Genomic DNA, 112966 nt, shown 5'->3' with positions numbered 1-112966 from the left:
TGTGATCCAATCGCCAAGGCTGGCAAACATCATTACTTGTTGTTTCAACGGTACGCACTTACAGTTAAAGTCGTGTAGTCGGTGGCGGCGTTCCATGAAATCGTCATGTATCGGCCGAAATGGCAGAAAAGAGGGGCGGCAGTGGGTTTGGAGGAGTAGATTACACTTTTACAAGGGAAGGCTGGAGACGGCTTGTCTCTGCGAGTGAAAGGGAAGTATGTATAATATATAGGCATAGACACATAAATCGACGATTAAGCAACGATCGCCGTCTTGTGCCCAGGAGCTATGCAAATGAGACGGTATATGCAAAACAGAAGCAGACAAACTATATAATATTATATAGTAACTATACACTATGCCGTAGAGAACTTACTGGCGTCCGTGCGCGCGCGACTTGAATGTTAATATAATAAGATGTCGACCTGGCTACCAAGCCGTATTTAGCACTACTACTACTACTACACAAACGGCGTACCTGTGCCACCACCGGCGCTGTTTGTGTATGATATCTAATGCGACGGAGTAACGTTTTCAAACCTCCCCCGTGTCTGTGTGTGTTTTTGGCGTTAATTATTGTAACCTGAGAGTTGTCACAGTCATCGCCACACCCCTATTGTGTGCGCCTCTCCCTGCGTTATTATCTTTGCCTTTTCCTTGGTGTTCCCTCCGTCGTCGTTCCGCCCGACCACGGCCGGAAGTAGAACGATTAACACATAGTTTACTATGAGCTTTCCATCCGGTCCGTGCTACGACAATAATGTGTACCCACTTCAGCCGCGCAACGTTTGCCACCGGTGTGCCGGAATTTCAAGCGTGCGTTTTATGGTTTTTGCGTTTACCGCATTCGCCCTCGCCTACCACACTCGTCACTTTTAAGTCATCAACGCTACGGGGCAACGGCTTCGTGCTGATCTGTGACATTTATAATACAGAAAGCGAGTCCAAACCTCATTATAATATAGCCAAAAGTTTATTGGAAATAGTTTGATATTAATTGCAGCCAGAGGTTGTTAATAGGTTAGTTTGTAGGGGAATGATATGGCTCTTTTTTTTCTCGAAAAATTCAAACGCAAGCTACTCGATAAGTGTATCAGTATGGAAATTTATTGATACATGGCTTGCTTTACCGAAAGTGGTACATTTGTGCCACCGTGGAAAATCGCCAGTCATTATGACGTTACTTTTGGCGTGTCTCAAAAATTGTCCATTTATTACATGCTAATGGAAATTCATGAATTTACACATTACCGTCCAAGTCTTAAATGGATTAATGATTTTCCAGCTGGCTAATTGTGATGAAAATTAAAAAAAAAAATAACTTTGCTTTCTGCTCAGTTCTTAGGGTTTATTTATTTTAACTGAAAGTGGTAAAATCACTCTAAAAAAAATTCTTTGTTGTGTATATTATACTTTACAAACTATTTATAACTTAAATCATTTACAATTCACTTTGGGGGCGTACGACCACAATGTGTGCTGAATACTAGCAGTCATAATACCTGTGTGTATTGTCATTCACTTGCCAAGTTTGCAAATGATGGAAATGTATACAAAACATATTGTTGGTTGACACGTGCACAAAGCCTTTGGTGACAATACAAGCCAATGTTCACAACAATTTATCACAGTAAAGCATGGACAAAAACTGCAGAATAAATAAAACTATAACTTGGATACTGCACTTTGTACTATTTGTGTAGGTTAAATAATTATTTTAAAACAAATTCTTTTTACATTTTAATATTAAATCGTCTTTTTTTTATGTTTAACTCTGTAAATGGTTTTTCTTTTTATACTTCTAACTATTTTACGTTTTCTTTCACTATACCAGTCGGGAGCAAATCATTTTTTATGTATACTTACTTCATATTTTTCTGATTAAAGTGAGTTTTTTCATTATTTTCAAACTGATATTTAATTTAATATGCATTATAAAAACCTAAAAAAGTAAATAATGTTTTCGTTATGTGAAACACAAACCGATTTTGGTTTGTATAGGTTAATTTAATTATGATTAAATTGACTTTTCATCCGCAATTGATTTTTGAATCACGGTTAAATTAATTATTTACTCAGAGTTGATTTTTTTAATCCGAATGTATGTGTTATATTAAAACAAGCATTGTTATCCATTCATTTTCCTGGAAAAATGTCGATTAGATAATTTATTTTTGAAAAATGTTTTATTGCCATATTTTTAATTTATTTCAAAAGTCGTTTAATCCTATTCTAGTCTAAACAAAATAAAACCGCTTCGAAATTGACTCTTGAAATATTATGACAACAGTTTTGAAAAAAAAATTAAATGTCGATTTGTAAAATAATTGTTTTAACAAATTATAAAGTGTCACATTTACTTAGAATATAGGATATATTGAATAACTATGTTAATTTAACTATTAATTCTAAAATGTTTTTTTATAATTCTTAATGTATACGTAGGTATAGGTCAATGCATAATTAAGATGATTTTTCAATCACATTTTACATAATTTTATTATTAGTAATAATAATGCCCGTTCGTGTAAAGGAGCTGAAATAAAAGAAAAACTATTTTTTACATTTCTTTGTGGAAATAATTTATTTACAATAATGCATAAAATCAACTCGGCGAAAATGTTCAACAAAACGTATACTAAATCGATGTTTTAAATTACAAATTAACTCAGTATTTTTACATTAAACAATTACAATTATAATAAATTTTACACACAAACGCATAAATATATCATTTTAACAATTCTAATTCATGATAATATAACATATGATACAATTTATGGTCAAATATTTAAACAGATTAAAAAGTCGTTGAAATTAGTTTGAATCAAATTGCTACCAGGTATTTTTTTAACATTGAGTAAAGCAAATGCACATTTTTTCCGCTTAATAAATTATTTCTAGTTTACTTTAACTCAATCAAATGTATTGATTAGTGATTTAGTCAAGAGCCAAATTTTTTTCCAATGTATTTTTAGTTTGGGCGTTTTTTTTTAATTACTCAAATCTGTTTATCCATCTGTTAATTTCTCATACATTTTCCATTAGGCCAACATAATAGTATTATTATGTAGTTAAAGCATGTCATATTTTTAACAGAAAAACTTCGGGTATCAGAAGATGGAAATTTAATCTTTTAAACGGGCGTATAAAGTAACTGAGATAAGTTATTTTGTAGTTTAAATTTAACATAAATATAATAGGTAGTATTTAACAATGAATGGCATCACTTGTTTCCCAATTAAAGCCTTCTGATATTCATTAAATATCATCAAGCGCAATAACGATTATATGTTTAAAATCCAATATTAAAGTTTTAAATATGTTTATAGTAAAAAAAGGGTTTATTAAACATTTTTAAGATATTTTCGAAGTGTTAATTTATTTGTTTCGCCTTCTGTGATATTTTATTTAATATTAATTATTTGCACTTCAGAATAAATTCCAATACACTTGTTATAATGTTGTACTTACAAATATAAATTGATTTCTAACACTTTCCGAAGTTACTATGACATTTCTATTTAACCCGATTCTATTTTAAACTGACAGAAATATTAGGGTGGAAAACCCAAACGGATTTTATACCAACAAGAGGTCTATTAGACTTTACGACTAAGCAATGACCGTGGCTTGGAATTCCCAAAGGGCAAATGTGTTTACCCATTTTTTATCCACACCAGACTAAGTACCCTTCTCATACCTTTTTGTCGACGGGCTCGGCTCTTCTGCTTTTCTATGTATGCGTATATAATATATATTATTTCTGTTAAATCGTAAATGGGTTATTTCGCCGAAAATGGTGCCTATTTGTGTTCCCGTGGCAAATTGTGAGAGATTATCATAATTTCAAGCATATCTCAATAATTGCCCATTTATGGTGCATTCTTGTCAATCAGAAACATTGATATTGTTCAATATCAAAGGTAAAAAAAATCAATTATTAGCCATTTCCTCGTACCTCTGGCTTGTTGCAGAAATACCATTTGATCAACAGTAAACTATGGGCTAACATCTCGAGTTTATCCCGACTTTGGTACTTGGCACTTGCCTGTTGTGTTAAGAATTTGTTCATTAGAATACGACGTTATATGACAGTAAATGCGTATCGTTAAAATTCAATTTTTTTTATCCCTAAAACCACCATGATAACCAGTTTTCATCGAAATCTTCAGACCTCTAGGTGTCACTCCCTTGGAGTTGGAAAATGGGGTTTCTAAAAAACGTTTCTATAACGACTGAATAAAGTTCAAAGTTTTTTTTTGTAAAATTTCAGTACTGACAGCGGCCACTTTTTGCGAAACGATCCACACATTGATAGATAGAGCTGTCCCAGAAGTGATTGTATCTGCGACAAATATACATTTGTAAACATTTAGTTAAGCTCATTCGAATTGTATCAGTGTACGCGCTTTAAAAAATGAATTTCATTGGTAAAAAAAAAAATAAACAAGATTTCGATAACCTTTAAATACAAATCCCCGAAGACTTTCTGGTACAACGCTGACGTGTTGTACAGTAATAACAAATGTACAAATGTACAATGTATATACAATATAATAATTATTAAGTACACGGTTTATATAAATCATTGGATCAATGAATATTACATTTATTATCATTTGATTAGAGTCTGATTACTGCAGTTGTTTTTGTTGAGTTCGTTACCTCAAAACCGCGAGCACGATCAATGTCAATACCATTGATTGGAATGAATACGCTTCTTTTAAACCTGAAACATCATAAAATCACATTTGTTTTAATATCGACGATCAAATCTACTGGAGAGAGTCAAAACATATTTTTTTTTCAATTTGATTTAATATTTTAAAATATTAGACTCTGAAATCTAGTATTTTTAACACCAATAGTTATAATATTTATTTTTGGTAACAATAACTCGTTGAGTTACTTTATTCGCTACTCTTCGGGTACAAAATAATTTATATAAATTTAATATTTATAGATGAAACACAATCTTGAATAATTTATGCATTTCATAAACAATAAATGAGAAAGAAGGAGGATAGAGAAAGTTAACTGTTGCCCAAATGTGTCAGACTCGATAGTTTTTTTCGGCCAACTTCACTTTATAATATTACAGCTCATATCACTCTAAATTTAGTGTGCCAGATTATTATAATATCATGTTGTTAACAAAATATATAATATTATAAAATATCAATAGGTATATGTATTTTACAAGCAGTGAAAAGCCGTATTATGGTGTATTAAAAATACATAAATTCAGAGAGAAAAACTTCATCATAATATAAAATAAATGGTGGAATTGTTGTTTTGCGGTTTTTAAATTAAACATTATTTTATTAATGGAGTTGATGGAAAATCAATGTTATTTTCCCCATAGAATATGTACTTTGTGTGCAAGTATATCTTTAGTACACGCTTCGTAATGGTAATTTTCTCGAAACGAGTTACCCTTTTTTTATATTTGATTGCTTAACAAGTATCGGATACTTTTGGACAAAGTGTTTAACCCTTGAGAAGTCACTGAGAAACTAGACGACGGTCTCGGATAGTGTGTGTGAGCCTTTGAAGTAAACCCAGCCCCGTAAAGCATTTTGACCTCGAGTGGGACGATGACATTTTATTGTATAGCTTGTCATTAAATAAGTTGGTTTCGTGGTATGAAACTCTGACTCGTATCAGTTTTTAAGAAAAAATATTTTTTTTTTCTTTTCTTTTCGACGTAAAGAGAAAAATTGAACCAACGAAAAAGAAAGATGGAGAAAGCTTAAATAGCAATATTGAAGATCCGTTTATGTGTCATCTATAAACCTATTCCGTAACGTTTCATAACTGCTGATCTGACCTACGAGTATTATATTTAAAAATGAAAATAAACTAAAATGGCCCCCTCAAATATCCTGTGCATAACACGGCGTGTAGGGTATGCAATATTGATGCATTCCAGAGTTGTATAATCAAAACTGTATTTTTTAACCGTGTTATTTTGCTTGTTCAATTTCGTCACGACAACAAAATACGTTTTTCTTTCTAGAATATGAAATTATTTTATATAATTTGTAATGATATAGACCCAAAGGGAAACCTGTATTAATCCTTTTTTTTTTGTAGTGCAAACAATCTTCCAAAAGTCATTGTGTATGCACAGTTTGTAGTATTTTTCACATATAAATAAGGTTAAAAAATTGCAATATTCTTACAAGCCTGGTCGTTTAGTATAATAGCATATAATACGAATAAACTAACAAAACCAAAACCTATAGAGTGTTGTAAATTTCACTTAAACTTGAAATTTGACGATGACTTTTTGAGAAGAACATCACTAGAGCCCCGCTCCATATCCATCGAAGCTAAGAAAAGTTTTACTATTAATACCTATAATTATTCACTATCATTATAATAGTAATTTATAATGATAATCAAAACAAGTTATTAGTTATCAGTGCTCATCAGTACACTGCATATTTTAGCTTCGACCGACGACGGGGTCCATCCCTATCATGTCGATATTTGATTTCCCGTGGGAACGCACGGCTGTCCCGACGTTTTTCCGGGAAATGTTCGTTGTATCCGGGTTAGTGCCCTCGCCGAGAAGTAATATTATCGTTATCGTCATGACCATTGCCATACTTTCCCCTGTTTTCTTTGTGTTTTATTCTATCGATGGCGCAACAGTTAAAAAACCGTTCTGTACCTCGCAGTCATAATGTGTCCCGTACCATATACCCACATACCATATTATGATACATTATTAAGTTAAAATTTAACGTTTACACAATGAATGAACTCAGTTAATTTTAGGAATAACTAATTTTGATGCCGACATACTATTTCAATTGACCTATCACAATGTCATGAGCGGCGTTGAAAGGGTTAACTTTTGAAAAGCCAGAGGTGTGAAGAAATGAAAATTCATCGATTTTTTTACCTTTGTCACTAAAGTATCTTAATGATTTCGATTGATATATTTAGTTGACCCGAATACACCCAGGCTGGATAATTTTTGAAACGTGCCAAAAATAATGATAATACCACTCAGGGACGGAAATGCACCATTATCGGTGAAACGACCCTTATATAATATTCTATGTTATTATATCTCAATAGGTAATATACATTTGGGAACTTCCTTTTCGGTTGCTATTATACACCGACCGGACCCCGGACCGTGTGTCCTGCGTTTAAAAAGTCTGTTTGCGTAAAGATCGAAGATACCCCGCATTTCTCTATTGTCCGCCATAACTACCACAGCACAACAATGACTTTTCAAACCCAATACACACACCTACAAAACCGTACCGAATTGATTGTATTTTTGTCAAACGTTACAGCCCATTGCCCCGACAACAATATTGCTCGAATATGGCCTATACCATGGCGGCGACCTCTATTATTTTAATGTCCACTGTTAAACTGATGATATAGAATATATAAACGGTACAAATCTGGTTTCACTCGCTTTCCTATATTGAACGGTTAGGTAGAAAATAAACTAAATATTTTTTTTAAAAAAATGATAATGTAATAAATATTAATAAAAATAAAATAATTGCATAACAATATTTTGCATCGATTATTCAAGCTCTCTCACACTCTCTCTCTTTATCTATTTCTTTATTAGTGATTTTTAAACGTCCGATTTATTTGTTTTTATATTTATTTATTTTAACAAAAATTATGATCAAAGTAACCTATTTGATAAGTTTAAAATAATTTTAAAAAATACAAAGGTTTTTTAAAACGACGACAATAAACTTTTTAACATTTAAAAGATAGTTTTTTGTAGGCAAAATAATTGTATAACTTTACAGAATTAAAATTTCGACTACTTAGGATAGTCCGCTATCCTAAGTAGTCGAAATGTTGTCAGGCATTTTGGTCTAAAACTTAAAAAAACACACCAGTTCCAATCCCCTAAAGCGTATTGAATTTGAAAATAGCGAAAATATTATTGTAAATTAAATTAATTGTATATTCAATTTTTTCGAGTCGGCGGTACAAGTTTTTGCTTCAATATTATTCATTGTTTAATATACACTTAAGATGAATTTTACAATACCCTATCAATAGGATATTGAGTAGTTTTTAACATCCACAATTTCACATCGAAGCGTTAATTTCAAAAGTGATTCAATCTCTTTCAGTTATGCTAATATTCCTAAGTACTTGTGGCCTCTCTGACACATGCCACTATATGCTTGCTTCTTTTTTTTTAGTCATTAATTATTCATGTTAATCGTTTTATTATACCAATAGATACCTTTTTTTTTAGTATATTACTCATACTTTTGTTTAAATCTCAATCCCGTAACGAGTCAACCGTCAAAGAGTAGGTGACACTTTAGACGGGTGTGTGTTATTTAATAATATAAATTAGTTATGCGTTTTGCCGGGTCAACGACAAATCCATTTGCCTAGGACTTACCTGAAGAATGGCCGTGGGGTTGCAGAATAGAAGCCAGTCTGGGTTTGTCTTCGTCCAACATCACTTGAGTTTCGGACCCTATTACACGGTAAATATCACTTTGACAACGCACTTTAATTTTGCCCGAGGACAAAACGTCGTATTCAATCGACGACACGCTCTTGTACAACGGTGTTGAAGATCGAACAGTCGGTATCCTGTACACCTTACCGTTGCCCATCTGAAATAGACAACAAAAAACATGTAGGCGTCGACAATGCGACAGTACGGTCCAAAAATGTATGATCATTTACAATTTTTTATGGCCTTATTTCTATGAAAAAAAAAATTCAATCATTCCCACGAAGGAAAGACATCGGATTGGAACATAATCTACCGATTTACTGTCTCATTTTTCTATCATTTGTGTCTTATCAGTTGAACTGGAATTATCTTTTTTCCACTAGCGCTATTTAACATCAAAGGGTAAACCAGCTAAATTAAAAAAAAATTAATTTTTCAGCCCGTCCCATCATTTATTCAACTGTTCATCTATGGTGATGAAATAATTTTTAACTAAAGCTCGAATCATTGAAGCATGAAAATGTTACTAGCAGCTGGTTCTCTTGTCTGTCGAATTTATTCACGGTTAGGTTATTATCATATTCGGGAATTATCCATTTCCATCTCCACTTCATCCACACTTATCTATTTCCCTAATCTTTGTGTACAAAAGCGTTAAGTGAATTTTCGACAGACTCCCAGTCGACATATTCGTATTCAAATTGTAATCGACAATTGAGGAATATTTAGAAATTAATTATGTCCGACAAAAGATTGAAACAAATCACAAACATAAAATACAGCTATATATATGAAGAGTGAAAGTATCAAAAGTTCCAAGTGCCAAAGTATAAAAATTTAACTTTATAATTTGATTTTATTCATTACCGGAAACACTTTAACATATTTTTGAGTTTTAAATATGATTGTTTTTTTTATAAATAATTATTCTTTACTTGAAAAATGTACAAAATTGTTTCCGGTAATGAATAAAATACAAATCAAATTATAAAGTACAATTTTTATACTTTGGCACTTGTAACGTTTGAAACTTTCACTCTTCATATACTGATGGCGGGGCAAACTTGTTTGTAGGTATTCGCCTTTATTTCATTGGCATCCTAAGATGTTAATTATATGTTTTATATTTTACCTAACTGGTTCCTTAAAAATAAACACTAGTTTTGGTCAGAGTTGTGCAGTATCCAAATAAAACGTTATCTAAATAATCATCTAGAAAACATTGAAATTCAAATTATTCGAATATCGTATCATTCAAACAATTTACAACTGCGGTTTTCAAGTAATTATCATTGTTTAACATTATTTCGTATACTACACACATATATATGTATACGTTTTATTCGAATTCAAATTCGCACAACTTTGATCCTAGTGTAGGACCACGTTTGAATTATGAATATCGATTCAAAGGAGACCATGACAAACGGGCAGGATAAAAGCTGATGACTAAATTATATTATATATTAAGCACAGTACAGTATTATAATCTTGTTAAACGCTATGGTCTTTGGGATCATAGCAATTTGATTATCTTATTACAACGCAATGAAATGGTGAAACATCGTGGTCGAGTGGGTAAGGAGAGACAGGTGCTCGACGGTTGTTCATTTCTCCAAACAGACTAGATATTCTGAACCGAAGGAGATAGCAAACCTTTCGACGGGTCTCAACATTTGTTTGGTCAGCGTTTTGCCGTTGGTTGTTCAGGGAAAATGTATACTAACAGAAACTCGAATTCTGTGTAGAGAACAAAGATTTGTTTACTCGCCCCAAACAAGGACAATACAGCAACAACAAATACAATATAAATACAAACTTATCATACGATTCATTTGAATAATACGATCGAGCATAAAAGTATACAAATTTCATTTTAGCAATCGAAATAAAAGAAAAACTAAAAATACTGCTCTAAGACTGTATCTGCTAGTTTTAAATTTGTATTCGGACTATTCGGTGTAGTTTTTGTGGGTGCTACACTATTGGTCAGCTATTAACCGTTCAACTCTGTATGTAATGATCGTGTAAACTATCGTCATAAATCGCAAGGAGATTATAGAACAGAAATAATCACCATTCAGGAGCCAGCAGCCTAAAGCATGTTCCTTGTTTTATAATTTTAGCCGTTAGGCTTTAAGTAGACTGTAACTTTTATTGATAATACGACCTCCGAGTTATTTAAGAAGTCCGTTGAAATTAAGTTGCCGCTTTTGTACTACAAAATATTATTAAATAACCTTTGTAAAACATAAATGGTTATTTATTTTCACTGAAGTCTGAAAATAATAATTATCGCAATGAGTAAGTTTTAAACTGTTTCGCGTCCGACCAGCGACAGATTTAATACATTTCGGTATTATTTTATAAAAGTAAATGAGACGGAGGTGAAAAGCATCCAATTTACATAAACATAATACGTTTTAATTAAAATACCATTCTTTTGTTGTATGTCACAAGGCCGAGAAAACAATTAACGGGTAGAGACAAGTCCTTATTTTGTTAATTAATTAACCGATCCGAGAAGTTTGCAATGTTTATATATACAAACATGACCTTATGTATATATTGTTGTTTTAAGATAGGGTTAAAAAGAAGGAGGGTTAGGTAGCCACAGTATAAAAAGACGCCCGCTAACCGGACAGGCAAAGGGGAAGCAAATATTAAAACGAGCTTGAGATAAGACTCTTATATATTATTGTTTAATTACTGGGCATTATAATAAAGCGACCGAGAGAAAGTTTATAAAAGGAAACATTCTTTTTTAGCTTCAATGCAGAGCTGAGAAAGTATTACAGTAATGTGTTTTTTTTTTTGTTTCTGGACCCACGATATCTTTTAAACATTGGATACTTTTTAGGAAAAAACATTTTTAAAAGCTAACCCCTTTCCCTAAAAAAAACCCCCTCAAAAATGTACATATCAATTCCAAATTAATATGGAATATTCTTAACACATAGTTTTATTTTATATAAACTCTGACAAACCAAAAATATGATATCACAAACTCTTTGCCCCAGAAGGGGTGAAGGTAGAAACTTATTCTTAATTTCTTGTTTTTTGAGTAAATATTTGTTTACGAGTAGAGTATTTAAATAAATCGTCTATTTTCTAAAAATGATTAAACATAACAATTATATTCAATATTATATTAATTATTTAATATTAAATGATATTTCATTATCTCTTGTGCTGTGTTAAAAATAGAAATCGTCTTTAAATCTCAACTCACAAGGGAATCGGAAAATATTGATAAATAATTATATTATTGACAAATGATAATATAATAATAGTGTTGACGAAACGAAAGTCAGTATTTAGCCCTGGTTGGCGTGTCGACAGTATCGGCCAGCCGATTAAAAATCTCAAGCTCATAAGGTTTTACACATAAGAGATGGAGAGATATTTTTAAAATATAATATATAACAATTTTGTGAACTATCAACTATAAAAATATAGAAACAAATATTTTCGAAAAGCTTAATAGCATATGTAAGATATTGAACGGGTCATAGTTAACCAATCATCCTGTACGGACTGTAACAGATAACGGATATGGTTCCCTAGGGCCTAGAGTAACATTTTCTCAGTCATTTTTATCACGGGTAGGTTTCCTCGTGTATTTTTTATTGGTCGTTTATTCCTCGGGTATTTTTTCCAGACGATTAACCCTTTAATACAATTAAATTAATTTTTTAACGCATGTTTGCCTTTACAATGATATTTATCGAAAATTTGATACTTTTACCATCTACAGATTCGCATCAAAGCGTTCATTTGAAAGTAATTTCATTACTTGCGGTTACATTAATTCCTGAAAACCTATGACCTCTTCGATCCACAATGTGCTTGGTTTATTATTCTTTTTTGCGATACTACCAGTGCACTATACAAATCATACATAACCTAACGATGGTAAAATCTTAGATTATATTCACCTCTTTATCGTTGATGAACCAAGTAATATTGGCTGGCGGATTCGACGGCGGCGATGAACAATTTGCTCGTAACTTTTCGCCGATTGTGTATTGCGATTTTTCCAGCTGTAATTCTGGTTTACCGTCAGTTGTTCCTAAAACGTAAAAATCAATGTAAGAAAGCTAATAATTTCTATATAATATGTAACATAATAATGTACATAAATATTTCTAGTAATAATGATTCAATGGTTATTAAGTAATAATAGTGGCGAAAAAAAGTTTTTGGAACCCCCCCCCCTTACTTAATAGTTCCGAAACTAAAAAAAAACTTCTTGTGTTTTATATTTTGCTTCTACCCATCTCGAATTTTAAAATGATTTACCGAGCACAAGTTAAATGCCAAACAAATAAAACAATTAGGTAATGTAATTGTTGCCGTTGTAAAGATATCGAATACACTGTCAATATTTATACATTTCTATTATATTGTGGAAATTTAAAATAATTAAAAATGTAAATAATATTTTTATATTAAAAATTAAAATACAACATTTAACGATGATGGTCATCGCGTTCATAAGCTTCGCTGAAATGAACTTCTATCAATTTTACTGTTACCTACATAGATAATAAAATATCGTGACTACACAAAAAACAAATCAGGAATTTTTTTTTTTTTTAATATGAATATGTTTTATGGCGAGGGGTCAGTGAGATCAAAATTCGTCCCATCGGGGTGACCTAGGCCAAGGTTTTGGCTGATGTGCCCATTCTTATCACACCTCCTTACCTGGTTATAAGGTAATGTTATAAACTATTGGGTTAATCGTGTAAAATGTTCAGGTAAGATTAGGAACGGGTGCCATAAAACGTATTCGTGATTGATATCGTCCTCGAAGAATAGGACTTTTTTTTTCATGACTTCGCGTGGGTAATTTCTAAAGGTTTTACTATATTATATATATATCATATTATTTTTATTGCGGTCACTCACGGACAACGTGCATCCACGCGGCTACGATTTCCGTATGGAACGTCGGCGCATCTGCGCTCACCTCGCACCTGTACTTGCCGTCCAGATCGGCGGTCACTTGCCTCAGAACCACTTGGTTGGCTCCGGATTCGCTGACCTGATGGTAAATAAAAATATTTAAAAGACATAATTATAGTAACTACTTCCGCATAAAGAGTATATGTTTTCAACGTGTGCGAATGGCAGACGGCCATTTTTTTTTTTTTAGTGTTATCGTAATCGGTCGTTCCGTTTGGTTACTTCCGAGAAAAAAAATAATTAAAAATAATACTAAAAAAATAGCTTTACGGACATAGTTATATTATAATATATATTTTAATTTGTTCGGGTACACTCACGTCCACGTTGATGGTGGCCAAGGGAAACACCCGAGTGTGAGGCAACTCTTTGGGCACGTAACGGAAAAACTCCTGTCGCCCTTTGTACCATTTGACCGTGTACAAAGTCTCCTGTTCCAAGTCGTATTCACAGCGCATAACGGCCGTGCTGCCTTCTTTGATGGCGATCGGCACTTCGATGAACACATCTTTCAGACAAGTCACCACGCCTGTAACAACAACACGGGCATAAAGACACGTTTTGTCACACAAATGGCATGGGAATGGTGATGGTGCAGCAGGATAGTGATAAATGTGGATGAATGAGGTAGGGATAAGGGGAAATAGATAATTCTGGGATAATTGTTTAGGGACATTGTCGATAAGAAATATCGTATGATGATTGATAAAAAGGACATGTTTTGCTCGAACAATTACAGAAACAATGTTTTGGAATTATGGGTTCTTTACTGTGCGCGCTTATCATTTAGATGAAACTAAAGCTATTATTTTTTACTACACATCCAAACGTCTATGAATAAATAAAACATAAACGTTATGCAATTCAATAAAAACGAGATATAAGCAATCCGCACTGCGTGTCGAGTTGAAGCTCCCGACGATCATCCTTAAATCCTAAGTCATTTGTTTATCTGGTAAAGTGTAACCGTTCGTACTACTTTTATTTTTGTGTTGACATTTATTTTATTTTTTGGGAAACGCTTAATGTCGCCACGGGATTTGTGTATGTATATTGTATATATAAAATAATATATGTGTATTATTCTGTATAGTGGATATACTGTGTCTGTATGTTAATTTATAAAAGCAATTGTATATTTATATGTTGTATTCGACCTAATCAATTACACTAAACCAAAGATCTTTTTATTTTAAATTAATTAAAAGTTTGAGGTAATACATTTTCAACAATAGAATTTTTTTTCTAAATAAGATATATTTCTTTTTTTTAAACAAAATATTGTCATTTGAGAAAACGAATTTAAAGGAGAATGAAAATATCCATATGTATACAAATATAAAGTGTACAATATAATATAATGGATAAACAACATGGTTAACTTAAGTTGTATTACGTTTCTGTGACATTAATTTGGTACGAAAAAATATATATTTTAGGACTTAAACGTTAGTAGCACGTATATAATATTTAATTGTATTTAAAATCGAAAAGTTCTAACCAAGATTGCCTAAGTATTATAAAGAGAACTTAAAGGTAACGTATGTAAAACTTATTTGTTTCATAAACAAAAATCTCTCCAACTCGTCTTTTATGAGTTAAGCTTACTTTATGTAAAAAAAGTTATTGTCAACAGAACTTAATAAAAACTCATTTGAACAATTATGAAATTTGCAGTTTGAATCGTTTATTTTATTTTACCAAAAACATTGTTTAATTCTTTTAAAATGGAAATTTCAAAATTGTCTTTTATTTAATTATCTTCTAAGTTCTACTCTACAACAAGCGTGTAGATGGTCCAAAGATACTTAAAATTATCATTTTTTTCTGTTTTTATTTTTGTTTTTGGGTGGGAGGATGCTCGGGTGACTAGCCTAACCGTCTGCGGTTAAGGTTGGCGTTAATTTGTTTTCGGTATCATCGAGCAGCATCCAACCACAATACATAATGAACGCTAATAATAACATGAGCACTAATTATTGCTCTACACTGCACATACTTACAACGCGGTATGATTGCTTGTGTGTTTTTTTATGATATTTAAAGCAAGCCAGATAAATAATGGGTGTTCTTTTTAAACAGGCATATTTTTTTTATGTTATTTTACAATGGCGTGCGTGGCGGTTGAAAAATATGCAAAAGGTCAAAGAAGGCACACACACATATTTTTTTTTGCATGTGTTCCGAGAGCGTTTACAAATATGCGATGACGGTACTCTAAGGGGTTTTTTTTTATCATTATTATTATTATTTTTTTTTTTTTTGGAACTTTGCCCGATTCTACGTACATCGGTTCCACCGTGCATGTACTTAAAGTTGCCAATTCGAGTAGATCCAAAAATGGAATCTAATATAACCTCTGCGCGGTTTTCCGTCGTTGTTTCGCACTACTTTAATTTTGTTTGTATTTATTTATTGCAGCCGTTCCACTTATTGTTATTGTTGTTTTATTTTTTCGGTTTACTTGGCAAACCCGACGCGGTAAAACAAGACGGATTTCAACTTTGGAGAAAACGGATTTCACAATTATTTAATGTTATATATGTATACAGTCGAGTTGTGGCGAATTCTTTGCTAAATCCAAAGGCGCCTGGCGACATTTCCACTACAAATAGTTGTTAGCAAAACAAACGCGTGCACGTCAATATACACCACCGTGTACACTGGATTCATGTAATTTAGATGAAACGACCCACATAAGGATTATACTTTATAAAACGGTTTGCCTTGTGTAGTATTGTACACGTTTGCCACGTCTGGTGTAAAACGCATCGGTCGTAAGTGACAATTATTATAATTGAATCCCAGTCCGCGTTGCTTACGTTTTAAACAATTTCCAATAAAGCTCACGCGGGAACAACACATTTTTTTTTTCACTGACCAAATGCAGCATAGTTAGCAAATTTGTGTCAAGACAGTTATTAAATCTGAAAGCGGTTTCACCGCAATCAAACGCTTCGATGCAAACACTTGTAACTAGTTGAATATGATGACCTCCTTCTTTAAAGACCATCTAATTTAAAAATATAAATAAAATTTGCAATGCAACTGTCTGTCGTTACAGTTAATTTTCATCTAAAATATAAAAAGAAAAAAAATCATTCGCGGTATATGTGACGTTATGAAATTGAAATGTTTCTCATTATTTATTATAAATGATTATTTCGCAAATAAGATATCATCATAGGGAGTGACTAGTATGATAACCGCGACATTAAAGATACCCGAAAAGATTTATTTTAATTTAAAACGAAAAGGATAGCATCTTCATAAAATAAACTCTGAATCCTCAACCAAATCCCTTGTTATTCTTATCAAGTAATGGTTATTGCATTAAAAACACTTTGGCGTGACTTTTGTTGAGCCACCGTGAAACTCATGTTGTATTTTTCCTGTTTATGTACTAAAACCCTTCTGCATATAAAAATGTTTAATATTAAAAAAACCAAAAGCTTTTCGGAGAGTAGATAACAGTACTTATTATTCAGTATTATTTATCAATTTCATATGGCTATCACTCTCCCCATTAGGTCTGCATCTTGTGAACGATCGTTTACTGCTTTAAGAAAAATATAGATTTGGCTTAGGGTTTCAATGAGACCGGACAGAATTACAGATTTGCCAATATTATAAATAGAAAAAGATATGACACATTTGCAGAACAAGCAAAGCGTATAACTCTTGTATAAAATACCTGTAAATTGTAATATTGCATACATTTTTATTATTTGATGTTATAAAACAAAAATTCTAATAAACTAAAGTGTTAAATTGATAAACAACATCCTTGCTCAAAAAAACATCATTCATTTACATTTAAATTTAAATACATAGAATATGCAGAGCCTAAGCACCCACTTATCCATCATATAAATATAAACGAGTGATTCCATCATATTAGTATCTATGGTCAAGAGCCATAAAATAATATGTGTATATAAGGTTAGATTAGGTTAGGTTGTTTTTCAGTCAAATATTTTAGTTTACTTCCACCTTTTCCAATTTATTTCATCTTGCTATAAAATTGTCCGATTTAATTTAAATTTTAAACTTTGCTCCACAATGCTTGTTAATAATATCATATTAATTTTCATTTTTCACTTATTTGTAGCTGCACCAAAGCAACTACCTTTTTGCACTTAACATCACCGTGCCATTTTGTGAGAGTTAACTTTTTTAATATGAAAAAACTACAATATTCTATACAAGCACTTGTGCATTTTATTTTACCTTTTGCATCCGTTGTGCTCTTAAGTATAATCTTAATGGCATGCTTAAGTATTACCGGAAGGAATAATCAAACTCTCCTTAATAAACACTAAATTTTAGTATTACAACTACAGGGTGATCCATTTAACAAAGACACTTATTTTCTTTAAGAATAATTCAAATTTTAGTTTTTTATACTTTCGAAAAGTTTTTTTAAATTGTTAAACATATTTTTACTAACAATTTCAACTGGTCGATAAATAGTTTAAAATAATTTTTTTTTTAATTTTTAATAACTTAAAATATAACTGTTCCAAAGAGGAATTTCTTTTGGAAATTATTTTTAATTAAACTTAAATGCAAATATGTAAACGAAATATAACGACTAAGTTCCAAAAAATGAATAGAACTCTTAAACTTACCAAAAATAAAAAAATGCAATATTGTTTAATAACATTAGGTAACTAAAATATCTCGAAAATTCTTTGAGAAAATATTGTAAAAAATTAGGTTAGGTTTTTATCATTTACTGCCACGATGAAATAGTTTAACATGCTTAATATGATATAATGCGATATATTATTGTCATATTATTAAACTATATAAACACTTAGTTATGGTTCAATATAAATTTTCATCCCAAAAAACAAAAATATAAAATACAACACACGACTCAATGCTAACGGGTAGGTAAATGAGTAAATGGAGGTAAGGAAAAACTACAAAATTGTAATTATTTTCAAAGACAACCAGTGTGTTTCGTTTAGTGGATAACCCTGTATACTGGATTATGCACTTGACGCCAGACGGTGTAAACTATATTTTACATCTACATTAAAATCGAGTCGAGGTATAAGAATCGCCTCGGCAACCGTTGTAAGTAACGTTAAATGTGTGTGATTGGTATGCATTAAATATGGTATAGATTTATGATTAGATTTTGCCATTTTCATATAAATGACATAACGACATAATGTTCATAATGAGTATTGTGTTTCGATGTATTCACATAATAATATTAATCAACAGAAAAAAGTTTAACTTATAGAACGTTACAAATTGCTCTAACAAATATTTGAGCATTATCAAAAAATTACTTTTTGCTTTATAATTTAAACGTTATAATATTCGAGTTACAATTATTGTGAACAGAAAACTAAATAAACAATTGTAAGAATTGTCACAGCAAAATAAATGATGAAAAACTTTTTTTAAAGAAATCTGCTCATATTTCAATATTACTCACATGATGAAATTATCAAGTGGTGATAACCAAAAGTATATAAGTGATTTTTATAAAATTTTATAATTCTATTTCCAATGTGTTTTTATAAAATATTTCATTATATTGTACTTGATATTTGTATGAAAAATTAATGACAAAATGTTAACGCTCCCTGCGCTCGCCCCTAAGTCCGCCTATGTTTAAGGTCAGTGCGAAAAAAGAAGTTTCGACTCAAAAATTGCTAAAAATTAACTGTTTGTTTAATATAATATAGATATCGGTGTGTACATAAATATAAAAACCCTTTGAATTAAGTATAATAAGGTTTACAGCGTATTGTGAAAAAAATCAAATTAACTTCGACCTGAATATTGACAGATTGGAAGACCTTTTTGCGCGCTCTTGTTAGTTTGTTTATGTGAAAATATTATAAAACAACGATGGAAAGCCAACGCTAAGAGTCTCTGCGGTGATGAGTTGACGTTTTCTCAATTAGCTACAGCCGACGGATGATTTATGACATCGAATAATGTATATATTTTTTGTTTTTTTTTTTTGTTTTCTTAAGCTCGAATTAAATATTATGTGCGCCGGCGGTTTCTGTCAAAAACGTCATACCTAGTGAGACCTACTTGCTATCTTTTTTTTCTAAAAAACTTGTTTTTCTTTTTATACAATATAGAAAAAATATACAAACATAATAACAATCGGTAACCATTCGGTTGGAAATAAACGGATTTCGACGAGGTGTAGAATTTTGCTGTAAAAGTATGTCAAACCCGGTAAAAGTTTGTGAACTTATTCCGACGAACAGAAACTTTGCTTGACGGCGTTGTATGGTTATTACCGGAGTACAGGTAAGCACTAACTTCGGTTGTAACGGTTGGGTAAAGTATAATTTATATTAACCTTATTTTCTTCACACCTAATATTAGAATATTTCATGCAAATAGTCATTGTAGTAACCTACTTAATATTATTATTATTATTATTATTATATTCTTATTATATTTATTTTAATTGTTGGCTATTTTACTAGATCCTGTTGGAAACGAATTTTTTAATTTTTTTTTAAACAAATTTCGTTTGATGTTGAAAAATGCTCAAAACATAATTTTTTATTTAATTACAAAAAAAAAACTGAATTTTTTCAATGAAAATCGGTTGTCAACACAAACCAATTATAATATTTCATTATTTATTTATTTAGAATTTGGTGTTTGATTTTATGCAACAAATTAAGTTTCTTAAAATATGGCATACCGGTGTAATTAAAATACTTTAATTTTGTATTCGTTAAAAAAGCTATTGAGAAAATAATATCATATTATCTAAATATATATTACACGTATAAATAACTATAATACTATTATAATTAGATACCGTTTAATCCCCCCCCAAAAAAAGTGGAAGCGTGTAAGTTCGCCAGCTTTTCCAATCGGTTTAAGTATACATAATGCATCACGTGTGTTGTTATTGGTGTTTACATCAATGGTGTAACATTACTAAACCTGTTAGTCGTTCATTTATTTATTATATTACTTTTATTTTGAACCCACGATATATCACCTTAACCACTGAACTGCCCACCGCGTGTAGCATGTGTATTGTCTATAGATCAGAAAACGTACTTTTTATAAAAACAATTAATAACCAAAAAAAAGGAGGGGAATTACACACTTTGAATGAGGTAAATTTCTAAATTGCCATGTGAGAATAAATCAATAGACAACAATTATCCGAAAACTATTTTTATTATATTGTGGACAACCCTTAACGTATCTACTCTGATACTTATTTACAGGTTTATCAATAAAGGCCGATTTTTAGTTTTGTCTAATAAAGTCATATTCTTATGTTGTTTTATAACTATCTTGATGCACACACGAGCAAATATCCAAATTGCAAGTGCTATATTATTTGTATGGAACATAATAGGTACACAAAGTGGGTCCATTATTTACCTTCCGCGAAATGTACAATAACCGTGTAATTTTCAAAAGTAAGTACTATAATACTTTAAAAGACAAATTTTCACTATGACAATTGAAACCGATGCGTATATTTCTTACACGACCGAGTTTTTACTGTTTTATTTATTTATGCTTTTTACCGAACCGAGTAAAGCAGTGCCATCTTATTCCCCCCCCCCCTGCGGAAAAATGGGGACATTTGTTGAAGTAAGTAATAAACTTATTGAATGATTGCCAAAATCCTGTATGGCGCACTATATATTGGAAAAATTTGCTTGCACAAATGCTCATTTAATATATGCAGTTTGAATGCAATAAATTTTGCAGGTTGAACCAAAAATAATGTAATGGATACACACATTTATTGTATTTGGTTATTCATTAGTTATAAAAAAATGTGTTCACGATTCGAGATAAGTTTAGAAATTGTTCGAATAATTTTTTATTTAAATAAAAATGTCAATAATAATCGAAATAAAAAGTGTTATTTACATAAAATTTAAAACAATAAAACCAAATAAATATTTATTTCAAATAACAGATTATTTTACAGCAAATACACATTTTATTTAATGCAGTTTGCCTTAACAATCATTAAATATCTACAACATACTAACAAAGCTACCAATATTAACAAAAGTCAAAATTAAATATAACTGCAATTATAGAAAATGTACCTACTCCATCACACATCACTTAATTTTTTTAATTATAACTTTAGCCAAAAACTGTTGGAAAATTATTTGTCAAAGCCAAGGTAATTTAAAATTCGTTAACCGTTAATCGATATTGAATAACTGCTATATATGACAGTAAATTCGGTTTTAGTATTTTATGTCATTTGTAATGAAATCTAACTATTGTCGGCACAATTTTGCCGACTTCATTATACCATTTAGAGGGTTCAAATATGTTTGCTAAATATACTTATCAACTACAGAACGTTTGTGCCGAATAACATCTTTTATTTGGATTTTTGATGTTATTATAGTAAGAGCAACGAATAGAAACTTAATAAACATTATTCAGAAGAGAAACGTCGAATTAAAATATGCCAGTCAGCTAAGAATATCAAATTGTTATTAAATATTATTATGCGAATCGAGCAGATTTTCAACATAATATAATATATATAATGAAAATTATAGGTACCATTTAATGTATTTTCATTAAATTATATATACATATATATATATATATATATATATATATATATATTAGTAACGCACTCGATATCCTGAAAAAGAGTACTTTGAACTACCGTTGGCAAAGATAAAATAAGTTATCGAATATTTTGTTAGAAATACAAATTTAATGGAGATTTAATTAAAAACAACGTCGTGTCGAGTATTTCGTGTGTTTACAATGTATACAAATAGTTAAAAGGATAAAATATATACAGTAATAACGACACCGGCGCTTGCTCAGAAACTTATTAATGAGTATTATGATAATCACCGTCGTCGCCATAGTCTTCTGTCTCGTTGGAGTTTTCCATTTAGACGGCTGCAGGCTATCGTAGGCCCGTATTTAATGTTGAAAACAATAATAATAAGTTTTCCTCTTTAAAGGGCTAAAAAAACACAGGCAGACACTGATATTTTCAACCAAATAACAACATCTGACTGACGGGAAAGGTCCAATTTGGTCAAAAACGAATCCGTTTGTACCGTACCCGTCTTGTCCTTTAGTATTTACTTATGACTTAATCATTTCAGTTGTTGTATGTAGTTTGTGATGCACAGTTAATGACTGTGTGCCGTATTAAGCGCTGGAAAATTAGAACGAACAAAGCTCAGAAAAAATGATAAAAGCCAAAGAAAGTTTAACCATCCAAAAGAGACGATCACGGAACATTAAACACACAATGCGAAATCGCGCCTAAGCCATAACAATGCAAATTGTACCTAATTCCACTTGTTATTAACCCATAAATATAGACTATAAATTATACCTACCATTTAGATCTAGCCAATTCACATGTCAATTCATAAGAATTTGTAGTAACATAAGAATAACGTTATGTTTAATCGACAAGCCAGCACTAAACAAAATATGAACGATACTAAAAATAGTTCAAACTTCAAGAGATCACGTCACGTTAATGAGATAGGTTTGATGTCGAGAAAAGATTAGTTGCAAATTTTCCTAGCTACAAAAGAAAAAGACACACGCATTCAGAGATCAGTAGTATTTTAATTACTTTAATTGAATTACTTATGTAATTTGTAACGTTCAAATTAAAAACATTTATCATTGTTCGTCGTTCTAGATTTGTTTCGCGTTTTACAAATATCAGGTATTTTTAGTTCATTACAGGCTTTACAGCTTTGACGAACATACTACATAATCTATTACAACAAAGTAACCATGATTAGATGTAGTTATTAATATAAATATAAATTTTGTTTTTAAAATTAAATAATAATTAAAAAAAAAAAAGGTCAATTATATTTATCTGTAAATATTTTATTTAGAAATATATTTTTTTTTAATTTGTTTAATAAATCATAAAATAATAATATAAGTGTTCAAAAATACGGTTTTTTTGCACCAATATTCAATATTTTATTGTTCTAATCACATTAGTACAATAATCTGATTTAATATTTAAATATCGTATAAAAAAAGTGCAATAAAAAGTCAAAAACTGCGTTTCGTAATAAAAAATATATATTTATGATTTGTATAAAAAATAATTAAATTAAATTAAAAAAACATCAACGGTCGTTGTCATACGAAATAAAAAATAATATTAATAATAAAATGATGTGCGAGTAAACGATTTAGAACAACACCAGTAACAAGTGGAGACAGTAAGCGACGGCACACGGATAAGTGATCAGGTGTTTCTGGTCGACGTTGCCGTACGTGGCGACAAATTCGGCGGACGCGTTCGAACCGGACCACAGGACGGCCGCCAAAACGACCAGCGCGCCGAAAACGTTGTCCAGGCGGACGAACACGGCGGCCAGGGCGACGAGCACGGACGGCGCGAACGAGTAGCCCAGCACGGTAAAAACGGCGGTCACGGTTACTCTGGACGAACCGGTCAAGGCCCACAGCAGGCCGTACACGCCGAGGGCCGTCAACACGGACAGGCCGTAAACGTGGCCGAACACGAACTTGCCGCGGGCTACGAACACCAGCGCCGTGTACGCCACGTACACGGCTACGGGCCCGACCGGATCAAAGTCGGCCAAAATCGCTTCGCGCTTACCGGTCGGGTCCAACGAGCGGAGCAAGCGCGCACAAATCTTGTCCACGTCGACGCCGAGCTCTTCCAACAAAGGCGGTTCTTCGGCGTCCGCGAAACCGTCGTTGTAATAATTATCATTGTCGACCGATTGTGCTTGTGCTTGTTCGCTCCGTATGGACAGAATTCCGTCGACATACGGTTCCAGTACCGGAACAACTTCGTCATGGTTCGTCGGAGTGACGTTCATAAACTCCAAATTGACCATTTCCAAAGTGATTTAAACGTGTAGAAATTTAAAAAAAAAACTCTTTGATCAATTAGTAATAACAATAATAATAGTAAATAGCGCTAAAGTTGGCGAAGGAAAAAGTTCACTGTACCTCTAAGTTTATGTCTTATTATTTACTTTAAACATCTAACGACAGCGGACAGCTGTTAACGGTGCCGATTGCCGGCCGCCGATTAGGTGATTACGCCATTTTTATCAGCCGTAACGCGCTCTGACAGTGTGACCAACGCCTGGAAAAAAAATACCAGATCTATATGGTTGGTCGGCTGACGCGATTTCAGTTGTACAACCAAATTTTAATACAAGACAGTAGATATCTGACCCTAGTCCAGACAAATTTTCTATTATTTTTTTGTCTAAATAATACTTGAAATAGTAAATTTTTTCCAAATAGTTATTTGTTAATGACTATTAAAATTCCCATATTTGATCATAGTGCCTTAGAGAATCGCAACAAGTAAAATATTATTAAAAGTAAGCGAAAAGAAGAGATGCAGCGTGACTAGAAGGACGACATTGGATTGTAAGTTTTTCGTAATTTGATTTAAACTAATTATCGCTTTTGAATCATAATTTATTATCGCGTTCACAGGATTGAGTTTTATTTAACTGACATATAAAGAACATTTATAAAAAACTAAATCATCGGTTAGAGTCTAGATAAAAGTATTATTTACTTTTTAACACCTATAACACCTAATGTAACCAAAGAAGCAAATATATATTTTAATAAAAGTCATTAAAAAGTTTTATAATTTCTTATATTTTTCATCATTCCATCTGTATCCTATTCAGTTAATGTTGCCCACATGTACTCAACAATTTGTTTTCATATATATTTTTTAATATTTTGTTAACATCGTAATTTATTATATTTTTTATTTAAATTTGAAAACATTCGCTATACGGAATATTTATAGTTTCTATTGTTTTAAGACTCGGATATTCATTGTAAAAACTAAAAAAAGCGTATTTCCACAACTTTGCACGGGTGTATATTTTTTCGTGTATTACGCTCATTGTTTAATTACTTTTGAAAACTTATTAAAAAGATACCTATTTTTATTTCTTGAGTAAATAATTGCTTGCCGTAATTAACGAGCTACAGTAAAACTATATATTTAAATTTTCAGCTGATAAACTAAAACGTATAAATTATTTTAACTTTAATGAAGTTTTCTCTACTGGGAGGTCTGCCCCTTAAGCGAACCACTGTTTGATTTTCTAGGTATTGTGAATAGAAATGTGAAAATATACTGGTTATGAAAAAAAAATCTGTACAGATTGTATAAGCATCAACGCTAAAATACAAAACGCTTTGAAAAATTAATCACATTTGTTTTATGAAGGCAATTTTTTTAATTTTCTATACAAATGACACAGAGATTTAAGTCCTGGTACAAAAAAAAACAAACAAACACCTAATTAAATGTAACCTCCGACCTTACCTCGTCACTATTCGTATATTACACGAACCCGGGCATTGTAGTTTAAAATAATTATACTTGAAACAAATTTCGATTGAATAAAAACTCAAATAATAATAATTACAATTTTCACCGACAAGTAAAAATATAGTGTTGTGTAATAATGTTACGATGGATTATTTATATGCGAAACGATAGTAAAAATGTACATCTTATAATATAATATTATACATTTTTTACATTTGGTAACATATTGGACGCGCTTTTGAAAGCGTCGTGAACACCTAAATTGTTGCCAAAAACGTTTCCTTTTTACGGCGAAAAACGTAGGTAGGTAGCTTTATTATTTATTCTCACGGGGGAACCGAATAAAACGGCCAATACCGCAAAAACACAAGTTGCCGCTTGTTAGCAACAAAAATGAAATCACATTAAAATATATTATAATGTTTGTCGGTTCGTTACATTTGCACGGCGCAGAAAGCGTTCAGTGAAGGAATGAAAATGTGTTCAATCATTAGTGCGTTGTGCGGCCAACCGGTGTGTAAAATCAAAAATTGAATGCACTTTTTTCGAGCCAATTTAGTGTGAATTTTTTTGCCAGAAAATATCCATCGAGCTATTTTATATCCGCCAAAGATATAAAAAAACTTATTTATTTCTTAAAATAATCGCAAATTTGTAGTTTTTATTAAACAATATCGTTTCCAGAGCTCTATTAACTTTTACAATTTTAACGCTTAAGTACATAAATGTACTAAAGTACATGCTAAAGTACATATTATCTAAAAAAAACTTTTTAAATTAAAGAATAATTTGCCGAAAATTATTATGACTGTTAACTTTACCCAGCTTTGATTTTTCGAATCATATTGATAAGGCGAAGCGGGTCGACCTAATCAATTATTGATACACTTGATAAATCGTTTTCCACATTCCTGTTGCCTGCCACTTTGTATTGAAGCTTTGCCTTCTTTACCAGACAAACTTGGCCCAATTCCATTATTCCAATTTTATTTAAAAAAAAAAAAAAGGTGGCTGGCTAGAGTTAAGACCGATCCGTCATTTTGTCATCGGTATTTTTTTTTTTTTTTTGGGCGTGGTCCCTAAAGCTCGGAAAGAAGATTTCATCGGTTTCGTTGCATTAATTTTGAGGGAGGTTGACACACATCTTATCTGTTGCCAATTTTTAGATCTACAACGATGTTGTCGTGAATAAAAAATTGAACAAATAATTTAATGAGATCCAAAAGGATGCAAGAAAGCGTTTCAATGGTTTTGATCATTTTATAATATTTATCAGCGATATTGAATTTAATTGTAAAAGTGAGTAACCCAAAATGTCTACAAATTTGCATAATAAAATATATTCTATCGGCCTTGGTTTTTTTATTTTTTTAATTACAACCTAACGACGTTTAACGATGTTGTTTATAGCAAAGTGTTCTAATGAAAACAACAACAACATGATCCCAAGTTTTGAATAATAATTTTTCAAGTTAAAAGCGTTTTAGGGTAATACGATAAGGGTGGCTATTTAAAACGTTTTCCCCTTGAACAATAAACTACCAACAACCCTTTAACTATTGTAGAAGAGGTGTTCTCGATTTTGTTTTTTCTCTTTGGCAACTATTATAAGCTCTCGTCTATTTTAATTATTTTCTTCGGTTGTCCAATACATTTTCTTTTCTACGCTACAACCTGATTGTTCAAGACAAGTTAGACAACTGTTTAGTTGTTGTTTATTTTTTTATATTTTTTCCACAACATTTAAGTGTTGTTGAGTCTTCTGTCCGTGAAAAAAAATTAAGTCGAGCTACTGTCGTAACAAATGAAATAGGCGACTACAGAAAAACCAATTTCCGTCGCGAACATTTACTTTCTTTTGACACTTTTTTACATTGCATTTTTCAAAATATTTCTTTTCCGAAGCTGTCGCTACCCGTGTTCCTAATGTATATAATTTCAAATTGTCGTGACGATAAAATTACTACAATTCTTATTCGAAAACAGGTCCATTTTAGTGGTTAAATATGTTTTTAATTTTGTATAGCAATTTATTTCAACTATTAAAACAAAATACATTTTTAAAGGTGATAATATATAAATAAAATCAAACTACTAAGCCATCCTCTAGGATAAATAAAACAATTATTTTAATGATAATCTCACGTTAGAATTGAGTATAGATGGTAGATCAAGAGGTACATTATGAGATTTCCAAGAAGTACACTAGGTTAGACGTTCATCAGATAGAGAAAGCTAAACAAATAGAGTATGAGAAAGATCACATACACTTTTGTTGATATACACAAAAAAAAGAGGTAGTGATAGCTGTTAACTGTTAAGTGATAGTTTGTACAAACGGAAATAAAGTAAAGAGTGGCCGATCAAGTTTTCCAACCAGGCATGTTTCGTTAATCTGAGCACTATCATTTTAAAACCAAATACAAAACTATAAAGTTTATAATTTTATGTCAAACAAAATGCCGGCTTGATGGCGTAAGAAATAAATAAAATGAAACAAATAAGTCTACGATGAGATGAAAATTGAAAAAGTAGTTTTTTTCCTTGAAGATAAAACATTTAACCATGAATATGTCTTAAAGTACAATATATAAAAACCTATAACAAGGTTGTGTTGTTCATTTCCTCCTCTCTCTCCCCTGATTTAGATAAAAGTGATTTGAATCTTGTCAAATCTTTCTCGAATCGGAGAAAGACGCAGTTGCGAAAAGGAAGCAGTTCATTTATAAAAAATGTTATCGTGGCCTTGTTTTCTCAGTTAGAAGCTAAATACCAGACCATAATATGTTGATGAATATTAACCGTTTAAGAATATTATTATCCAATATATTATGGACTGTGCAGTCGGTCTGACGCACAGAGTACCCGACGACTGATGTATTGTAATATTATTATATGTAATACGTTTTGGGAGCACGGTCGAGTAGAAAATTGTATAAAGACAAGTGTATATATCACTCGTTGTTGATCGAAGCCGTACAAAGCCGTATTAATTTCAAAGGGTTTTCTCGGCAGTGAGTTTAATTATTATTGCCAGACGAGCCATTTATATTTTATACGTACACATACGCGATTTATATTTGCGCAAACAAATCTTTTGCGTTTTGTAACGTCCATTGAGGAGAGTCTAATGGAAATCTATTAATCAGCCATGTGTGCTCCTCTGTAGGAATATAGGGAAGCGATTAATCAGCGGCAGCCGAGAGTGAGCCACTTGAAACCCACCGATCGGCCGTTGCCCGGAATGATAATAATAATAAGAATAATAATATACACACACAGAAATCCGACAACAGTAAAAGAGCGTTCACCCGTTATTTCGCCACAGCCTACCCTTGGCCGGACACTGACTGATACGCACAAAAGGAATCTAACACACAGCTGTATGTGTAGCCGGATGAATACGAATCCCGTGCATCTGATAAACAAGCGTCCTTTTACACAGAGCATAATACATATATTAAAGAGAGAAAGCAAAGGACGAGAGATGGAGGAAAAGAGAGTTATAAATAGTTGTTTATTGAGTTTTAAAAACGGATGAGTCGTCCACCCTTTTTGGGTGGGATGATGTGCATCGAAGCTGGAATAATAATTGAAAAAAATTGTTTAAATTTAAGTATTTTTAATAATCGTTTGCCATAAAGGCTTGTTATTATTGTGACAGTTATTAGCAGAGGTGGACTAGATAAAAACTGTCACAGAAATTCGTAAAATGGAAGAGGAGAAGACAGAGGTCTATAAAAACAAGAGTGTTGTTTAATTTGTTGGAAGGACAAACTGGTTTGAATTTATAAATGTCTACTTGAAAAATTTACTGAGTGTTTAAATTGGACGGGGCCATTATTGATTATTAAGTTATCCTAAACCTTAACCCAAACTACAATATAAGCACATAACCGTACAATAAAGGTTTAAATACAAAGACGTTTAAACTTTTTGTTTTTTAAAGTCACTGTTCTTTGCAAACTTTGAAAAGATTTAAATAAGACTTTTAAAGGAAATTGCCTTTTCTCGAGTGTCTTCTTAGGATCAAACCCGATGACGTTATGAAAAAGTTGTCACTCGAAATAGAATTATTGAGCCGATGACAAGTTCTAAAACTCTTATAAAAAACAAACAAAAAACAGTGTAGTAAAAAGAACTGTTCATCAGAGAAAGGTTTGTTTCAAGTGTATAAAATTAAAAATGTGTTATCCAATTCAAAATTTATGTACCTTATAAAATTGTAGTTTAATTTTTGAAGTTGAAATTAATCATCCAATTATTTGTTTTTTATTACTTTTAATTTAATTTATAACAATGTAACCAAGTAAAAAAATTATATTTATAAAAAAAATCTATAATTTAATCAGCACAATAATTTTAATCAAATTTATAAATGTTGAATAAAAACCGAATAAATAGCAATAATAAATTTTAGTTAAAATTAACTTATTCTTCTATTATTACATCAGAACGTACTGATGACTGGAAAAAAGTAAGTTTTAGTGAAATCCAAATGAAATAAAAGCGAATATAATATATTATATTATACATGTACGTTTTCAGTAGATAGATTTACTCGCAAGTATTTTGCATGCATATCGCTAGGGCGCTATAAGTTTTCTACTCAATATTCAATGAAGTGAAAAATAAACGTTCTATATATGAACACCTTGAATGCATTATAATGATAGAGACGGCCGTTCGGGCTCAGGGCATAAAATGTATCATAGGAAATCCGCAGTTTTTTTTCTTGTTTTTTTTTTTAACGTGGCCAGTGAAACCATTAAAACTCACTCGGGTCCGGTAACCTGTTAAATTATTCAAATGCCAAACTATAAAAGTTTCGAAATCGCTACAACGTTACGGTATAGATGAAATATGTTCGTTGTTCAAACGAGCTAAATCGAGCTAAAGATTTGCCAAAAAACGGCGTTTATAATGATAGTACGTTGAATAATAATGTGAAACAAGCGAGACAATTCGCCAACTGCCTTCTATAAAACGATGTACAAATTGTACCTGTGACATATTTATCGGTGAAAACATTCCGGATTAAATTCCTTCGGTACCGGTGTGTTTATTAACTTAATCCGTTTACCAATCACTCGACATCATATTCTTATAACCGCATTTAAAGTACTTATGTGATATCTGTTAAAAAAAAAAACAAAAACTGCAACATATTCTATGGAAATAACTGTTTTTTTAACCGTGTTTTGTCCGTATAGGCTTATGCAGCGTTATTGATCGGATTTCAGTCAAATATCGGTTTAATATGATTTCGATTTTACATGTCAACCGTCGTGTTTATGGTGTTAAATGCAATTCATTTGGCCGCAAATCGCCATTGGCAGACCGTCAATCACGGCTATCCGGACAGCATCTGATTAGGTATTAGCGTGACAAATCGGTTTGCGCGCTGCACCGTTATCACTACAAAGTATAGTATAAACAAATGAAATAGCCCCCAGCAATATAAGTATAGGCGTTCTTGTATCTTGTTTTCGTATGTATTGTCCAAAATATCGTGGAAAGATCTAGTTTTTACGATTTGTTTTGATACGCTGTCTAGTTATATTGAATAATATTGAACTTACTTAACCAATCTGAGCTTTTAATTTAATAAACGCTGTATCATTTGTACCAGAAAGTAATTATGAAAAAATGCCACATGGTATAAGCATAGTAAATATATGTGCAAATTTTCAAAATGGTCATTTGAATACTTTGAAAGTTACAGACTTGTAAAGTTAAAAAAACAGTGTTTTTGTGGTTCAGAAAAATGTGTGCACATCGGACATTCCTAATTTTATACTTTTGTTGTTAAATACCTCCATTACTTACTATTATTATTTAATGGTAATAATAAAATATTATTCAAATAATTGTTAGATATTTATAACTAATAATATTTATGATTTATGCATATCATTGGTAAATCATGGTCGCAATAAAAGGTATGTTATGCATTTGGATAACAACAATTAAAATAGTAACTAGTTTTTAACAATATAAGTAATTTAGTCATATTCGGTAAATCAAACGAATATGTATATATATATATATATGTTAAATAACCCAAGTGAAAAATTGTGAGACAGTTGACCTCGTCAGCTGCAAGGGTTAGTTCTATTTGCTGTACAAATACAATTATTTCTGACATTTAACACTAATATATCCATTAAAATAAATATATATATATATATATATATATATAAATGAACCCATAACATTTTTTTAATATAAATAAGAATATTTTTAATTTATTACAAATACTGAATATAAAGTATTTCGAATACTCCTTTTGAATTTTGTTTCAAAATATTTTAGAATGCTTAAAAAGTATTTTAGTCTTCTTCTTTTGTCATTAATTCTCAAAAGTTATATTCTATATTGATTGTACTATTAAAGGTGTTTGAAAATTAAATTTCCTTAACAATACTTAACCGAGCGTGCAGATTATTATATTACATCCTACGCAGTTCGTACACCCGTTAATGAGGTTTTCCACTTAGGGTAACGGCTCTTGTTTAGACTAATACTCGGCTGACATCCGACAAGCCAGAGCATACAAGCCGTTGTCAGAAATGCGGCAGGTATAATTTATACACACAATATATACACATGTGTATTGTGTACATAACATATATACAATATACAGTCTAAACTAAACATTAATTTTGAATAAATGAGCCAGTCTACCGACATTTACACTATTCCATTAGGTACAGCGTGAGTAATTAACAATATCGTTTTAATTATATTTCTCAACTCGGCACGAATTTTAAACGAGTTTATATATTGTTCTAATGATAAGGAATTGAAAAACAATTACCCGCCTGAAACAATAATTTGCTGGAAATTTTTAATTGACATGATTCCCTTGGTATCCTAAAATAGTTGCATTTACATCAAAATATAGTCTTTTTGGTTAAATTAATAAATGTTTACTGCGTAATTAAAACATGCCTAACTTCGTTTTTAACGAATTGGGTTATTATTATTATTGTATAAACTCTAAATAGTTTGTATTTGCTTGATTATTTCGCACAGCATACTAAGCTCGAAATTAAACCAAAAACATAAACATTTTTTATGAATTTTTCGGTTGAATCCGAATCTGCTATGTCAGAATTTCTTCAGCAACAAGATTTCTTTTAAATAGACATTTTTTTGGTTCTAGTCGTGGTTTCGGAAGTTTTTATATATTATATGTTTTATGGTATATTGTGTTACTGTCTTATGGAACGAGTACCAAAGCGTTTATCTTAATCGCTACAGGAAAAATAAGCCGTTACTATTAAGCACTTAATTATAGTGCTGTCATTTTGTTAAGAAAAAAAAACAAATCTACACGAATCTATCTTCTTTTGGTGTTTTTTCCACTGACTTTTGACCATTTTGTAAGAAAATCTGTTAGTCGGGAAAAAATATTAAATAGTATTTAAAAAAAAAAAAAGAAAAGATTTCTCTGGTGACCTATGGAGGTGGGCGAGAAAACGGCAAAGGGTTGATAAAAATGCGTTTTTATCTTTTTCGGTGTAATGAAGTGAACGAATTTCGGTTAAAGAAATCAGCGTTGTTACACATCAACGTTCCGATGATCGTAAATCATCGAGACCCGTATAAGATTTTTTTTTCGCCTTTGACGAGCACCGGTTATCTTCTATATAATATTATGCAAACGATCTTGAAAGAAATGCAGTCGATCCGTGTGTGTATAAAGTGGTGTACGGTCTATATGTTTGCTCGTAGTATACAAATAATAGTAATATGTTGTGTATAAAATTCGCGACGCTTCTGGACACATTATTTATAATGTTCGAAATGTTATTTATTAGTTTGGGAGGGAAAAACGTTTCGCTCGGCATTCGAATGCACTATACGTAGTCGTATAGATGTTCTTGTGGTATATATTTAATGGTACTTTGATAGATATAAAAAAAATATGATATATAAAAAAAGTGGCCACATAAATACATAAACGTTTTCCGAATAATATTCGTCGTGTACACGGTGTATTTTATTTGGCCAGCTAAAAAAAATATGATTTTATTTACATATTTTACTTCTAACAACACCAGTACTGTAAAAAATACTTTATATTTATTGTTTATGCGTGTGGGTAGTAAATTAATAGTTCTTAAAAATTTCAATTATTCAAAATACAAATAAAATGGTAACACTGATATAGTTCCGACGGTCAAGTTGGTAATCATGGCAAAACGCTAATTCTCAAAGACGCCGTCCTTGGAGGTGCCAAACGAATCCAGCTTACGGCTTTCCTATTTAAACACATTGGGCTAACATTTAAAATGCGATTTTGATAGAAGTAACATTTATAAATCTCAAATTAATATAATAATTTCTTTTGTGTAGATTGGATAAAGGCTTTTTAAATTAAAATACGACTAATTAAAAAAATGATGCATGTCGGAATTGTTTTGATAAAAACCTTGTTCTTTAATTTTGTATAATTGCAAGTAGTCTACTCGATTTACTGTAATATTTCACAATACTTCTTAATATTTTATTTCACTATTTTCTAGCTCTTGGCTTAAATTTCTTATACTTGATTTGTTTGGTTCGAATTCTCGATTGCTTGATTTCCATTTCTGGGTTATTTCAAGCAATCAAGTAACACTTAAATTGAGAGATCAACTATCAAGTCGATCTGATTCACTGACCTGAATTAGATACTTGTTTTGTTGTATTATTATTTCACAACTGCTTCATTTTGTCGTTGCTCGATCACAAGATCACTATGTGCATTATACCGTTCTAACTTTTTAGCGTGCTAATTTTTATTTGTATATATGCATGCATATAATTGATCACCTTAATCCTTCTTGATCTAGAAGTATAATTTATGAAAAGATAAACGAGGTATGAAACATTGAGACTGTTCAGGCAAAAATCAGGGAAATAAAGTATATAGCAAAAATCACACTGTACTCTGTACTTAAAAACCATATTTTATCTTTTCCTTTAAAGTCTCGTACCTATGTTGTTCTGAATAGGACAAAAACTCGGTCAACAATTTTTGTAATACTTTTTCAATTTAAGTTGTGAAATTATTGTCCGATTCGAGAAAATATATCTAAATTTAGAAAAAATAATAGTCAGAGGGTAAAATGTGAGTTTCTCTGGAATTCTATGCGGACCCTTGTTTTACATCCTTGATGTATAATTTAGTGTTTCCTCGTACCATAATAATTTTATAATGATTATCCAAACACAATAGTCTAGTAAAGAAACAAACTACTTCTGAAGCGGTTTTAATAGCAAACTAATCGATTAAAAGGGTCGAAAACACGAGTGTATTAATCAAGTTTAGCATTTAAATAATAAATTACCATTATTATTACACCGTGCACGGTGCAGCTGTTATACAAATTAATTTCTTGTTACTAAAATTTCTGCTTACAAAGCATGTGCATAATGCAAGTTTATCAAAGTATTTAATGATGAGCAGGAAAGCACGAGTGGGCCTATTACAGTGGCAGATGTATGTTTGTATACATACATTTCATAATGTCGCGTTATTGCGTTCAAGAGTTTTGCTCGCCATTGTTAATGGCTCTAACAATTTGGATGCAAATTAGTGCCAAAGACACCCACCATGATTCTGTAGGGTAAAGGGTGTATCCGGTCAATGTCCGTGCGCTGCTTAAATACACCGTGCATTACATACAAGCTGGCCTATTTAGAGAATTCAATAATAATAATGACATGTTGGACTTGAATTACTATATACCATTAGGCATTAGTCTTTGTAGCCGGAATGTTACACAACAACCTCTGCATGCGGTTTTCTACATACGCATTGTTGATTTAAGCTCATACACGGGCCTATTCAAATTTTTAGTTACGGTGATTTTTTCATTGTATTAACTGTTTTAACTAAAAATAAAACTCTATAAACCCTTATTATATTCAACGATGGAAAATTATAATTAACATTCGAGTTGAAAGTGTTATTTCAAAGTCGATAACCACTTTTTAATAAATACTTCTCGAGTTATTAGCATTTAAAGGTACAGACTGGATGAGGTAGAATGTTTTGTTGTTGATATCCGTAGATGTTACTAAGACAGTATTTATATATTCAAAACTAGTTATCGATCAGCCGTTATTTTCATTACATAGTTTTGCTTTTAATAGGTAATATTAAAATATGTATGTTGTTGTATTTTACTATTTAACAATTGTCTACCTATTAAAACTACCCTGTAATATATTCTTTTTAAACTAAATAATAATAATTTCAGTTTTTTGTGCAGAACTGAAAAATGAATTATATTATATTATATATAATTATATTATAATATATAAGGGATTTTTATTAATTTTTTAAGCTTAAATGTTTTAACGTAATAACGTTTTTAGGTCAACCACCAAATTGGTGAGATTTTTATTCGATTTGTTTACTTGTTTTTTCAATGTAGTTCGTTTACTCAATTTATTACTTGTTTACTCGATTTGTTAAACAAGACTAAAAACATTATCATACTTCTAAATTTCTATCTTAAGTTTTTTTTTGTGTCTGGATCCGTGTTGTGACACACACACTTTAACACTGAACCGATTTCTTCGTGTGAAAAGTATATAGATCAGAAATCTTTCATAAAAAAGTTCACTCCTTCGCCTTCAAAACAAAGGAAATCAAACAGTTAACAGGTATCTGAAAATTATTTTCATTATATTGATGATTTGCCTGTTGGTAACAACAACGGCGAAGGGAAAACATACGATCACTCTAATTCGTAACCACTTTGATATTCGAATTATGATTTTGAAAACACATTATATTATAGCTTTTATAATGATTTTATTATTGATTTTTCTATTTACACCGGTCGGCTACAGATTGTTATAGAATCGTTTATTCGAAAGTGATTTTATCACGCTCAGCTATAATGATATTTCTGAAGACTTGTGACCTCGTGGCGGTGGTTTTTTTATATACTGATCGTTTTAATAGAATGTTTTTTTAACATGGATAATATTATTTCATCGGGGTAAAAAAAACACTGTAACGTGAAATCCGGACAACCCTATATGTATATTACACATAATATTACTGTGTATAATGGATTTATTAGCCGCGAAACGTTGATGAATATGTTAATCAAATTGCTCACGGTCTCGTTTTTGTTGTTTGTACAAAAACGCTTCAAACTGTAGACCGACTTATTGTTATAATTGGACCGACGGCGGTTGTCTGAACGAGTGAAAAGCGACTTGGACGTGTACGGTAATAATTACACACTCACTTATACATATATATAAATGTCAAAATCAGTATATTTTATGGTGGTTCAATTCACGTCTGTACGTAGCAGCTGTATATTTTATATGCAACGAGGGGTACGCGTATACATATATTATTGTTATCATTGTGTATTATATATCGCACGGTACCGCTGTGTTGTAATAAATTTCGATTTCGACTTCTAAGACTTTCTAGCAACTGAATTATTGTATTTTCAAAACGACAGAAATATTGTTATACACATCTTTAACCACCCTGCGACGCGCAACAACCGAGACGGTATATTGGTTTTGCTAAATAGACAAGTGATTTTATTCGCTTATATATTGTCATGGTCCTAGAACTGAGTCACTGTTTTGGGAGGGCGGGGGCTTACAGTTTTGATAATATTAGTATAACACAAAATATAGGGCTACGTCCTATACACCATTCATAAATGCTAACAATAAAATGTTTATGTATTAATATTTACCACGATTTATTTGTACGTATTTTAATATAAAACACGAATTTTATTGGTTTTAAGCATTTTGTGTTTATTGTTATTTATTTATTGTCTTGAAAATTAAAAAAAAAAATGTTAATATTGTTCTGTGCGAGGTCATTGATATTATTTATACACGACATGCTATTGGTAACAGTTTGAACATTACACATTCTTAATACAATTAGTAGTAAATTAAGAAAAAACGACCCACCACTGAAGAAAAACATTTACATTGTTTATCGCTAACATTTATTAAACTTTTGTGATGTTGTAAAAAAAAAATTAACCATTTTTGAACCAGAGACAGTATTTTTGTTAGGATTTAGTGAGCCAATAATTCTTAACAGAACGGATGAAGTGTAAAGGAACAACTGGTGTTTTATCAAGTTTCTGACTTAAATAAAAATTATTAGATAAAATTAAGTATTACAATAAATTTCTAAAAATATTAAATTCTCTTGGAAAACCAAAAAAAAAAAACCACTATCAGTTTGACGGAAAACTAAGACATATTTAGGGACTTGATTAATGTTGTTGTACTTTTCTGGTTTATTTATTTGGAAGTATGACAAAAACGTTTAGTTACACTGAAAGTGTATATTTTTTTCTATTTCCTATTTTCTAGAACTGCGTTTCTTTAATGTATTATTAAATGTTTGTTACTTATCGTTTTTATGATTGTTTCGTCATTTTTTAATTCCAGATACTTCACAGAAATATAGACTTTTCCGACTTTTGCCCCTTGAAAATCTAGTTTTAAACTCTAGTTAAACTATACCTTTGCATAGGCAGAAATAGGAAAGGACTGTTATTTATTTTCTTAGTTTTACCGAATTGCCTATACAATGCGTCATAATAAATGCTAATGTAGAGACCCTTAAACATAAAAAAAAAGTAGTCTTACAGTAGCAAGACTTTAAAAAAGAGAAAGTTAAAATATTTTAATTTTTTATTTATAAAATAAACGATTGATATAATAATATTATTTTATTAACCAAATACTTATTTTTTCATATAAATAAGTAACAACTATAATAGTATTTCTTATATCATATAAGATTTTGTTCTCTAAAGATAATAACTAACATTCGCGACATTTTATAATATAATATTGTATATAGTATTACTATTAACAAAAAAAAAACTACATTTAACTTGGACATGAAGAATCAAAATATGATACATATTGTTGTGTAGGTATTTCCTAAGTATAATATTATATCTGTAACCAAATACGCCATCTTGTTTGTGTTCTTACAGTGACGATACAATAAGTGTTCTGACGTACAACCTAACCTACATTTACTACACAATATTATGTTTTATTTACAAATATTATCGAAGTAGGTTTGTACATGTAAATAAAATACATCTACACGGTACACTATAATTATTATTATAGTTGCTGTGCTTTTACATAGCACAATTTACATGCCAAATTATACTTTAATAAATACCGTCGAAAGCAGTATACTTGTATTTTTATAATACATGTTCAAGTTAATTCAAGGTTTATTATATGTGCGTATCCATGCTTAAAATCAATACAAATATTTTCATCTTTAGTTTTTTTTTTGGTAGTGTCGAATATTTTTGTGTAAACAATATAAAAACTATACTTGCATATTTTTAGCTTTACTTTTATATTTTAAGTTAAGTAACACTCAGAAACAGCTTGCCATTTAAGTTAAATATTGTTTTACTTTAATGTGTTATACTATAGAGTTTTTTTTCTTTTTGTAGCTCATATTTCTATATTTGAACTCTTTATAAGTTACATTATTTTCCACCTCCAAAAATTAAATTAAACAAATTACAAATATACACTTGATAAATTATAAATGTGTGGGATGTCTGAGCTAAATTTTACTCACTTTTTTTTAGCTGAACAAATCCCCAACTGTTGATTTCACTTTAACTAACGGTAAAGCGAGGCTGAAGTAAAACAAATATACATATATAATACCCATAGTATGTATATTAACTCGAAATTCGTATTAAAGTCGGTACAATGGAAAACTTGAAAACCGTAATTTATAACTTATCCTAATTTGACACAAACACCTCAAATTCATGATTTGCATATTTAAAAGTCTTTATAAAAACAATATATATATTTACAACAAATATTAATAAAAAAAAATTTCTTGAGAATAATAATTGTCAAACTATTTGTTGACTGTTGTGGCGTTTTATTCAAAAAGCTTGTATTGACCCATATTTTGTTCATATTTTTTTCACTGCGTGTGTTCATGTAGATTGGATTGTACGTCATTAATTGTAAATGGCATAAAAGATAAGTTCGCCCTCAGAAACCACCCCTTCCCCCCAACTTACGGCTCTGACATACCTACAAGCTTAAGTGTCCTTTTCTGAAATTGTGTCTCATTTCCGCATATGATTGCATTGTAAGTGTATAAATAAGTAGTGTATAAGTAGTATAATATAATATGTTATGTCTTGGAAGGATTAAATCAAAATCCGTAACTGTTATTAATAGTTTCGAGCTTTAGATAGAAATTGCACTACAATTAACTAACCGTTCACAATTGATTACAAGTACTTAAATCGGCTGTACCTATTGCTCGTGTCGGAGTTACCTACTTACTAGTTATTTACAACCTAATCAATTTAAGTATATACAGGGTGATTTTTTTATCGTGTATCACTTATACCTCGTATATATTTTATTACCTTTTTAAATTAAGAATATTTTACTTAAAATTTTGACTGACTGATAACCAGTTTTGAACAACTATTTTTAAAGTTAGGAAAAGACGGGAAGTGCGCATAGATAAAAGTAATACTACAATCCACCTTTCCTACTGCCCTAAACTTGAAACTGCAATAACTTCAAAAATAGTTATCTAAAACTAGTTATCGACAAGTCAAAATTATTTTTTGATTAAATTTCCTTATAACGATATTAGATTTAATATGCAAACATTGGAAACGTGTAATGTTCTTGGAAAGAAAAATATAGCCATCGCACTTGTAAAAGGTAAGTTTTTTAATTGTTAATATTATTATATATAATTGTCGTATAATATTATGTATTCAGACGTGAGTAAATTTTCATTCGAATGAATATTTAATTGAATGATTTTTTCATTATTATTCAATATAAAAAAAAAAATAATAGAAATTGAATAGTTTGCAAACTTAATTATTGGAAAAAAGTGTGTATGTTTTGTATTATGCGAACAACTTGGCATTGCAGTGTATTAACACCTACTGTGATTGTACTGGACATAAATGTAATTATCTAAGTATTAAATTTTGTTACAAAACAAGCTTAAAAAGTAATCGTTGGTGATCAAGGTGGGGACCATTTGTACATTTCCTACACTGATACTTAACGCCTGAACTGATGTTTATTTTTAAATGTTCAAATTAAATTACCTACTTAAAGTTAATCACGTAGAAGGTTATTGCTGATATGCCTAACAACATTTTTGACATTCTTCTGTGGTACAATAAGGACACTGCTTTTACATTACCGTTATCTCGTTCAAACTTGCCGGTTATAGCTCTCCTCCGTTAATTTCAATGCAACAGTGCTCGTGCTCGAAATAAAATATGATCATTTAACCGAACTTAACCGATGTCTCTATGATATTCACACGTTGGTAATCCTGATCGGTATCCACAAAAGTTTACATCTTGTAATGTTATAATATACGGAATTGTTTTCCCGCATAGGTTTCCATTTCAACGAGCACGAGCACAATTATTCACTTAACACTCGAATATACCACTGTGATATTAAAAAAAAAAATTCCAAAGTCTGTACTACGCATAATACAACATTACTTGCATCTTATCCGTTAACAATATTAATAATGATCACAATGATATGGTGTAAGTTTTGTCGGTAAGCGTTGAATGCTTAAACTTGTAGGGAAAACGCGTTTTGTTGTTCACGCGATACTCAGTTATTTGTTTTATGTAAAGAGTTAATGTTTAATAATAACGCTTTCTAAAGAATTAAACATTCTATTGTACGACTAAACAAGACATTTATACTATACATATATAATAAGAAAAACCCACAATTAAAAATACAACGAAAAATACAAATAGGTAGATAAAACACTTTGCCCGAGAACGGTTTAGTTGTAAAATTACTTAGATAATTAAAAGTATTCTTGTAGTCAATTAAAAAACATTAAACTGTCATAGAAATCGTGCAAAAAATATTTTTTCTATTAAAATATAACCCATACAACAAATATTTTGAACATCTCGTTTTGTATTTTTATTTAATTTTACAGTATAGCTAAAAGGTAAGTATTTGAAAAAAAATATTAGCCGTATTTTTCGAAAAATACATAACTTTTGTACAAAATCGAAAAATAACGAGAACATATTTTTTCTTTAGACAGCAACATTGTCAGAGATGAAAATAGTCTACAATTTGGTATTCCACATCAATCGTTGACTAATGTTAGTTCAAGTTAATATAATTAACAATCATCACTAACAGAAACATAATATACATACACGGAATGCATTTATAATAATTGGAATACCTAAATAAATATTTAGGCTAACTAAATGTTTACCCAATGCAACTGACGCATACATATTTTTCCCGTGCAAGGACGAGTGCATTCAAATTAAGTCAATTACAATATACTGGCACAACAAAAAACCAATTTTAACATGTATATATATATTTCATATTTATAGTCACTATTTCTCAAGTGTCTGCGGCAAAAATTACCGGCCAGGCACGAATAGGTCATTTTTCAAATATTATAATCGACAAAACTGTATCCATGGTTCTATGTGTTTTTTTTGTGTTGCGAATAAATTTAATATGTTTTTTCATAGCAAATATTGATGGGAATATTCGGATTTGGTAGAAATCCAAATTATCCACTTTTACCATATTTGCGAGATAAAAATGGTTGAGATAAAAATAGTTTCTTTTCATTTCACCCTGGTACCGTGACGCGTGTACTAGAGGTTGGCCGACGGATTATCGCTATGTGGCTGTGTCTACTGTGATCACATGCATTCTTGGTGCTGTAGCATATTATCAACAATATTATGGCCGTTTCATAACCCTAATACTTACTTCCGATCACCTGTCAGATTATCGTTTCCGTAAGATTTACTTCCGCGACGGTCGGTTTTTTTTTAGGAACCCCCGCAAAGAAGTTTAACTTCAAAAAAATATATAAAATAATCGATTACAGTTGAACATAAGACCCCTCCTAGACATTAAACACCCTAGAAAACATTAAATATATGTATTTTTTTGGGGGAGGAGAGAGATTTTTAAGAACATTTTAAGACGGGAGATTGTTAAAATACAATCATATGTGGGTTTGGTCTTTTAAACTCGGTAACGCGTGAGTCGGTGAGATGAGACAGTCCATTATTCTGTGCAACTATGATATCACAGTCGGTCCGTGCACCAGAATTGTATCGAGTAACCAGAATTTGTTACTGAGTATAAGACATTGCCTATTGTGCTAATGGATTTTGTTGACAAAAACGGCAATTTCTACAATTACAATTGAATCGGTCATTTCGAAAATGACGTAAGTAATTGTTGTTTTTACAGAAATGACATGTTGACGAATTCGATAGGCACTTACGTAGTTGTGTACTTTATAAAAAAACTACTTTTAACAAACTCAAATTTAATAAAAAAAAAAAATATCGACTGTGAGGAATTGGAATCATCCAAAAAAAAACCTCAAGTCAAAATGTATCGTTGTTAATTTTTGTTTGTTAAAAAAAATATGTATTATTTAAAGTCGATACGATTGTTTATTTTTTTTTGTCTTGTGTTATCGCTATGTTAGTTATTAAGTTCTTTAGTACTCTGGACATCTGTCTCTGCAGTTTTGGTACTTACCATAAATAAGTGAATTTCTTATTATAATTCTGTAAAAAGAATAGAGTTTTAAAAATGTGCGAAATGGTATTAATAATAAATGTCTAAGTCCACGTGCGTTTGACTAAATATTGTGTAGGTAAGTATTTAAATGTTGTTAAAAATATTGTACTCAGTTTTTTATAATTCAACCCATTTTTTATTAGACTGCGTTTCTTGAAAACGCTTCGAGGACTCGAATATTACACATTCTGCAAACAAAGCTGTGAGCAAAAGGGTTAATTTTAAAATCCGGCGTTTGTGTGTTATTTTTCAGAAGGAAATGCCATTGGGCAGGTACGGATTCGCTTAACATTTTATTTCCAAGACGAAACGCACGAAAATTCCAACTTTGCAGACTTGTTCCATAATGAAAATTCAGGTTCTATCACTAAAATTTCATTATAAACTCTCGTCCGTTTTATAAAGTATTTATTCGAATTTTAACAACAACCGGCACTTTAATTAAAACACTTTTTCCATTATACTTTGATTATTTTTTTTCGCTAAAATACAAATGGACCATTGATAGAAAAAAAAAATTCTCCATTACAAACTTAATTTCAATGTCGATGCGGATCCGAGACCGTTATGATTGGTTTTGTTGTACAATTTTAATCTTAGGATAACAAAATTTGTTTTAAAATTAATGTTATAATCGAAAATCTATGATTCAATAGGATACAATAGTAATATGATCATTGATTTAGGATCCCGTTATTACAACGACCGTTATTCCGTTATGGAAGGAATAAATTCAAGCCACGGTCAAATCCCTATCCTTTTGCATGTTATTTTTTTTTAATATAATAAATCCGGCTATAGTGGAAATATGATTATAATGGACTTATTTAAACCCTTCGTTGGCGCTATTGTATGTATAATATTCTTATTGTCACGATGAACATCTCAATGCACTTTGTAATTTTGTATACGTTTATTTTCAACGAGTATAGCAAAAGATGATTTTAAAAATATATTTTTTAATTAATAAAGTGAAATATTTAGTGTGAAGCATCAGCTAAAGAGATGTAGAGAAAAATGTGAAAATGTAATAACAGTTATTAAATAGAAAAGGAAAAACCGCTACCACGTTGTCAAGAAAGGTTTTCTAAATACAATATAAATTATTATAAAATATTAACTTGTTTCATGAGACATGAAGTGATTGGTGTCTCAATTTGATCTCTGTCGGGTTACTTTTATAAAAACTCAAAATTGTCAAACAAGTATCTGAAAAATATTTTCATTATATTGTTGATTACGATAAACAAGGTGCAACGGCAACAAATTATTGTAGACAGATTATCAATCCTAATTGCATCCATTTAATACACTTTTAAATGTATAATTTTAAGTCTTTTTAATGATTTTTATGATGTGTACTGTAATATAACTGTAGCCAACAAATTCACGTCGAAGTGTTTATTTGAATGTGATTTTATCATTTTCAGTTATGATAATTATTCCTCCTGAAGACCTGCGACCTCTTCGATCCCACTGTGCTGCCTTTTTTATAAAATGTTGCTTCTCCTATTGCACATATGAGCGAACCCAAACAACCTTTATTTTATTCGATAGTAATTTGATATATATATTGTAACCGTCGACCACAAATCGTTGCAGTCATCGGTTTAAAAAACATACACAACGTGTTTTGGTATACACTTCACGTGTCTAGTGGTTTAACTCGAGTTAAAAAAATCGCCATCGGTTCCGGTTTCAGACCGGAAGTACAGCTGTTGTATTAGTGATTTTGTTTACTCGCGTAACGACCTCGGCGCAAGGGAAACAAAGCCAACTAAACAAATAAACGTTTAAAAAAAAAAAATAATCTCTTGGACAATAATTTCGCCGTTGGTTAATGGAGGGTGTGGTGTCTCGGCGGGAGACATTTTAAACATATTTTGAAATGATCCATATAATATATACTTGCCGCCCACTAGTTATCAGTCTTCATGAATGTCACGATATACGTTGTCAAACAAAATACGCCCGTTTTTCCATTGACTTATATGCCAACGCGTTATTGTTATTGATATGTTTTTTGGCCATTTCGTCTACCCTCCCCCCCCATCCACCCCCTTCGTCATTCTTTCTTTCTTTCTTCATTTATTTCTTTGTGCTAACCTAATGTAGCGAACCCAATTTACACACACACACATACATATACTAATGCACAGATATTATTATTATTATGGTGAGTATTATATACCGGCCGCCGCTGACCATTAATCACATTCTTCCATCGCAGCAACGGTTTGTTGTGCGCCGGCATAGACCATTTAAACATAATCAGAACTCGCAATATTACAATATTTACAGGCACCGTGTCTGTGTATGTATTCTAAATTCTGCACGTGCCCTGTCGTAACTGTCACTCGGCATGCAATTTGATTGATAACTCTCTTCCCTAAGTGGAAAACCGCAGTAAACCACGTTAGGTGCGCCAAAAGGACGTATGATGATGCCACGATTAAGATTAGTGCACAATTTCGTGGTAATAAATAATAATATTGTAATCGCCGTTGAGTGTTCGTATCAAGAAGAAAAGCCAGTGTAGTGTTGTCGAGGCTTATGAGGGGGGGGGGGTTAAAGGAATAATTAAAACTGAATAAAATAATAAACGATTTAAAAAAAAAAACCTTGAACACTAAAAATAAATATATTTTAGCTTATTCAGCATCAGTGTTTACAGTAGAATGAGACCGATTAAGGGCAAACAACCTTCTTTTGGACTTGTACAGTAGCGTCACATCGGATGAACATATTTGTATGCGACCCAAAACGTATTTTTATTAATGTGAGCACTTGGACTACACACCTAGCAGTATAGCGATTTTTTAAAATGAAAAATTGTTATTTAGTAAATTAAAATTATCTTGGACGGTGGAATTTTAATTAGAACTTTTTCCGCGAGTTAAATATGTATAATATTATATAATAAACTAGTAATATTTCAATAATTATAACAAATCTACTGTAATATTTTTTAATTGCATCATTCGCGTAAAAAATCTATACTTAGGTGTTTTTGATTAAATTTTGAAAGAACTACTTAAATGGGTTTTTTTAATTTATATTAAACTTCTTTCATTAATTTAAATATTACAATCTACTGCGATGTTGCTTGTAATACAAATTACAGCTATCCACAATATTTTTGTATGACTTGTCAAATAAATACAAGGAAACTGCTACGCATAAACAAATGCCATTATTCAAGTTTAAATTGTACATCTATAAATTTTATATGCTAAAATGTCCCTTAAAATTATGAATAATAACTTTACACCTTAAGTATATTACAGAAGTTTGTTTTTTCATTTTTTTATCTTATTACCTGTTTTTGGCACAACTCTCAGACATAAGTCGCTATAGTATATTGTACGTTCATTTAATAAAAAAATTGAAAGATTTTTTATTTTGTATTGCCTTATAGTTATTATAATTTGTGTTTCTTAACTGGGAAAATAATTCTAGAAACATAATATGTTACCTCATGTCGGTAATTTATACATTATGCATGTCGACATCTGCATTGTCATATGTAATGCATGGCACTTATATAGAATATTAATAAGCAACGATAATCCAATCCAAAAGCCTACTTGCCGGGTTTTAATCCTATGGAGGCGTATTAGGCGGTGTAGTGTTTTAACGCAAGTTCTGCATTTAAATTCTCAGTATCGGGTGTTTTGCTAAACGGACAACCACTAAGATAAAAAAACAACCCTCACTACACGGAATTTGTAATTTTGTCGACCAATATAATATCAACAGTTTTTGACCATTATATTAGATGAATTGAGGAACCTGGAACGAACAAGAATGTAAAAAATGTATGAGACCAAATTCGAGTGATAATATTAGATATAAGTGAAAATCAAGAGGTAAATAGTACAAATCTGAGAGTTATGCCAAAAACAGGTGATCATATTAGTATGGCTTCCAAAGGTAAATCGATAACGAAATGATAACGAACAGTCACGCTCTAAGTCTTTTTTAAATATGACAAATTCAACCCTACTACTTTCTAGTTACACAAGTTCTTGTAATAGTTGTGAATTAACATTTAATTTCAATAACCGAAGAAGTTGAGTATTTGGTTATCAATCGGTCGTCACGGTTTGTGTCTAAACAAACAAATGATGAACCATTAGAAAAAAATAGTTGTATAACAAATACATGTTTTCTTTTCTCAGTCGAATCATTTAAATGGATTTAATTTCAAACTGAATTCAATCTCACTAATTTATTTTCGACTGTATGACATTATTCAATCAATTTTTTTTCATTAATCAAACATCAATCAGTTTCTATATTAAGTTATGAAATTTTTAATAAACATACGAAAATTAATTTTGCAGATTATAAATAAAACCACCTGATTGTTTTCTTGATAGAATCATAAACCAACTATAACTCTAAAAAAAATCCAGTTTTCATAAAAAATGTTATTGTTCAAAGTTATATTTATTGATTTGTATGTGTTTAAAAATAAAGTTTCGTTAGTAAACTAATAAAGTGCTTATTGAAAACTGTTATACTAATCAAATAATATTTAATATATATACTAAAAAAAACCTATGGTTCTGTAAAACATGAAATAAATATAATTTTATTGATTTATGAATATTATGCATAAAATATTTATCACCCTAAAATGTTGACGTTATAGTTAGATAGCTATATTTGAGAGTGCATCGGTGATTTTTTTCGAAATTCCCAATTTGGTTAGAAGGATTTTTATCCTGTAAACCAAAACCGTAAACCATGTCCTAACGCAAACCAAATTTCAAAGATTAGGGCTTAAATAATACATTTTTAACAAAAAAAAAAATCCCCATGGAGTAACAACATTAAGTTCGAAAATAGTATAAGAAAACTTTTAAGTATAAATCAAATAGTGTTTGTGTCGATTTCACATGGAACGAATTTCTAAGAAAAAATACAAGCATATTTCTAATAATGTATTAAAGTTTCAACATTTTTATACAAGAAAATATATATATATCAAGAATGACTATCTTGAAGACTTTTTTTTGTGTCGCCGAGTGTCATAAGAAAACAATAAATTATTATCAATATAAATTTTGTCGAAAATAACGTGAAAATACGGTTTGATATTAAGTTTCAAAAACAAAACCGTATTAGTTTTTCGTCGATTTTCTAAACTATAAGGACTTAAGACGGCGATATTAAATAGATGATGTATTATATCACTGTATAGGTTTAGATATATATAACGGTTCCTAACGTTAACATTGTCTTTATTAATATAATAAACGAGATAGAGGACTATATAGAGAGATATATGATACTATTATAAGGTATACTCCTACAACTTACTTATCTATCTATCTAACTAAAAATTTTAAAATGATGCCTGTGAGAATTTGTCTTTAAAATTAACTTTAACAACAATTAAAAACAATATTTTCCACTTTGAAAATAAAACTTTAACAACATATAGGCCATGTAGAAGGTGTCACTATTAAATGAAGAACTTTACTTTTTCTGATCTCAGACGTAACACACGAAATGAAATTCAAAAGAATAAACCTCTTGGAGCACATGACAAATATTAGTGTTATTACCTCTTATTACTTCTTATGTTATATATATTTTTTTACTTCAAATTTAAAACACTTTAATATGAAATTTAATACAATTTTTATTTGATGGTCGCCCACATTTAAAATGCTCTTTCTCCACACTTCATTTATGTACTCTTTACACCCCCATTTAATTATTAATAACATCCACCCACACTATTATTCCCGTCCTATTTATAGCTCTAATCTTTATTATCTGTTTTACCGTATCATTTCTGTTGCTTTTCAACCAATCGCTATTATCGTATATATTAAATGTTCGTGTATTTTACTTATACATAAATATAAAATATAATAATATCTTTTGTTAATTCGAAATTAGCATGTAATATATTTAATAATTTTTTTAAATTATGGACATAAATATCAGCAAATAAATCATTCTCAATTTAAAAAGTTACAATTAAGTATAATAATACATTTTGATACTTAACTTAATTTGATATTATTAATTTCATATTTAAAAAATTCAATTTTTTTTAAATTGTATTATGAGAAAATGAATGTCTTATCCTGTGGTATACAACCCTTATGGTAAGTTCATCCATCACTAAAGAAAACAAGTATACATTCCGCCCGTTAGGTGTTTGTTCTGCACTCATTGCGGGAATTATTCGTTTCACCACTCCCGTTATCTTGTCTCCTCGTTTTCGCATTTTCCTACATGGACATAAATGCAATTGAACGCAATTTTTGTATTATTTTTAATTTTCTGACTTGCGAAACAACGCTAATGACTCAACACAGTCGATACAATATTTTTTTTTTTATACATTGATACCAATATCCTAATCGATAAATCACACTACACAAACACATTTTAATCAAGTTAGATATATTATAGAAAGTAGGCATTTTCTTTTGTAGGTAAAAGTATTTTTTTTACAACACGTTCTGTCGGATCTTCCCGAATGCAGAAATAAAAACAGATTATATATATATATATATATTCTAGGCTGGTTTAGGACGTGATAAAAGTGCAACCGAATTAACTGGATAATACACAGTAAACTATATAGTTCTTGGCTTAGGCTATACTTAATCTAACGTAAACAGCAAAATAGTTACAAAGAAAATTCACACGTCCAGCTTGGATTACAAAATGAGAGAAAACGTGATGTCGAGAGCTAGTAAAAAAACTTTGCCTGGTCTTTGTTTGGCATTAATTTTGTAAAATCGTCAACGTCGCTTACAGTGTGAACTACCAACCAATGTGCAACGAGTCTGATTTTTAGAAATACATCAAACCCAACGGTTTATGACCATTAGAGCACCAACTGTACTTAAAATTGGTAGAACTTTTCGAATTTGTGGCCTAATTATGAACCTTTTAGGTAAGATTTCTGATCTATAGACTTGCTCCGCATCAAAGATAATACGTGATGGTAGAAATGATTGTGTGCTTTTGAAATTCATACAAGTTCATATTTGATAGCAAAAGTATTATGTAACAATAATGCAACAAATTGTTTACACGAGTTGAACCCCAAAACAATGAATGGAATACTTTGTGTATAGTTAGAATAGAAATAGCAAATGTTAAGTGTTTACTTTTGATTTACATCTGATTATTAGCTTAGGTGAATTGCCTGAGTTATAAATATAATTTCCACCTTTGCGAGAAAGAGAATTACAACGTTTTTCAGGCTTTAGCATAAAAAATTTGATCCCGCCTATTTTTTTTAAATTTAAATTAAAAAAGCTTCCAATTTTCGAAGTCTTATTTTCAACTTTGACTAGTAAAACGAACACCGTTCTTTAAATACGATTTTGCTGTTGTACAGTTTAAATGATTTAAAACAAATATTCTAGTCAGTTACTTCATTGCCAAACAAAAATAACGTTCTTAATTTAGAAGCATAGTTTTATTTTACTCTATGAAATGTTGTAATTGACATAATTATTTGTTGTACATTTTTCAAAGTAGATTCACGCAAACTGTTTATATATATTTTTTTATTTATTAAAACTATAATGAGTTTGCATTTGAATTGCTGCAATTATTTTTCTCTTCACTCCAAATGTTATTTAATGTGTTTTTTTTAAATTCCATTTGTAATGCATACTAACTAATTACAATATAATTAGTCGTAGAATGCTGACGAAGAGGAAACTATTTCAAGCGAATTAATAAAATTATTAAAAACAACACTTGGGGTTTTATTGACATACGCAATACGCAAAATAAGGGTTTGTTTCTTATTTAATTAAATCTAGAGAGATGATTTTTTCTATTGTTATTCAAATAGCGGGAATGTAAATAATAAAGTCAACTTAAATCATACCTTCCTATCTTTATTTGGTTTAACAGACAAAAAAAAATTGCTTTTATAACATCCATAATATTTATCCTGTACACAATTTTTTAACTTAATATTTTTACATTAAAAACATGACTTCTACTGAGTTCAACGCATTACCATGTAGAAATAATAAACAACACAATTATTTTTACAACATTTTATTGCAAAATTATATTATATTAAATATAACAACAAGCGCAATCAAGATATGTTTACTTCACGTTACTGGCATGCACAGCAAAAATATAATTTTGAAATATATTATTTAATACTTAATAATAATTGCTAAAATAAATTTTAATGCTGTAAAAATATTATATTACCATTAAATGGTTCAATAATAATAATAATAATAACAATGGTTAAATAATTCCTAAGTATTTAATTCGTTTTTTTATAATGCTAAGGTAATATGTTCAAAAAGTTTGTGTTATTATATTTGATTTCTATTAAACTATATACTTTTATTATTTAGTTTTCTCCTAAAAATAATAACACAAAAACAAATTTTTCAATAATATTTCCTTATTTATAAACTTAATAATTGTATGTGTGAATTAGTTTTAAAACGTCAAACAATTATTGTCATAAAACAAAACACCTAGAAAATATTTATACGTGTGATTTATTCAATATAATTTCATTGGTCGATTCAAGTGTTTTTTTTTTTATTTATATACATTTAAAAAAACTAATGAAAATGATTGTTAATGCAATTATCTTAATAATAATTTAAATTCGTTTCAAGATGTTGATGATTTTAACCCTGTTCAGATATCGGACTTAAGTTGAAATTAAAAATGTAGGCTATATAGAAAATATATCTATGTCTTGTGCACTGATATTCCCACTAGCTTCCTTCCCAAGTCCGCATTGGCTTAAAGGGAGAATTATAAACTCCTTGAAGTTAACGGAAAGCGTTGCAAGTTCCATACATTCCTATACACAACAACAACAACAACCGTTTATTTCCAAAATCCAACTTTTAATGACCTATTGCGGCGTTATAAGCAACATTGTTTAAATACGTTATATTCATTAAAATACAGGCCTAACATTCTGAAAGTTGTTTTTCCGGCCAAACGCTTTGGGGTTTGTTTTGGATAAAAATTCATCAATTCTAATCTGTCGCTGTAGACTTTTTTCTTTGGGTGCTCGTGGTAGTAGTGTACTTAAACTAAAACAGCAATACCCTGGGTAAAAAAGGAACATTTGCAATTAGCGGCAATATTTGAGGAGTGGCTAAATTTATAATAGTTATGTTGGTGAGAAACCCAAGAAGGTATTGTTATGAAATTATGTTTTTTTTGTGTGAATTAACGTTAACTTTTTAATCGCTGAAACATTTTTTTTTTGTGTAGCAAGCCTATAGCTCAGAAATCGTACCTGACAAGTACTTAATTGAGCCAAAATATAAAAACTAAGAAAAACATTAAACATTTTTACATATTTTTAATAATAGCTATTATTATATGAATAGCTATTAATATAAATGGTTCAGTGGTAGTGTACGAACAGTAAATGTAGTTAATAATTTACCGTGTATTATGAATATTCTTTGTATTTTTGGTATTAAAATGTAAGCCCTCTTCTTGACCCAAGCTTTGACTTAAAAATGACTGTTCATGCACAATTTGTAATATTTTTACTGTTGAACTACTTAAAAAATAAAATGTTTTTTTTTTTAATCCATAAAAAATATTAAATCGTTATTTTGTTATTACTCAGAAATGCGTAGTACGTATCGTCTTTCAAACGTTAATTATATTATGGTTGAAAGTCTACTCAAGAATTAAAAATACTTGGAATACGAACTATAGTTTTATGTAAATAATGCTAATTTCTCATATTAAATGGACTGATGTAGTCTGACAAAAAAACAACTAGTAATAAAAAATTGTTTAAAATAAACATGCTTTCAAAATTCATTATAATAACATTAATAATTCATAATGGAATGTTAAACATTGATCTAAATTTAAGATGTTTGCTGAAGAAGTTATCAAAAAGTCAAAACTTAACAAAAAAAATCTATAAATACAAATTATTCGAATAAACCAATTTTTTCGAATTTCTTTGATTTTCTCGTTCAATATTGTTTTTAAACAATTTGTTTTATTCTATAATTCTGTTTAGACATATTTATATAATTAATATTGGTTTAAAAATAGTTGCGTTTATCTTGTTTTTAAGATAAATAGCCTATTTAAGTATACCTACACTGTAGTAACGCTCTAGTACACTCAATAATTCTAGTATAAATCTATAACAACGTGCTTAAAATTATATGCATCATCAATAACTTCTCGGCTCCGCATCGAAGCCCAAAAACCTCGAGTTCTAATGTAGTGTGAAGTATAAAGATTTACAAATGTTGACACCCAAAGTCGTCAACTACTTGTGCAATAATGAGACCGACCCTTTTATAGATCCATCAGTCAGTCTCTCATGACCTTCATCCGTGCGTGTATCGTCTATTTTTTGGGGGGGGGGGAGAAATACAGCGGTTAATCCCTTGGCCGGCGGCGCGTTAACAAAACGACTTAAGGGCTATCATAACGGGGTTGACGTGGGTGCGTTTTTATGTTGATAAACCTGTACGGTCAACACTTACCGACCACGGAGGTCCCGATTATCCACCACCACATGACGACGGTCGTCGGCTCTGGCGCTAATTGACCGGCGGACACATTTCTGAACCGTTCTGTTCTGTTTTTTTTTTTGACGGGCAACTTGATGGGAAAACGATTTTTTTAACAAAAAAAAGTCAACCGAATTTATTTGATTTTTTTTTTTCGACTCGGATATGCGGCGACGGACTTTTCGCAGGCTTTGTGACGTTTGCGGCTGTCGGAAAACGTGTGGACCGCACGAGGACTTCGACGGCACTGAAACTACATACACCACACCACGCTATCGCCGGCAACGCCGTACCTGAAAATCACCACCTTTGACCCTGTCTCCGCCCCTCCCGTTGCTCCTCCCTTGCCCTCAAACACCCCTCCGGGAACGACGGGCTAACCACCGGGATAAAGGTACACTCTATTCCCGTCCGGACTTGTGGATAAATCACCGCCTCGCCAATTCTGCTTATCTTATCTGGCCGCCGAAATTAACTGTTTTCTACTGTTTTCAGATATAGGCGGGTTTTTGTTTTTGTTTTTTCAAAAAACGTGAAAGGTTTTCCTAATATCGCCAACCGGGCGATTTCTTTCATTAGCCGCCAGTGGTCTTGAAGTAAGTACCGATACAATATCATATATTAGTACTGTTCAAAGACTTAACCCGTCAATCCGCCTACTACGTACGGGGCGATTAACAATTGTTCGCATACGTACAAAGTAATTCCGTTTGAGGGGAAATGAAAAGCCTATTTGTTGAGCCGGAAAATTATAGAAAACATTTGACAAAAATTTGTCTGTAGGAGTCATTTTATATAGGCCAACTGCTTTAAGGGTGAATAAATATAATGTTTTTCTGGTTACAAAAACGTTGAAATTATTTCTCCTTAAGTCGCACCGGTGATTTTCAGTGATAATACATGTTTGCGCCAACTGAAAATAACTCACTTAATATTGGTTTTTGAGTAAAAGCACCCATTATAAAATTAAAAGAGAACAATATTCCGCAGGGCAAGACGGTTCGTGTTTAAAATCATTTTTTTCAAAAGTTACAGTCATTTAAAAATGTCAAAATAGTCGTTATTTCTAAACTATGCACTGAGCGTTATACTTGGAGTAATGAAAAAAACGCACCCCTTCTTTCCCTCCGGAATATTGTTCTCTTTAAATTTTATAACTGGTGCATTTACTCTAAAACCAAAATCAAGCGAGTTATTTTCAGTCTGCTTAAACATGTAGAAATGAAAAAAACATTTTTTAATCGCTTTCAAGGATGCTGCGATAGTCCAAAAAATAAATTAACTACCAAAATAGAGTCTTAGTTATTGAACTAATAATTACACATCACAGTTTAACCTTTAAATTAAGATTTTGTACAAAATTGCCTATACTATACTCCTTAAAAATTGGCGGTGCGACGCCCTCTTAAGTTATGGCAATAGTTTGATATAAAAATGAGTTTAGTAAAAAACTACTATCTAGCAAGCTTACTACTCTTTCTATGCGGGCTAATAAGTTGAGTTTAAATTATGTTTGTGGAAAACTAATTAGATTTATAAAAAAAAAGGTAAAACGCTTATCATAAATATAAAAAATAAAAAGTCGGGATTTTAGCGTCCATAGAAATGTTAACTTAATAAGAAAATTTTTTTTTAAAATTGGCTCGTCAAATACTTTGAAAAGTGACTTCGCGTTTTAGTCTTTACTTGTATACATTTAAGCACTTTCCGTTCTCCTTAATGCAAGACACTTATTTTTTTGGGAAATATTTATAATTTTATAGTTTTTCTTTTTAAAAACATTTTTATTTGTATTATTAAAAAATTACCAAGTATTTTGCTTTTTTAGTATATCTATTAACTTTTGAAACTAAATTGAGAGTAATAATAAAACAAAACAATAACCCGTCAATAACACATTGCTTCTTGCCGCTGCGATATTGTTTTCCAATAAGACCAAACGGTAATTAATATATGTTATATATACTGTTGATTTAAACGATACTGGAAATAAAAACAAACAAATACTATACAGCATTCATATATTCAAACTTACAAAAACAAATGTCATAACTACAATATAGTACGTTATAATATGGTTGGTTTTTAATAAAAAAAAATCGTGGTCGATTTCTACGCTGGAACGAATTCTATTATCAACCATTTAAGCAAACGATTGGCGCCGTACAAAATCTAAACGTGACCCAAATGTTGTACAACCATTCTGTAAAGAAAACGTCTTGCTTCGATGTACAGTTCTTTGTCTGCTTCTACAAATTCCGGTTCCTTTAACGAGCATCCCGTTTCAATATTGATTTAGATTCGAGTATACTCGATAAAAATTTGGCGGTTCTAAATTCGTTGTCTCGTCAGAAACATTTAACGAGTGTTCGAAATCTTTATAGTTTTGACAACTTTGAGAGTCTATATTAAAAGCGTTATCTTGTTCACAACTTGCATTTTCTTTTATATATTTTCTTTCTAGAAAAGTGTGCATTTCTATAATATTTTCTTTAATTTCATCGCTCAGCGGCTGCCTGTTGACTATTGCATCAAAAAATATGTTTATCATATATCCGTAAACTTGAAGTAGCCAAAACTCTTCGGTTTCTTCATTGCACATGATATCGATGATTCTCACAAATTCGCGATCGAATAAAATACACTGTTGTACTTGATAATCTCTTAGAACACTTAAATCCGTTGTAAAATATATGATTCTAGTAAAATACATATTAAATCGGTTAAATCACTTTGCTTCGATATACCAACACACACAATGGATGATTATATGAAAAAATATGTTCCATGATTTCATTGAAAATAATTTCATGTTTATTACAAAAGGCGGTCAGGATTTAAAAAAAATGTTAAATCACTTTAAATGTACCAGTTATTGACAGTTAATCATGTTACATACATTTTATGCAACATACATATATGAAAATTTGGATTTTTAATTAATGACTTTAATTTACTTTATGGGAGGCCTGCATTTGACACTCTTGTAACATTTACAGAAGATATTTGCCCCCTCTTTCCCGTTAAGATTGCGCTTATTCTATAATTAAAAATAGTTCAGCCGAGCTCCGTGTTAAAGCTAAAAGAAAATAATTTGTTTTTAATATTAATAAATTAAAAACACTACTATTCTCCGTTTTTCTAATCTATCGCGCAGCAGGGATTTACCTTTTTAAAGGCACCTGCAAACTTATTAAGCGGTTAAATATTATCAACGAAACATATTAAACATTTTTTTTTTTTACTCTATAAGGCCATTTCAATACCTTGAAACCATTGTCCCTTTAGTAAATACTACATTTTTGTTTTAATGCCCTCCTCTTCGACCTAGCGTTTACCATGGCTCACTTCGTTGGCAATCGTCATTAAACGCTTGAATTCATGTGCAATAGTAATTATTTAAAAAAACAGCAAAAAAATCGAGTACACATTATATTGAACAGCCGAAGTATGTGTGAAGTATTTATATTTATATATTTATATGTGAATGTAATAATATTTAACGGTCCAGTACATTTTTAACAACGTTAAAACGTTGTTACCTTTAACTCTAATACAACTCATAAAAGTCATTAATTTTTAAACAAAAGAAAAAAATATAGCTCGCATTAATGCGGGGGGAGGTTACAGGTACTCAAAAGAATTTATAACTAACTGTGATGAATAAAATCACATTCAAATAAACGAATCGATGCGACTGTGTGGTAGGTAGAAATATAAAATATTTACAAATGCAAAAATGTGTTTAACATTTTATTTTTAGTAATACGAACGTTTTTAAAACATAATTTTTAAATTCACAACTTTATTTAACTTTAAAATATATATTTTTTTAATTTGATGTGAACCAAAAATCAATTATGAAATAAAAAACTCTAGATAATAGTCTAATTTTTAGGCCCTAAAACTACGCTCAAAAAGTGGAACAAATAAAAAGTTTCCACACCCCCCCCCCCCCATTCATCTAGGAGAAGAGTTTATGATTTTTTTTGTTTGGGGTTGTCAATAACTATCGATATTGTATCTACAGATATAATAATATGTATCTATTTTATACACATTTTGAGCTAATACGACTAAAAAAGTTAAAGAGCACAGTACTTTTAAGTTGAAAAATATATAGATTTTTTGGATATTTTTCTCACATGAGACGGGGTAAACTTTCTACATTTTTGGCCTAACAAAATACCTATTAGATTAGATTTCTGATCTATAGACAGTAGACTGGCTACAAAAAGAAAAGTGGTTTAAATCATAATGGGGGACAAAAACAAAATAAATAACTGATGGAGTTAGTAGTAATAGTACACATATGATATTATGAACACCAATAACAACACACGTGCTGCAGTATGTACTTAAACCAAAAGGTAAAAGCTGGTGTCCTTACACGCTTCGGGCTTTTTTAAAGTAAACAAAATATAAATTTACTAGTACCGATATCGAAAAAGGAGTCAGGATCTGAGCGAACTACATGAATTTCCCATTTTTAAGACTTATCCGTAGTTGATAGTCTGATAACTCGAATAGCTATGCTTGTTCGAATTCTAAAAATCATTTAATATAACATATCTTAAAATACAGCGTAGGCTTTAATAGCAATAAAACTTTAAAAGAATATCTTAATTTTACTTAAAACTATTTAATTCAAATTAATTTATGCATGTTTTTTGTCGCTTTGTATATTCATGTAATTAAATATATAGATATTACAAGATATATGTGATAATTTATGTTTCTGGTTCCACCAACTGTAGTCTAAATAGTTTCTTAGTCTGAATAAAGCACTCAAGACGTATGCATGAATACACTTTGCCGCGGGTCTTGACATACATTATTATTACATTAAAATTAACGGCGACGACATTTTCTATGCACTGTTACCATTTTCAAATCCAATTTATATGATTTTGAAGACAACCAAAATGATAAAATTAACCCTTAGTAACGTGCGCGGGGTAAACATTTACCTCAGTCACATAATATAGTTGTGTGACTGAAATCGCTAGCCCTTGATGCCCTTTAAAACTTAAAAAAAATAATAAAATATGAACATATTACCGTGTATCTATGATATTAATAGTCCCACTGCAGACAAACATAATTTATGTCTTATTTTTTAATTACATAATATAAACGGTCAACGTGGGAACGTACAACGATGATGAAACATATAAATATTTAAATAGAAATTACACACATCGGTGCAATCGATACACTTTGTTAAAAGGCCTTTTATTTATTCCACGAACAACTAACACCCAGTCGGTGCATCTATTTATTTATCTGTTGATTATAGTTTTAATTTTACTAGCCCTGGTATGTCTTTATATCGTATTGAAGTTTTTTTTTTTAATTTTTGGAGAAAGTGTCCACATGCTCAACTTTTATCTTAGTGACCCACGTCGTATGATTTTTGATTCATAGATACGGTGGTTAATAAAATCGGTCAGCTGTGAATTGCCAATGCCCAAATTACTCACTACTCATCAATTATGCCTTTACGGTGTAAAGCACATTTTAAAACGATTCAATTTTAATGACTTACTGAAATTTAACATTTTTTTAAAATTATTTTTCAAATACCTTGAACTATTTTTCCATCCCGGTAACTACTGCATCGTTGTTTTAATTCCCTCCCCTTTGACCTATTCGTTTACCTTGGTTCACTTCACTAGCGACCGTCATGAAACGTTTGATATTCATGTTCGATAGTAATTATTTTGAAAAGCAGAAAAAAAATCCGGTACACGTTATTTTATACGGTATAGTATAGGTGTAATATAGGTATATATTTGTAATATATTGTATTAACATTTAACGGCCCGTGTACATATTTAACGACGTCTAAACGTTGTTAACCGTAATTCAAGAAATACACATAACCTATTACAACACATAAAAATCATTAATGATCGAACAACAACAATAAAAACCCAATAGCTAGAGCGTTAACGCCTGTACAGTCGGAATTTATAGTAGTAATAGTTATTTATATTATGTAAAAACGATAAAAAAAAAAAAAGGAACATCCAAAAACTAAATCCAATGTGTTTTCAGTATTGCTAGAGATCTAAATTTCCCCGGAGGCACAGCGAGTTGACCGTCTGACCAACTTATCATTCATGAATATCGGTCAATGTTTTCACAATCCCATTAACTCATTCTAGTTTTGTAAGTTCTTTATTAAAATAAATATTAATCTAGGCACAACGCAGTACATTTTTTACCCTTTGGGCTTGCCAATAAAACTAATACATACCGTAGTAATAAAACAAAATTAAGAACAATTATAACGGTCGTGGCAATATTATGCGGTTATAAAAGTCCACAAAAAAAAATTGAAAAATAATTACTGGGTCTGGGATAATGAGTGTGATAATTTATGTCAGTTGTTTTGTACAGGTTTGTCATAACTCAAAAATTATACACTTATTATTATTGTCCTGTACGTTAGTTTTAGTAAATTCGTTTTTAAATTATCCAGATTGCGCTTGTGTGATAGACGACGGTTCGGGCTTACATTATCGATTAAAGTCATCATTTAAATGATTATATACCACTGAAAAAAAAATGTCTATGTGTGACCTCAGTGTAATGATTACAATTAATATATAAATCACACTGAATACTGTTTAAAATCAGTTTTATGTAAAAAAAATATTCAAATGTAGTCAAATTAAGTTTGGAAAATAATAATATTTTATTATACGGTTGTATTAATTGTGAACAATACACAGTATATACTATATACTAATAGTTTAATCGGAATAATACTACAAACCTACAGCCCACAGAGTGTCACTGGAGAGGTTCTAGTTGTTTCCAATCAAAACATCTCCATAAACACAATGCCATTACAATATAAAAGGTTGTTTGTGTATAATTTATTTAATATACATTATTTGGATCGTACAACAAATTTGCTAATTATTTTTCGACTGAATAAGCCTTGTTTTGGACCACCTAAACTAGGTATAGAAGAGGAGCGGAGTATGTCTTTCTCGTGGAAACTCTAGGCTCTTAATTTACATTAAAACTACCTGTCAGAAAATCCACCCACGTCAACACGGCATCGTAACACTTAATAATAATAATTATTATACCATACATGTGACTTGGGTCGAGAAAGGCCAATGACACTTTTTGTCAATCAAAATTTAAAACGCAACGTAGAGTTTTGTAAACAAAAACGAACGCAGAGACGTGTACAAATTGAAAACTTTAAAGCTCATTGATCAAACGTAAAATTGCTTCTACTCGTTCCTAGCCAGATTTAATAATAAAAAAATTAAACCAACACAATCACTTTGGTTAAAAAATGTTTGTACTTACATCTGCTGCCCCGTTTGTTTACAATATTATTTAAATAAATTATGAGTGTTGTTCGTTACAATGGAACAATGCGACCTGATAAAAGCGCGTATACGCCACATATTAAATTCGTTCAATACCCAAACCCGCTTTGGCAAAGTATAGCTACTGTTATGATTATTAATTTTTTATGAGTTATAATTATTGTTTTCGAGCATGTTAGTGTTTATTTTTAAATGTGTAGTGTTTTGATTACTTCAAATATATTTTCAATTATAAATATCCAGTTAAGCGTTAACGCTTCAGAATAGAATTGTATACACATTAACTGCTGGGGTACAATTATTTATCAATTCAGACACGAGAAAAACATCAGCGAATAATTACTAATACTCGTACATGTCGTTAACACATTGTTTTATTAATGCGTGTACTATTATCTATTAAAAAGCTTGAAAACGACCTAAACAAAACAAACACGAATCCGTTTAGGTGTAAATGGATTTATAGCGTTTTTCAAGTTGAATAAAAATAGTATTTATTATATTACGGAATGCGATAATTTGTCAAAGGAAACTATAAAACTTACAACATTACATTTTCCACATATCGAAAGAGGCTAAGTAACAGTTGTATGAAGTGGTTACACGCTAATTGTATTGCTACAACTATAGGTATGGCCGTTTGCAACAACTTGAAATTTATGCATATAGTCAAACAATACTGAAACTATAGGTTTAACTTTGATATTAGATAACTTATATAATTGTACAGACAATTATAAGTAGTCACGTGGTTTTAGTATTGACTTCACGGTGTTTATATTTTTGTAAACTTTGTTTTTTGCTTCAAATAAGGTTTTATCTATTTGAAAGTCGAGAAAAACACAATTGTTGCGGGCAAGATTTTCTAAAATTGTCAATTGTTTGACTTTTTATACTAGATGGCTCCTTCTCTCATTAATAAACGATTAATATTATATCAAAAGCGAACCCTTTTACTTCATCGTACAACGCACCACGCTGTAGATTCTATATTGAAATAAACACTAGGTTTAATAATAATTATTATTATTAATCCTTCGATCGCAAATAAATGAATATGTTAATGCACGCAGCATGTTATTTCGACGAACATAAAATAATTATTAAACGCTCAAATTATAATAAACCGTTTTAATCACACAATATCCACCGTCCTGTCGATTTTATTATAAATTCGATGAGGTCAAAATAATATGTTGTTCGCACATAAACAAATCACCACACGAGTGACTTCAATCTACATAAATTATTATTGTAAGCCGATATCTGCGTTAATTAGTTTAATGAAACCACTTTTTTTTTGTAAACTGCATAATATATTATGCAGCTTGAAAAAAAATAAATTAAAACATATTGTGACTTAAGCTACCCTCATGATGTACAATGAAGAGTATAACAGTAAACAATCATAGTATGTTAATATATCAATTTATTATTAACTATTAATGTGTAAGATATTATTTAACAATAATTAAACTATAAGTATTACATCTTATACTACTAATACTTGCACTATACATTTTCAAAATGCTCTCCAGGAAATATTCTTGTCTTGGCACCCTCATACATACAATTTTTCTAAGTCTATAAAAGCCTTACTTAAATTTTTCTTTTTGTCTACAACATTTTATCCTAAATATACATTAAATTAAGGCGTTATCTGGCAGTAGAACCGTTTTTATATTTTGGCTTTTAAAGTAATAGAGAAAAAGGGATGATTAAAAAAATTTTGACAATTTTTTTCCATAAAATTTCAATATTCAAAGTGACCATTTTTCATAAAATGAATATTATAATATAAATTTGTATAAAAAAAAACCGAAGCGAGTAAGGACAAAACATTTTTCCCATTAGCTTAAGTATAATATGTGGTACAGCACTTGTGTTTATTTCATTATGGTGTATTTTACTACTAAGTACTGATCCTATCAATTATCTATTTTTCTTCCTTTTTTAAAATGTATTTCCCTTATTCGGTTGTGGCGTCTAAGAACAAAAGTTTTTCGTTTGTGTTCAAGTCTAAAATATAATGTGTGCAGTGTACTGTTATTGGTGCACTATTATTAGACACTAACCCTATCAATTATCTTTTTTTTTTACTCTCTTTATTTATTTATTTTCCATATTCGGTTGTCTCTGGTTAGTTATTCAAAAATTCTGCTAACATATTATTATAACAGCACAAAACTATTAAGCATTGAATATTACCATTAAACGACGAATACAGCCGACAATGTAAACTCGTACCGTCACACAAGTGCATTCTGAATAATTTAAAAACCAAATTACTACCTACATCTAATGTACAGGACAATAATTGTTCGGTAAGTGTATAATTTAATGATATATTATAGGCAAATGACAAAGATATGACATATAATAAATAAAGTTTTTGTAGTAATTAAAAATTGTTTGTAATTTTTTATATTTTTTAATTGTACTATTAAATATTTTCTATTTTTCTACAATTAAGTACCTAACTCTATCTGTTTAAATACATAATAATGAAAAAGAGTATCAGTTGGTTGATGTATAAGTACTAAAGGAAGGGTATTAGTGGTTTGACGACGAAGGGGAAGTGTGTGTGGGTTGAGAACCCATTGATTTACTTTTCTACCTAAACATCAATAACGACGAGCATTGCAGCTGCTTTATGCGTAAACAAAATTCGAACATTATTAAACAGAATTAAATAAGTTATTCGCAAAAAAAAAGAATATCGAAAACGCAAAATGAAAACATTTTTCTCCTAATGTGACGTGAATTCCGATGAGATTATTCTCGTTATTTTATTTAAGAAAGCAACGACAAATGGCCATAATATTTTGATCTTTTTTTATTTGTATTTACTTAAAATGTATTTTGTCCAAGGCTTATTTTTCATACTTGTTTACGACTTTTTCATGCCCTAAAATAAATTCTACTTAATTTTCTAATTTAAGAATTCGTTTTTAATTTAATTACGCGTCATAAAAGATTTACAAGGCGTTTAACATTTTATAAATAATAAATACATTTTTAGTGTTATGTTATTGATGAGTAGAAACGTAGAATAGAATACATCAACGATATAAGAACAAATGGAAATAAATACATTAATACTAAACAAACCAAATATAATGTATACGTTTTTAGTGTATTAATAAATAATACACTAAATAGTGTATTATTTACAGGAAGTAAATTATTCTAATTTTCTTTAAAAATATAATTAGGATTACAATAATTTGATCGTTTTTCGTAAGTGTGTAAATATATATTATGTAAATCAAAAAAATTAAAGTTTTTATTTTGACAAGCTGATCTATTTATGATGTTTCAAAGTTACAACTGAAAATATGAAGATAGTTTTACCGTAACACTCGCCAATTTTGCATTAAGAATCAAATTATGGGTAATATATACATAAAACGAATTTGAAGAACCAAAATTGTGCGAATACTCTAGTGAAAATGATTTTTTTTTACTTCACGTGTAATCACCAGATTATTAAACTTTTTTAAAGTTTAATTTCCTCACTTCATTCTTACTTTAATAATAATAATTGTCCCTGTTCACTCGAATTATTATCATTTACCTATTTGTTAACGTTTCTGTACAACAACTACATACTACGACGATCAACGTGGCCTAAATTAACTTGTACTTACCCAATAATTATTGTACTTGGTCATGCAACGGTTCAAGCTGTTGTGAACGCAGGTACCAAAAAAAACGTACATTAAATGTTTCACCAAATTGAGAGGTGAGGAATTAGTCTAACCTGACCGATTTCGACAAATCGCCTACTATAACGTAAATTGTGCACAATATTATTCAAGTTGCGTGTCAAAATGAATAAACATGAGCAAATATAACTAAATTTAAAAAAACCATCACACTCTGGTCAAAGCGGTACTTGAGGTTTACCTAAAATAATAACATAAACGCATACAATCAATAGACGTAGATGTAAGATAAATTCATAATGATGAAAAAGCTAACGATTTACAATGAGCGTGTAAGAAATAAAATTTAAAATATGATATTTTCTAACGCAACATTTTCTCAAAAACTATCGAATCGACATTGAAATTTACGAGTACTTCCAACTCTAAGCCAATATAATACTTTACATCGATTTATAATCACTTTTGTACTATTTACATTGTATTTTTGAATACACACAGTATCCGACCCCGCTTAAATTAAAAACATACTAACAACAACGTTATCAACAATGTATTTTATTTAGTATTTTAACATTAAGCGAGACTACATTTCACATTTTAGTCGAACATTACATTAATTGTGTAATAAACAAAACATTTGTAACAGTAGATAAATAATAAATATGTTGAGCATTAATTTGCAGTATTACCATTTTACCTAGTATTGTTGTTGTTAAATAAAAGTGAAAATTTTAACAGTTTGTTCTAGATATATTATTATTAAACAACAAAAATTCCGTTTCAAAAATGGAGTACAATAACAACTGCAGATCGTTTTAATCAACGTTATACGTGTAACGCCAAAAGACTGCAACTATTTGGCTGACAAGACGTGTACAATAAATATCGTTTATGACTACATTATTATTATTAACATATATTAAGTGACTAGTATTAGGCCCGACCTTGTACAATGCGAGTAAGTAATAAAATAAAATCAACTACAGCTTAAAATTGAATTCTATATTTGTTCGGAGTCGGTAGTGACCGGACGCCGTTCTTGTTGTTCGACTCTCCCTTGTACAGTCCGTCCCTTTGTAACGATCCTCTCCTCCCTTGCATCCCTCCCGGAGAAAATATCCTCAATTTGGACTCCACATTGGTCATCTTGTTAGCGTCCGGCGCGCCTAAATTCGCATAATCTATTTTCCTAGGCGGCGGCAGGAAACTCCTTTGCGTTTCTTTGTAGAACGAACGTCCCGGCGACTCTCTAGCCATCACTCTGGGCGGGTCCAGAATACTCTTGCCCGGCGAATCCCTGGGCCCTACCATCGTCGCTCTCGGGGGCGATTCCCTGGTAATGCTGGATCTCGATTCTCTGTTGACGCTGTTGCGCGACGGAGACTCTCTCGGCACGGTGCACGACGATTCTCTGGACGTCACCACGTCATCGGATTCCCGGCTAGATCTTCGATAACGGCCGTCGGGCGGCAAAGGCGACTGTCGAGGCGAACGTTCCAGAGGTTCAAACTTGACAGACGGAGGGCATTCGATCGGAGTGTTAGGGGCCGTACTGGCGTCGCTAGATGTGTCCAGAGAGTTTAGCGAGTTCTTACGGCTGTCGGTGTAGTGACTGTAATTGCTCAATTTTTTCACCTGGTTCGACGACTTGACGTCACTGTCGCTGAGCCTGCCATACTCGCTGACTTTGCTACTGGACTTTCTGTGACGCTTGGGCCTGGGTAGGGAGCTGGGCGGCAAACTACCGCAACGGATTTCCTGTGTCTGCCGTTGCGCCTGGGAACACAAACCCTGTTTCTCCAACAGCATGATGTCGTCAGCCCGGTGGCCGAGGAAATTACCGGTTACACTCTCCAGTAGTGGTTGGGGTGTTTTTGCTTTTCGTGACAAAGAGCCCGTATGAGAGAAGCCTGGAAAACAGCAAAGACCTCTCTGAAAACAAAAACAAACACGTCCCCCGTCCAGATATCCTATAAACGACCGTTCTCATATGTCTCTTTGATTAGTCTCAAACCAAACTTTGTAAAAAAAAAAAACTCCATGCCTGATTAATTTCATTCGATAAAAAACAATTACAATTTTATTAATATTCCAATTTTGAAAAGGTTAAAATTGTTTTTTTTTTAACTTCGATGTGGAGCTGAGAAGAAAGTAGGTTTTGGCATTACGATGATTTGTTTTTATTTTTGTAGAGATCTAGTCTATAGACTAATTAATACATAGACGACATTTTTTTTTCTTGTATAAATTATCAATTTAATGTAAGAAACGTTAATTTTTAAAAATAATAGTTGTTTTTTTTTTTAATGTTTATATTGTCATAATGATAATAGATTTTTCTCAACATTAAAACTTAATAAAATACATATGCTACCATTTTAATAATCTGTTTTCACTTTGTTATCGAGAAAAAATAAAACAACACTATTTTATATTCACAATTAAAATATTAAAATATTTTATAGATTTTACCGTTGCTACAGTTTCACATCGAAGCGTTAATTTCAAATTGATTTCATCACTGTTATAATAATTCTTGAAGAATTTTAAACATTATTCAGAATATTCAATTAAAATTTAAATATCTCTTGGTCTTTCTCATTCTCATCGGTGGTGCAACTAGACTCAGGGGAGCACTAAAGTTATAAGCAAATTTGGGCCAAAAAAATGGATGCCAAAATGTTGGATTTGATGTGAAATTTCGTTAATTTTTTTAAATATTTAATAAAAACATGAATTCTACTTGTCTTTTTAATTTTAAAAATTAATTTGTTTTTCATAATGATACATTTTTTTCCAATTTTTTGTTGACATATTTTGACCACTTGCCATATTTTAAAAGTAATCCAAATGTATACAAAAATTGAATATTATATTTGCTTCATCATTTTTAGTTTTTTTTTTAAAACTTTTGAGTAATATGAGAAAATAAAAATCGTTATAAGCTTCACGATAAACAAAATTTAACAAATCTAAAAAAAAGTGACATATTTTAAGGAAAATACACATTAAAACGAACATCGTGACAAGTAAAATTATTTGTATCTCTGATACAGTACGAAATGAAAATTAAAAAAATTTATTAAGTATTTACTAAAAAAAAAAGGCCAGAGTTGGTGTAGCTCGTAAGTAATATTATTTAGATTCCATAATATATAACTATAGAATATTAAACATAGTTGCGCCACCACATTGTTTTTCACATTTCAATTAAAAAATTAACAATAAGCTTTCATCTAGTAAGGGTGAACGTGTTAGTTGTTTCGTAATATAAACACATACGCACACACTACTGCCAACATTATATTATATATATATATATGTGTATATATATGATAGTTTGATATATAATATGACAAGCACAAAATTAAACAAACAGTTTGATTGATACAATCCGAAAAAAAACAGTTATATTAAAATAAAAGTCGTACAATCAAAACAAATACACGACATCAGAAACTGAATCTGTGTAAGACGATTCCACAACAGTGCTGTTTACCTTGTTTAAGAGCTGCGAGTCTAATTCTTTCAGTTGGTCATCTAGCGATTTGTGATCGAAACTTTGATTTGCAGATGAGTACTTGTTACCGTGATGATGATGGTAAGAACTGTCCACGCTGCTCGTGTAAGAATTATTCGAGCCAAAACCTGAGCAAAAAAATTGAGTCAACACTTTTGGTATTTTCCAAAAACTATTATAATTGCCAACTGTCAAAAGACAAAAGTAGAATACAGCCCCCCACATTTTTTCATGCAGAATTATGTTTGTTTTGTTACGAATAATATTTAGTTATCAAAATTTGTCACTGAACAAAAAGGCTAAAGCATATTCTAGAATTATAATGTTTTATAGTTATTGTTGCAATATATTTTTTGAATTACTTTTTATCATATTTAACTGGTCATCAAATATAAATAACACAATATTTTAAAACTATTTCCACAACATTTTTCAACATTTATAATATATTGTTAAAACAGTTACATTTATTTTTAGTTTGATTTAAGTTCTGGTTCAAATTTGAAATTGTTCAATGTCAACACAATTAAATGAAGATTCGTCACTGCACCAAACACCATACAAATGTTTTTTACTTCACAAGTCGACTTACCAAGATCGTCGGATGTCAAGTCCGTGGTGTTGAGACTCGAATGGGGAGTGTGATGCCCAAGGCATATACTTGGATAGGATCCGGATACGTCTTTCTCGAAAGTATGTTTCTTTTGTAAAACTCTTATCATTGCGTCCCGTTCGGCCAATCTTGATTCCAACTCTTTCATTCTGATATTTAAATTGATATTAAACAAAACATTTTAAATTAAATGTTCGACTATTAAAATAAAAATGTTTTACCGTGACTCCAATTCGCTGACTTTCTTTTGTGCGGCGTGTACTTCTTCCATCTGTTTTAATCTATCGGAACGCGCTTCGGCGATGAGTTTTTCACTTTCTTGTCCAGTTTTCTCTAAGGCCGCTATTTTTGCATCCCTAAAATATTTGAATTAAAATAATTATCCGTTAACATACAATAATAACATTAACTCACTTCGGTATACTCGCAGCATCTATCGCTGCTTGTCGCAATTCGCTTTCTTCCAAGTACCGCTGTTCCCACTTGGCTACTTCGCCCTCTAGACGCATTATTTTCTCATCTTTTTCACGCAACATACGTTTTAATTCGGGTAAACTTTCACCGGGCTCATTGTCTATATTAATACAAAAAAAAAAAAAAATGAAATCATAATACCTATTTATTAAAGTATAAAGTCAAATTATATTACCTGTTGAGCCGTCTTGGGAAGTGTTGTTGTTCCGTGCTCGTTCGTTGCGCAGCTCCCGCTCTAGTTGAAGGCGTAGCTTACGTTCAGTCTGTTCGCGGCGATCGCTGGCCAACTGAAGAGACGACAACGCCCTTTGGAGTTGAGCCACTCTTTCCACGTGCATTTGTTTCTTACGGCATTCTTCTTCGAGACGAACAACATTGGATTGGGCGTTTGTCAAAGCCGTATCCAATATGTCTATATGGGTTCGCTGTTCTTCGAGGGTGGCGCGTTGGGCGGCCAATTCAATCTCTTGTCTATCTTTGGCGGCCAATAATTCTTTGTCTATAAGAAACAAACAAAAAAACATTACTCTAATATATGTTTACTTTTAATATTTTTTTTTATACTTTGTGTTATCAGTTGAGCGATCATCGTTTCGCGTTTAACCATTTGATTAGGATCGACCATGTTGGAAGACAACAATTGATCGCGTAGTGAACGATTTGCTTCTTGTAGACGCCTGACTTCGGCTTGGAGTTTTAACCTGGCGGTATGCTCAAGTCTTTCTCTCCTTTCGCTCGATTCCACCATCTCTTGGTGTGAACGATAAACTTTTGATACTTCTTGCTCCAACTTTAACAAATTATGTCATCCGTTTTTTTGAAATTGCATATAATAAGTATTGATTATAAATTATAATACATTTTTATTTTTGTCTAATAAAAAAAAAATTATTTTAAATAATTTTTAAAATTAATATTGATTTGATATAGTATTTAAATGTATAAATTTATACATTATCATTGTCCATTTTCTCAATTTGTATCTAGTTAAATACAAAATTATTTGAGTAAAGAATTAAAAATTGTACTTAAACTAATTGTAATTTACTTTTTTGTTTGTTATTTGAACTTTAAATTTATTTAAATGATGTCCAGATTCCTGTTAAGAAAATTATGTGTGGATTTCACATGATATGGCTCAAATATCATAACTGTCGTTCAAACAAGGAAATGAATTATATAAGATGTAGTTTTTATTCTTTTTTTAACTTTCTTATCGATTGCACAGTTACATATTTTTCATATTTATTTTTATAGAACCGAACATTGGAAATGTAACAAAAACAAATTTATTTGATTGTCGAGTGAAATTATGATGGATCCCAAGAAGAGTCGGGGAAAACATATTAAGAACTCATTGACGTCCACAATGTTGTCGCAGAGTGAACAAGTAAATAAAAATACATACACATGTGTGTGTATACAGAGTGATTCATTATGGACAAGATACTAATTTTTGAATAAAATAATCATAATTTTGTATAGTTTTTTTTTTTGTAACAATTTTGTTTATGTTATTTTACAGTATTATAAAATCACTAAGTATTTACCTTTTTTTAGTATATTCCATAGCTCTGACAACTTTTGAAAATTAAATGGTAAGGTATATATATATATACATATTTAAATAACTGTTTAAATTAAGAATAATTTGCTAAAGATTATATGCGGTCGATAATAAGTTTTGGATAATTACTTTTTGAGTTATTAAAGTTGAAAATTTAGGTTGATTATTAAGTGTTATTTTTACCTGAGCACATAACTGCATCGCACTTCACCTAATTATCCAAAGCTGGTTTTCGAAACAGTAAAAATTTGTGGCAAATTGTATGTCCATTTAAAAAGCTATTTAAACACATACGTTACCATTTAAGTCTTACAAGTTGATAGAACTTTGGAAAAAGGAAAAAACGTTTAGTATCGTCTAACATTGTGTAAAACAACATAAAAACTAAGTGTTTCCAAAAAGAAAAATCACAACATTTGTTTTTAAGAATAAACGACGAGTGTGGTCTCTTCTTTGTCGACGAATCACCCTGTATACAAAAGTAAATGAATGAAGCTCACTCTGTACGATTTGGCAACTTTTTGATGGCACGATTCCAGTTCTATTTTCAGACTCTTGTTTTCCATCATCAGACAGTCGACTATGGACAACATTTTCTGATCTTTTCTGGAACCGAAAGTATTAAAACATTTACTACGCTCTACCAGGCGGATAACAGGAGGGTAACAATGAAGATTATTTTTATATATATACATATATATTAAAAAAACCGGCTACAAAATTAAAAATGTCCACAAACCTATTGTTGCCGAGGGTATGTCGCATGGGATCGGTTTCCAAACGTTCGATTTTCATCGAGCCCATACCCAAATCTGGTTGAGATTTTGATTTGACCAGATTCCTAATCGGCGTTTGCCTGTGGTAATCGGGTAACCATTTGTTCTTGTCAGCGTCGTGCCACCTCGACAAATTAGTGTCGTGTTGTTTGTTGGGGGGGTCCACTTTGACCTCTTTGGCAAGATGCTTTAAAACCTGTAAATTGAAAAAAACATGATTTTCATCCGAGTTCAGAGACGAGACGTGTCCAATTTTTTTCTTCCCAACACCTCAAAGGCATGTGTTGTATAGTGTTAAAACAAACAGTGGTCTACATGTTCTGCAGTCGCATACGGTCAGTGTGAAGATATATTGATCATTAAACATTTTAATGGTAAATGAACCAGTATTTATCCTATACCCTATCTATCATTGCTGAAAATTTTAGTCGAGTTCAAAAGAGAAACTCGTATCCATAAAACGCACAAAAGGCCACTGTCGAAACAGAAAAAAAATTGAATGCGACCAAACCATTCTTTTGTAGAAAGTTATTAAAGAGAACTCGTACGCATTTTACAAAATGCTAGGCGGTATTATAGGAATTCTTTTTTAAACGGTTTTTTTATGTATCCTTTAAAATTACTTTTTTTTTACATGTCTCATACTGAACTAAGCGATTCATACACAACAGCGTTTGCAGTCTTAGTCGCCAGTAAGCTGATCATAAAGCAGTGGAGGAAATATATTGTACACATTGTGGAGCATCAGCCCGACCTCCTCAACATTTTTCGAAAAATTTTTTAACTTCTAAATATAAATCTTTATTTTTTTGAAATTTTTATCACTCATATTTACCTCTAAAACAGGGGTTTATTAAGTTATTTTTCACGAAATCGGCCAGTTTTAAAATTCCGACATTTTTATCATAAAATCAGAGACTCAAATCATATCTTTTCGTCCAATAACGGGAATGGCCCGAGATTTATACAATTTAGCCGTGTTTATCTAAATCTATCTTAAAACAATTTCTGATTAGTTTTTTTTGTTTATGGTTGGTCATTTGAATGTTTACTATAGCCGGGACACGTTTGAAAAATAGTAGGGACATTTTACATTTTAAAACTTGTGTCAAAAAACCGCGTCGCAGACATTTTCAAAAGAAATCTTATCTTAAAAAAAGTGAGAAAAGCGACCCCCCGAGTTGTAAACGGTTTGGCGAGCATATAAGACTTACGTGCGATTGACTCAGGTAATCGTCCGGTATGTTGGTGATTTCCCTGACGCCGACATCGTTGTTCTGTCGTGTCCCGTTTTTTTGCCCCTGGCTTCTCGTCTCGTCCCTGTTACCGCCGCCGCCGCCGCCACCGTAACGATACTTGGGTATGGCCGAACCGTAACGGCCACCCTCGTCGTGGTGTATGATCAACGTGTCGTAGGCCGACGGTGGTGTCGACACGGTGTAGTCTTTGTGGGTCTCTTGTCCCTGCGGCTCCTGTCTGACAGCCGACCTACGACCGCCGCCGTCATGAGTGTCGTCGTAGGATTCGCTTTCGCTTCCGCTGTAGTCACCGCTTAGCACTGGGAAAAAAAACATTAAAAATTAAAAAAACAATTTAAGCTTCGACGCACAGCTAAGAAGGTATTGTTTTTGTTTTACAATGACGTGTTAGTATTTTTATTTTGACACGTGGGTATGTTTTTGGGCTGGATCATAGAGTAAAATTAACTATATATTTTTTTTTCTTCAGCTTCAGAGGCCGTTCAGGCCCATTACTTCAACACACACTTCCTTCCACTTCTCTCTATCCATTGCTACCTGCCTGTAGATTTCCACTCCTAGCGTTGTTAGATCCTTTGAGACTTTATCAAACCATCGTTGTTTAGGTCTGCCTGAGGGCCTCTTTCCTCGTGGCCTCCAACTTAGGACCTCCTTTGCAATCATGTTAGACCTTAGTATGTGACCTAGCCAGCTTAGTCTTTTGGCTCTAATTACTCCAATTATATTTGGTTCTCCAAAGGCATTGTACACTTCTTCGTTTGACCTTATTTCATACCTTTGTGTTACATTATTTATTTTAGGTCCACATATCTTCCTTAGAAACTTTCTTTCTACTATAGCCAATTTTCTCTCATCCTCTAACGTTGTTGGCCATGTCTCACATGCATACGTTATGATAGGTCTTGCTATTACTTTGTATAGTCTCATTTTCGATTTCTTTGATAGTAGCTTTGAGCGCAGGCACTTAGATAGTGAATGTAGACATCTATTACCTGCTAGAACACGTTTCTTAACCAAATAAAAAAATAATTATATAGAGCTGTAAAATCGTATAATGTCCTGTTCTCGGCAACGAAGTGATCAAGCAGGCTAGCGACCGTGTCTGGACCACCTCTGACTCCATAGGTCAGAAATCGTACCCGAAGCGCATTTAATAGTAGGGCTAATAATTAAAAAATAATAATACCCATCCACCTTTAAAATCTAACGGCAATGGCAAGCTATAACGGATTGATAAATGGTCGGATTAGTTTAAAATTTGCGTGACAAAATACTTTTGATATACGTTGACAAACCAAAAACATATCATAAAACCTTTTCCCTAGGAGTGGACATTTTTTTTTGTTTCATTTTTTCAGTTCAACATTTTAGGGCTTAGGGTCTGAAAATTAAACTGAAAGTAGATTTAACGCGAGGCCACAAGAATAACGTTTTTCTTAAAAATCTGTAGTCAAACTTTTTTTTTAAAAAAGAAAACCCTCAAAAAAAGGGGGAAATTTCTCTTTGAACCGTGAATCAATAGTCAACAGGTATCCGATAAGTATTTTCATTATGTTGTTGATTTCAATATTGCCTATAGGTAACAATTGCAACTACCTAACCTAATCTAACTCAACTTGACCCTAAGAGAAGATTTGAAAATATTTTTAATATATTATTGTTTATTACGATTTATGGTGACACGACAGCAGTAAAGAAAAAAATATTATAGACAATCGATCAACTCTAATCGTATCCGCCCTAATACTCAAGAAATAACTAAGCAAATTGTAGCTTTTATCGATTTTTGTATTCTACCGTCTACAGATTCGCATCGAAGCGTTTGTTTGAAAGTGATTGTAAACACTTAAAGTTATCATAATTCCTGTAGACCTGTGCCCTCATCCGGCCCAATATACTCCATCTTCATTATTCCCCGAATTCACTGTACTGGCCTTTTTTTTCTACTACAACGTTGTTTGAGACAGATAAGAAACAATGTTACTCGTTCGGGCCCGAAATTGGCGATAACCTTTTCGCCGACATTTAAATTAATAATTAATTTACTATATTCAATACCAGTAAAATATTATTAAAACGATCGTTATATTGACTGAACAACTCGTTAGTAAGACTTAGTTGTGCGGAATGAGGAATTCCTTTTATAGAGTGTGTCGTCATCCGAAAGTATGTGTGCATTCTAAACTATAAAACAAACAATGTGACTTTATTATTTATTTTAATCGTGGAAAACGGTCTGAAAAAATACTTGGAATTTCGTTTCAGCTTTTAATTACTCGTTGTGTACATGAATGGCTCAATTTAGCAACATAGGAAGACCTTAAAAGAAATATTAAAGAAAAGATGAACGAAATCCCAAGGTCACATATCATTTCACCAAACAAACCGAAATTACACAAAACTGTAATCGTTTTTTAAATCTAAAAGAAAAATCAGCTAATTAGTTTTATCAGATTTTAAGAAAAAGTGCATTAATTAAAAATACAATAACAACAGACTTATTCAACTCATAAGCAAATATTACAATAAAATAAAAATTTTAACATTATTCGGAATACTTTTGTTCTATAATAACAATAATAATATTATTATTACTACTATCATCAATATCATAATCACTATTATTCTTATTATAATTTTTTTGTTTTACTTTCTTTATTTAAGTCTTGGCAATTTTAAAATACATTAAAATATAGGTAAAATATATCGTTTAAAAACTATATAAATTTAAAATATCATCAAAATTCGTAAATAGTAATTCTCATTTCCATCAAGATTTATAAAAAAATATATTATTTGAAATTGGGTTTCGCATTTCTAAGCATTTTTTTTTAAAACAATTGTTTTTTTTATCATGTTTAAAACAATTGAAATTAAATATCAAGTGTTTAAAACATAAAAAAAACATGGTAAATGAATGAAAAAAAATTGTTTTTTTTAAATCCAAAGAATATAGTTGTATGACGTATTTAGAGGGCAAAGTAACGATATTTTCTTTGTTTTTCTAATTTATACAAGTAACAGTGACGTCCATACAGTAAATTGTTTCGACATGTTTTCGACACAGGTAAAATATAGCCATTTATACGGTCTTATTGATTTTCCTTCTTTTGGCATGTGTTTTTGGGCGTAATGTTATCTTTTGGGCGAAATTTCTTAAAACAAATACACATTTAAAATTACTCAGAAAAAAAAGGTCGAAAGTTGTCCAAAAAAAAAAAAAACGCATAATGTCATTAGAAAAATAAAATCATCTAAATATTGTTAAAAATGACATTAACATGTTTTACTTATTTAAAAAAAACGACCTTTACTAAAAAAAAAAACCCAGTTGTTTTAACAACTCGAAAAGTATTTACTAAAAAACTTGTTTTTAATAGGTAAATCCTGTACATAAATTGCTATTTGACTTATAAAAGTCACCCCATAATGTTACCCTTTAGATTAGTATTTTCAACTTGATTATTAATTTTGATATGATAGAACTCCAAAATATCTTTAAAAGCATAATAATTGTAATGTGCCTAAAATTAAATTTTTAATTTTAGGGTGAATACGTTTAGGGTCGATCGTCTGACTGCAAAAATGTGTTAGAGTTGTTTCCTATACATCGTAATTAACAAAATAATAAAAATATTTTTTAGATATAATCTGTTGACTGTTGATTTATTAGCAACCTAGAAATGTATAACGTTCCAAGTTAAATTTCCCTTTTTTCTCTGTTCTTTCATAATAAACAAAGGTTTAAGAAAATCGTAAATTTCATATAGACTCGTTCTAGATCTACTTTCAGTCTAATTTTAAAACCCAATGCCCTAAAACGTTACCCGAAAAAGCAAAACAAAACTTTCTACCCCTTATAGGGTATAGAGTTTTTGATATTTTTTTGGTTTGTCGACGTTTATCATCAAAAGTACATTGTCTAAAGATATTTGAACACCCTTTTTTAACTAATCCGACTATTTTTAAAAAAAGTTATAGCTTGCCATTGTTTTTAAGTAAAAAAACATGTGTACCTCCTCTTTTAAGGGCGTTTTTCTCGACTTTGAGGTGAAGGGTAAATTGTTTTAAATTTTCAGCTCAACAATTAAGTGCCCTCCGGGTACGATTTCTGACCTATGTATAGACGAATAAATCGAACACCGAAAAACCAAATAAATAAATAAAAACACGTCATTTTAAAAACAACTCTTTCCGATCGTTGGTAAGTGTAACTGATACGATTTTACTAGCATACCTTTAGTCGAATGTGTTTTGGTCGAATACGAACGGTATGCGACGTTGTTTTTGCCGGATCTCTGTGAACTCATTTTTTCCAAGCTAGACCATCACACACCAATAAACGTCGAGAGCACACAACAGCGGATAAATTCTATAGACAAAAAAAAAACGGTAAAAAACACGATTAGTAATACTTAATTAATTATTATTATTGATCAATGCTACGCGATGGTCAATACTCTGGTCGACAGTTTGAGTCACTGCTTAAAAAAAAAATGGGTTACCGATTAACACAAGAATACTTGTTGCGTCACTTGTTGCATGCACGCATCATGACGGACTACTTGCGTATGTTGTGCTGGGTTTAGATGAGAATATCAAATACATTTGCGATAATAACATTATATGTTTATATATATGTATACAATGTAAGTGTGTGTATATCTTATACGTATAGAATACTATATTATAGTGTATGTGTCTAAATACAGTTTTAATCACGGCGATAAAATGTCGATCAACAGTCGGTCGTAACCACTCAATACTTATGTACCACCGCCACCATCATCATTATCATTATCATGAGCATTCAAATTTAATTGTGCGTACCGACGACAAAAATAAAATTAACCATTATTAAGGCGATAACGCGCTTAAAATTGTATTTTTTATTTATATCAGGGTGGATGCGATTAGGTCGTCTATAATAATCCCATATTGTCCCAATAATTCATTCGTTGTCGTTGTTGTCCGTTTGTCGTAATCAACAGTTCAATAAACATATTTTTATCAGATACCTGTTGAGAAAGTTTATTCATTCACACATAGCAACCTGGGAATTTAATATCCTCTCGACCAACTACTAGATCTAACTTTAATCTATTTTGCAGACCTCGAGTCCTAAAACAACGTCCGGAAATTTAATAATATTTTATATATAATGTACTCTAAATGTCAATATTTATATATGTATAAATTAAAAAAAATTATACGTGAGAGAAAGTAATTGATTTCAAATTTGAGTTCAGCTTATTATCTATTTTATTTATTTATAATTCTACAAAGTCAATTGTCCTAATATAAAACAACTAAAAAATATTATTTCGCAGGTTTGTGTCATTTTTAATGAAACGCCTAATAATTGTTAGGAATACTTATAATACGTTATGTTCCAAAACAAAATTGGAAACCCTTTTTTTACTAGCTTTGCCTTGGTCGAAAAATTAACACCTGAATAATATTTAATGTAATGATGATTTTTAATTTTTTTTTTTATACCATATTGTTACGCATAGTTTTTTAGACTTGGGTCTGACTATAAGAAGACTTAGGGTAGATCTAATATGGCTCTATAACAAATTATTTTATTATATTAAGACCCCCCCCCCCAAAAAAAAAAAATGTAATATTGTTACCTGTTATTTACTTTTTACTATTTTTTGATTTCTAATATTATTTTTCCATAAATAATATTATAACGAAAACGCGTTATTTGTAGAAAATAATATTATTCAAAATATTTGCATAGGTTTTTTTTATTATCATCATATTCAACTAGTCAAAAGTTTCAGTAGATTATTATAAATTTAAAAAGTTAATGAATTATAAACGCTACTGTTTGAATACGAAGTCACACGATTTTGAAGTGCTGTTTTTTTTTAATATAAACTCACTGAACCGTTTAAATGCACAATATAATCCACATAACATCTGTTTGAAACGGGGGCAAATGATAAATATTATTAATAAAAATAAACTATGTTATAATAATAATGTGTTCACAGTTCAAATAAGAGTAAGGTAAAGAATGTAGTATTCTTATTTCTATTACATTATGGTATATCTAATCAGTAAACTCAAATGTAGTGTACAAAAGGTTATAACTATAATATAATAACTATATTTAATAAAAACAAATTCCGCTTTCTGTTAAAACAACAATTATTATCCGGTATCAAAATAATTTAAACAGGGAAGGGACAAAAACAAACACAAAACATTTTTCCTTATCGATACTTTGCCCTTTCGACCGTACTGCTAAGGGCATTTATTGAATACCATTTCTGATTGTCATTATTATTTAAGTACCTATTTAACAGTTTGACTTTTAAATATGTTGTTAGTCATATGTGTAATCGACGTGGATTTATTTGTTAAATGTAAGAAAAAAAATATCGCAACGGCTTATTTAATATTATTATATTTATTGTTAATTAGAATTTAAAATAAAACATTTATAATTTAATAAACGTGGCTTAATATATTTCATTAAGTGAATGTCACACCACTTTTTGTAGTTAAAAAAAGGTCATTACAAGAAAAAGTTAGCAAGTTTTGACATTATTGTACAACCGTTAAAATTATTAAAGACTATTATTAAACACGAGAAATACACTTCAATATTATTTTCTTCTAAATACCTATCTCTCTTTACATATTTTAGGGTTTTTTTTAATGAGCAATATTTTTTTTTTTAATTTATAGCTCTATTAGGAAGGTTTTAATTTATAGCTCTATAAAGCTATAACAAATGGTTGTAAAAACATTTCATTTTCTCCAATAAAAAAATTAGATCAATTTAATTTTGTTTACTATACCTACATGACGTTCATCAAGTTAAAAAAAATGCACTATGTATGCATAAAATAATAATAATATTTTCTCGCAAAATTGCAAAAATACTTGAATTTTTAAAAATTAAAAAGAAAACCCACTTTTTTTGGTTCGTTGTACATGTTTTAATTTTGTAGTCAAAACTTGGAGGTTACACAACGTTCTCGAGAATCAAAAGGATTCAAAGGCATAATATATACATATATATATTTATATATATTACATATATATTTATATTAAAACAAACAATAATAATAATTGACAACGTTTTGTGTGTATTAATTTTAAATGTGTGTTTGAAACGTAAAAACTTGAATGTTTTGATTTTAAAAAAGTTGCTCAAAATTTATCTATTGCTTTAGCTTTGTAAACCACCAGGCATATATTTTTCTCTTAAGATATACATATTTAATATGTATATTATATTTTTATTATTAGTTTAAAATGTATTTTTAACATGTTCTAGTTTTCTTATGTAATAAAGGAAATATAATTAATTCAGGTCGTTAAATTGCGATATTCTGAGTAATAATTATTATATTACATAATATTATACATAGTATACTCTCTAGGAAATTCTACCCAAGTCATTTCTGTACTATTTAATACATTTTTTAATATTACTCCGCTTGTTTAAAATTGTAATAAAAAAGTGAAGATAGTTATCAAATAAGTGACTAAAAGTGACAAGTCACAGACTAGTTTCTAACCCTGTACTTTTCTTACCATTTTAGGTTTTAGTCAATTACAATACAAAGATCATTTTAGTTATAAACACTATTAATGTTATTAATTAATTGCATTGCATAAGTTCTTCATCATCATCATGTAGCTTAACGGGATTGGGTAAGCCTAAGGGTCATATTGAAGGGCATAACGTTTTTTATTGTAACATTTACATTCGATGGTTTTTATTTAACGTTTATTTTACGACTTTGAAAATGGCTAAAATACACATAACATTAGCAAAGTCAACCTTTTTTTTTTTTTTTATCAATGAAAAATAAAAATAACCCATCCCGAATGTTAAGTTAACACAGTATTTAGTTGTTCAACGATTTTTACCGAATACATAACGATGATACCGATCCAACAAAAACATGACTGTGTTGGTTTTTTAAATTTTATGTTAAATTTTGAGTAGAAATTTGTAACTTGTCGATGTCGAAAAATTGTTTATGTCAAAATAATTTTTCAAAAATAAACTGGTTATAAAATATATTAACATTTTTTTTTTAAAGAACTTTCAACAAGCTTATTTTGTTTGATGATAGACCGTAGAACATGTCTCCATACAAGTACAGGCGACAAGCCAATTTTCAAATTTGGCGTTTTTCGACCAGAAAAATAAAACCATTAAAATTGCGCATGTTTATTATGTGCCGCATAATTGACACCACGTAATTACCATTGAAAAATAATCAAGAGCTTATTACCTAAATATTTAAATAAAAAAACACAATTATATTGAAATTCAAATGGATTTTATTATTTTTAAAACATAAAAATCAAATTGTTTAAAAATTATTATAATACAGTAGCAAATAAGGTGTACTACAAAAGTTTTTATACATTCGTCTATATTCTACAATCTTTATACTTAGATAATATACAACCAGCATTTTGTAGTTTTATGTATAATTGTAGTTTATATACATAACGATAAAACACACTATAGTAGCAGTTGTTCCTACACAACACAATATATATATATATATATTAATCAATGGTAAGCGTAAAAAAATGTACTCCAATCATACATCGGACGTTTGAAATTAATCATGAAATACATCTATTCTAATAATATATAAAAAAAATTATATATATATATATATATATATAGTCATGATCCATTAATAAAAAAAAACGTAACCGATGTATATTATTACACAAAAGTTATCACCGCTTTACAACAACAAATAAAATGTACACAGTGCAAAACATCTATTAAAAGTAAAAAGAGGTTAACAAAATTTTAATAAATATAAACTATAAAAACTGTATTTAACTATATAAATCATTTTTTTTTTTTTAAATAAAATTAATTTCTTTAAAAATCTAACTTGGATCCATGCATAAATAATCTGAAATTATTTTGTGCAAACTAAATGGATTTTTTTCAGAAACTATTTAAAAAGTTTATTTTTAAATGTCTATAGAACAGTTATAATATAAAATAAGACTTAATTCAACCTTTTTTTTTTTTTTGTATTGAGATTGTATTTTTGAAATAATTATTTTAAATACATTTTTCAGGAAAAAAATCGCCTAACTTAAGTATACAGTTGAGAGTATAAAAAAAATTGAATGCATAATTATATTAATGAAATATAAAAAAGTTCTTCAACAATAGTTTTTATAGGTATAAAATAGACAATATAATTTTTTTATATATAAATTTAATGGTGTAAGAAAAAAAAATGATTCGTGCCAAAAAATTAAAATTCTTTTTAAATAGGAAAATAACAATTTAATCTCGAGACAAACGGAAAGAGAAAGAAAACAGTTGAAGAGAATTATAATACATAGATTTTTTGTATAATGAAAACAATTTTTTTGTGCAATAAATGTTTCCAATAAATACTAGGAAAAACTAATAGTGTTTCTGTTTTAATTAAATTTATAATATAATTACGAAGAAAATAATAATTTCTATATAAATATAGTATAGTTTATTAGTATATTTATATATTATACTTAAGAGATTTTTTTGTGACCAGTTTAAAATAATTAAAAAAACTATTTAAAAAAAAAAAAAAAAAATTCTAGAGTGAATCTTATCAAAACATAATACTACTACTTTGTACGAAGTACTACTGGGTAATAGACAATTGGGAAATATACAGAAAACAAGGTAAAGGCTAAACACTACGATAATGACAATGTATCCCGTATTAACTTTTGCACAGCTGATCCTACCGATGGACTGCTCGCGCCACTGGTCAGATAGTTTGTCTTGAACAAATATGGTTGAATGTCGGCGAACGACGTATCGAAAACCAAATCTAACTCAGACTGTGGAGGTATACTGGGCAAGTACTCATGTCTGTTCATTATCTCGGCTATGTAAATGATCTTGTCACTAAGGGAGTCACTAATTTTCTCCTTGGATATTTGCCTGTTGGTCTCGTTGCAGATTTTCAACAAGTCCACCCGTACGTTCCACACCTCCCACGGTATGCACTCTGATTGAAACGGCCACCTGGCTTTTTTTTTTTGGAAAAATTCTAACGTGATTTGCCCAAACGTGTGGTTGTCCCGCCTTAGGCATTCGGAAAACTCTGATATGTCATTACGCAGTTTTCGGTCCAAATGTGGTGATGAACAACATATGTATGTGAAATCGATAAAATCACAGTCAACGTCTTGCAGGCCTACGGTTCCCATGGTGTAAGTTCCGTCTGGAGAGAAACAAAACTTGCCTAGTGACCGATGCAGTAGCACCGTGTGAAATAAGCACGAGACCGCTTCGTCTACTTGAAAGCCTTCGACGCTTAGCTCAAGGCAGTGGGAACGTGCGTTCATTTCGTAGTTGCGATGTGATCATTTCTTACGTACACAGACTGAACAACTGCGTACTCGCTGCATCCGTAACTGTAACATTAGACATTAGAGGTGTTAATAATGTCGTTATTTGTGCTCAAGCCGAAAAATATATTGTTAATTTATAGCTAAAATTTAATTTCAACTGAGTATACAAATTTATATGTTCTATCTTCTATATATATATATATATATATGTACAATATTTCAATAACGGCAAAATCATAAAAAAAGAGTCAATGCAAAAAAAATTACAAATATAAATAACAAAATTAATACCTCATAATTAAATTACTGATTTTGGATGAATTAAAAATTCAATGAAAATTATTTAACAATCATATAAGAAGCTGATTGAAAAGATCAGGTATTTTTTAAGCCCATTAAAATGAAATTGTCATTACAACGTCAAGCAAATCGAGGAAACGTTAACAAAAAAAAAAGTAAATTTTAAAGTTTAAATTAAAATTTGAATTAGTACAAATACAGTCTTACACAATTATTTTTTTTTTTTACCCATTAAATCTAGATCTTGTTGAGCCTTAAAACCTCATTGTATAATATTTTTTGTCATATTGGAAACGTGTACGAGACGAAGGATGTTTTTTAGGATTTAATAGGCAACTCATGCCCAATAAAATACCTCTCCTGTATGATCATACAACTTATTCATAAAAAATCAGCCAAGACACTTAAAAAAACTATTATAAAATCAATACATTCTCAGCTACGCATCAAAGCTAATAACAAATAGAAAGCATTAAAAAAATTACCTATCTAATTTTACATGAAAACAGTTTTTCAAAAATATACTTTTCATTAGGGTTTTGTTCAAAGAGCAAGAAAGAAAAACAAAAGATATTAAGGAACATTGCTGATAAATTAATTAAATAAAAGTTGTAATATAAAAATAATTCGGTAAGGATTAAATAAAATGACTAATAAAATCAATTTTTTTTTTTTTTAATTGTACACAGAAAATACCCAAAACAATGATTGTGTGAAATTAATGTACATTGGTAATGTACGTCTACAATTTATTTATAATTATGCAACTACTATGAAATTGTTCAAAAAAATCGCAACTCTATAAATATTTTTAAATATATACAATTTTAATATTAGTAATATTCTTTGAAAACTATGCCATTTTTTGAACACTATTGATCGAAAATATTTAAAATATTTAACTCACCGAAAATGACGATGTATGTTTATTTTTATGATATGGATGACATGTGAAATTAATAAAATAAAAGATTATCAAATATTGTAATAATATGTTTCATGTAATAAAAAAAGTAAATCATTTGACTAAAATAGTATGTCGTTAAACATAACGCAATAATGTACAGTTAAGCATATTCATTGTCTTTGCATCAAATCCTATAAAATTGTATTATCCGACACCTTTAATAACATTTTGATAGTACGTATGAATGTGATCGTATTAAGCTTTTTAGGTGACTCGTATAGGATAAATAAAATATTTATACATGAAAAACACATGCATATGAAATATGTCTTGTTTTTTTTTTTTATTATTATTATTTGAATAAATGTATCTGGATATTATGTACAAAAAATATATATATTATTATATGTAAACGGGAAATTAGTCACAGACACAAACAAAGAAAAAATACTTATAAAAATGTATATTTAAAACAACAGCATTTTATTATGATTGAAAATACTCATCAATTATTAATAAATTATATTACAGCTGTTATTGTTTCGGGTTTAAGAGATTAAAATAAATACGCAGTATAGATCGGAGTACCTGAAATTTTATAATAGATAATATTTAATGTTATACTAAAAACATATTGTTGGTAAATGAATATCGCTAATATAATAATAAATATTCAAAATAAATTAGCTATAGTAAAAGAATAACATCGAGGTATCGAAAAAAAACCATTGTTTATTAAGTAAATTATAAAATATTAAACATACAAAAAGATATTATTAATTATAATAATTAACGTTGCTTAACATTTTATCATTATCAATAATATTATATTTTGTAAATTGTAATATATAATTGTACCGTACTAACCTAGTGTCGGGGTTTCCTCAGGTTTTTTTTCTGAATTTGTTGTTAAAAAAAAAAAAATTGTGCACACGCTTTCACTGATTAAAATGTGATGGCCGTTTATTACAGCTAATTCGTAAAATATGAAAAAAATTTACACATATTACAAAAAAAAATATTTAAACAAATACATCAATGTAAAAGTAATATAACTATTGATAATTATAAAAAAAATGAAATAAAAACAAAATGTTATAAAAAACAAATTATAATACACTCGACAACTAACGTAAATATTCTATTCAAAATAATAAAGCTATTGGCTAAATTCGTACAAAATCTATTTCAGATTAGAATAAAAGGTCTGAAATTAATATCTAATTTAGGACACTATAATTTAAAAAAAATATCTGTGTTCATTGCGGGTCTTCAAAAATTACGCGATAACCTTTGGACTTTGTACAAATTTACATATATGTATAGACATGGACAATTCTCTCGGTTTTATAGTACGACTTGACTTTATCTTTTGAAATGTAATGAAGAATAAGAGATAATTGTAATTAAATAATAATAAAAAAAAAAACAATAAAGGTACCTAATGTACAGTTAAGCATATTCATTGTCTTTGCATCTAATCAATATGATGCAACTATATATTATAATATTAATTGTAAATTTGAACATCTCAACATACCTAAATACATACCAACATACATAAATGAGTAAAAAAATGCACTAAGCCAGTACGAAAAAGTTTTTTTTTATAAACTGTATAAGAGAAAAAAAATGATAAACACAATATTAAAAACGAATATAAAATATTTTTAAAAACAAAAAATTAATTTTACAAACAAAATAATAATTTTAGAAAAAAAGTTAGCGCTCCAAAAAAACTAAATTTTATTTGCCAAACAAAAAACAGCACTTAAACCATTTGTACATTTAAACAGGTGTTGTTTTTTTGTTGGCAAAATAGAAACTTTTTAGTTATGTGAAGTACATCGAATAAGATTCTATAACACAAAAACTCAAATAGTATTTAAATAAGTACTTTAAATCATACTTTGAAAATCGCTTGGTAAAAATAACGATAAAATACTTAAAAGGCCAGTTTTGAACAATAATTTATCGAGACATTAGTACTTGAAAGTTTAGTAAGTGTATCGGAGAAAAAGAGTAAATTCAATTTTGTTTGTTCGCACTGGCTTGTAGAAATTTGAATGCGCAAATATTTGATCGTTTAAACAAAAGGACTCCAACAAAGATATAAAAGAGACTCATCCAATTTCTGGGGCAGAGTGAAAAGTAACTGCTGTTGGCACAAGTATAGAACGATATTAGAACATGTAAACAATAATATTTTGATATATGAGCAAATTATTTACACCAGATAAACACAGCTGGTTGTATTATAACTAATGTTTTATATCTTTACTCTTAATTAGGAATACTTTGCAGTAACAGCTGAATATTTAAATAATATAAAATAAATCGTTTTAATGTGAATTTACGGTAGTCATTTGAGCGAGTTGTAAATTGTACAAACTAGTTTACTACGTAAACCTACATTATAACTTAAAATGTTATTATTCAATACTGGTTATTAACCAGTTAAAATTGTCATTCGATTTGTCTGGATTTAACAATGTAACAAAACATGTATGTAACTGTTAATTTTATACAACAGTAAAAAAAGTATAAGACCAAAATTGCTTTTTCAGACTAGAATGATATCAGTAAATAGAACAATAGTCAATCTAATTTAATCTACAATTGTCAGATAAATGTTTATACTGTTAAGTTTATTATAATAAAGTAGTTATAGTAGCTATAATAAGTGTTAAGCTAACCTACACAGATATTTCAACATCTAAAATTAGACATCTATTTACAGATGCAGTCATTTTCAGTCGTGTCTATTACAAGTACCAGGATAAATAGTCTGATATATAATCATGTAATCCGTAAATTATATACCTAGATCATACATAATCTAGCCTAACAGAAAAGACACAATAAAATTGAATCAAAATAAAACCAAATACTGAAGTTGGGATAGACACAGGTTGTATATTTAGGTAGATAAGTAGGTAACTGTAGACATATTTTGTTGACAACCATTCAGTATCACAAATGCCAACAAGATCATGATATTACATATAATGACAGTAGTTTTGTTACGGTTTGTCGTACTTAATTGATATTGAACAATGAACACAGATATCTCGAATGAAAACAGGTGTATGTTTTTTTTTTAAGACAATAGGTATTTTACTATATCAATAGCAAGAATTCCCCCACTTGATATTCCATCAAGTTCAGAATGAAAAAAAAAACGAGCACATGCAAGCTACTATTAATAAAGCAAAATATTCGAACCCAAGGTCAAATCGATCACATATCTACACATTCGGAGATTCATGCTCGATTATCAAAAAACATTTTTTTTTTCCTAATCAAACTACTTTTTGGTTGTTACAACTAAACTAAGATAATGCATGCATTTCCTTGCTTTTCTTTATTTATGTACTGAATACTATCTGAAAGATGTGTGTGATGTAACTAGGTAATAATAATAATAGGCAATTTTTTTATATACTATCTTTTTAATAACTAGATACGCACACCGTTATCGCGCTAAATTCGGCGCAATTGTGATTTAATATTTTCGTAAATCGTGGTTAGTAAAAAAAATTAATATCATTATCTTAACATTATTATTAGGACAAAACAACGGCCGTACACTTACCGTACGAGGTCGTCGAAAATGTGAAAATCCAATGTGTTAATTCCGCGTGTACATCAAACGAGATCGATTCGCACACGGCATTGATAATAATATTATTATTATTATTATTAGTGTTAAACAAACTGCATAGGTATTATTATTGTTATGTTTTTCAGTGGTAGATTATCGATAACGGCAAAATAAAAGACAAGTCACGCGGAAGCGTTGTATTCGAGTAAAACATTAATGATGTTATTGTATTTGCGCGATTTTCGACTAGAATTTAATAAAATTGATAAAACCAGGCGGTATTGAAAAAGAAAAAAAAGAAACAGAAGCAGTAAAAAGAAAAAGAAAAAAAATAAACACACACAGAAGGAACACGGACACTGCTCAGCTGATGTCGACGAGACGGACGACGGGAAACGACAGACAGAACTGCACGGCGCACGATGACAACCCGGTCAGCGCCTGGCATCGAACAAAAGAGGTCGGCAAAACTGCGCACAAACCGACGACAGTGCAGCCAACGCTCCGGCGTGATTCTCCGGGGGCAATCGTAATAAATAATAATTTTAATGATAATAACGATTTTTGATTGTTTCAACAGACAACAATAGTTAGCTGTTGTTAACCAGTGTCCAGTAGGCTGTAGGCAGTAAGTACTAAGTATTAACCACAGCAAGTAGCATTTGCAGCAGCTGATTGATGGTTTATATTATTGTAATAGCTGAAAATGAATAAGGAGTGTGCGATTTTCATAATTCCAATAAATTATCTACGATTTTAATTGAATAATTCTACATTAAAAAAATAAGCTATTTATTCAATAAATAAATTGTTTAAAACAGCGAATAAATACAATTGTTTATCTAAATTAATAATGAAAATGATTCATTTTTTGGTTTTTTCGGATACATAGCTTGATGTTCTATCCCGCGTTTTTCAATTCTGCATTTCGTAATCTGGTTCTATTGGAATAATTAGTAACGATTAACGCTTAAAAGTACATATATTTAGGTTTTATAAAAAAATAAATCAAATCTTTGAGACTGAGAGGCTCTAGAAATATTTGCTGCCCTACTGAGGGTAAAATTAAATATTAATACGTTTTATAGTTAAGGCCTAAACCAATTATTTCAATAAAAATAATAAATTTTAATTATACATTCTAGTCAACATAGCATAGGCTAGTCCATTTAAATAATTGAATAGACAAATAATAAAGGAAATAGTCAAATCACGTTTTTCGTACAGGCTGGCTCGACTGCGTGTAATTACATAATTTTATAAACTATTATTATTTATTATATACATATTATTGAACACCTGGATATTATTAGTCAGTAGATGTACGTTACAATACAGTTTGGTTATGTTTCAAGGCACATATTATAGACGGTTATTTAAACGTTTTGTCAATTATTATTTCGAAATATGTACAATTAAATTTTTTACATGCTAAAAAAATGAATTTCGTTTCTTTTTTTTAAGGCGGAAGTCTTAAAGGATAATTGCTGTAGATAAAATATTTTCTTATCTCCGTTATCGCAAAGTCTAAGGTTAAGTCTCATAAATCTTCACAAATCTGTTCAACATTCGCATTATTTTGATTTCTTTGTTACGAGGACTCTGTAAATCCAGATAAAATAAACAATTCCAGAGCAATAACGTAACATATTTTATTATTAGTTTTTTGCATTTATTACCTATTATTTCAATTTCCGTTAACATTCCACTACAATTTTAATGCGCATTTACATTAACGGGAATAACCTTTTTACCACTTTATAATAAATGCTTAATAGTCAATATGTATTCACTAGAAAAGAAGAATTTATTAAATAATTGAGCCTTATTAGTTATACTAATGCAAGATTTATATTTTACAGGAAATATATTACAATTTATTATTTTAATTTAATTTGTCTGGTTTTTTTTTATATTGATTATTTGTTATACAATGCGTAAAATGATTGCATAACATAAGGTATAGCATCACAAGTACCTACAGATATTTCAAATATGTTCATTTATCTCTAGAAAAAATTGAATGGTACATTTTTGGCTAAAAGACAATTTAAGTAAAAAAGTATTGAAAATTACTGCTAATAGAAATAAATAATAATTCAACTTAAATGTATATAATTTTAAGTGTTACTTTCGCTGAATTCAAAACTACAAATTTAATTCTGTCAGAACAGTTCTGAATTCAGCAAAAAAATAGTATAATAAAAAATTCCATTTGAAATTAGTTTTAGAAAATCATTTAAATGCACCTAACATAACACGTTGAAAATATTATAAAAAGGTGTTTTTTTACAATTTTAGAGGCGATTTATAAACTAGACGTGTTAGAAAAAACTCGATCAGAATTAAATCTTAAAAAAAAAAGTAAAAATTTGCAATTTTTTTTTTTTACTTATAGAGTGCACATTATGGATTGCGTGTTCAAATTGTCTTTACACCTCTCCAACAAGGCACGGTAAGGTATGTTCCTTTCTTTTTAAGAATGCTAAATACCTAGGTACCTACATTTTTCGTATTTAACTATTAGTTCTTAATATTTGACACTAATAAGAGTAAGTTAATTTAGTAGTAAACAAACTTAGCTTGTTTCGAGTATGATTTGCTATTCAGATTTCAGAGCTAGAATAGTTATTGGTATTATATAAAATTAGTATAAATCATACAGTATTGATAAACCGTTCGATCATTAACGGAAATAAGTAAGACACTCAAGTTATCAGTTATCACCATCATTTTTTTATCACTAAGAGAAATATTTTGTATTGATAACGCATTGATAAGCTCTAAAAGTGATAACGTTGTTTACTATTTACAATTGCGTTTTTACCGTACGTCCGCGGTCCGTACCTAATCTATTTTCTACTTGAGGATACTATCGTAGATTTTTACTTGTTAGTTAGTTATTCAAAATATTAATACTTCACACAATTATACAATAAAGACATCATTTTTCGTTAAAGAAATGTGATTAATATCATATCCCACCATGTCTCATATCGGTAAATTCCCTTCGCTCAGTGGAAATTTCAAGAAACCTCCTCAGCGAAAAACCAGGTGAAAAAAAAAAGTAGTCTCGTTAAAACTCGCTAAGAACACGATTAGATGTTGGTGCTCGAATTTTCAGATTAAACCGCACCAATGAAGAACTGTCGCCGATATCGTGGAGTCGTTATTTCAAAACCAAGCGTATTGTCGAAGTGAATGGAAATCAAATCATGACGTACTCCACGGGTGACCCCAATTCAGTATTGATAGTTTTACTCCACGGTGGAGGATTTAATGCTCTTACCTGGTCGCTCTTTGCGGTAATTACATTATTGCTTAGTAGTCATACAAATAAAACAAATCTTTTTCAAATAGTTACGTTAATATTATTACCTATCGTTTAGGCGGATTTAGATAAACAAGTCGAATGTCAAGTATTGGCAATAGACCTCCGTGGTCATGGGAATACCGTTACGACAGATGACAACGATTTATCCATGACATCATTCTCCAAGTATGTCGTACATTTTATATTATTCAAATGTAACATTTTATTCATCTTTGTTTTTTTAATTTGTCACAGCGATGTAACAAATCTCCTATGCAAATTGTATCCTGAAAAAATGCCTTCAATGGTGTTGATGGGCCACAGCTTGGGTGGCGCTATCGCAGTAAACATAGCTTCTATGGCTGAATCTAAATTACCAATAATCGGTCTGGTTGTAATTGATGTTGTCGAAGGGTCGGCTATGGAATCTTTATCGAGTATGCAGAGTTTCCTGAGGAGCCGACCCAAGTCGTTCAAAAGCATCAAGGACGCTATCTCGTGGGGGTGTGTAAATACTTGATTATTTAACAGTATTAGTAGACAACAGTCTAAGTCTTAGTTTAGTTGTCAACTAGCTTTCTATCAGCTTATGTGGTTTAAATTTTTTAAACTATTTATGAATAGTTCAGAACAGTTGAACTTTTTTAATAGTTGTTTTTTCAATATTACAAAAATGATAGTTCTTAAGTTCTTTTTGCCAAATGGTTTTAATTATGTGTTACACGGCGTATTTGTGGCTTCATAATTATCACTTTATATAACCATACATTGTTTAGTTGCCACTTATTATGTAATTCTGTTATACTATTTCAGAATGGGAAACGGTCATATTAAAAACGAGGAATCGGCTAGAGTTTCAATTCCTGGGCAAATAAAAAAGTAAGCAACATATATAAATAATAATTGGTCTTAAATTTGATGTGATCTTGATCTGAAAATGAAAATGTATTTCAAAAAATTCAAAAGATAAGATGCAAATTATTATTTGTTATTTATGCAAGTCTTTCAGGTTTGATGTGTTGTATAATATTATATTATTTATACATACATTTTATTTATTTTTTAGTGTCGCCACTGGTAAACTAGGTACAGACGAACTCGAGGACCAACCAATTGAAACGCCTATAATACCGGAATCGAACAATGTACCCCAATATTCGTCTATCGAGTCGATAAACGAAGACGAAGAGTGTAGTTCATCGACTATTTTGGTAATGATAAAAACTAAAAAATATATCAAAAAGTTAAATTATGTTTTGCTGACAATTTATTTATTATTATTATTTTTTTTTTTAGCCAACTAAGAATGTAGGGGACTACACTTGGCGGATCGATTTGTGCAAAACTGAAAAACATTGGTCCGGATGGTTCCAAGGTTTGTCGAAGAAATTTCTATCGATACATGCTCAAAAACTTTTGTTATTGGCCAACATCGACAGATTGGATAAAGATTTAACTGTAGGGCAAATGCAAGGTGAGGATTATTAAATATAGATTGACTATTTGATAATAAAATAACATTCACTCGTTATGTATGTATAATTTAAATTTAATTTGCTTGAAATTGAATAGGTAAATTTGAAATGCAAGTATTGACTCGAGTTGGACACGCGGTCCATGAAGACGATCCGGAAAAGGTCTCCAGCATATTGTCAAATTTTCTTGTACGAAACAAATTCTCCACGCCGAAGGCAGATTTTGTTCGGTAAGAGTTGAACACAATTAAAAAAAAAAATTAGTTGAGTGAGGAAGGAAAGTGTTTGTAGAAACTCATTAAAAATTTGAAAACTGATTTACGTTTGTTATTTGAAATTTAAAAAATAAAAAAGTCTATTTATGCTTGAGGTTTAACCCTTTTCCTAAAGATGAAATGAACATTTTTCTTCAGTTGTATTTTTATTTGTATTTTATGGAAAAAAATACTTATTTTATTTTTCTAATAAAAATACCAACGTACTATTTATTAAATCAATACTTATTAATTAAAATTATGATTTGACGCCCCTTGTACAAATACTAACTTGTTTTATGTAACAACGAAGACTAGCAAGTTTGCTTTTCTCCGACAAAAACTCGTACGATTACTTTTCATCAATTTTGACATAATCTGCATTTTGTTTTTATGCATGTATTTAAAGTAAAACGTGTTAGTATTCTTTAGAAAATTTGGTCGTCCGTAAAATTTTAATGATTTGTTACATTTTGTAGTAATAAATTAGTTAATAAAAATATAATTAATTACATTTTTAATTTTTAGGATGCATCCTGGCTGTTGATTTCATTTCTAGACTAGAAGATTTAAACGTCAACATTTTTTGAGAAACTCTTATAATTATTAACAAACAATATTAATTAAATATAACAAGAAATAAATATGTTAGCAAACTACAGTTAGTTAAATATTTAACGAGTATAATAAAATTAATTTTTTTTTTTTTATAATTTACTTAAGATTTGTTTTTTTTCTTGTCCAAAAATACATTTAACTTATACTCTTCTGATAAATGTTTTTAGCATTTGAATAAAACAGAAAACGTGAGTTATACAAGCTAACAAAAACGAAACTGATGTAAGAGAAGAATAAAAATATAATTTCAAATACAAGTTTACTCTTTATTTTGTTTTTAATTGGGAGTTTTTATTTCGTGTTTCAAACAAATTTTGAAGGCATCCCATCCTTCATTTTTGGTATATGACTGGAAAAAAAAAATACATTTTGTCATCAGATTATTAATTTAAAAAAAAAAGTAATAATTATATCATACTTTGAATCCTCTGTTTAAACGATCTTTCATGATAGCGATGAATTCTCTGTAGCTCAAATGTCCGTCGCCGTCCTCGTCGAAAATTGAAAACACCGTGTCCACTAAATGTTTACTCAAACTAGTTCCCGTACATATCTTGACTGCTCGGTGAAACTCGTCTGAAATTTCGAAAAACAATTTGTATTTAATTACAAATTTTACGTTGCATAAACAAAAGCGGTCGAGGAGACAATGAACGACAGATTCTAAACGAAATTGTCTAGTGAAATAGAGCCGCTATGCCTCGATCAAAGAAACTTTGTTAATTATTTAAGAATTTGGATCATTGTGAATTTGTAAGGGCTGCAAAAAATAGAAATTCATAATGTTTTATAATTCAAATGTTACCTTTGGATATCGGATGATCGGCTAGCGTGTACATCCGCATAGCGATAGTGAAGTCTTCCAAATTGTTCAAAAACTGACAGAATACTTTGAACTCGTCGAAAGATATACCGGGCGGTATGCCTTTTTCTATTCTGATTCTTTCCAACAACCGATCCAAGTATAAGTCACACCTAATTAACCACAGCCAGTGCATATTATATAATACAATATTGTTACAAGACATCTGTTAGATAATAATAATGTTGTTTTTTTTTTACAAATTCGTATCCAAGTGCGTGTATCTCAACAGAATCTTTGCAAAATCCATTTCGCTAATCGTATCTCCTCCTTTGGCGAACTGTTGAAATTCCATTTCCAGCACTTCGGTCTGCAAGTTCTCCATAAATCTTCAATCATAAACATACGAGTTTTTTAAATTTTTTTATTTAAATCTAACAACAACAATTAATGTTTAATAGTAATCGACTAAATCCAATCGCAGCGATTGAAACCAGTTTTAACCGGTCAAAACAGCAATTTTTTTGAAAATTCTTCAAATATGAAACCTATTCTGTACCGTTGAATTTCTAAAATAGGTAAAAAAAAAAACCAAACTCAAAAACGATAAAACTGTAAACCGTTTTTAAAACAATTTTTTTAAATTAAAATTTGTGAGATTTTGAGCTAAAGCTAGAAATTTATAAGTGTAATGTTTTAGGCTTTATTTAACAAATCCAGTAAACGAGTAAATTAATTTGGTCAACGACCTCAGCCTAAAAACATTATCATGTTAACAACCGGTTTTAACGAATTTTATATAAACACATAATTGATAATTGTATAGACAATACACCGTGTTTATAATAGTTACATATATATATATTTTTTAAGTGTTCCTCGATGAAAACTGCTTATTAAATAAAAGAATATTTTTTTTAGTCGAGAACAATCTGTTGGAAATCGATTAGGAACTTTATAATAGAATAAAAAATTAAAATTAAAAAAAAAACTACAAAATTACGATTATAAAAAAAAAATTTCCAACAAAATTCGCAGTAAGTCAAATAATTGATGAACAGGTAAATAATAATATTAAATTGTAGGTACAAGAGTTACTTACCAATAGACGATTTTGTTCGGGTTATCTTTATTTAAAAAATGTTTGTATACAATCTATTGAAAACCTTTTTTATTTTTACTAATTAGTTGAATAAAAAATTATTTAAATCATGCTCAGGTCTATTATTTGCATATTAGTTACACGCAGAAAAAGTACAATATTATATATTAGGTGGGGGTATGTAATTCATATTCAATTATTCGAAGTAGGTACAAAATGGACCAAATAATCCGGTGGACCATTTCCCCAGTGACCTTTAAACGGCGCTTTTTTTTAACTTGCTATTAAATATAAACGGATATTACAAATGTGGGTTTAAAACCGAAAAATAAAAAGTCAAATTTCTATTATGGAAACAATTATTTTTTTTTTGCTTTTAATTTAAAATACCGTTTTTATCTTATTTTTGCATATTATTAAAAACCTAAATCGATAAAATATATAAACGGTGTTGTTTAATCATATTCGAAAAGTAAAGAATATTTTTTTCCCGATTAAACCGGAGGAAACCCGTTTGTGTTTTTGGTAACCGGTTCAATTAACCAGAGTAAGACCCACAATTTTTTTTTGTAACCGATTTGGTTAACCAAATCCAAAACCGATTTCTATGATAACGCGTTATTTTTGTTTGATAAAAATCCAAAACCGGTGAACAACAATCAAACGGTTTCAATCGCCGACTGTCTAAATCCAATACAATATACCTTCTGAAGTCTTCGTAGACCAGAACGTTGTCTCCTTTTTTGCCGAAAAAATGAACAATCAACGTCGTGTCGACCATATGTTTCTTTTGCAATCCTTGAGCGTCGTCGACGAAATCGTCGACACCGACGTTTTGCGAATCCACTTTGTCGGCCATTGACACGCCGTGTTTGTCTTTCCAAGACTGACTGAAGATTTTTTCCATCTAAGCATCATCATTAAAAATAAACGCCTATTATACTATTATACAAGCGTACGTCGATTTCAATTTTTGGATTAATATTGTTACAGTTATTGTTTAAAATCATTATTATTATTTCATTTTTTTTGGTACATCATACATGTAATTGACTACTCAAGCCGAAGAATAAAAAAAAAAAGGTAAGTAATATAAGGTAACTAATATAAGGCGTAAACAAGCAAAGCGAAAAATCTAATCTAATCTAAATGTAATAAAAAATATAATAAAAAAATGCAAATCAACCGACCAAACTATCAGCAGCTCGAATAATGCCGTTAGCGTCTTCGTCCGGCGTTCGGTAGATGATCGGTACTTCTTTCAAGTGCAATTGGGATAACTGCAATACGGCACATTCATAATGACAAAGCCCCCTCAACAAAACACCGGTCCACGCTTAAGGCACGTCGTATAACGAGTTGTAGGTATCTAATATTTATTTTCCACGTTACGATGAAAAACAAAAAAAAAAATCTAAATTTTCCGCTCTACGAAAAGACATTGTATCACGGATATGTTTTCGACATGATAATGTTTTTAGTCTGGGCCCTGGGGATCGACTAAGAAAATTCGAGAGACATTTTTTGCGAAACGCTAATTCCCCCTCCCCTTCATAAGATGGGGTGAACAGTGATGTAAGATAAGGATGAGTGATAAGAGATACATAGAAGTGATAAGTTATGAGTAGAGAGGATTAGAGATAAGGAGGGCTAATAAGGAAAGGTGATAAGAGATAAAGATAGGAAAATACATCCGGGACCTATTTTGATCTTGCCGAAAAGTGTTACGCAAAAATCGTACATTTTCTCCACTGCACGGGAAAACATTGGTATGTTTTTAGATTTGATAAATTCCCAATCTTTTTATTCATCTTCCCTTTCACCACTAGCTATCAGTAGCCGATAAGGGATCAGTGATAAGACGGATCCGATCAAATAAATGAGTTCAATCTAATATTATCAGTTATCTCTTATCAAACGTGACGAAAAAATGTCCATGATCCAGCTATAAGACATATCCATGTCAGTTATGAAGTGACCTCCCAGCCATAAAACATATTCATATAAAACATTATCATGCTTCTACATTTAGCCTAAAATCTCGATTTTTTCAGATGTGGTAAATGGCATACCCCTTTCTTTACTTTCCCCATTTACTACCCTACTTTCCTCAACCACATTATCATACCCAATAGCTAGACTACCAAACCAAACGTAAAATTTGTAACGCAAATTTTGGATCGACCCCCAGGAGGTTAAAAACATGTCTACGTTATAATACCATTAATTATAAATAATCAATGTTAATATCGACGAACGTAGCCTTAATAGCGCAGACCAGGCCAATAAGATATCCACTACCACCACAATAACCGTATGAAATAATCAATGGGTCATTGTATTATATTATTATAGGTAATATTTTGGATAATAGGGCAGAGCTTCTTTCTCGCACCGAGTTAGAGCTTTTGTTGTACAAGACGTAAGCATAAAAAGATATAAAGGCTGAGTAGGATATTGAAATTTCTGTGGTGGGATGGTAGAAATTGATATTTAACTTTTTGTCCAATTTCGACGTAATAATTATACTGATGTGTTTTCCAAATAAGTACTACACAAAGTGGTAAACTATGAAATTAATATTTAAAAACAAATTTTTTTTTCTGATATGTCAAAATAAATAGTCTGATTTTATGTTTAAAATAATTTGTTATAATCCCCTTCCTCTCAACTTATATACCGATGGTCAGACAACAAACAACGCAAAACTCTATCAAATAAATTAATAATTAAGCTTGACAACAATATTTTAATACATTTATTGTTACTTAGGTTTAAGCCAAATTCTCTGAAGTTTAAAGATTTAAGAGCAAAAATGACGACAGCGTAGTAATCAATAGTTTTCAAAAATGTAATTTAAGCATTCGAGCTTAGACAACATTTGAATCATTTATAACAACATTTTTGTTGTTTGATATTTTATTTTATATTAGTGGTTTATTATTTAGAAATACTTACATTTGTCTGGTGTTCTAATTATTTAAAATATTTTTATCATTTTTATAATAAAATATGTTAGAATATTTAACAAAAATATAAGATTCTTTTAGTTATAACAATTATTTTTTTTTCAATTATTTAAAATTCGAAAAATTTTTATTTAAATAAACGTTGTATTTATTATTTATTACATTTGAAATTAACTGAGATAATTTGTTTTTCGATAATAAAATAATTATATTTTAAAATAATTTTATTTGAGAATGAAAAAAAAAATTATTTATCGAAAAAAAACGGATTTTAAGCATTTTACATTTACATAAAATAAATGTAAATTCCGAATAGATTTAAATTGGTCTCTTTTATACAATTTTTTACTATGTGTAATTTTTAATTTGAAATTTGAATAGAATTATTATAAAGTATTTTGCCCATTTTTGATCCAATTGTTTTGTAAATGTATCTAAAATTACTATACTAAGTACTTCATATAATTTGTGTTTTATCATAATGAAACACGATAGCGGAAAAAAAGATTTCGCGTTAAAACAAGTATTTTTAAATAACAATAAAAAGAACATGACGACATGCGAATATAAATCATTTTTTCTATAAATAGTACTTAAAAAATTGTATAACTCATAGCGACGGCGTCAATTAAATAATAAAAAAAAAACAAAATTTTACTTAAAAGGCGTTGCGAACACGAAACAGAGCACAATATATTAAAACTCGCACCTGAAATAATAGTAAACAAAAATATTGTGTCGATTATATAATATCTGTAAACGATAATATATAGACCGAAAAATTACGTTACGCATAGCTAAACATTTTTTTTTCAAAATCATAAGTATCGACATTTTAAATACAATTAAAATATATTAGTTGATTAGCGAAGAAGATAAAGTAAGAGTATAATTTTTAAGCTAAATATAGAAAAGTGAAAGCATGATAATGTTTTTAACATGAATAATATGTTTTATGGCTAAGGTCCATCCACATCCGTCCTAGAAATGCCTTCTCATCTCTTATCTCCTTTCATGGTCTCTTATCACACCTTATTATCTCTTTTACTACTTATATCATAGAATAGCCAGTAGAGACGGTCGACGAGAACTCTCGAACCCGGTAAAATTGTCAAGCAAATTAGTGTAGCCAGAAATAGACAATTATTAAAAGTTCTTCTTTGCTGGCGAAACTGATTTCACACATTTCCCGGTTAGGAAATAAGAAATAAGAAAAAAATGATAACATTATCTTTATACATACTGCCTACTATAATTTGCTCGCAAGTGTAGCAAATCTGTCCCCCATAAAAACCCATGTAAATCTTGAAAAGTGTCTTTTCTGGTTATTCTATGCTTATAAATTTTCATCCCTACTGATTTCTTATCACCCCTCCTTATCTCTTATCACTTTTTATGAAGAGTGAGGGGCGGAGAGGGGAGATTTAGCGTGAAATAAAAAAAGCTCACGAACGTTATTTATGTTGTAAACCCTCACTTTGCTCCACTTAAGTTAGGGGAAATCGTGTGATCCAACAGTTCCTCCAATTGGTTATGTATACAAAAAAAAAAAGCCTAAAAACATTATCATTTTAGTATTAATGTTATTCATCGTTAGACCTGTAACGTACCATAACACCGATCGCAATATTATTCAAATTTCAAATACTTATCACACATGTTTTTAAATTCCATCACCTTTGCTTTTTCTGTGATTTCCCTTTTCCGCCAAACGAGATAAGATGCGATTGCGCCAATAACGTACTTTACACTTTTTTGCCAAACAAGATTACATCTGATTACTTTTCTCACAAAAAATTGTATAGGTATTAGCCATTAAAAAGTAGTCAGGCTTTTATACTTTAAATTCATTATGTTATCATAACATTAAAACATTTATAAGACCTGACCTCTTGCTAAGCAAGTCATGACTAAATAAAATTATAATATTTTTGGCGGAAAAGGGTAAAGTACGCGCACGGTTTTGGCGGAAAAGCATCAATAACCTACCCCATTATCCGCACATTAATTATAAATAATATATTAAGTATATAATATTATTATAATGCAAGACAAATTATAGTGCAACAAACCCACTCACAATTTCCTTAGCCTGTTTACTTAGATCTATTCTGATGGCTGGTTTTCCAGCTACGAGCCTCGTTATCTGATAAAACATAAATAAACAAAACAAAATGGTAAAATTGGGAAGTAATTTAGAACAAAAAATAATTTAAAAAAAAAAACCATTCATGACCATACAATCAAAAAATAACACGTCGCATACATATAGCGCAATTCATATTATAATGGCAACACAATCCGTCTCATTCGTTAAAACCATTACTGGAAAAATATTCCGATCAGTGTTCATAATGATAATAATATAATGTTCTTGCTATATCCCATTCATAAATACATATATTAAGCGTGGGAAAACATCATTGCAAAAATAATAATTGCGGACGGTAAAAATAAGATATTTGCATATTAACAGTTCACTGAGTATTAGCGCTCTAACCTTAACAATATACAAAATTTAATTTGGAAATTGCAAAAATTAAAAAAAAATCATAAGAAATTGCAAATTTTGTATTAACAAAACAAATATTTTCTTATATAAATAAAAAAAAATAAAAATTCGGCATGAAAATAAATTATAATGATAACGGTAGGTAATACTTGCTCTACATACCGATAATAGAAAATATACCTGGGAAATATTGTTTTTATAATTACTAATCAGGTAGTAATGCTATATTTGCCTAATCGTTAGAAATAAAATTGCAATTAGATAATATATTAATTTGAATTATAGCCTCGATGCGAAACTGAGAAGGTATTGGTTTTACAACGATGTGATTTTATTTGAATAAAAATCGTTGGAACTAGAAATCGTACTTGAAAATTATTACTTTAATTTTTCGGAAAAAAATTGTATTTTAGTAAAATGTTATCAGAAAAACATTTTCGATTTAAACGATCAACCCTAATCTTATCTACTCTAATTCTAAAAGTACAATTTTAAGCACATTATTGTCATTGCAATGCTTTTGTCGGAATTTGTATTTCAACCACCTACATATTCGCATCGAAGCGTTTAATTGCAAGTGATTTTACTTTGACTTTTAGATTATTTTCAAATTATTATTTATTGATTGAACAACATAAAATTTCCCAGGTCTGATAATGTAACAAACATGCATAATGTGATCACACGAATGGAGAGTTTGCTTTTGTACACATGAAACTGAACAAACATGTAAACGCAAATGTATAAAAAATAAACATGCAGGTCGCAGGATATTACTATGTAACAGCTAAATTATATTGCGTGATAATAATACAAATTCGATTAATATATATTGAAACGATGAAACAATAAATTCACTACACAAAATTATACTAATGTATAATAAGGAAATTAAAAAAAAAAATAGGTAATAATAATCTATATGTTTGCATAGGTCAGCAAGCGTCCGGAAAAAGTTCCTGATATTTATTCGATTTTCTTCTATTTTTCTCATCTCAAGATTTGATTAAAAATAAATTAAATTGATAATAATTTATTTTTGTTTTTGGTAAATAATTTACAATCATTTTTTCAATAATTAACTCTCGGGTATAAATATATTATGAAAAATACATATTTCTGTTCAGGAACAAAATGTCGGCCAGTAACTTTTACCCGGACACTCGTTTGTAAGTTTTTATTGGTGTTCGAATTGGAGCAATACACTAGTTAAATGTTTAAAATAATACAGCACATTTAACTTGGTCCGATGAAAACTTGCTGAAATCATAATATTAATAAGACCATATTTTTTCAAAAATAATATCGTCTTCAAAGTACGTTTTGAAGTATTTTTTGCAAAAAAAAAAAAAAGGTAAAACGGCCAAACGACACGCTCGTCGAAGATTTTTTACAACTAATATTTAAGCTGCATATTTGTACAGTACAATTCGAACACCGATTCAAGCGCCTGAAAAAACTAACTATCATTTGTTGTTTCATTCAAAACAATACGTCTTACCACCAAAAATTCATTTTTATCCACTTTGTGATTGCCGTCCGTGTCGAACATATTGAACGCTATGCGAAAACCGCTTTGAGGTTCTAAAAAAAATGAGATAATGATAATAAGTTTCAAAAACAATATTCTTATTTTTTATCCACTACTATGATAATTAAACTCACTGGTCAATACCGACAGTAAAAACAAATATTCCGTGTACGATATAATGCCTTTATCCCGCAGCGAACGGAAAAGTTGCGACGATCCTTTTTTCAACGCAGGAATTTTCTTTCGCATTTCTTCCAAATCGCTATCCGAAAGCATGTGTCTTTTCAATCGGTCTGTTGAAAAATATAAACGCCAATTGATCATTACTCGCGCATGAAAATAATTCGGAAAATATAAATTTGAGACGGCCGTGGTCGATTACAAGTTTCAAAAGAAAAGTACTCAACTAGCCCGCCGCTTGTACATACTTAGGGGGTAAAAAAAAAGTCCGATTTTATGTTTTGGCCGGGAATTGCTTAAAATTTACCTAATTCGAGCTTGTTACACCAGGTGCCCCCGTTAAGTCTGATAACTGATAATATCGCATAAATGGCCGGTAAGTACCTCGAGGCTGTTCGTCGACAAACGATTCCAAAAAGTCTTGTGGAGTCATGTAGAGTTGCCCATTGTATTCGACAGATGCAAATTTAATGAACCGCTTCTCGCGCGTTGTCAAGTGCAATCCAGCCAAGTATTCGTCATCGCCTCTCTGAAATTGGGTATTTAAAAAATTAATATTATTATTTTTTCAACATTAAAGAATAAAAGTGACCAATGTATATTTATAATAGTTTTTTCAAAATAAAACAAAATATTCTTATAAGGATATTAAATTAAGTGTAAGTGAAAAATAGTCAAGACGACGCTATATACTTAATTTTTTAGCGTTAAAACATGCGCAAAATGCGTTTCACTCGTTCTGTGATGATTTTAGAACGAAAATAAGTCAAATTAGAAAATAAGTAAATTATTCACTAAACTCAAAGAAAATATTTTATTGTATTTATAAAAAACAGCAACAAAGTTTAACCATTAGAGAACATAATATATTGTCACACAAAAACCATTACTCATCAAGTACGTTCAGTTTTTACATTTATATGTATAATACAGTATTTCCCAGATGTGGGATGTATGGTCATTTCGGATTGCCTACGTCGAAAGACAAATTTTTTCACATGGACCATCTATCTTTATAGATTTCTTGGAAATGTATATATTTTTTTATCATTAGAACCTTTCAACGTTAAATAACTACAAGGAGGTTAAGTAACACAAGTGTATGTTTTAAAAATAGTACATTTAAATTAGGATAATATTTGAGATGTAGGTGGAGGGTAAACTATCCCTCCAGCGTTTAAAATTAGTATATTTTTACTTTACCCCCTTTATATTCAGAGATTGATTAAACAATTAATCACCTTGTCAGAACATTGTACGTGATGTTTGCTTTCACACGACCGTCACAAATCTAATGGGCTGTTAGGAACGACTATCGCGGACACATCAAGACTATTAAGGACAACAAAAGGGTGTTTCATCGTTGAGGGATTCAACGGCATATTATAATTTAGTTTGTATACTAGTAGTGAACAGTTGAAAATATTAAGCAATCGTCGTATATTTACGGTCTCGTGGCACCGGAGATCGTATCCGGAAAACTATAAAAATAATCATCATGTGCATCAATGCACAATATATTATATTATATACATTGAATAGCGACGAGACGCGACCGGTAGAGTATATTTTATTTAAACTATAATTTACAATATTGCTACAGTGTATTAACAGGGGTGGACAGTGTTTCAAATATAGCGTGTGTTTTGGCTTTGATGCATAGCTGAGAAGGTATTGTTTTTGCAACGATGTGGTATTATTAAATCTTGGCCCGCGATATTTTCTAAACCGCTGAACCGATTTCGTCACTAAGTGTGCAGATCAGAAATCGTACCAGAAACATATTTTATTGGTTCAACAATTTTTTATAAAATCACCCTTTCTCCCTAAAAAATCAAACCCAAAAAAATGTACACAATTTTCAACTCAAAATTACGACACACTATAACGTATTTTTCAATATTCGAAGTTAGTCTATATTTAAAAGTGAATCATTGGTTTTTTTTTTTAGAATTTTTCAAGGTGAGGAAATAAGGTAATTTAATTCTTTTACTGTTCAAATTTAATTTTTTCATAACATATTGCAAAATCAGTTTTATATTTTAATTAAAAAACAATAAATACACTCTCATAATTTTGTATTACTATTTGTATTTAAATCTAACCAAACAAGTACTCAATATTCGTCCTTAATTTATAGTTTTTTTAAATATTAGCTTCGATGTGGAGGTAAAAACTTTTTTTTTAACGATTGATTCATTTTTCATTATAAACTATCAATATATCAGAAAATATCTTGCACCTAACATAACTATTATTTATTTTTTTATATTACATGTTCGGTGAGCTGAAGGGAATACTTAGATACAAAAATATATTACAAAATATTAAACCCATAAATTTACGATTGCAAAATCATAAGTTATTTATTATGTCTTTAAAAGCCGTTCTCGCCAGTTTGGATTAACATTTAAGTATGTACTATACTTTATTTTTTAAGCTAAACTTTGTGAGACCACACACATTTAAACAATTATAACACAATTTGAATTATGTGTAATGTGTATTATAGCATTTCTTTAGAAAAAATCTTATATACTCATATATATATATAATATAATAATCTTAAAGAGGATTTGGTTGCTTATCGAACATTGACATTTTAAATACACAAAGTATTTGTTAGAGGGAATTTGTTAAATCTCGACTATAAATCATATAAATAGACGGTGCGATTTTTAGGAAAATATAAGAACAGTCACTCGTTTTTCTCAATCCGGATTTAATGTCTATAATATAATAAATATCGAAAGAAAAATCGTACATCACATTATGGTCTTCGATAAATCAACTTGACGCTTTTCGTCGAGCGATATTTTTAAACGTGTGTCTCGAGTAGTAAGCTTTTTTTTTGTTTTAAAATGCATGTAAATAGACATAAACAATGTATGCAAGGGACAAGATGAGCTAAGAAGATACCTACCTAGTAGGTGCCATGTTACCCGGTTTAAGATTAGATAAGATCAAGTGTTATAAATGGCCGTTATAGGTGTGCTCTACACAACAGACCGTTTTTGTCGGCTATTTCAACACTAGGCACCCTTTCACGGTTTTATAAAAAATATGTTTTCGACGTACTGAATACTGATTTCGTATTTTTCTCTGTATTTCTATTGGGGGTTTAAAAAAAATCAAAATTTAATAAAATATAAATTTTTAAAAATATTCAAAACTGTTTTGACTCTATTGTGCCTAACCAAATGGTGGGTTTGTGTAAGTTACCACAGTAGTACCCTGCATATTTTTATAATAAGATAATACTTATATTGTAACATGTAAATAATTGTTATGTAAACAACAATTTAAGTACATTAGCTCATCTATACTTTCCTTACAGTAACATTCGGTAACTGTATTTTACTGTAATTTGTATAATAAAATGAGTATACTTAACCAGTTACCAGAGCGGTAACCAGTAATGTACATTCGGATTCGCGCCAAAACCTGTGGTTTTAGACTAGCACAATATTTAACAAATCATCTTTCAAATTACAAAAAGAATAAACCAAACTTATTAGAATTTATTTCTCCACGCTTAGGTTGTATAGTCCTATAGTATTAAAATCAAATGTTGAGAAGAAAACATGAATTTTCGAAAATATTACTACTTATATTTTTAAAACTTTCTTGTAGAAGTCTACAAATTAAACATTTTTTTTTTTTTATTTAGTTTAAAACCATGCGAAATAATCCTTGGACGAAATTTGGGTTTTATACCAAGAGGGAGATAACTGAATAGGTACCAAAAACTTAAATCTACCAAGATATTTTGTACTAGAAAACAAACTTTTTATGTTGTAATCGATACAAGTGTTAGTTTTCAACAAAGTAAATAAATGTTTGTAAAATGATTGTTCTACTGACTTCTAGTATAACAATATGGTCAAAAAACTGTAACCTCAAACTTGGTTTTGACTCATACAAAGCAATATATTAATTATTTTACAAAAACAGGATAATGTGAAGTATTGGATAAATGCTTATAACAAAAGCGTACAAGTGTAACTACTATATATCCATTTTTTATAAGTCGACCTATATAGTATATTTCAACATTTACATTACAAAAGTTCTGGTAGTTAAATAATTTCAGCTATTTATTTTAAAATATCATTATTTTATGTCAATTAATAAAAGGTAAGTACAATTTCAACAATATTCTTGTTTTATTAAATAATTACTATAAGTTATTTGTTCATAGAAGTTAAAATAAACAACTAGAAAAATACAGAATTAAAATATTCTGCAGGCAGTGTAAGAAAGAAATCCAGCAAAATATTATTTTTCAAGAGTCATTTTGTTACACAAAACATATATTAAGATATCAACTATTGACTAACAATTGACAATTTGCATGGAGGATGCAGACAAATTTATTGTACAATAATCAGAATAAAAAATATTGTTTTTTCAGTAAAAAAATTGACGTAGAAATTAAATTGTGTACATATAATATTGCTTGAAAGTAAAGAATGTTGTTTACAATTTAAAAAGAATTATTTAAATTGAAACTAAGTTTTTGTTACAGCTTTGTGAAAAATACCTTAACTTGTTATAAAGGCACCCCCATTTCAACAGTAAAAACTCAAAATAGAAGAAAAAAATGTATCAACTAAAAATTACTTTCATACAAGGTTTAGATGCTTGTTATATGTAGTTGAATGGAAAAAAAACTTAAAACAAGTAATAACTACTTAAAATTGTTTTGCGACAATTTAAAGTTAATTTTTTTACTTACAATTTAGAACCGTCCCAAATTTGTACACAAACTATAATTAGTTTGATTTGTATTCTGTAAACTGTTGTCATAGATAAAGATATGCTTTTGCTGACCTGATTTCTAACACAACTATGTACTTAATAAAATTTAAACATACATATGTTGCGTGTATTTGTTATCAATATCGGATCAGAGTATACGACATAGCCTGTCTACGTATGTTTAACCGATACCATCAAGAGTTATGAATTAGATTACTATATGTAGTAAAGTTTTTACCTTTCTTTTGGTATACGCAAGAACAGTTGGATTAGAAGAGATTCCGTAATAGGCTAATGCGCTTAGAACTCCCACTGCGGAAACTCCAATAGCTTTTGACCATTGTTGCAGTGAACTAGTTTTGGTAGCGAATCTTCGGTTAGCAGAAAAACTGTACACTTTTTGTAGTTTGGTTAATTGTGAACTGCATCTCAAAACTTTTGTGCAATTCATAATTGCGAAAAAATAAATATTATGAACTAACGATAATAATTTATTTACTACGTTACAAGCGACAAACCATTTTTATTGTATATTACATTTATCGTAATAACATTGGAAATATGATTGAAAATTGGTAGTGTAAATAAAGTTAAACTTTGATTAATTATTATGAAAAATTATAAAATGTAGAAACTCGAACAATGATAAATGATTGATAACAGTATTGACAATTTTGGTATTTGATAAAAAATGTATAATTGTTGCATTCTCTACCGTTAGATGTCACTAATGGAGTATATTATGACGAAATAAATAAATATTTTTTAGTAGGTATACTTTAATAATTGTTTACAACATCATCATAAACGACGTAATAAATAAATGAATACAGACTACAGTTAACTAATATAATATTTTTAATATTAAAATGTAATTTTTATAAGTTAATGGTTTTTTCACAAAATTGTTCATAATGGGTTAAAATAATAATTAATATCTTTTAATGTTCGGGTCAAAACTCATTTTTCGAAATGAGTTTTGATGGTCTTACTTATGTTAAAATTCAAAGGTGAATACATTTACATTGAACGAGTTTGACTCTATTATATATACAGGTCACAAAAGCTACTATTTTTCAATGTATTACATATTGGCAATTTCAAATTTGTAACAAAAAATACTTTTAAGCTCATTTGTCAAATATTAAAAACATTATCTAATCCTTTTGACCACATAAATATATATATATTTTTTTACATACTTTGTAGACAATAACGAAACCGAGTCATTATGTCAACATTTTTACTTAGTATTTATTCATTCTTATAACTGATCATTTGGATGTTTTAATTAATTATTTTTCAACCTATATTCGAAAACGAAGTCTTTCATAAACGTCAAATATGATTCAGACGCCAGTTCGAGTTACTTCTGGGAAGCGCTTAATTATCTCTATTAGGAATTATTGTTTTGAAGTCGGCGCCAACTGCATTTCTATTATTGTTTTCTTATCTTAAAATGTACTTCTATGTAAAAAAAAAATTTTGTTTAATTGCTAGGTTTGAAATCGATATGGCGTGTTAGCTTCGGGAACCGATTCTATTTTTTATATTAAATATGTATTAAACTTAATATTATGGCGAACTATAGCTTTTATTAAGAAATAGTTTAAGTATCGATAAACCAAAAAAATAAAAACTTTTTCTTTATTCCCCTTTTTTGAGTGTAGTTTTATGACTTAAAGTCTGAAAATTAGACCTTAGACTGAAGGTAGTTCTAGAGTGGGGTGCTATATTATGTTTGTAAAATGATTGACTTGACCTATTTACGGTAATTCTATAAAGGACATTAAACCTTTAGCAAAACTATTGTTTGGATTTTTTTAGTGGCTTACAATGTTTGGTTGATTCGTAGTAAAACTGTTCTAATATAGTAATTTTTTTGGGTGTGACATAAAAATCACCGGCATACAAAATGTAAGTTGCTGAAACGCTTTTTTTCCATATTTAAAAGAAAGTTGTGTTGTGACTTGAAGATCGGTGACAATCACAGATTGACTAATTAAAATACTACAATAATCGGTTACCAACTACAAAACATTAACCATGGAAAAACGATCACTATAAGGTGTCCTCTATCCATAATATTATTCTGTCATATATTAGATATAAGTTAGAGTATATAAAAACCAAAAAAGATTGACATTAACGAGTTGATATTTTCATCGAAGAAGTTAACCAACTTCCCAGCAGTCCACTCATATGTTATTTATGTTATTTTTCAATGGCAATTATTAATATTTCGTTTCCATACGAGTATTGAACGCAGCATAATTATAAATTGCTGGTGTTTTTTTTTTACTATAGTAAATAATTAACGAGTATTCATTGAAACCGAAACACTGGTGTGGTGTTACATATTACTGAAAAAAACACAGTGGACACAGTATAATTGACTACCATAATACAATTAACAATATAAATACTGACCATACCCACTAAGTAATATTCGTCAGCACACTTTAAACCCAATGAGTAAACGTACTGTTGTGAAAAAAACAAGGCAAAAATGTTAACAAAATTGCAATTCGAAAAAACTTAATATAGCGTTTATACGAACACGTTTTCTAATACAACTCCAGCTAGTCATTACAATATATATATATATATATATATTGTGTATGGGTATGAATAGTGCCGTTTATAAATCCTTAGCTACTAAACCGCCACCCATTTATTTTATGGCTTTTTAATCCCACTTGTTCCGACCGTCAATTTCGATGTTGTTTAAGGCTATTTGATTAAGTATTTTACGACCATTTGATGTCCGAAGTCTATTTAATAGCCTCTAGGTTAACTAATCATTAAATAAAAAAACACAAGTGGCTTTATTAAACTTGTTTCGTTTTATCGAGTTGAAAGATTATGGGATCGAGAGAATGTTTCTTTTAAAATGTTATAATTAATGTGAGCTCTACGAATTTAGCAGACGTGTGATCGTTTCACAAATATGCAAACTCGAGAATTAAGTATAATTATTATAATACAATACAAATTATATGTTTAATTTTAATTTTTATCTTGATAAATCTAAAAAATCTTTAAAGTTTTATGTATCAATTTGCCATTTTTTCCGTGGACATTTATAAATAACAAAATAATAAATACATATGTACGAAATTGTGACTATTAGTTTTTTAAATTTTAAATTGTTATACCTAAATAGTTAAATAATATGATTGGTATTAAAAGATTTTAAGATATACTATATTATTCTAGATCAAATTTCCAGACCTTAAGTACTAAAACTTCACCTAAATAAGCGAAATAAGTTTATGATATTTTTTTTGGTTTGTCAACGTTTATGGGTAGTGCTAAAAAATATTCCATCCAAATCTGGAACTAATTCGGCTATTTTTAAGTTTTAGAGCGCGGTAATTGGTTGGGAGTTTTTTTCGATTTTGAAGGGAAGGATATGAACTTTTTACATTTTTGCCCCGATTAGGTACGTTTGATAAGGGGAAATCCAGATTTTCGGGTTATCGTCGACGCCGTGGACTATTGTGGACCACGCCCGAAGGTTATTATAACGTGATCTATATTATACGATCATTGATCGACCGGTAACGGCGACGATCACCTCGAGAACAGGCGGATGAATGATATTATAATCACATTATACGTCACTGCAATCCGTTTGGCAGACAGTTAGTGTATACGTGATTGGCGACATGTGTGCAAAAATCGTTGCCGCCGTCTTATTACATGCGGTTTTTTTTTTATCATTATTATTATTTTTTTTTTTACATTACACACACATGTGTACTGATATATATACATACATTAAATACCACGTCAGCCTATATTATCGGTTACGTCGTCTTTGGGAAACGCCACCGGCAAATCGAGTTCAGGCGACGTCACAGATTTCGTTTCTATACAGAGTGATCCATCTGATGCGGGTGTTTTATAAAATGTATTTTTCCCTTTCTGTATAAAAAATAGTCAAATTATAGCTCCAAATTTGTACGGGGTAGAATCATTTTCCGACCGATATCTGATTTAGATAGGACCAAACTTGTATTCTAAATTCTTTGTACTTAACACATATTTATTCGACTTGTAGTGTTTGACAATGGTTATACTCATTTTTTTTAACCGTGTCCACGTGTAAACCATTACTATGTATCTCATTCTTATGATTATAATTTCTTACGATTATCATCAGATTGTCATCATGATTATGGATTTATAGACACCGAGATCCGTGTACGCGGTACATATTGCCACCGGTTAAACCTATGAGGTACGTATCAAAGTCCATCTTTATTATCGGTTTTTTTTTTTTTTTCAAAAAGCGCATCGAGTACAATAATATACACTGACATACATATTGAACATAGATATTCCATCGTAATTCGTAATAGATAAAACAGAGATTTAGGATTATAGTATAAAGGATAAACACTAGTTTACCGGCTATAGTCGAACAACGAATGGTCAGAATTAAAAATATAAAATATATATTTATTGTAATTATTATTTTTTTACCTTGAAAAGTAATACCGTTCACAACCTAGATGTTCTCGGTGGAAAATCGTGAATTCCCCATGTTAAATATTATTCATTTATGATTTTGTGAACCTGCTATCGAATTACCTATTAATACTTAAATTAAAATAATTCCAAACAAATTTAAATATTCTATACTAAATTATGACTGAAAAAAACTCCTAAATTTAAATTCATCCTTAATTAGTGTCACGTTTTTTTTCTTCTTAGAACTAAAATATAATATAAAAATATTAAGCCCATATTTTTGAAATCGATGGACCACGTTTAAAGTATTAATACATACACATTTTAGATTTTGATTAATAAAAATATCCATTTTTGTCAAAGCTGTATAATTTACCACTATTACCTATACATTATATTATTTTTTTTTTTTTAAGCAAAATAATATAAGGAAATAACTTTTATACATATGCCTATAATAGATGTGCGACCGCCAAAATTAGAATTTGATATATACATGGTTATTCTATTTATATAAAGGTCTTATAAATTCTAATTTTAGCTACAAGTTAGATAAATATT

At 30.1% G+C, this 112966-nt stretch overlaps 5 protein-coding genes across 12 annotated transcripts; 1 reads left to right on the top strand and 4 right to left on the bottom strand.

Moving 5' to 3' along the window:
- Positions 1-2813: 2813 nt before the first annotated feature.
- Positions 2814-54228, bottom strand: LOC126846382 (B-cell receptor CD22-like). 2 transcript variants are annotated; one of them, XR_007686878.1, is made up of 7 exons: positions 53969-54228; positions 13768-13976; positions 13391-13526; positions 12415-12548; positions 8414-8633; positions 4611-4732; positions 2814-4348 (listed from the first exon to the last, which is right to left on the bottom strand). XR_007686878.1 is itself a non-coding variant. In XM_050585739.1 (6 exons), exons 1-6 carry the CDS (start codon positions 54000-54002, stop codon positions 4665-4667), a joined length of 801 nt encoding a protein of 266 aa, XP_050441696.1. In that variant the 5' UTR covers positions 54003-54228; the 3' UTR covers positions 2814-4664. The 2 variants fall into 2 exon arrangements, 1 of the variants encoding a protein (XP_050441696.1); XM_050585739.1 differs by having other exon boundaries at positions 2814-4732.
- Positions 23449-24502, bottom strand: LOC126846383 (protein YIPF7-like). Its single transcript, XM_050585740.1, has one exon. It carries the CDS (start codon positions 24316-24318, stop codon positions 23641-23643), a length of 678 nt encoding a protein of 225 aa, XP_050441697.1. The 5' UTR covers positions 24319-24502; the 3' UTR covers positions 23449-23640.
- An 11377-nt stretch (positions 54229-65605) lies between the features above and the next one.
- On the bottom strand, positions 65606-88845 carry LOC126846373 (autophagy-related protein 101). 5 transcript variants are annotated; one of them, XM_050585721.1, is made up of 12 exons: positions 88401-88845; positions 77471-77605; positions 73189-73532; positions 71938-72170; positions 71699-71804; positions 70196-70421; positions 69807-70130; positions 69572-69731; positions 69379-69513; positions 69137-69306; positions 68524-68672; positions 65606-66956 (listed from the first exon to the last, which is right to left on the bottom strand). In XM_050585721.1, the coding sequence occupies exons 2-12, from the start codon at positions 77541-77543 to the stop codon at positions 66012-66014; spliced, it is 2865 nt and encodes a 954-aa protein (XP_050441678.1). In that variant the 5' UTR covers positions 77544-77605; positions 88401-88845; the 3' UTR covers positions 65606-66011. The 5 variants fall into 5 exon arrangements, with proteins under 5 accessions (XP_050441678.1, XP_050441679.1, XP_050441680.1 ...); XM_050585722.1 differs by lacking the exon at positions 88401-88845 and adding an exon at positions 77739-77826; XM_050585723.1 differs by having other exon boundaries at positions 66746-66934.
- A 2378-nt stretch (positions 88846-91223) lies between these two features.
- On the top strand, positions 91224-94164 carry LOC126846380 (protein phosphatase methylesterase 1). The gene is made up of 9 exons (XM_050585737.1): positions 91224-91463; positions 91534-91714; positions 91799-91908; positions 91978-92226; positions 92536-92601; positions 92789-92933; positions 93019-93196; positions 93295-93427; positions 93980-94164. Exons 1-9 carry the CDS (start codon positions 91396-91398, stop codon positions 93996-93998), a joined length of 1149 nt encoding a protein of 382 aa, XP_050441694.1. The 5' UTR covers positions 91224-91395; the 3' UTR covers positions 93999-94164.
- A 15-nt stretch (positions 94165-94179) lies between these two features.
- LOC126846376 (calcium uptake protein 3, mitochondrial) lies at positions 94180-108560 on the bottom strand. Of its 3 annotated transcripts, XM_050585730.1 has the most exons (11): positions 108165-108560; positions 103550-103694; positions 103120-103278; positions 102956-103038; positions 101023-101088; positions 97164-97253; positions 96678-96880; positions 95132-95260; positions 94875-95044; positions 94488-94645; positions 94180-94418 (listed from the first exon to the last, which is right to left on the bottom strand). In XM_050585730.1, the coding sequence occupies exons 1-11, from the start codon at positions 108375-108377 to the stop codon at positions 94347-94349; spliced, it is 1488 nt and encodes a 495-aa protein (XP_050441687.1). In that variant the 5' UTR covers positions 108378-108560; the 3' UTR covers positions 94180-94346. The 3 variants fall into 3 exon arrangements, with proteins under 3 accessions (XP_050441687.1, XP_050441688.1, XP_050441689.1); XM_050585731.1 differs by lacking the exon at positions 97164-97253 and having other exon boundaries at positions 94182-94418; XM_050585732.1 differs by lacking the exons at positions 97164-97253; positions 101023-101088 and having other exon boundaries at positions 94183-94418.
- Between the last annotated feature and the right edge of the window lie 4406 nt (positions 108561-112966).

Source organism: Adelges cooleyi, unplaced genomic scaffold (genome assembly GCF_023614345.1).
Source record: "Adelges cooleyi isolate 19-005CV unplaced genomic scaffold, UGA_ACOO_1.1 ACOO_flye_CR_arks_rails_tigmint_CR_PRNA_9, whole genome shotgun sequence".
In the NCBI taxonomy this organism is placed as follows: domain Eukaryota; kingdom Metazoa; phylum Arthropoda; class Insecta; order Hemiptera; family Adelgidae; genus Adelges; species Adelges cooleyi.
This window is presented reverse-complemented; position numbering and strand designations above follow the sequence as displayed.

Excerpts from the sequence above, each read along its gene's own strand:
- LOC126846383 (XM_050585740.1), bottom strand. The coding sequence starts at position 24,318 with ATGGTCAATTTGGAGTTTATGAACGTCACTCCGACGAACCATGACGAA.
- LOC126846382 (XM_050585739.1), bottom strand. The coding sequence starts at position 54,002 with ATGTGGTGGTGGATAATCGGGACCTCCGTGGTCG. Across the intron at positions 13,977-53,968 it reads AATCGGGACCTCCGTGGTCG|GCGTGGTGACTTGTCTGAAA; the intron begins GTAAGTGTTGAC and ends TTGTTGTTACAG. Across the intron at positions 8,634-12,414 it reads GGTTCATCAACGATAAAGAG|ATGGGCAACGGTAAGGTGTA; the intron begins GTGAATATAATC and ends TGTCTATTTCAG.
- LOC126846373 (XM_050585721.1), bottom strand. The coding sequence starts at position 77,543 with ATGAGTTCACAGAGATCCGGCAAAAACAACGTCGCATACCGTTCGTAT. Across the intron at positions 72,171-73,188 it reads ATTACCTGAGTCAATCGCAC|GTTTTAAAGCATCTTGCCAA; the intron begins GTAAGTCTTATA and ends TTCAATTTACAG. Across the intron at positions 70,422-71,698 it reads AAGTTGCCAAATCGTACAGA|TTGGAGCAAGAAGTATCAAA; the intron begins GTGAGCTTCATT and ends AATTTGTTAAAG.
- LOC126846380 (XM_050585737.1), top strand. The coding sequence starts at position 91,396 with ATGTCTCATATCGGTAAATTCCCTTCGCTCAGTGGAAATTTCAAGAAA. Across the intron at positions 92,227-92,535 it reads AAGGACGCTATCTCGTGGGG|AATGGGAAACGGTCATATTA; the intron begins GTGTGTAAATAC and ends ATACTATTTCAG. Across the intron at positions 92,934-93,018 it reads GTAGTTCATCGACTATTTTG|CCAACTAAGAATGTAGGGGA; the intron begins GTAATGATAAAA and ends TTTTTTTTTTAG.
- LOC126846376 (XM_050585730.1), bottom strand. The coding sequence starts at position 108,377 with ATGAATTGCACAAAAGTTTTGAGATGCAGTTCACAATTAACCAAACTA. Across the intron at positions 95,261-96,677 it reads GTCTACGAAGACTTCAGAAG|ATTTATGGAGAACTTGCAGA; the intron begins GTATATTGTATT and ends TTATGATTGAAG. Across the intron at positions 95,045-95,131 it reads ACGCACTTGGATACGAATTT|GTGTGACTTATACTTGGATC; the intron begins GTAAAAAAAAAA and ends GTGGTTAATTAG.